General features: G+C 45.4%; 1 protein-coding gene and 1 long non-coding RNA gene across 5 annotated transcripts; both read left to right on the forward strand.

Annotated features, from left to right (window-relative positions):
• Positions 1–58,238: 58,238 nt before the first annotated feature.
• On the forward strand, positions 58,239–105,337 carry LOC136500975 (auxin transport protein BIG-like). Of its 4 annotated transcripts, XM_066496463.1 has the most exons (15): positions 58,239–58,634; positions 58,746–58,996; positions 70,353–70,459; positions 71,273–71,438; positions 71,538–77,557; positions 77,658–78,269; positions 78,365–78,545; positions 79,151–79,385; positions 79,503–84,035; positions 84,124–84,346; positions 99,597–99,995; positions 100,436–100,615; positions 100,766–101,791; positions 101,950–102,453; positions 104,292–105,337. In XM_066496463.1, exons 4-15 carry the CDS (start codon positions 71,402–71,404, stop codon positions 105,099–105,101), a joined length of 14,760 nt encoding a protein of 4,919 aa, XP_066352560.1. In that variant the 5' UTR covers positions 58,239–58,634; positions 58,746–58,996; positions 70,353–70,459; positions 71,273–71,401; the 3' UTR covers positions 105,102–105,337. The 4 variants fall into 4 exon arrangements, with proteins under 4 accessions (XP_066352560.1, XP_066352559.1, XP_066352557.1 ...); XM_066496462.1 differs by having other exon boundaries at positions 58,239–58,996; XM_066496460.1 differs by lacking the exons at positions 58,239–58,634; positions 58,746–58,996 and adding an exon at positions 68,540–69,567.
• A 14,646-nt stretch (positions 105,338–119,983) lies between these two features.
• On the forward strand, positions 119,984–120,623 carry LOC136499160 (uncharacterized). Its single transcript, XR_010769926.1, has 3 exons — positions 119,984–120,306; positions 120,400–120,478; positions 120,563–120,623. It is a non-coding gene; the product is annotated as an uncharacterized lncRNA (long non-coding RNA).
• The last annotated feature ends 1,367 nt before the right edge of the window (positions 120,624–121,990 follow it).

A 121,990-nucleotide genomic window follows, 5' to 3' on the forward strand; every position in this document is an offset into this window, starting at 1 on the left:
TACAATGGTTAAAGTTAGCACACTAGGTTCCTAAATGCATATGCAAAAATTATGTCACCTAGTGGCACTCGATAAACCATTTAGCCAAAGATTTCCCTCTTTATAGTATGGCTATCGATCCTAAGTCACTCACACCCTCTATAGTGTCTTGAGTGCAAAACAAAAACCTATCATATACCTTTGCCTTGATCATCTCAGTATTTGTTTTTCTCTTTCTTCTTTTTCAAGTTGAGCTTGATCATCATCAACACATGTCCACCTTCATCACCATGGACGTCATCTTGCTCAATTACTTGGATTGCACGAACCTAGCTCATATCACAACTCATGACAAAGGTTAGTGCTAGGTTTCATCAATTATCCAAAACTAAACTAGGGCTTTCAATCTCTCCCTTTTTGGTAATTGATGACAACCTATTTACAAAGATTTTCAATGTAATTTTATTGGATTCATGTTGCTTGCCCAAGCATATTACCATGTGTAAAGATTTTGGACAAGTTTCATCAACCCAAATTGGTAGTATTAGATCCCCCTACATATGTGCTAAGAGTTTGGATTCGAAAGCTTGCACATATGCATAGATTAGAAGTTTGGGAGAGTAATAGCTACCAAATGATGCTAAGGTGTAAAGAATAGACCTTTGAAGTGTAACCAATCGGAGTTGCCAATATACACCATCCTTAGCACCATCAGTAACTAGACATTCACAAAAACTAGAAAACCCCATGAGATCAATATTATATGAAAGGGTCTAGTTTTTACATGAAAAGCACAAGTCTAGTTAATCTTCCTATGCATACTAGTTTTCATTTCATCAATCATTTTCTAAAAACTAGCATACACCACACAAGCATGGATAGGGAATTTAAGAACTTGTGCCATGCAAGCAAACATATGTAATGCACATTCAAATGCAACATACAAGTTTATGAGCTTGCTCCCCCTACTTGTGTACTCCTTGAAGGTTAGTTACTAAGCTCTTTGGCACCCAAATAGCTTTCTTCTTTGAGCTCATCCATGGTGCACCAATGAACTTAGACTTCACACCATTTGTACCCTTGGTAGGCACATAGAAAGAATCAAGCTTAATTGAGGATACTTTAGCTTGTGATTTCTTGTTCATGCATTTTTGCTCTATGTGACCAACTTGCTTCCAACTAGTGCAAAATCGACCTTTGTTCTTCATAAAACTAGTCTTGTGAGGAGTAAAGGCCGCCTTGCCTTTCTTAGGGGTATAGCCCAATCCCTCTTTGTAGAGAGAAGCTCTTTGGCTACCCAAGCACATAGGCAAGAGGTCCTCTCCACCATAGGCTTTGCCAAAGGCAAGAGTGAGCTCATTTACCTCATTCTTGAGTGTCTCATTCTCAACCATTGGTGAGTCATCACAAGTGAAACCATCACTACTAGATGAGCTAGAAGTGGAAGTGCTACAAGAAGGGTTAGTGGGAGCAACAATGATAGGCTTATAGAAAGATTCATCAATTATGTCACAAGTTAAGCCCACATCACATGTTACAACATGCTTCTTCACATTTTGCTCATCAAGTAGAGAGGAATGAGCTTTCTCAAGCTTCTTGTGAGCCTTATCAAGCTTCTCATGGGCATCCTCTAGCCTCTCATGAGATGCATTGAGCTCATCAAAGGCTTGCTTAAGGGCTTTTAGTTCCTTACGCAAACTTTTGCATTTCCTTCTCTTAATGTCAAAATGTTCCTAAGCATCATCTAACATGTCAAGTAGTTCATCCTTAGTTGGTTCATCATCACTATCACTTTCATTTTTATCATGTTCTTCATCATCACACTCGACATTGGATTGTACCTTAGTGGCCTTAGCCATGAAGCATGTCGATGGAGTGTCAAAAAGAGAAGGCTTCTCATTTATGGCAATGCTAGCAAGAGCCTTATTCTTAGTGGTCTTGTCATCATCACTATCATCATCATCACTAGAGGAAGCATCACTATCTCAAGTGACCACATATGAACCACCCTTCTTCTTCTTGAAGATCATCTTGTCCTTCTTCCCTTTCTTTTCCTTCTAGTCCTTCTTGCTCTTCTTGTCATCATCATCATCATTGTCGCTATTGTATGGGCATTGAGCAACAAGATGATCCTTGCTTCCACACTTGAAGCACCTTCTCGATTCTTCCTTGTTCTTGGATAAAGACTTCTTCCTTCTAGCACGATAGCCCTTCTTCACCATGAACTTGCTAAATCTCTTCACAAAGAGAGCCATCTTCTCATCATCATCATCCCAAGAGAATGAACCTTCATCTTCACTTGATGTGTCTTGCTTGGCCTTGCCCTTGGATGATGTGGCTTTGAATGCCACATTCTTCTTCTTCTCATTCTTCTCATCTTTCTTCTCCTTCTTTTATTCCTTCTCATCATCATCTCTATATGTATCATCGGTCATCACATCACCTAATACTTGGTTTAGTGTCATGGTGTCTAAACCACTCCTCACTAGAATTGTGACCAATGTGACAAATCTTGATGGTAAGCATCTCAAGAACTTGTGGGAGAAGTCCTTGTCCTTCACTTCTTGTCCAAGTGCTTTGAGATCATTGACAAGCACTTGAAGCCTATGGAACATCTGTGGTACACTTTCATCTTCCTTCATCTTGAAGCTTGCAAACTTCTCCTTGAGAATATATGCCTTTGCACCCTTCACAGCTTGAGTGCCCTCAAATGACTCCTCCAACTTCTTCTATGCCTCATGAGCCATCTCAATGTTCTTGATTTGCTCAAATGTCCTCTCATCCATGGCATCATGAATGGCACTAAAAGCAATGTCATTGTTTTGGAGTAGCACTTCTTTGGTGGCGGTGGGGGCTTCGGCATTGGTGTAAGGTCCTAATATGGCTAGAGAGGGGTGAATAGCCTATTTAAAAATCTACAAGATCACTAGAGCAATTTGATTAGTATCACAAATGGCGTAAAGTAATTTTGCTTTAGCTCTACTAGGGTTGCAAGCCACCTATCCAAACAATTCTAGTTGCTATAATCACTAGGTACACACAAGAGCTAAGTTGCTACTCACTAAAAGCTCTCAAACTTGCTACACTAAAGAGCTCCACTAGATGAACTTAAGCTACAAAGCAAGCTCTCAATTCTAGCTATACTGAAGAGCTTGCTACAACTAGTTTGTGGGAATGTAAATGAGTAAGTAAGGTGATTATACTGCCGCATAGAGGAGTGAACCAATCACAAGATGAATAACAATTCAATCACCAGGAAAATACCAAAGGGCAAGAGACAACCAATTTTTCTCCTGAGGTTCATGTGCTTGCCAGCACACTAGTCCCTGTTGTGTCGATCAACATATGGTGGTTTGGTGGCTAAGAGGTGTTGCATGAACCTCATCCACACAATTGGACACCACAAGAACCTACCCACAAGTGAGGTAACTCAATGGCACGATCAATCCATTAGAGTTACCTTTTGGCTCTTTGATGGGGAAGGCACAAGACCCCTCAGAATCATCAGAGCCAGCCATGAACAATAACTAACTCATGCCAAAGCTCCTCTGCTGCTCCAAGCCATCTAGATGGTGGCACCACCAAGAGAAACAAGAAATCCATAGCCACAACGATCCTCAAGTGCCACTAGATGCAATCACTCAAGAATTTGCACTTGGAATCACTCTCAATCTCACTATGATGAAGAATCAATGATGGAGATGAGTGGGAGGTGTTTGCTTAGGCTCATAAGGATGTTAGCAATATCAAAGTGCCAAGTAAGTGAGCCCGAAGCTAGCCTCCAACTATTTATAGATGGCCCCTCAAAATAGAGTTGTTGCTCTGCTCGCAGGCTGACCGGACGCTGCCCTACATCTAGTTAGGAGAGTCCGGTCACCCGATGTTGTCCACATGTCATGCTTTTCAACATTGCCCATTCAACTTAAATGGCTAGCAGCTGACTCCCCAATGGTTAAGTTATGACCGGACATGCCTAAGAAAATGACCTGACACCACGCAACTCAGGATCTGGTCGAGTCCAGTAAGCACCCTGAGGGGTTTTTTGTTGATCGAACACATCCGGTCAGAGGTGACCTAACATGCCCAATGTCTGGTCCTTGCACTGCTCCTCTATGCGCGCAAACACTGCTGACATCACCATACACCAGCATAGACCTAACATGGCCCCTGCACGTCTAGTCATGCCATCACACCACCATCCAACAAGTGACCGGACGCGCAGAAGGCAGCGTCCGGTCTCTCCTCATCCTCCTCGTCCAGCAACGCCCCTAGCTATAAATGACCAGACTCACCTGGCCAGCATCCATTCAGGATGTGTCCAGCATTTGGTCGACATGCAGCTCCTCATTTTCTTTTTCTAAGTCCACAACCTCTTCACCCTTGCTTTCAACTTGCTAACCACAAAGTGTAGAACTTGTGTGCACATGTGTAAGCATTTTTCAAAGCATTTTACAATGGTTAAAGTTAGCACACTAGGTTCCTAAATGCATATGCAAAAATTATGTCACCTAGTGGCACTCGATAAACCATTTAGCCAAAGATTTCCCTCTTTATAGTATGGCTATCGATCCTAAGTCACTCACACCCTCTATAGTGTCTTGAGTGCAAAACAAAAACCTATCATATACCTTTGCCTTGATCATCTCAGTATTTGTTTTTCTCTTTCTTCTTTTTCAAGTTGAGCTTGATCATCATCAACACATGTCCACCTTCATCACCATGGACGTTATCTTGCTCAATTACTTGGATTGCACGAACCTAGCTCATATCACAACTCATGACAAAGGTTAGTGCTAGGTTTCATCAATTATCCAAAACTAAACTAGGGCTTTCAATCTCTCCCTTTTTGGTAATTGATGACAACCTATTTACAAAGATTTTCAATGTAATTTTATTGGATTCATGTTGCTTGCCCAAGCATATTACCATGTGTAAAGATTTTGGACAAGTTTCATCAACCCAAATTGGTAGTATTAGATCCCCCTACATATGTGCTAAGAGTTTGGATTCGAAAGCTTGCACATATGCATAGATTAGAAGTTTGGGAGAGTAATAGCTACCAAATGATGCTAAGGTGTAAAGAATAGACCTTTGAAGTGTAACCAATCGGAGTTGCCAATATACACCATCCTTAGCACCATCAGTAACTAGACATTCACAAAAACTAGAAAACCCCGTGAGATCAATATTATATGAAAGGGTCTAGTTTTTACATGAAAAGCACAAGTCTAGTTAATCTTCCTATGCATACTAGTTTTCATTTCATCAATCATTTTCTAAAAACTAGCATACACCACACAAGCATGGATAGGGAATTTAAGAACTTGTGCCATGCAAGCAAACATATGTAATGCACATTCAAATGCAACATACAAGTTTATGAGCTTGCTCCCCCTACTTGTGTACAAATTTGATTGATCCCCTTACTTGTTTGCTCTCCCTATCTTGCTATCTTTGTGAATTTCTCTCCCCCTTTGTCAACTAGTAGTATGCCTGTGCTAATGCTATGATAAATAAGAAACAAAATAAAATTTGTAAAAATAAAATCAAATAATTAGATTCATTAAAATTCACGTCTACAATTCTTAGCCGATGCAATCTGAACCTATTTGTGGTTTCACCTCTGCAATTCTCGGCTGACGCAATCTAAAGTCAGTGTTCCAGCAAGACAACATTTTTGTACAAGATGTACTCAAATTCTCTTTGTGTTGATGCATGGTATGAACAATATGTCCTGCATTTAATTTAACAGCCTCCGTCGAGCTACCCATGGGAGAGGAGCTATGGCCGCGGAGCTACAACAAGACCATACTACATCCACGGTGATCTCCTTCTTCCCCCCTCCCTCCCACCACCATCATGGCCAACGTTGCCCCCTACCCTAACTTGGCCCGACCATCTCCTATGTTGCTAGAACCCTAACGCCGCCCTCCTATCCGTCCCCACCGTCTAGCTGACTTACCTCCCTAAAGCCCCATGGCCACGTGAAGCTCCAGCGAGACCCTACTGTAACAGAACCGACCAAATCATAAGAACGTAAGTACAAAAACAATCACCGAAGCGATCAAATTCCTGTACTTAAGCTCCCATAATCCCGGTAGTCCGGAAATCACGAAGGATTTCAACCAACTCTCGACATACAAACCAAGATCGTAATGATTCAACACAACACATCATCTGTTACAACATTTCACAAGTAGCATTCGGATTACATCCATCAGAGTTGAATTAGAATATTACAAACCAAGTTTGAGTGTGCGGAAGCAACATAGTTTAGTACAAAACATCATAGTTTTCAAATACATTGCCAAGTCTGAGTCATGTCCCACAAAAGTATTATCAGGTACGAGAACTAGTAGAGACCGCGCCCAACGGTCTAGTCTTCATCCCCAGCTGGGAGAAGGCAGTACTTGCAGCAACCAAAGTAGAACTAGGTCATCTGCAACAGGTGGGAGATAAACCCTGAGTACGAGAAGGTACTCAGCTAGACTTACCCGACAAAAACAGAAATAAAGACACCAAGGATCATGCAAGGCTTTTCAGGTGGGCTAGCTTGACACAGTTGCAGAAAAGAGCTTAAGATTATGGTAACCAATTTAAACTTAGCATCAAGCTTATCATTAATTACCTGTCCACTAGATTAGCACCTGTACTAGAGCACTCACTTATTAGGAGCAAACAATATTAACCATAGCAGGTATAATAAGGCTGTCATCATCATATCATCATTTCCGAACCATTATGTTATTAAGTGTATCTACATTGGAGATAAGCCCGTCAAGTTCTCACTAACCGGGAGAGACGGCGATTCGAATTCGAATTACAACTCAGCTGAGGGGGTATTCCTAACTCTCACCCTGGCATACTTAGCAAGGGTAGCCGTGGGTTACCTTTGGTACAACTCAGGAACCAAATTCGCGGGTTCGATCAGCGCCAGCGCTCTCAATGATTACCCTTCTGCCAGGACGATCAGGACTTTTAAATCACCTGCCCTTGGACTCACGCCTATGGCTCCCTTCCGAGGCGTACTTTATACTTATCGACTCTCGACCTGAGTTGAGCTACTCGACTTCGCGGTCGGTCTCCAGACCCGGCCAACTAAGAGAGAGGCATGCGTTCAACATGAACAGGAAAGGCTCCAAGAATTAGTCCTTAAACGACGCAGACTGGAGTCACTGCAAACCGGCAAGTCTCCGTCCGGTCTTCATTTCAAATTAAGACTGGTTCTTTTCCACGATAGCAAATATAGCCAACCAGTGCCACATGTATTTTCCTATATCTCGTAGGTGACAGGAAATCACCCGACTTCTACCGCATTTAAGCAGGGATAAGCACTACTCGAGCCTGAGCTACATGGGATTTAGGGTAACAATATCTGGACAAGGAATTGGGCAACCAATGCAGCAAGTGTTTGCATCCAACACCTAAACTTAATGCAACAATATATATATGTAACAATAATACTGTACTGCATTTCGGAAATTAGGAGCCTTAATATGCTCCGGGGCTTGCCTTTCACAAAGTTGCAAGGACGGTGATCCGAGCACTCAACGGCGACCTCGTCTGGCACTTCTCCTGAAGGCTGCTCCTCCTGAATCTCCGGTGTCGGCTGCTGCTGCTCGCTTAGTTCCTCGAATTCCAGCAGGGTTACTCCTTCCGATACACCTATTGCATGCCGATGCAAAATATAAATATCACTGGATGCATAAGGAATGACATGATGCTCATGATGAATGAATCACAGTGAGTGTTTATGAAAGTATCACTGGACACTCGTTTACCGAGTAGTTGGCTCTATTCAAATCACTTTAAGCATGTATCTACTTAACTTAAAGACAAGATCAACTTACCTAACTTGCATAACCTAAGGTAAAGATGCTCATCTTCAGTTAAAGGCCTAACACCTAGGAACATTACCACAACTTAGAAATAATAAAGGTATACATAATTTAACATTTAAGTTTCATATGCATACAAGTAGTCCCTTAATTAAATCACAACTAAAGTTCTACAACTCCAAATGACTTGCATGAGGACATTCTGGAAAGCTTATGAAATTCTCTACAAAACATTTGTAAACATCAAAGTATGATTCTTATGTTAACTAAATCAATTTCCAGCAAACCTAGAATCTGTCCAGAATGACGGGGTTACTAACTTAATTATTTAATGATTGTGCAAAAGCATACTTTGATCAAACCAAGTTTACCAACTTGTTTTGCATACCTAATAAACATCAGAAAGTATAGTGTCAACTTCTAAATAAATTATTTAATACCCTTTTCTAATTTATCTAGTTAATTAGGTGATTAAAGCAATATATAGTAAAACTATTCGGAAAAATCTATAAAAATTACAGTAGCTATCTCATGCTTCACATAGGCTACCATAAAAATTTCAAAGCCATTGAGTAAGTATAACAGTCTACACAAAAATGATAAGGCATACTGGCTTAAAATGGCATAATTAAGAAATCCTAATGAAAAGTGTCAAGCAACAGATTTCACCTTTTTCCTAGCATCATTCTAGCATAAGAATAGTACCCACCAAATTTTACCTTTACTGGATCTATAGAAAAATTATGAAAATTCACACAAGATCCACCCATTAATAAAAGAAAATTCTATAACTTAAAAAACTACACATGCACTAGCTCTGAAATTTTAACCAGAGACTCTACTAAACCAAAATAGAGGATCCACAAAATTTCATAATTTTTTGGGCCACAGAAACTCAAGATAAAATTCAAACAAGTTTGCATGCTTCTAAAAACACATTTCAAACTCCTATTTAATTCATCCTATTTTTTTAAAACATGTGCCCATATACTATTTTTGTTAAATACTAGACAATACTAGGAACTCAACAAAATTAGAACCATGGCATTTGGATCTATATACTAAGAAATACATATTTTTGAATAATGCACACAAATCTATGAAAACAAAAATAAACAAAACAAATCAAGAATTTCTTACACTACTGTTGGGCCGGCCCGAGGAACAGCGGCCCGCGAACAACGCTGGCGCGGCCCAAGACGCGGCTCAGCCCAAGCCGGATCCCGCCTGAGCTTGGCGACTGACGTGCGGGGCCCGGGCGTCAGCTGACCCCACCCGTCAGCGAGATGAAGACAGGGGAGACGGTTCCGCCGGCGCGGCGATGAGGGAACTCGCCGACGGCGAACCCTCCGGCAAAACGAATAGCACCGGCGTGCTTCCCCAGCCCCCACGCGTTGATTTCCCTACCAAGCCAAAGCTTTAGTGGTCCCTAAGCGCTCCGGCCGTGGCGCATGGCGAATCGGCCATGGCGCACGGCGGCGCTCGGACCGTGTCCCGGTGCGGCTGGACCGGCACTGGTGATGGCATTTACACCCAAGCAGCTACTCGTGATGAAGAATGCTAAACGCGAGCTAAGAATGGAGGATGGGAACGGTGCCGTGCTGACCATGGTGAGGTCACCGGTGCGGCCATGGCGCAGCGGTGTCAGAAAGGTCACAGCGACCTTACCCAAGCCTAAATGACGCAGCTGTGAGGTGGAGGAGGTGGAGTAGGTCACGGCGCAGCTGCTGACGAACAGGGCGACGCGCTTTCGCGGTGGCGAGCTGAGCGGGGCGAAGGCGGAGCAATGGTGGACTGGCGGCGCTCTCTTGCAGCGCACGGCGGAAGGCGAGGAATGCGAAATGGGAAAGGCGAGTGCGTTCGGACAGGCGCGAGGTGGCTTCAAGGCGCGGCTGCGATGCCAGGATGCGCCCGGTGCGTGGCCAGCGCGAGCAGGAGTCCGGCGACGAGTGGCGGACACGTGGCGTCGAGCCTCTGAGCCGGTCGGCCACGGCGACTGACCGTTTTCTGAATACAAACAGCGATTCAGTGTTTATCGACGATGACTGACAGCACATATTCGACGATCATCAACTCCTAATCCAGTGGTGATCTAGACCATGCCGTAGTTAACAAAGTTGCTCATCTACACGTTAACTACAACTCTTTCCACTGGAGCTCAAGCTGGTTTGGCTCGGTTAGTGAGATACAGTGCTCCAAACATCAGCTCAAGAAACTGAAATCTGCTTGGGACTTAGAAAAATTTACTAAGTATGAAATCAGCATGTACATCTGACTTGTGGGCCATGTTTGAGCATGTTCTAGCCATTTTCATGAGTTGGTCATAAAACAACTTTTGTTCCTTGATAAATTAGCTACAACTTTTGTAAAGAGTGTACAGCCATGCAAAGCTTCCAAGTTGGACTTTTTAAATAGTCAAACTATGACACTCCTAGAGTCAATTCAAGTCAAACATGCAATCAAGGGCATTTTGGTCATTTTGATCTATATGAACAATGTCCAAACAAGTAACCTAAGTGTAGTTAAGGTGTAATAGACCATGATCAACCATTTTACAAAATTGTTATACCACTTCTAATGATCACATGTGATAAAGAAAGTAAAACAAGCAATTCATTCATATGTTGCAGTGACATGTCTCACATGTTTCAAGACCTTGTTGTCATTTTATAATTGCCACATTACTACCATGTTGCCATGTTTCAAGGTATGAGAGTTTCATGTTGCATTCCCATGTTGCACTACTACCACTCTAAGCAATCAAGCATGAAACACATACAATTTAAAATGTTGCATACGTATGTTTCAATGATAATGGCATGATGACATGGATAATGCACATGTTTATGAAATGACATGCAATTAGTAGAAGCCAAACACCTAGGGTGTTACAGCCCTCCCCCCTTAGAAAAATCTCGTCCCGAGATTTGGAAAGCGTACCATTTAGTATAGAAAGTTGGATGATTTTCCTTTAAATAATCTTCCCGCTCCCAGGTTGCATCCCGTTCACTATGATTACTCCAAACTACCTTGTATAATTTAACTACTCGTGTACTGAGTCCACTCTTTCTTGAGTATCCAGGACTTGCATGGGCTTTTCTTATAAGAAAGATCAGATTTCAAGTTGACTTTCCTTGTTGCTATTCTCTCCTCAGGAATACGAAGACACTTCTTAAGCTGGGACACATGGAATACCAGGAATATAGCTCCCATCTCCCGTGGTAGATCGAGCTTATATGCTACTCTTCCACTTTTCTCGATAATGCGGTAGGGTCCAACATATCGAGGCTCAAGTTTCCTTTTAATTCCAAAACGCTTGACTCCTTTCATAGGGGATACCTTCAAATAAACATGATCACCTACTTCAAACTCAATAGGTTTTCTTCTCTTGTCAGCATAGCTCTTTTGTCTAGCCTGTGCGGCAGTCATATTCTTCTGTATAGTTCAGGACTTGCTCTTCGGCTTCTTTTACAAAATCAATACCATAGAATCTTCTTTCTCTGGGTTCCACCCAGTTCAAAGGAGTTCTACACTTGCGGCCATAAAGAGCTTCAAAAGGAGCCATTTTGATACTTTCTTGATAACTGTTGTTATAAGAGAATTCAGCGAGAGGATAACCAGTCTTCCCAAGAGCCTTTGCAAGAGATAAGACAAGCTCTAAGCATGTCTTCAAGAATTTGATTAACACGCTCGGTCTGTCCCTGATGTTTGCGGATGATAGGCAGAACTGCGGATTAGATGAGTGCCAAGATTCTGATGTAAGCACTCCCAAAAGCGAGCCATGAATTGCGGTCCTCTATCCGAAACAATGGATTTTGGTACACCATGGAGACGTACCACTTGTTGAAAATAAATCTCAGCATAATTGTGAGGGTGATAGGTAGACTTGACCGGAATAAAGTGAGCAGATTTAGTTAGACGATCTACGATAACCCAGATGGAAATCACAACCCTTTTTGGTAGTGGGTAATCCAACAATAAAATCCATGCTAATTTCTTCCCACTTCCAGCCAGGAATAGATAGTGGCTGCAATAGTCCTGGGCCTTATGTGAATAGCCTTGACTCTGCAACAGTTATCACACCTTGCCACATAAGCTGCGATTTCTTTCTTCATCTTGGTCCACCAATAACACAGCTTGAGATCTTGATACATTTTACTGCTACTAGGATGGATGGACAATTTTGAAGAATGGGCTTCATTCATAATTTGATTTCTAAGTTCTTTATCTTTGGGTACCACAAGCCTATCATTAAACCAGAGAATTCCCTTGTCATCGACTTTAAAGTGCTTGGTCTCTTTCTCTTTCATTTTCCGCTTGATGTGAAATACACCCACATCCGTCTTCTGGAGCTCGATAATTCGACTTCTAAGAGAGCAATCCACAGTGATATTGTGGAGTACTATAGGATGAAGGAGGTGTGCTAGATGAAAGTCTTCAGTAACTAAGGAATTGCAATGGGCCTTTCTACTTAAGGCATCAGCAACCACATTTGCCTTACCAGGGTGGTAGTGCACTTGAAGGTTGTAGTCTTTGATCAATTCTAACCATCGTCGTTGACTGCATGTTCAACTCAGGCTGCGTAAAGATGTACTTGAGACTCTTATGGTCAGTATAGATGTTGCACACATTACCGAGCAAGTAATGTCTCCAGATCTTCAGGGCATGAACGACTGCGGCTAGCTCTAAGTCATGGGTAGGATAGTTAACTTCATGCTTTCGGAGCTGGCGCTGAAGCATAAGCAATTACTCGACCCTCCTGCATAAGAACACACCCCAAACCTGGTGCCACATGCGTCACAGTAGACATCAAAAGGCTTCTCGATGTCGGGTTGTGCCAATACAGGAGCAGAGGTTAGTAAGGTCCGCAAAGTGTGGAAAGCCTCTTCACACTTCGGAGTCCACACAAACTTCTCATCCTTTTGCAGTAGCCGAGTCATGGGCTTTGCGACCTTTGAGAAATCCGGGATAAAGCGACGATAATAGCCAGCCAGACCCAGAAAACTTCGGACTTCTGTGACCGTAGTAGGTGCCTTCCACTCCAGGACTTCTTGCACCTTAGTAGGGTCAACCGAAATTCCATCACCAGATAATACATGACCAAGAAAAGGTATCTTGTTCAACCAGAACTCGCACTTGCTGAACTTAGCATAAAGCTAGTTGTCACGTAACTGAGTTAAAACAATTCTCAGATGTTCAGCATGCTCTTCTTCATTCTGAGAATATACCAGGATATCATCAATGAACACGACGACAAATTTGTCCAATTCCGGCATGAATACAGAATTCATCAGGTACATAAAGTGTGTCGGAGCATTTGTCAACCCAAATGACATGACGAGGTATTCGAACAAGCCATAACGAGTAGAGAAAGCTGTCTTAGGTATATCTTCAGGACGAATTTTGATCTGATGGTAGCCAGACCTCAAATCGATCTTGGAGAATACCTTAGCTTTGGAGAGTTGATCAAACAGAATATCGATGCGAGGAAGAGGGTACTTGTTCTTGATAGTAACAGCGTTTAGGGGACGATAATCCACGCACATGCGTAGAGACTCGTCCTTCTTCTTCACAAATATAGCCAGACAACCCCAAGGAGAAGAACTAGGTCGAATCAACCCTTTCTTCAATAGCTCATTCAACTGACTCTTCAGCTCAGCCAACTCATTGGGTGGCATTCTATAGGGCCTTCGAGAAATGGGAGCCGTACCCTGAAATGAGTTCTATCTTGAATTCTACATCACAGGTCCGGAGGTAATCTAGGCAAGTCATCAGGAAAGACATCTGGAAACTCATAGACAACCGGTAGATCCTTAATGGCTTTGGCTAAGGTAGCATTGGCTTGTACTGTGGATAGCAATATCACGAGGTAACTGCACTAGAAAACATTTCTTATCCACTAGGATCCCTCAATATAACCACACGGGTTGATGTATCGATCAACACTCCATTCCCGCTCATCCACTTCATTCCTAGGATTACATCGATTCCTACCCCCGGTAGAACTACAAGATCCACAAGGAACTCTCGATCCCCGATCTCAATCTTTACATCTTTAACTACTTGGTTAGTCATGATATTATTCCCAGCAGCACTAATACAATAACCCCCCTTGACAATTGTAATCACATTCATCTGATGCTTAGATGCAAAAGTAGAACTCACAAAGGAATGCGAAGCACCAGAATCAAAGAGCACAACTGCAGGGTGATCATTAACAAGGAACTTACCAGCGGTGACCACTTCACCAGCAGGAATTTCCTCCACTGTAGTATAGTGAACACGCCCCTGATGGACGTTTCCTTGAGCATTCTTGGGAGGATGGGGACATCTATTTGCCCAATGACCAGGCTGGTTATAGTTCCAGCACTGGCCTGTTTGCTGGTGGAACATTGGAGCTACTCTGCCCAGATGTATTCTTCGGCAAGGAAATCGTATACCCTCTTGCAGGAAATCGGTTTTAGCTTGGTTCTTCTTCTGAGGTGGGCGGTACCGGACATTAGCATTGGGTGGACTGGTACGGGGCCTTAGATACCATTGGAGCCTTGGACTGGGAAGCACTAGCCTCAAAGTTCCTTTTACTGGTTCTTGGAAGCAGCATATATCTTGTCATTGTTCTCCTGAGTCAGAGTGTCACTGATAAACTCATTGAAGGTGACACACTTGCAGTTGCCCATTGACTTCATTAGTTTTGGGGAAAGTCCCCTCTTGAAGCTAGCTATTCTCTTGGCGTCAGTATCGACGAACTCAGGAGCATATCTTGCCAAGTTGTTGAACGCCTGGAGGTACTCATTGAGACTCTTATTGCCTTGGGTGAGCTTCATAAACTCAGTATGCTTAATGGCCATGAGACCAGGAGGGATAAAGTGTCCCCGGAAGGCTGCCTGGAATTGGTTCCAAATGATCTCAACGTCAGCAGGGAAGGTGGTCCTGTGATGGGTCCACCAGATGCCTACAGGGCCTTGGAGCTGGTGTCCTGCATACGTAGCCTTCATGCCTTCAGTCAAACGGAGCAATCCAAATCTTTGCTCTATCGTGCTCAACCATTCATCCGCTTGTAAGGGTTCTTCTGCCTCACGAAAGATAGGAGGTTTTGTGTCCATGAAGTCCTTAAAACTGTTGTACTGGTTCGGCTCGGGTCCCTGGCGGACATGCCGATCCTCACGGTTAGCCATCTGGTGCATAGCCTCAGCTAGCATGCGCTGACTTTCCACAACTATCTGCATTAGCTCAGCTGGTGTGGGCGGTGGAGGAGGTGGTTGTTCCTCATTTCCCATGCCACGATCGCGACGAAGGTTATGAGCCATCTGCAAAAGGTATAGCCAATGAGCACTGACGATGTGGAAATTTTTGTAGATGAACTGTATGATTATGCCAAACTGAGTCCATTAGAGGGAATGCATTTAATAATCAACAGAGGCACAATCATTCATCACAATCACCCAACTCATCAAGCGCATCAATTGACATATAAATGCGATGAACTTAACCAACAACGAGATCCATAGACCGCAAAAGGCGAAAATTCATCAAATGCTCACATACGTGGAGCATAATACGTTCGATAGGTTACATCCAAGCCATAGTGGTTCCAACTTACATCAAAGGTAACATAGGGTTCGATATTACATCCCAACGATTAACTTGCTACAAAGTTACTCGTTTATGCATGAGGAGCATCAAAAGACTAGATCTAGCGCATTAGCTTAGTAGTAAGCTAAACTACGCATCATCCTCGGAGTCAGTGTCGAGGATCTCTCCTCCATCTTCGTCACTAGGAGGCTCTAACTCCTCATCAGGTGGAGCATCCTCAGGTCCATTGACTTCCATGTCATCATCACCTTCAGCCATGATGACACCAGAACCCATCTCATCCTCATCAGGTGGCAGGATAGGGTGAAGTTGATTGTGCAGTAGGTGAACCTCCTCATGGAGATTGTCATTGTACTCTTCTGCAGCTGCCAACTGCTGCTCTAGCTCAATCTGCCTTCGCTCTCAACACATTCTCCTCGTGCCAGGCTTCATTCCGTTGGTTCAGCATGTGAACCAACATACGCTCACAGTTGCGGTGAGCAACTGTCAACCTCTGAACCTCTAGGTTCTCTTGATCCCGTTCCTGCGTGACTTGCTCCAAACGCTGCTGAACTGTAGTCCTTTCAGCAGTCACCTGAGCCAGCTCTGCCCTCAGCCTTTCAGCCTCAGTAGGCTCAGGACGGGGCTCACGAGGAGCTAAACGATGATGAGGCGCCCTACCTCCAGCGGACTTACGAGCAGTGCATTTTCAGTGCGCGCCATCTGTAGCAAAAAGTTACAACTGTAAGGGGAGAATCATTTAAGGGATACGAAATTTAATTATTCGGGACCATCAATTTTAAAGGAGGGAGTAATGCAAGAAATGCCATGTATGCTTGAACATGATGCATGCACGATCCGTACGTCCTCACAAACCTAGAAAAAATTTAAAGGCTAGCGAAATATACGGTGGCATACATACGTTCTCTCATATACTGGTAGCTAGTCGATCTATAACGATACGTTGTTAGTGTACCTACAGAAAATTTCATTTCAGCCCAATAATTTCCCAAAAAGCATAGAAAACAAGCAGTAAACTAAATACTTTCATACATACATCCCCTGATGCATATACTCTAGTATCACAGCTACCCGTCAGAGATACCCATAATTAAGTACTCTATAGATACATGATTAAACATGTAAGTATGCGAGCAACCACAACTACTCTCCCCTAGACCGACGGTTGGACGGTCATGCTCTCACAACTCACACTTACCAGAGCGTAGAGGTATTTTGATCCATACATTACCACCCAAGCGGATGGCATCCATACAATAGCACGCCGTATGGATGACGAAACAGAAACAAGCAGGAACCCCCAAGTTAGTACTTTAATAAGCCACCTAAGAGTCCTTATTTGGGCATAAGGGATATGACCACTGGCAATACTTAGTATTTAATTTAGGATTTTCACAAATACTTTTGTTTTAAATACACAAATGACGTGTTTAGTGTCAAATCTTGCTCTGATGCCAGCTGTAACAGAACCGACCAAATCATAAGAACTGTAAGTACAAAAACAATCACCAAAGCGATCAAATTCCTGTACTTAAGCTCCCATAATCCCGGATAGTCCGGAAATCACGAAGGATTTCAACCAACTCTCGACATACAAACCAAGATCGTAATGATTCAACACAACACATCATCTGTTACAACATTTCACAAGTAGCATTCAGATTACATCCATCAGAGTTGAATTAGAATATTACAAACCAAGTTTGAGTGTGCGGAAGCAACATAGTTTAGTACAAAACATCATAGTTTTCAAATACATTGCCAAGTCTGAGTCATGTCCCACAAAAGTATTATCAGGTACGAGAACTAGTAGAGACCGCGCCCAACGGTCTAGTCTTCATCCCCAGCTGGGAGAAGGCAGTACTTGCAGCAACCAAAGTAGAACTGGTCATCTGCAATAGGTGGGAGATAAACCCTGAGTACGAGAAGGTACTCAGCTAGACTTACCCGACAAAAATAGAAATAAAGACACCAAGGATCATGCAAGGCTTTTCAAGTGGGCTAGCTTGACACAGTTGCAGAAAAGAGCTTAAGATTATGGTAACCAATTTAAACTTAGCATCAAGCTTATCATTAATTACCTGTCCACTAGATTAGCACCTGTACTAGAGCACTCACTTATTAGGAGCAAACAATATTAACCATAGCAGGTATAATAAGGCTGTCATCATCATATCATCATTTCCGAACCATTATGTTATTAAGTGTATCTACATTGGAGATAAGCCCGTCAAGTTCTCACTAACCGGGAGAGACGGCTGATTCGAATCGAATTACAACTCAGCTGAGGAGGGTATTCCTAACTCTCACCCTGGCATACTTAGCAAGGGTAGCCGTGGGTTACCTTTGGTACAACTCAGGAACCAAATTCGCGGGTTCGATCAGTGCCAGCGCTCTCAGGGATTACCCTTCTGCCAGGACGATCAGGACTTTTAAATCACCTGCCCTTGGACTCACGCCTACGGCTCCCTTCCGAGGCGTACTTTATACTTATCGACTCCCGGCCTGAGTTGAGCTACTCGGCTTCGCGGTCGGTCCTCCAGACCCGGCCAACTAAGAGAGAGGCATGCGTTCAACATGAACAGGAAAGGCTCCAAGAATCAGTCCTTAAACGACGCAGACGGAGTCACTGCAAACCGACAAGTCTCTGTCCGGTCTTCATTTCAAATTAAGACTGGTTCTTTTCCACGATAGCAAATATAGCCAACCGTGCCACATGTATTTTCCTATATCTCGCAGGTGACAGGAAATCACCCGACTTCTACCGCATTTAAGCAGGGATAAGCACTACTCGAGCCTGAGCTACATGGGATTTAGGGTAACAATATCTGGACAAGGAATTGGGCAACCAATGCAGCAAGTGTTTGCATCCAACTACCTAAACTTAATGCAACAATATATATATGTAATAATAATACTGTACTGCATTTCGGAAATTAGGAGGCTTAATATGCTCCGGGGCTTGCCTTTCACAAAGTTGCAAGGACTGGTGATCCAGGCACTCAACGGCGACCTCGTCTGGCACTTCTCCTGAAGGCTGCTCCTCCTGAATCTCCGATGTCGGCTGCTGCTGCTCGCTCAGTTCCTCGAATTCCAGCAGGGTTACTCCTTCCGGTACACCTATTGCATGCTGATGCAAAATATAAATATCATGGATGCATAAGGAATGACATGATGCTCATGATGAATGAATCACAGTGAGTGTTTACGAAAGTATCACTGGACACTCGTTTACCGAGTAGTTGGCTCTATTCAAATCACTTTAAGCATGTATCTACTTAACTTAAAGACAAGATCAACTTACCTAACTTGCATAACCTAAGGTAAAGATGCTCATCTTCAGTTAAAGGCCTAACACCTAGGAACATTACCACAACTTAGAAATAATAAAGGTATACATAATTTAACATTTAAGTTTCATATGCATACAAGTAGTCCCTTAATTAAATCACAACTAAAGTTCTACAACTCCAAATGACTTGCATGAGGACATTCTGGAAAGCTTATGAAATTATCTACAAAACATTTGTAAACATCAAAGTATGATTCTTATGTTAACTAAATCAATTTCCAGCAAACCTAGAATCTATCCAGAATGACGAGGTTACTAACTTAATTATTTAATGATTGCGCAAAAGCATACTTTGATCAAACCAAGTTTACCAACTTGTTTTGCATACCTAATAAACATCAGAAAGTATAGTGTCAACTTCTAAATAAATTATTTAATACCCTTTTCTAATTTATCTAGTTAATTAGGTGATTAAAGCAATATATAGTAAAACTGTTTGGAAAAATCTATAAAAATTACAGTAGCTATCTCATGCTTCACATAGGCTACCATAAAAATTTCAAAGCCATTGAGTAAGTATAACAGTCTACACAAAAATGATAAGGCATACTGGCTTAAAATGGCATAATTAAGAAATCCTAATGAAAAGTGTCAAGCAACAGATTTCACCTTTTTCCTAGCATCATTCTAGCATAAGAATAGTACCCACCAAATTTTACCTTTACTGGATCTATAGAAAAATTATGAAAATTCACACAAGATCCACCCATTAATAAAAGGAAATTCTATAACTTAAAAAACTACACATGCACTAGCTCTGAAATTTTAACCAGAGACTCTACTAAACCAAAATAGAGGATCCACAAAATTTCATAATTTTTTGGGCCACTAGAAACTCAAGATAAAATTCAAACAAGTTTGCATGCTTCTAAAAACACATTTCAAACTCCTATTTAATTCATCCTATTTTTTTAAAACATGTGCTCATATACTATTTTTGTTAAATACTAGACAATACTAGGAACTCAACAAAATTAGAACCATGGCATTTGGATCTATATACTAAGAAATACATATTTTTGAATAATGCACACAAATCTATGAAAACAAAAATAAACAAAACAAATCAAGAATTTCTTTCACTGCTGTTGGGCCGGCCTGAGGAACAGCGGCCCACGAACAACGCTGGCGCGGCCCAAGACGCGGCTCAGCCCAAGCCGGATCCCGCCTGAGCTTGGCGACTGACGTGCGGGGCCCGAGCGTCAGCTGACCCCACCCGTCAGCGAGACGAAGACAGGGGAGACGGTTCCGCCGGCGCGGCGACGAGGGAACTCGCCGACGGCGAACCCTCCGGCGAAACGAATAGCACCGGCGTGCTTCCCCAGCCCCCACGCGTTGATTTCCCTACCAAGCCGAAGCTCTAGTGGTCCCTAAGCACTCCGGCCGCGGCGCACGGCGAATCGGCCATGGCGCACGGCGGCGCTCGGTCGTGTCCCGGTGCGGCTGGACCGGCACTGGTGATGGCATTTACACCCAAGCAGCTACTCGTGATGAAGAATGCTAAACGCGAGCTAAGAATGGAGGATGGGAATGGTGTCGTGCTGACCACGGTGAGGTCACCGGTGCGTCCATGGCGCAGCGGTGTCAGAAAGGTCACAGCGACCTTACCCAAGCCTAAATGACGCAGCTGTGAGGTGGAGGAGGTGGAGTAGGTCACGGCGCAGCTGCTGACGAAATAGGCGACACGCTTTCACGGTGGTGAGCGAGCGGGGCGAAGGCGGAGCAATGGCGGACTGGCGGCGCTCTCTTGCAGCGCACGGCAGAAGGCGAGGAATGCGAAATGGGAAAGGCGAGTGCGTTCGGACAGGCGCGAGGTGGCTTCAAGGCGCGGCTGCGACGCCAGGATGCGCCCGGCGCGTGGCCAGCGCGAGCAGGAGTCCGGCGACGAGTGGCGAACACGCGGCGTCGAGCCTCTGAGCCGGTCGGCCACGGCGACTAACCGTTTTCTGAAAACAAACGCGATTCAGTGTTTATCGACGATGACTGACAGCACATATTCGACGATCATCAACTCCTAATCCGTGGTGATCTAGACCATGCCGTAGTTAACAAAGTTGCTCATCTACACGTTAACTACAACTCTTTCCACTGGAGCTCAAGCTGGTTTGGCTCGGTTAGTGAGATACAGTGCTCCAAACATCAGCTCAAGAAACTGAAATCTGCTTGGGACTTAGAAAAATTTACTAAGTATGAAATCAGCATGTACATCTGACTTGTGGGCCATGTTTGAGCATGTTCTAGCCATTTTCATGAGTTGGTCATAAAACAACTTTTGTTCCTTGATAAATTAGCTACAACTTTTGTAAAGAGTGTACAGCCATGCAAAGCTTCCAAGTTGGACTTTTTAAATAGTCAAACTATGACACTCCTAGAGTCAATTCAAGTCAAACATGCAATCAAGGGCATTTTGGTCATTTTGATCTATATGAACAATGTCCAAACAAGTAACCTAAGTGTAGTTAAGGTGTAATAGACCATGATCAACCATTTTACAAAATTGTTATACCACTTCTAATGATCACATGTGATAAAGAAAGTAAAACAAGCAATTCATTCATATGTTGCAGTGACATGTCTCACATGTTTCAAGACCTTGTTGTCATTTTATAATTGCCACATTACTACCATGTTGCCATGTTTCAAGGTATGAGAGTTTCATGTTGCATTCCCATGTTGCACTACTACCACTCTAAGCAATCAAGCATGAAACACATACAATTTAAAATGTTGCATACGTATGTTTCAATGATAATGGCATGATGACATGGATAATGCACATGTTTATGAAATGACATGCAATTAGTAGAAGCCAAACACCTAGGGTGTTACACCTACTGCTCCCGCAGTGGCCTTCTCCTTCCCCTCCCCTCCCCTCCCTCCCGCCGCCACCATGGCCATCATCGCCCCTTGCCATTTGTAGGCTAACAAAATCTACAGAGTTGATTAGTAATGAAAACACAAATTTCTTATATTAGCCCAAGATATGAAAGTAAGCTAACCACAGAAAATCCTAAAATATTACTGAAATCATAGGTTATTAGATCCAGTTCCTATCTAACTATAACTCAAAATAAGATAATCCTAATTCCCACCAACACTAACCGCACAAAAAAATCGATCAAACTCCTACCTCAACTCCCAATGCCTAAACACACAGAAAAATCAATCAAACTCATGTCTCAACTCTCAATGCAGCATTCACCCTAGCAACAGACAAAAATATCAATGGATTGGGGAGGTAGGAGGAAAGAGTCGGTACTTCATCTTGGAGAACTCATTGATATTCTAGATGGGCTCATTGTCTGCGCAGACATTGCAGTAGGCTTTGGCGAACGTGTGGTCCAGGTGCTTCTTGAAACCAACTGGCTGCTCCCTCATCAACAGCCACCTCCTCATTCTCGGGGACCCGCACCTCAAGCTGCATCGATGCCTAGAGTCATCGGGCTACACCACGCCGGATCTCCTTGTTCTGGGTGAGGATGCGGCGGAGGTTGTTTGGGTCAGCGTGTGCTTACATATGTCCACACGTGCTTCAATGGCGTGCCTACATCTGTCTGCCAGTCGCCGTTCACTTGAGGGAGCTGCTGAAGAAGCGGAGGTTCGAATGATTTGAGGCGAGGAAGATTTGGGGATTTTTGTGGGTGGCAATCGATGAGTGACGAGGTAGGAATTGAGGAGTGACGAAAGGAAAGAATAGATGCGAGCAATTGCATGTAGTCATGCACGGGTTCGGCGGGATGTCGCGCGTGCCGGTGCATTTGAAGACTATGTTGAAGCCTCGCTTCACCACCAAAACAACTTTGGCCATCGGATGATGGTGAAGCTGGGTGAGAATAGATCTGAACCATTTATTTTTATAGGATGGAAGTTTTTGGGTGTATGAACTAGCGTAGACATAGGAGAGTTTATCTCTATGGGGGATAAATTCTTGAGTGGACTAAGTGTAATTTTGATTGGTCCCTTATAGTAGAGATAATTAGCACAAAAGGCGAGCTCAAATTTTAGATAAGTTGGGGTGAAACCATGTGAAGTGAGGATCATTTTTCTAATTTGGTTCAATCTAGATCACTTGCAAAAGATATTTAACTCAGTTTGATCCAAGGGCAAGCTTCTTCACACCTCCAAAAGAGGGTTATCATGCACCATGTTGAGTTAAACACTTATAGCTCATTTTCTAGATTAAGCACTAGGTTTACAAGCCCACAAACATGTCATATGCTACCATGAGTCATTTCAAGCATACAAGCAATAGTGGTACCATACAAGCATTAAATTCATTTGATTTTTATGAATGAGCCTAAGACATGATAGGAATGACTAGATGCACTAAACAAGTCCTTGGCAATGGATGAATGGCATGTCAATCAACTTTATCTTGCTTTGCTCGAAGGAGAGACATGTCATATAATGGGGGTGCATCAACACATATTGGAGAAGTCAAGTATGTTCAATTCATTCCTTAGCTTGCAAAACCTCTTCTCATCAAGTGGCTTGGTGAAGATATCGACAAGTTGATCATCAGTGCCAACACTCTCAATACAAATATCCCCTTTTTGTTGGTGATCTCTTATGAAATGATGGCAGATATCTATATGCTTTGTTCTTGAATATTGAACCGGGTTGTTGGTGAGCTTGACGGCACTCTCATTGTCACATAGCAATGGCACTTGCTTGAACTTGATTCCAAAATCACTCAAAGTAGCCTTCATCCAAAGTAATTGAGCACAACAACTACTAGCCAAAATGTACTCTGCTTTGGTGGTTGAAAGTGATACACTATTTTGCTTCTTTGATGACTAAGACATAAGTGATCTTCCCAATAGTTGACATATGCCCTGATGTGCTCTTTGTCTCAACTTTGCATCCCGTATAATCGGAGTCCAAATACCCAATCAACTCAAATCTTGTTCCTTTGGGATACCACAATCCAACGTTTTGTGTATGCTTTAAGTACCTCAATATTCTCTTTGTTGCCTTCAAATGACTTTCTCTTGGTGAGGCTTGAAATCTAGCACACATGCATACACAAAACATCACATCCAGGCCTTAATGCGGTCACATAGAGTAGGCTTCCAACATAGACCGATACATCTTTTGATCCACCATATTACCACTAGCATCACTATCCAAGCTTTCATTTGTCCCTATTGGTGTACTAATAGTTTTAGCATCATCCATTCCAAACCTCTTGAGCATGCCTTTGATGTACTTGCCTTGACTCACAAATGTGCCATTCTTCATTTGCTTGATTTGAAGACCAAGGAAGTAACTAAGCTCTCCAATCATGGACATCTCAAACTCACTTGCCATCATCTTGCCAAATTTCTCACAAATATCTTGATTGGTTGACCCAAATATGATATCATCAACATAGATTTGCAATACAAACACGTCATTGCCAAGCTTCTTGGTGAAGAGAGTGGTGTCAACCTTTCCCATCTTGAATCCCTTAGAGAGTAGGAAATCCCTCAATCTCTCATACCATGCTCTTGGTGCTTGTTTCAATCCATACAAAGCCTTTCTCAACTTGCAAATATGGTTGGGTTTCTTCTCATCTTTAAAACTGAGAGGTTGCTCAACATACACAAGCTCATTGATGTATCCATTGAGAAATGCACTCTTTACATCCATTTAGTACAACTTGATATTGTGGGCACAAGCATAGGCTAACAAGATCCTAATTGCTTCCAATCTTGCAACCGGGGCATATGTTTCTCCAAAGTCAAGACCTTCAACTTGAGTGTAACCTTGAGCCACTAATCTTGCTTTATTCCTTACTACTATCCTATCTTGATCTTGCTTGTTCCGAAAGACCTACTTGGTTCCAATTACATTATGATCCATAGGCCTCTCAACTAACTCCCATACTTGATCTCTCTTGAAGTTGTTTAGCTCTTCATGCATAGCATTGACCCAATCAACATCCTTCAAAGCTTCATCTATCTTCTTAGGTTCAATAGATGACACAAATGAGAAATATTCACAAAATAATGCCAATCTAGATCTTGTTTGTACACCTCTAGAGATATCACCAATTATAGAGTCCAAAGGATGATCTCTTGCGATATTGGTTGGTTGGAGCACTTGCACTTGATTGCTTGCATTTGATTGATCATTTGGTTGAGATGATGAACTAGCCACTTGTTGATCTTACACTTTGTCAACACTAGCAATTGCTTGACTTTGATCTTTAGAACCACTAGCTTGCACATTTGAGTTAGAGAGCACTTGATTCTTGTCATCTTCAACATCAATCACCTCTCTAGGTCTTATATCATCAATGTCCATGGTCTTCATTGCATTGACCAATTAAGAGTCTCTCACATCATCTAGATTCTCATCTTTCTCTTGGGAACCATTGGTTTTATCAAATTCCATATCATGAACCTCCTCAAGAGTACCACTAGCCAAATTCCAAACTCTATATGCCTTACTAATAGTGGAGTAACCAAGCAAGAAACATTCATCACATTTCTTTTCAAACTTGCTCAATCTAGTGCCTTTCTTCAATATGTAGCATTTGCAACCAAAAACCCAAAAGTATGCTATGTTGGGCTTTCTTCCATTCAATAGCTCATAAGGTGTCTTCTCCATCATGGGTTGATAATAATAGAGTCAGTTGCTATAGTAGCAAGCCATGTTGATTGCTTCAGCCCAAAATAAATGACTCACATTATACTCACTCAACATTAATCTTGCCATGTCAATCAAAGTTCTATTCTTTCTTTCAACTAGGCCATTTGATTATGGAGTGTACTTGGCCAAAAATTGATGCCTAATTCCAAACTCATCACACAAATCATCCACTCTTGTATTCTTGAACTCACTTACATTGTCACTTCTCACTTTCTTGATGGTTGTTTCAAACTCATTATGAATTCTCTTGATGAATGTCTTGAAGGTTGCAAACACATCACTCTTGTCAACAAGAAAGAATCACCCATGTGTATCTAATGAAATCATCCACAATCAAAAAACCATATTTGTTTCCACCAATGCTAGTGTATGTGGTTGGTCCAAACAAGTACATGTGCAATAACTCAAATGCCTTAGATGTGCTCATCATGCACTTCTTAGGATGTGTGTTACCAACTTGCTTTCCAGTTTGACATGCATTACATAGCTTATCCTTCTCAAATATGACATCTTTCAAGCCTCTAATTTAGTCATACTTGATCAACTTGTTCAATTGTTTCATTCCAACATGACCAAGCATTCTATGAGCAATGCATGTTGACAATTGAGCTTCTCTAGCATTGAAATCAACCAAGTATAGATTCTCATATCTAAATCCTTTGAATATCAACTTAGAGCCATCTACACTTATGATCTCTACATCATCCACACCAAATATGCACTTGAAACCAAGATCACACAATTAGAGCTACCGATAATAGGTTGAAGTTCAAGCTCTCTACTAGTAGCGCATTGGAAATGCTCAAGTCATTGGATATTGCAATCTTACCAAGACTTTTGACCTTGCCTTTGCCATTGTCACCAAATGTGATACAATCAATCCCATTGCTCTCATTTTCATTGATTGAATTGAACATTCTTGAATTACTGGTCATGTGTTGTGTGCACCCACTATCAAGCACCCAATGCCTTTCTCCGGCTTTATAATTGACATATAAAAGAAGATCAATTCTTTTTAGGTACCTAAACTTGCTTGGATCCTTGAAGGTTAGTCATCAAGGTCTTTGGTACCCAAATGACCTTCTTTGGGCCCACAATTGGTGTACCAATGAACTTAGCCTTCACACCATTGGCACCCTTAACAAGCATGTAACAAGAATCAAATCTAATTGAGGATACATTAGGTTACTTGTTCTTGTTAGTCTTGCAATATTGCTCTATATGCCCAACTTGCTTGCATCTATTGCAAAACCAACCATTGCCCTTCACAAAGCTAGCTTTGGGAGTGACAAAGGCCACCTTGCCTTTCTTGGGGGTATAACCTAGTCCCTCTTTGTTGAGAGAAAATCTTTGGCTATCCAAGCACTTTAGCAAGCTGGGCATCTCCACCATAGGCATTGCCTAAGGCACGAGTGAGCTCATTCACCTCCTTGAGGGTCTCATTTTCCACCATTAGTGAGACATCACAAGTGAAACCATCACTCAAATGTGAAGTAGAAGTAGTAGTGCTACAAGAAGGGTTAGTGGGAGCAACAACAATAGACTTATAAAAAGATTCATCAATAACATCACATGTTAGTCCCACATCACAAGACACAATCACTTGCTCCTTCTTGGCTTCCTCGATGAGATAGGAGTGACCTTTTCAAGATTAGAGTGAGCTTTGCAAAGCTTCTCATGGGCTTTCATTAGCCTCTCATGAGTGGCATTGAGCTCATCAAAGGATTGCTCAAGAAATTTGACTTTCTTGCGCAATTCTTTACACTCCTTTCTCTTCATCTTGAAGCAAGTGTGCACTTGCTCACACATGTCCAAGAGCTCTTCCTTGGTGTACTCATCATCATCATCACTCCTACAATCATCATCACTCACATCATATTTTACCTTGGTAGGCTTTGCCATGAGGCATATCGATGGAGTATCAAAGATGGAAGGCTTGTTGTTGATGTCAATGATTGCTAGTGCTTTCTTAATAGATTTCTTGTCATCATCACTAGAGCCATCACTATCCAAAGATCCATCACTATCCTAAGTGACCATATAGCCTCCACCCCTCTTCTTTTGGAAGGTCATCTTCTTCTCCTTCTTCTCCTTTTCCATCTTGTGCTTCTTCTTCTCATCCTCATTGTTGTCACTATTGTAGGGACAATCTGCTATAATGTGATTGGGGCTCCTTGCAATCGTAGTATCTTCTCACATATTCTTTGCTTTTGGTGTGATCTCTTCGCTTTCTTGCACCATAGCCCTTCTTCTTCATGAATTTGCCCATCTTGCGCACAAATAGAGCCATGGTCTCATCATCAGTGTCACTAAGATCCTCATCATCACTTGATTCTTTCTTAGACTTGCCCTTGTTCTTGGATGATGAGCTAGTCTTGAATGCTACACTCTTCTTCTTCTTGTCTTCATCTTCCTTCTTCTCATCCTTGTCAACCCCCTCCTTTTCCATACGGTATGTCTCTTATGTCATGACATCACCTAGTACTTAGTTAGGGGTAATCTCCTTCAATACTCCTCTTATGATAAGCAATCTCAACATCCCAAATCTTGGAGGTAAGCATATCAAGAACCAATGAGAGACATCATCATCATTGATCTTCTCTCCTAAAGCCTTCAAGTCATTAACAATTATGTGCAATCGATGGAACATCTCTGGAATGCTCTCATCATCCTTCATCTTGAAGCTTGTCAACTTGTCCTTGAGGATGTACAACTTGGCACTCTTCACCGTTGGTGTGCCCTCATATATTTTCTCCAATCTCTTCCACACCTCAGTAGCTCTATCACAATCCTTGATTTGCTCAAACACCTTGGAATCAATGGCATTGTATATGGTGTTGAGAGCCATTGTATTGCATTACTTGTTGGCCTTATCTTGGTTGGTGAGATTGTCAGGATCAATGATAGCATAGTCACTCTCGGTCACATCCCACACTTGATCATTGATTGAACCAAGATACATCTTCATCTTTCTCTTTCAATAATCATAGCATGTGCTATCAAAGAACGATGGTTTGCCCCCTAGATGGTTGAACACAATTTGAGCCATCTTTTGACATCGAGGTTGTTAAGCCTTCAATCAAACAGTGACCACTGCTCCTAATACCACTTGTAAGGTCCTAATATGGCTAGAGGGGGTGAATAACCTATTTAAAAATCTACAAGATCACTAGAGCAATTTGATTAGTATCACAAATGGCATAAAGTAATTTTGCTCTAGCTCTACTAGGGTTGCAAGCCACCTATCCAAACAATTCTAGTTGCTATAATCACTATGCACACACAAGAGCTAAGTTGCTACTCACTAAAAGCTCTCAAACTTGCTACACTAAAGAGCTCCACTAGATGAACTTAAGCTACAAAGCAAGCTCTTAATTCTAGCTACACTAAAGAGATTGCTACAACTAGTTTGCGGGAATGTAAATGAGTAAGTAAGGTGATTATACCACCACATAGAGGAGTGAACTAATCACAAGATGAATAATAATTCAATCACCGGGAGAATACCAAAGGGCAAGAGACAACAAGTGACAACCAATTTTTCTCCTAAGGTTCACGTGCTTGTCGGCATGCTAGTCTCTGTTGTGTCGACCAACACTTGGTGGTTCGGTAGGCTAAGAGGTTGCACGAACCTCATCCACACAATTAGACACCACAATAACCTACCCATAAGTGAGGTAACTCAATGACATGAGCAATCCATTAGAGTTATCTTTTGGCTCTCTGTCGGGGAAGGCACAAGACCCCTCACAATCACTGGAGCTGGCTACGAACAATCACCAACTCATGCCAAAGCTCCTCTGTTGCTCCAAGCCAACTAGGTGGCGGCAACCACCAAGAGAAACAAGAAATTCGCAGCCACAACGATCCTCAAGTGCCACTAGATGCAATCACTCAAGCAAATGCACTTGGAATCACTCCCAATCTCACTATGATGAAGAATCAATGATGGAGATGAGTGGAAGGTTTTTTTTAGGCTCACAAGGATGTTAGGAATGTCAAAGTGCTAAGTAAGTGAGCCCCAAGCCGACCACCAACTATTTATAGATGGCCCCTCGAAATAGAGTCGTTGCTCTGCTCGTGGGCTGACCGTACACTACGATCGAACGCTTCCCTACGTTTGGTCGGGTGAGTCCGGTCACCCAATGTCATCCATGTGTAACGCCTTTCAATGTCACCTATTCAACTTCAATGGCTAGTAGCTGACTCCCCAATGGTTAAGTTATACCAGACACGCCTAAGAAAATGACCTGACGCCACGCAACTCAGGATCTGGTCAAGTCCAGTAAGCACCCCGAGGGGTTTTTTGTTGACCGAATGCGTCTGGTCAGAGGATACCTGACACGCTCGGTGTCTAGTCTTTGCACTACTCCTCTCTACGCATGAACACTGTTGACGTCACCATATGCTAGCATAGACCTAACACGGCCACTGCGTGTCCGGTCGTGCATCGTGCCACCATCCAACAAGTGACCGGACACGCAGAAGGTAGCATCCGGTCGCTCCTCAGCCTCCTCGACCAGCAACGCCTCCTTGCTATAAATGACTGAACTCACCTGGCCACCATCCGGTTAGGACATGTCCAACATCCGGTCGACATGCAGCTCCTCCTTTTCTTTTCTAAGTCCACAACCTCTTCACCCTTGCTTCCAACTTGCTAACCATAAAGTGTAGAAGTTGTGTGCACGTGTGTTAGCTTTTTTCAAAGCATTTTACAATGGTCAAAGTTAGCACACTAGGTTCCTAAATGCATATGCAAAAATCATGTCACCTAGTGGCACTCAATAAACCATTTAGCCAAAGATTTCTCTCTTTATAGTACGGCTATCGATCCTAAGTCACTCACACCCTCTATGGGGTCTTGAGTGCAAAACAAAAACCTATCATATACCTTTGCCTTGATCATCTTGGATTTTGTTTTTCTCTTTCTACTTTTTCAAGTTGAGCTTGATCATCATCAACACATGTCCACCTTCATCACCATGAACCTCATCTTGCTTAGTTACTTGGATTGCACCAACCTAGCTCATATGACAACTCATGACAAAGGTTAGTGCTAGGTTTCATCAATTATCCAAAACCAAACTAGGGCTTTCAATTGGCAACCTCAATCTTGGTCTCCACCACCTTTCACACCTTTCTATTGATTGACTTGATGTAGGTGATCATCTTTGCCTTCCAATAAGGATAGTTGGAGCCATCAAATTGGGGTGACTTCTTAGTGTTGTTGATTTGAGCAATTTTGACACCGAAGGTTGTTAAGATTTAAATCAAGGTGACCATGGCTCTGATACCACTTGAAAGGTCCTAATGGCTAGAGGGGGGTGAATAGCCTATTAAAAAATCTACAACAACACTAAGCCAAGTGGTTAGATAAATATGAGACAAAACTTATGTTGCGCTAGCCTACTAAAATTACAAGCCACATACCAACAATTCTAGTCAATTATGATCACTAAGCACTCAAGGGCTATGTCACTACTTTCTACACTAGTTGAGCTAGCTAGGAACTAATTACAACTAAGAAGCTAAGCTACACAACTAGCTACAACTACCACAACCTCTACACAAGTAAATACACAAAGTAAAGCAAGAGAGTGGTAGAGGTGATATACCAGCCATGGCAAGTGATCAATCAATGAATACCAAAGAATACCAAGGAGACAATGATGACATAATCAATTTTTCTTCTGAGGTTCACTTGCTTGTGGGCAAGCTAGTCCCTGTTGTGGTGATTCACTCACTTGGAGGTTCACGCGCTAATAGGCATCACATGCTTAACCCGCAACTAGGTGCCACACAACCAACACAAGCTGAGGATCCACAAGTGAAAGCCCTAGTTTGGTTTTGGCTAATTTATGAAACCTATTTGGACTAATCCTTGCATCGAAGTGTGCAACTAGATAGGATAGTCCAATCCAAGTGGTGGAGCAAGATGAAGTCCATGGTGTTGTTGGTGGACATGTGATGAAGGTGATAATGCTCCGGACTTGGAAAAGAAGAAAGAGAAAAATAAAATGGGCACAAGACAAAGGTGATATCTGTAGGACCATTTTGTTTTCGGTGATCGAGACACTATAGAGAGTGTGATCACATTTCGGATAACTCGATCATCTAGTGCCACTAGGTGTTGAAATACTTGCATTGCATTTTTAGGCCTAGTGCACAATCGGTGAGAAGTGAATAACCTTTGAAAAATAGTTGTGAAAATGCTAACACACTTGCACGTGATGGTGAAACACTTGGAGTGTTAGCACATTTGCAAAGGTGGTGAAAAAAGGTGCTAGAAAAGGAGGTGTAGCAGGGCTTGTGTTGCTTTCGTGAGGGCACTGCCACCCTTGTGATGGTGCACTGCCACCCCTGTGGCGGTGACCGACAGAGGAGGCCGAGAGGGAGGTGCTCTGGTGGTGCCCACCTAGACTTGGCCGAGAGCGAGGTTGTGGAGGCTGGCACCACACGTAGTGGTGTGCACCGCCTCTGGTGCATCGGTGCACCACCAGAGGCACTGCCACCTTGTCCGATGGCACTGCCCCTTTTCAACTTAGAGCAGGGGAACCTGTGACGGGCACCACCACCCCTAGAGTGGTGCACTGCCATTTTTATCTAGAGAAGGGGGTTTCTCAGGCAGTGGCTGGATGGTCACCACCACCCTAGGGGCAGGTGCCACCAACGCCTGTCCAGTGCCCCAACGGCTAATGAAACTAGCTATTGGATGACCATTGGAGGGGCACTGCCACCCCATGTCCGATGCCACACCGACATGTCTAGTGACCCACAGAAGCTGACTCAAAGGGGTAACGACTTTATTTGCTTATATATAGAGCTAGTGGCTGGCCTTGGCCATTCTCTTAGCACTTCTAACAGCTGCATACACCCTTTGAGAGATAAGCACACCACTCCACTCACTTGCACACTTGATTTTATCATCTTGAGTGAGATTGGAGAGCCTCTAGTGCATTGCTTAGTGTTCTAGCATCTTGTGGCACTAGTTGGGCGATTAGGTGTAAATTAGTAACTTAGCCTTGTTGTGATATACTAGAGATCATAGATTTTTGAATTAGGTAGGTGGCCTGCAACACAAGTGTAGTGCTAGTGCAAAATTCGCTTCGCCATCTTATTTACTAATCACTTGCCTTAGTGTTGTTGTAGAATTTTTCAATAGGCTATTCACCCCCCTCTAGCCATTAGGACCTTTCAACAAGCCATGCACAATCCACTAGAGTTGCCAATGGTGCTCCGCTGAGGAAGGCACAAGAACCCCTCACAATTACAATGATCAGAGCCAGAGACAATCACCTTCTTCCACTCAATGATCCACCAATCACCAGGCCATCTAGGCATTGGCAAACACCAAGAGTAACAAGATCTTCACTAGCCCAAATCGCCCAACTAGTGATGGGCACATGTCTATGGATGACGTGTGACGAGTAGTTGTGTCCCGATCTTCTCGAAGGATCCACGAACTTGATAACTTGTCGCTGTGTGACCTGGTGAAGAGGCAATGCACCATGAGGCTGCCCATGCGATGAACTACCAAGACAATCACCCTTCCATATACCGACAAAATAGCCCACGCAATCATGTCGTATAGATGTGAAGGCACAAACTGGGTGAACCGCAGTTCGGCGTTCTACAACTCCCTCAGGAATCAAAAGAACAAGTTTGCAAGCCTCTCAAGACTCACGCTGGAACAAGAACTCAAAGAGTTTGTATTTCTGAATTTGCAATCTCCAAGTTACTATTCATGTCACCCATTACAGGGATATATAATATTAGTTGAGTTTTAGTTTGGAAGAAATAAATGAGAACATGTAGTGGAAAGTTGTAACACTACTTTTATTAATAGCCAGGCCTAGTGGAACGCATGGATGATTGGCATTCTTCTACATGCATGCTGGAACGTGTGTGCATAGCAACCCAGTTGTTGGCTGCATGCATTCCTAACTTCCGAAATATTTGCTTGCACTCCAACGACTGTTATTCATGGTAGCTGAATGTTCTTTTCTCTCTCTCTTGCACATCTAGGTTCCTTGCTTATATTTGGCAGGCATAATCCATCGTCATCCCACGCTTGTTCATGCACTCCATCATTCCTAAGAACATTGAAACAAGTACTCAAAAGCATAGGCCCATTCAACATAATCTGATTATTAAGCATAAGGTTAGCGTTCACCTGAGAATGAATTTCCTTCTCTAATTGTTTTGCTCTACTCCTTGTAATCGGACTAGCTATATCAAATGTAGTTTCATTTGGAGATGAGTGAATGCTAGGAATGTCCTCATTAGCCTCCCCCTCTTGAGAAGGAGTCATCCTCGACTCAGGCTCACCAACAAATGGAAGCAAGTCTTTGACATTGAATGTTGTACTCACATTGGAATATTCAGGTGGTAGCTCAATTTTGTAAGCATTATCATTTAACTTGTGTAACACCTTGAATGGACCATCACCCCTAGGAGATAACTTACTCTTGCGCTGTTGGGGAAATCGATCCTTGTGTAGATGCAACCACACGAGGTCTCCGGGCTAGAATGTAACCTTCTTCTTACCTTTGTCCGCTTGCTTTGCATATTGTGCTAATTTCTTCTTGATATTCCTTCTTGTCTCATCATGTAGCTTCTTGAGAAAATCCAATCTCTTTGCTGCATCCAAGTTAACTTGTTCCTGTAATGGTAAAGGCAAAAGATCCATGGGAGTATGCGGCTTAAAACCATAAACAATTTCAAATGGACAAAAATTTGTTGTGGAATGGACTGCCCAGTTATAAGCAAATTCAACATGTGGAAGGCAGTCTTCCCATAGCTTCAAATTCTTTTTCAGCACGGCACGCAGCATGGTGGATAGGGTACTGATTGACAACTTCAGTTTACCCATCCGTTTGTGGATGACAAGTGGTGGAAAATAACAACTTCGTGCCAAGTTTAGCCCATAAGGTCTTCCAAAAATAGCTTAGAAATTTTGTATCTTGGTCTGAAATAATAGTCTTGGGCACTCCATCTGGACGAACGATCTCCTTGAAAAACAAATCAGCAACGTGTGAAGCATCATCGCTCTTATGACATGGAATAAAATAGTGCCATTTTAGAGAAGCGATCAACAACAACAAAGATAGAATCCCTCCCCCTCTGAGACCTAGGTAACCCTAGAATAAAATCCATGGATATATCTTCTCAAGGTACAGTTGGGATTGGTAATGGAGTATAAAGACCATGGGGATTAAGGCGGGACTTAGCTTTCAAGCAGATTATGCAGCGCTCAACATGTCTGCTGGACATCACGTCGCATATGTGGCCAAAAGAAATGATCAGAGAGCATGTCCAATGTCTTTTTGATGCCAAAATGACCAGCTAAGCCACCAGCATGTGCTTCCTACAAAAGAACTTGATGAATCGAACAGGCTGGAATGCATAGTTTGTTAGTCCGAAATAAGAAACCATCATGCACATAATACTTGTCCCAGCCTTTTCTAGCAATGCAACGAGAGAAAGGTTCTTTAAAATCAAAGTCATCAGCATAAAGTGTTTTAATGGATTCCAAACCAAGCACTTTTGTATCTAATTGTGTAACCAAGCCACATCTCCGTGATAAAGCATCAGCAACAATGTTATCTTTCCCACGCTTATGTTTTACAATATAGGGAAATGTTTCAATGAACTCAATCCATTTAGCATGTCGACGGTTCAGCTTGCCTTGGCTTTTGAGATATTTTAAAGCTTCATGATCAGAGTGGATGACAAATTCTATAGGTAACAAATAATGTTGCCAAACTGCCAAAACTCAAACTAAGGCATAAAGCTCTTTGTCACAGATAGAGTAATTCAGATATGGACCATTTAACTTTTCAGAAAAGTAGGCAATAGATTTATGTTCCTGAAGTAGCACACCTCCAATGCCAATACCACTTGCATCACATTCGATCTCAAAGCTCTTACCAAAGTCTGGTAGTTGTAGTAGCGGTGCTTCACAAAGCTTTCTTTTCAACTCTTCGAAGGCTTGGTCCTGTTCATCTCCCCACTTGAATGGAACATCCTTCTTTGTCAAATTGTTAAGGGGTGCAGCGATTGCACTAAAATCTTTAACAAAGCGCCGATAGAAACCTGCAAGACCATGGAAACTTCAAACTTGGCTCACATTTTTAGGAGTAGGCCAATCCTTTATCGCTTTAATCTTCTCTTCATCAACCTGGATGCCATCTGCAGTCACAACAAAACCAAGGAAAACAACACGATCTGTGCAAAAGGTGCACTTAGAAATATTTCCATACAATTTCTCGACTCTCAAAACAGCAAGGACTACACTGGATATGATCAAGATGCTCATCAAATGATTTACTATAGATCAAGATATCATCAAAATATACAACCACGAATTTGCCAATGAAAGCTCTTAAAATATGATTCATTAAACGCATAAAAGTTGAAGGAGCATTCGTCAAACCAAAGGGCATCACAAGCCATTCATATAAGCCAAATTTGGTCTTAAATGTTGTCTTCCATTCATCACCAATTTTCATGCGAATTTGGTGATAGCCACTGCGTAAATCAATCTTGGTGAAAATAGTTGAACCACTCAATTCATCTAACATGTCATCAAGCCATGGAATGGGATGGCAATATCTAACAGTTATAGCATTGATAGCACGACAATCAACACACATGCGGCAAGAGCCATCTTTCTTCTGGACTAAAAGAACAGAAATAGGACATGGTGATAAGGATTCACGAACATACCCTTTGTCCAAAAGCTCTTTTACCGGTCACTGAATTTCCTTTGTCTCTTCGGGATTGGTGTAGTAGGCTGGATGATTTGGAAGAGAAGCACCTGGTACCAAATCAATTTGATGCTCAATTCCGCAGAGTGGAGGAAGTCCAGCTGGCACCTCATCAGGAAAAACATCTTCGAAGTCCTATAAGAGATCAAGAACAACACTAGGCAGCGATGAAGGTAAATCGGTAGTTGAAAGTAGGACCTCCTTGTGCAAGAGCACAAAGAATGGAGTTGTGGTGTTCTTCACTTCTCTCAAATCACTCCTACTCACAAATAAGCACTCATTTTGGCAGTAGCTATTTTGAAGTGGAATGAGGCTTTATGTGGCTGGATGGGTTAGGAGTCTCTCCCTGACTAGTGTTGAGGGCCTCACTCAATTTTCTTTTCTTCAGATTCTTCTCTTTTCATGCGAGCCACATCTGAAGCATAGATCTCTTCTAGAGATAATGGAACAAGAACCACCTTCTTGTCTTTGTGAATGAAAGTATATTTGTTAGACCGTCCAAAGTGCACCGAATCCACATCAAATTGCCATGGACGACCCAATAGTAAATGGCATGCTTACATGGGTACAATATCACAATCAACCTCTCCATGATAGTCACCAATGGAGAATGACAAGTGGACCATAGCTGAAACCTTCACTGTCCCAGAATTATTCAGCCATTGCATGTGATACGGATGTGGATGGCGATGTGTCTACAAACCAAGCTTCTCAACAAGCAAAGCACTAACAATATTGTTGCAGCTCCCACCATCAATGATGAAGCGGCACACCTGTCCTTTCACTTTGCATTGTGATTGAAACAAATTGTGGCGCTGGCCTTGCTTGGCAGCAACAAATTGTGTTGAAAGAGCCCGTCGAACCACCAAAGAAGGAGCTGGTGTATTCAGAGTAGAAGGCGCCAAATCAGGAAAATCAGCAAGCAACTTATCAAAATCAGCACAAGTAATCTCAGCTGGATGCTGAAGAACATCATCTTAGGATAAGTCATCTTGAGCAAAATCTAGAAGAGATTGAATAGCTAAACAATTCAGACCTAGCTCAAAAGTACCATCCTCTGCTGAATACTCACAAGTGTCAAGAGAAAGGTCTGCTAGTGCTTGGTTAATAGGCTCATCCTCCTCTTCACTTTGAGAATCATAAGAACCATCTGCAAGTGCAATAAAAGTGCGTCTATTAGGACATTCAGCTTGCTTATGTCCATGACCACCATACTTAAAACACTCAATCTTGCTTGTCTTCCGTTGGGCTGCTGTAACAGAGGAGCTGGACTGATTGGAATTTTTAGCTTTGCCTCTTGAATCAAAATGTTTGGCAGACGTTGAAATTGAACGAGAAGTTGCATGAGATGAAGGTGTGTGCACCCTTGACCTGTGCTGATGTGAATGGCGCCATGGAGTAGAACTATGAGGAGCTAAAAATGAAGCACGGTTCTTATAAGATTCAGCAAGCTACCGTTCTGCCCTTTTGCAAATTGTAGCAATTCATCCATAGTGTTGTAATTAGTCATGTCCACCTTGTCTGCGATTGGTTTATTAAGACCAACCAGAAATCGAGCCATCGTTGATTCCTCATCTTCAGTGATACCGATACAAAGTAGACACATTTCTATTTCTTGCAAAATATTCATCCACACTACGATGACCTTGGACAAGATGTTTCAGCCTCAAATGTAGCTCATGAGAATAATGGGCAGGAACAAATCTCTGCCTCATTTCTCATTTCATGTCATCCCAAGTAATACGATCATGTCCAACACGGCAGAAATCAGCACACACTTGATTCCACCAAGTGATTGCATAACCTGTGAACTCAATTGCAGCAAGCTTTGCTTTCTTGATAGGAGGGTAAGTATAGAAATCAAAGATCTGATCAACCTTGGTCTCCCACTCAAAATAATCATCAGCACTTTCCTTTCCGTTAAATTTTGGAATAGACACTTTCACTTTGCTTAAACCATCATCATCATGACGATGACGGCGGTCACGATAACCATGATGGACACCATGCCGATGATCATCCATGTCGGACAACATATCATCATCACCATCATAATCTCCACCTCCAACTAGAATGTGCCGAGCACGACCAAAACCATGGCCAAACCCACCACGTCCATGTCCATGACTAGTGGCACGATGTGGTGCCTCGTTATCCTCATTGTCATCATCCTCATTTGGTGGTGGTTCTCTATGAGGCATGTTCAATTGGAGAGTTTGTAGTTGTTGCATCAAATCATTCATTTGTGTACGCAGCTCCTAGAATTCATCCACCGAAACTAGCGGCACCATCTCCACGTCCTGCCATATTAGTAGAGGGGAAAAAATAGGACAATATATATGTGGAGTATATGTGGAATCACTCCCTCACCACTTGCTGAACAAGTTCTTTCTCTTCCTGGAAAGGGCAAGAACAGGGGCTGTAATCTATAGTGGAAGAGTGATTGTACCAGAGACTACGGTGCAATAGCTCATGGTGCTTTTTAGTGGAGCTTGGTGGGGATAAAATGTACAAGTAGTGTGCTGAAATGTAGTGATGCAAAACCAAATAATAATCCAAAAGAGAAATAACACAAGTCTAAGTTGCTAAATAGAAAGAAAAAGATGCAAAAGAAAGGAACAATATGGAAGAAGTGGAAACAACTCGCACCAACCAAAGTGCTGCTCAAGCCCCTTTTGGCGTGCTAATCACAAGTCTCTTTTGTTTCTTCTTTTTTTATATATACTCTCACTTTTTTATATCTTTTGAGACAAACGCAGCACAACTTTCAACTAAGGGGGCATAGCAAAGACAACATAGAGGGGTGGCGCATCCCAAAGAACAAGAAAACTCAGGTGGAAAGGGTGGGAATTTGTGGCGGTTAAAAAGCAATCAAGGGTGGGACGGGGTGGGGTTTTTTTAATATATATATTCAGCTGATCAAGGATGAAAGTTAGAACAATGTGGAAAAGAAAAAATTTCAGCAACTAGACAAGTCTCAAAGGATTGAAAACTCGATAATGCAAACTACAAATCAGGCACAAATGAGAGGCTGTAGGTTTTCTATTTGTCTATGTGTGGACTGTAGGTATATAAAAAACTATCCTACCAAAATAAGAATGATCCTAACGAGTAAACAGAGGCTCTGGTACCAGATGATGGGCACACATCTATGGATCACGTGTGACGAGTAGTTGTGTCCCAATCTTCTCGAAGGATTCACGAACTTGATAACATGTCGTTGCATGACCTGGTGAAGAGGCAATGCACCACGAGGCTGCCCACGCGACTGAACTACCAAGACAATCACCCTTCCACATACCGACTGAAACAGCCCCACGCAATCACGCCGTATAGATGTGAAGGCACAAACTGGGTGAACCGCAGTTCGGCATTCTACAACTCCCTCAGGAATCGAAAGAACAAGTTTGCAAGCCTCTCAAGACTCACGCTGGAACAAGAACTCAAAGAGTTTGTATTTCTGAATTTGCAATCTCCAAGTTACTATTCACATCACCCATTACAGGGATATATAATACTAGTTGAGTTCCAGTTTGGAAGAAATAAATGAGAATATGTAGTGGAAAGTTGTAACACTACTTTTATTAATAGCTAGGCCTAGTGGGATGCATGGATGGTTGGCATTCTTCTGCATGCATGCTGGAACATGTGTGGATAGCAACCCGATTGCTGGCTGCATGCATTCCTAACTTCTGAAATATTTGCTTACACTCCAACGACTGTTATTCATGGTAGCTGAATGTTCTTTTCTCTCTCTCTTGCACGTCTAGGTTCCTTGCTTATATTTGGCAGGTAGAATCCATCATCATCCCACGCTTGTTCGTGCACTCCATCATTCCTAAGAACATTGAAACAAGTACTCAAGAGCATATGCCCATTCAACATAATTTGATTATTAAGCATAAGGTTAGCGTTCACCTGAGAATGAATTTCCTTCTCCAATTGTTTTGCTCTACTCCTTGTAATTGGACCAGCTATATCAAATGTAGTTTCATTTGGAGATGAGTGAATGCTAGGAATGTCCTCATTAACTAGTGCCACAAGATGCTAGACCACTAAGCAATGCACTAGAGGCTCTCCAATCTCATCCAAGATGATCAAATCAAGTGTGCAAGTGAGTGGAGTGGTGTGCTCAGCTCTCAAAGGATGTATACAGCTGTTAGAAGTGCCAAGAGAGTGCCCAAGGCTGCCCACTACCTCTATTTATAATCCCACAAGCAAATAGAGCTGTTACCCCTATGAGTCAGCTTCTGTGGGCACCGGATATGTTGGTGTGGCACCGGACATGGGGTGGTGGTGCCCCTCCAATGGTCATCCACTGTTGGGGCACCTGGACAGGCAGTGGTGGCACCGCCCCCAAGGCGGCGGTGACCACCCGGCCAGCTGCCTGAAAACCCCAGCCTCTAGAATTTTATGGTGGTGCACCGCCCACAGGGTGGCGGTGCCCATGGCGGTGACCATCTCCAAATCACCCTCTCTCTGGATAAGTATGGCGATGGCACCGCCCTTCGCATGGCGGTGACCGAGCGAATGCACCACCCTCACAGCGGCAGTGCACACCGGACGTATTGGTGCCGCCTCCTTCTCTACTGCTCCATGGCTAGGCTTAGGTGTGCACCTCCCTAGGGGTGGCGGTGCCACCGGACAGGGTGGCGGAGCCCCACCAGAGCACCTGACTCTTGGCCTCCTATGCTGGACACCGCCACAGGGGTGGTGGTGCACTGGACAGGGCATGGCTGTGCCCATAGGGCAGCACCCCGACCCTGACAATGCCTCCTTTTCTTCACCTTTTTCACCACCTTTGCAAATGTGCTAACACTCCAAGTGTATCACCATCACGTGCAAGTGTGTTAGCATTTTCACAATCATTTTTCAAAGGTTAATCACTTTCTCACCGATTGGGCACTAGGCCTAAAATGTAATGCAAGTTTTCCAATGTCTTGTGGCACTAGATGATCGAGTTGTCCGATAAGAGCTCTCCTCTTAATAGTACAACCATCTATCCTAAATATGATCACACTCTCTATAGTGTCTCAATCACTGAAAATAAAATGGCCCTATGGATATCACCTTAGCCTTGAGTCCATTTTGTTTTTCTCTTTCTTCTTTTCTAAGCCCGAGCACTTGATCATCTTCATGGACTCCACCATCACTATGATCTTCTCCATTTGCTTCATCACTTGGAATGTGCTGCCTATCTCATAATCACTAGAGTAATAGGTTAGCACTTTAGGGTTTCATCAATTCACCAAAACCAAACTAGAGATTTCAACGACGCTGTTGGTATTTTTACTGAGGTATCGAGAAGCGCGCAAGCTTTCCCCTAATCCTCGTTGGAGCCCCTATAGGGTCAAGATGGTGGACAAGAGGGGGTGAATAGTCCTTTCTAGAATTAATCGCCTTAGCTAACCATAATAAATACGGAATTAAAACTATCGATCTAGCCAAGACTATACCCCTCTATCTAAGTTATCAAACACTTTGAAAAGATCTTAAACATGCAACTAAGGTGTCGGGCTAGCTAGAGCTCACCTAACCAATTCTAGGAGCAAGGTCACACAAACCTATGCCACTAGTACTTCAAGCATGGGGGAGCTCCTACACAACTAGTAAGCAAAAGCATAAAGCTCCTAAGCTCACTAGCAATGCTCAATAACAAGGCAACTAATACCAAATTAGAGAGCGCAAATTACTTAGCTACATAAACTAAGCAATGTGACTAACAAGGCTACTAAAACCAAATTAGCCACGCAAGGGAGCTACTTCTATGCTACACAAGCATGAAGGTAACTAGCAAGCTACATAAGCAAACTAATTACAAGAGCAACTACACAAGCGCAATGTATATGAAAGTAAATACAAGCTCGTGTAACTAGGATACAAACCAATAGGAAGACAAGGATGACATGGCAATTTTTGTCCTGAGGTTCATGTGCTTGCCAACACGCTAGTCCCCATTGTGTCGACAGCTCACTTGGTGGTTCAGCGGCTAATTGGCATCACCCGCCAAGTCCACACGTCGGGCACCGCAAGAAACTACCCCAAAAGTGAGGGTAGCTCAATTACATGCTCTACTAGAGTTGCTCTTCATGATCCCCGTGGGGTGAGCACAATCACCCTCACAAAATCCTCCTTCGGAGCACCGTACAATCTTCTCGCGTTCTTCAACGGAGTCACAAGCCACCAAGCCATCTATGAGGTGGCAACCTCCAAGAGTAACAAACATCACAGGCTTGCAACTCGATCACCTAGTGCCACTCGATGCAACCTCATGATGCAATCGCACTAGAATCGCTCACTCACTTGATTGGATGACCACTATCAAGCACAAGTGAGTTAGAGGGCTCCTAAGCACACCTACACAAGCCACCAAGGCTTATGGGTGCTCCGTAACCAGCCCATGGCTGAGCTCCACCTCTATTTATAGCCCCCAAGTCAAATAGAGCCATTGGAGCAAAGTTGCTTGTTTCTACTGAGGGCATCGGAACAAGGCGGTGCCTGGCACCGGACATGACAGTGCCCCACCCAACGGTCGAAATCCAATGGCTGTTTCAACTAGTCATCAACTTCTCTACTCACCTATGACTGGTGAAATGAAATGCCCTAGGTTATGCCTTTGCCTTGCGCATTCCATTCCATCTCCTTCATCATTGACCAACCAATCACCAAATGATATGATCCACTTCATATCATCATGTGACCGTATTGGTTCATTGATCTTGACTTCACTTACTCTTCACCGTTGCCTCGGTCCATCGGCACCAAGTTATCACTCAACTTGCCCTCCACTCTTGCAACAAGTCCATCGAGCTAAGCCTTGTCTTGATCTTCTCTACCTTAGTCACATGACTCAATGTCATGTCTCATATGCAATGAGCTCTTTCATCATATGTGTGAGCCTTGCAACAAATCCAATCCATTTCACCTCCATGGCATAGGTTGCTCACACATGATGTACACATGGACTAATCACCTATGTATCTCACTCAAACATATATTAGTCCACCTAAGGTTGTTACTCAATTACCAAAACCAAATAAGGACCTTTCAATCTCACCCTTTTTGGTAATTGATGACAACTCCAAAAAGATATGGAAATTAAGCACTTTTGGATTCATGTTGCTTGCCCAAGCAATTTTACCATGTGTAAATGATTTTGGACAAGTACCACAAACCTGAATTGGTAGTATTAGCTCCCCCTACATATGTGCTAGAGTGTTTGATTTGAAGCTCGCACATATGCATAGATTAGAATTCTGGGAGAGTGATTACTACCAAATGATGCTAAGGTGTAAAGAATTATCCTTTGATGTGTGATACCAATCGGAATGCACATTTTGACATCATCCTCAGCACCATGAGTAGCTAGACAATAAAAACACTAAAACCCCCGTGAGATCAACATTATAAGCAAGGTTCTAGTACCACGTATAAAAATACAAGTCTAGCTACTATGCTATGCATGCTAGTTATCAAATCATCAATCAAGTTCTATAACTAGTATACAACACACAAGCATGCATATCAAATTTAAAAACTTTTGCAATATAAGCAAGCACATGAATATGCACATATCAAATGCAAACAATCAAAGTTCATGAGCTTGCTCCCCTACTTGTGTGCTTCTCTTGTCCAAGAATTTTGATCTTTCTCCATTCTTCAATGTTGCTCCCTCTTTGTCCATATCCATGTTCAAATCAAGTTTCTCCCTAATGCCTCTTGCATATTTCATATCTTTGGACCAATCTCTCCTCCTTTGTCATCAATTTCCATAAAAGGTGTGTATCACTTGATACAAAGGGTGGTACTAGGGATAGATGGTTGACACTTGAATCTAGCATTTTTTATGGACACATCTTCATATGTTGGAATGACACCATTTAGATACCTCTTGGGATACCACACATAGGATCTTTGACCTTGATACCAATTGGTAGGGCACCTCCCCCTATCACTAGCCTGGGTCATTAACTTGATAAACTTGGGCTCTTGTAGGTGAGGGATGCATTCTTCATTTGATGATCACTTAAACTTGAGGATCACTTGTGGAACCATCGTCCTGTATGATTGATACCACGTGTAGGAATGTGATACCACTTGGAAAATAGCATGGAACCACTTGTTGGATTTGTCGATGAAAACCATTTCTTGAACATTGATTATCTTCATAAGTACTACTTGTAGGATATCACTTGTGACTTGATCTACACACCACTTGTAAATTCTTCTTGAAAAAAAATATTTGAGTCTAGATACCACTTGAAACAATCAAACTAGATATCCATTTGCATTGTTGTCTTGTCTTGTACTCTTGTCACTTATCATGAGCTTTTAAGTTGACTTGAACTAAATTAATCTACCTAAATTTCCAAGTCTGGTTTGAACCAATGACAAGCTTCTTCATACCTCTTACAAGGGTTATCTTGCCAATATTGTACTTGTCACTTGTTAGCAATTCAAATTAAATTAAGTACTTGGATTTACTAGCTCATGAATAAACTCATATACTACCACTAGATCAAGCAATAGTGGTAGGTTATGAATTTTAAAACTTTCATCAGTCATGCATGATCCTATAAGCATGTACTATATGCACTAAGCACATACTAGTAAGGGATGAGATGATCATGCACATTACAATGATACCTTTGCTATCTTGGAGTAGAGGATAGTCAATTGATTACAATCCATTACTCCCATAGCAATGTGAAGTACAATTTATAGCTTGGTGAAGACCAATCACCATAAATAGAGTCCATTATTCACCCATATGAATTGAGAACCACTTAAGATCAAGTGCACTATCATGATGTGGTTGGCTTGCTTCTTATTTTGATCAATGCTTGCATGAGAGAATTATGAGTGTGAATACCACTTGAATTGTCATGACTAGCTCTCTTTTCGGTGTTGTTTGCTTTTCTTGATCAACCCTTTTGATTGCTTCAACTAAGCATCTCAAATGCTCCTCGGATCACTACTTCCATATTAGCCTTTTAAGTATCACACTTGGTTTGCCTACACATAGGCGGCAAGCCTCTACACTAGGGAGAAGTGACCTCTCTCTAAAAAACCATTCTTTACACTCACTTGAAATATCTTGATTGATTAATCCAAGTGATGGACTTAATTTGAAGAGAAACCATCAAACCTTCTTTAAGTCATTTTTTTCTACTTGTTTAAGTCTTTTTCTTTCTACCAAATGATCTCCAATAATCTATAGAACTTAAACTTAATCTTCATCTTGAGGTTGATCTTGATCTTCAATCTGAGTACCAAATGTGTGTCAAGTGCACTCCACGATCAAATGGCCTTATACTCTTTGCTTGTCATTCTTCTAGATCAATCCTAAACCAAACTTAGGTACCTCAAAACACTAATAAGCTTGATTCCAACTTGAGGACCTTTCAATCAAAGTGACTCTTGATCAATCCAATAATTGTCCTTTTTCTAGCAGATTCTGTACCCTTCAAAGAATAATCCATAACTCTCAATATACAGATCCAAATGCCATGAAATTTGGTGGAGATGTGCTTTACTAAATAATATAGCACCTATAAAATTTTGAGCTTCATTGGACTTATATATTGCTATAGCACCTATAAAATTTTGAGCTTCATTGGACTTATATATTGCTACTAGATTTCACATCTTCCCACACTGCTATATGTAGAAGGCTGCTGCACCATAGCTGACAAGATCCACTCCAAAACTAAAGCATCTCTTATCCAATTCTCATGAAATTCACACAGCAACTAATACCATAAGTCTAGAGCATGTATACCAAATTTCAAGCCAATACAAATAGATTTGTTCACACAAACTCATACTTGATCTTAGCTAGCTCAGTTTTTCAATTTTGGACAGATTTCAACCAATTGAGCTATACTTCACCAAATGTGAATCAAACTTGAAAACTAACTTGTTTGAATACTTTCACAAGACATATCCATTCAATCCACTCACTTCATCTTATCAACTTATTCAACACAAATCAATCCAAATTTGATTTCTAAGCATTAAATCCATTCAATCATCTTATAGCAAGCAACATTGCATATTTATCCAATTCAATCAACTCATATGCACCCAAATGAAATAATCAACTAGAGATATACCTTGGTTAGAGCATGATCATCCATAGCTAGCTTTCACTCAATTATTTGCAAGCCATCAAATATAACCAATAAGATCACCACAACATAAATATACACTTGTATGTTGTAGCACTTGTACATCACTAAATTTTGACTCGGCATTGGGATGAGATTTGCACTAAGCTTCAACACTTGACTCAACATATGATGAAGAATAATAATTCTATTGAATCAAGCCTCCAATGCCATGGTACCTACAAACAATCATCCACTTTTTGATGGTACCCAAACTAGTTTGGGTCCTCTCAAGTTAGGAGCAACATGCTTAGACATTGTCTTAGTATGAGTAGCGAGTTGTTTTACAATTGCAACCAATAAGGTACCATTGCCATTGTTCCTAAGTATAGAATCACCATTAATTGAAATAGGCTTAGGAGAGTTACCTAGGGGACATGAATATGCCATGTGTCCCCTTTTCTGGCATGAGTAACACTTTCTCTTTGATTGAGCCTTCTCTTCCTTGCTCATGTGGTGCTTCTCATTGCCTTGCTTCTTCTTGTTTGCTTGAGCCTTCTTCTCAAGCTTGTTTGGACAACCCGAAGCTAGGTGGCTCAATATGTCACAACTATGGCACTTGATGTGAGCAATCATCTTTATCTTTTCTTTTTGTTCTTGCTCACTTTCTTTACATTTTGATTCATCCTTGGACACAATGCCTTTCTCTAGCTTTTCCACCTCTTCTTGTTTTTTCCTCTTCATCATCAAATCACCATCATCTTCATGGTTGATCTTGATTTGAACTTGGGGCTTCTCTTCTTGCTCGACTTGTGGCTTTGATTTAGGCTCTTATTGTTGCTTCACCACTTGCTTGGTTAGGCACATAGAGGTGAGACGACCCCATGTGCGGCACTAGAAGCACTTGGCATGCTTTAGTCTCTCTTCTTCCTTCTTTAACTTAAGCTTTTCTTTGTTGGAGCAACCATTTGCAAGATGTCCCACTTCATGGCATTTTAAGCACATGAAATGAGAGAACTTCTCTTGTTCTTGCTTCTTTATTTCTCTTTCATATCTTCTTTTGCCTCATCTCTTGCCCTTGATCTTGCTCTTATTGAATCCAATGCCACTCATGTCACCAAAGTTTCTTTGAGTCTTCAACATATGCTCCAATGTGACTTGAGTTGCAACACCTCTCTAACTTGTTGCTCAAATTCTTCACTTGTCCATTGAGCTCATTGTTCTACTTCAAAAAGTTAGCCTCACAAGACACAGAAGTAGAACAAGCATCTATATGTGAATAACATGGCATAGCTAATAATATCATCACAAGAGTTGGATACATGCTTCTTGCCTACATCATAAGGGTTAGCAACAATAATATATGATTGATCAATTGACTCATGTGATGAGCTCTCACTAGTTTTATATTTTTTATTTGAAAGCTCTTCAGTGAGAAAAGCATGGTCTTGTACCAAGTATTTATGAGCAACACTAAGTTCCTTATGAGCCAATTTTAGCTCCTCATGTGAACAAGTAGTGGCATAAAGTAGATACTTTTGTTGTTCACATGTGGTCTTTAGAAAAGAGTTTTCATTTTTCAATTTCTCATTTTCTAAAGACATGGTCATGCTAGCAAGTCTACTAACAAGCTCATCATATGAATCAACATGATCAACCACATTATCATTTTGTACCTTTGTGTCACCTTGTGACATGAAGCAATACGGTGATGATGGAGAGCTTGTAGTAGCATCATAATTATGGTCCGAGCATGAACCATCATCATCATCACCAAGTGTGCTTGAGGTAGAATCATAATTTGCATCACTTGGAGTATCATCATCAACCTTGTCAAGTGAACTTGTGGTAAATCGATCATCATCATCATCACTTGACCATGAGGTGGAACAATCTTCCACAATCACCAAATTATGGTCATGCTCAACACACTCATGTGCCTCCTCCTTGGGCTCATCATCATCATCATCATCGGAGACCCTCCCATATATCCAATTGAGGTACAACTAAATATCATGGGCGGTCTTTATGTACATGATCTCTTCAAATATCTTATCACTCAAAGATTGATAAAATATGTTAGTAGCTTGGCAATCGAGATGTAGGCATTTCTTTTGCACTTGAGTTGCATTCTTTTCATCCAACGCATGAGAAAAGCCCACATCTATGATCCACCATATTTGAGAGAAAATAAACTTAAAATTGTATGTCATTCAATTTTTCCACCGTGCAAAGTGTGTGCCATTAAAAGTGTATGGACACTCAACATCTAGCCCATAACCTGCCATCCACTCAGGTCTATAAAGACCACAAATGAGAGACCTAGCTCTGATACCATGTGTAGGGTCAAGATGGTGGACTAGAGGGGGGTAAATAGTCCTTTCTAAAATTAATCATGTCGGCTAACCGTAACAAATGCATAATTAAAATTATCGGTCTAGCCAAGACTACACCCCTCTATCTAAGTTATAAAGCACTTTGAAAAGATCCTAAATAGACAACTAAGGTGTTGAGCTAGCTAGAACTCACCTAACCAATTCAAGGAGTAAGGTCACACAAACATATGCCACTAGTACTTCAAGCACGAGGGAGCTCCTACACATCTAGTAAGCAAAAGCACAAAGCTCCTAAGCTCACTAGCAATGCTCAATAACAAGGCAACTAATACCAAATTAGAGAGCACAAATTACTTAGCTACACAAACTAAGCAATGTGACTAACAAGCGTACTAATACCAAATTAGCCACGCAAGGGAGCCACTTCTATGCTACACAAGCATGAAGGTAACTATCAAGCTACACAAGCAAACTAATTACAAGAGTAACTACACAAGTGCAATGCATATGAAAGTAAATACAAGCTTGTGTAACGGGGATACAAACCAATAGGATGACACGGCGATTTTTCTCCCGAGGTTCACGTGCTTACCAACACGCTAGTCCCCGTTGTGTCGACCGCTCACTTGGTGGTTCGGCAGCTAATTGGCATCATCCGCTAAGCCCGCACATCGGGCACCGCAAGAAACTACCCCAAAAGTGAGGGTAGCTCAATTACACGCTCTACTAGAGTTGCTCTTCACGATCTCCACAGGGTGAGCATAATCCTCCTCTCAAAATCCTCCTCCAGAGCACCGCATGATCTTCTCACATGCTTCAATGGAGTCACAAGACATCAAGCCGTCTATGAGGTGGCAACCTCCTAGAGTAACAAACACCACTGGCTTATAACTCGATCACCTAGTGCCACTCGATGCAACCTCTCGATGCAATCGCACTAGACTCGCTCACTCACTCAATCGGATGATCACTATCAAGCACAAGTGAGTTAGAGGGCTCCCAAGCACACCTACACAAGCCACCTAAGGTTTAATGGTGCTCAGCAACCAGCCCATGGCCGAGCTCCACCCTATTTATAGCCCCCAAGCCAAATAGAGCCATTGGAGCAAAGCTGCTAGTTTCTGTAAGGGCACCGGACATGGTGGAGCCTAGCACCGGACAAGGCGGTGCTCTTCCCAACGATCAAAATCCAACAGCTATTTCAACTAGCTGTTGGCCACCAGACAGGGTGGTGGTGGCACCATCCTAGGGATGGCAGTGACCACCTAGCCAACCACTTAAAAACATGTCCTTGAGAAAAATAGGGCGGTGACTAGCCCTGAGTCCAAACTCTCTGGATAAAAGGGGCGGTGCCCCCGACGATGTACCTAACATCCCTGGCAGGTGCCACTGCCCTCTCCACGGTAGTGCACACTAGACACGACGGTGACCAAGTCAACCACGCCCGTGTGAGGCAGCCTACAACTGGTCACCGGACCTAAAGGGGCAGTGCCACCCTAACTCCACTACTCTCAGCCTCGACCAATCGGTGCACCGGACAGGGGGTGGTGGTGCCACCTAGGCAGCACCCCAAGCCTGGTTTCACCTCCTCTTCTTCATCAACTTCTTCACCTTTGCAAATGTGCTAACACCACCAAGTGATCACCACCTTGTGCACGTGTGTTAGCTTTTCACAAATATTTTTCCAAAGGATTAGTACTCTTTTCATCACGCCACTCAATCCTAACACGTATGTAAAGTTAGATCGCTCAAGTGGCACTAGATGACCGATATGCAAACAAGTTTGCTCCTCTTAATAGTATGGCCATCTATCTTAAACCTGGTCATCAACTTCTCTACTCACCTTTGACCGATGAAATGAAATGCCCTAAGTTATACCTTTGCCTTGCGCATTCCATTCCATCTCCTTCATCATTGATGCAACACATGCACCAACCAATCACTAAATGATATGATCTACTTCATATCATCACATGGCTGTATTGGTTCATCGATCTTGACTTCACTTGCTCTTCACCGTTGCCTTGGTCCATCAACGCTAAGTCATCACTCAACTTGTCCTTCACTCTTGCAACCGATCCATCGAGTCAAGCCTTGTCTTGATCTTCTCCACCTTAGTCACATGACTCAATGTCATGTCTCATATGCAATGAGCTCCTTCATCACATGTGTGAGCCTTGCAACAAATCCAAGCCATTTCACCTCCATGGCATAGGTTGCTCACACATGATGTACTCGTGGACTAATCACCTGTGTATCTCACTCAAACACATATTAGTCCACCTAAGGTTGTCACTCAATTACTAAAACCAAGCAAGGACCTTTTAGACTCTCCCAAGGATGTCCTTGCAAGGGCCAAGCTCCTGATCAGGTAACTCCGTGGATAGCCCCGGGCCTTCCCCATACGCAAGTGGTATAACTGGCTCCATTTGGCTTGGTGGCTATAAATAGAGGTGGAGCTTAGGCTTGGTTGAGGTTGAGAACCTTGGGGATGTGTTGCCCTTGTGTGTGCTTTACTTGAGAGCCCACTAAATCACTTGTGCTTGCAAGAAGTGGAAATTGATTGCGAGTGAGTGATTCTAGTGCGATTGCATTGTGAGATTGCATTGAGTGGCACTAGGTGATTGAGTTGCAAGCCGGTGATGCTTGTTACTCTTGGAGGTTGCCACCTCCTAGATGGCTTGGTGGTGGTCTCCAGTTGAAGCATGCAAAGAAGATTGTGTGGTCCTCTAGAGAAGAGATTGTGAGGGGTATTGTGCTCACCCCGTGGGAGCCACAAAGAGCAACTCTAATAGAGCGTGTCATTGAGTTACCCTCACTTGTGGGTTGGTTCTTGCGGCGTCCAAATGTTGGGCTAGGCTTGTGAACTGCCTATTAGCTCAGTTGAACCATCAAGTGAACAGGGCGACACAATGAGGACTAGCTTGTTGGTAAACAAGTGAACCTCAGGATAAAAATCATCATGTCAAAATTGTACTTTCCTTTGGTTTGCAATCCCCTAACACAAGCTTGTATTTATTCATTCATTAGTGCTTGTGTTGTTGTAGTTGCTCTTGTGACTAGTTTAGCTTGAGTAGCTTATTGGTTGCCTTTATTGCTTTGTGTAGCATAGAAGTAGCTCCCATGCGTAACTAATTTGGCTTGAGTAGCCTTAGTTAGTTATATTGCTTAGTTTGTGTCGCTAAGTAATTTGAGCTCTATAATTTGGCTTTGTGTAGCCTTGTTATTGAGCATTGCTAGTAAGCTTAGGCTTTGTGCTTTTGCATACTAGTTTGTGTAGGAGCTCCCTCGTTGTTTGAAGTACTAGTTGCATAGGTTTGTGTGACCTTGCTTCTAGAATTGATTAGGTGAGCTCTAAATAACCCAGCACCTTTGTTGTCTAATTAGGATCTTTTATAAGGTGCTTGAGAACATAGATAGAGCGGTGCAGTCACATTTATCTCAGTTAACCAGAGCAATTAATTTTAGAAAGGACTATTCATCTCCCTCTAGTCCACCACCTCGACCCTACACCTGGTAACCTAGTTTTTTTAGACGCTGCTAGGAGGCGCACGCCCACATGGAAAAAACTCCGCCTGCATAGTTTGTCTTCTTCCTCCGTAGTCCTCCCCACCCCTACATCTTCTCGGTCTTCGGTGTTGCCTCCCCTACTGCCTCCTCACTCTGCTCGGTTCCAGATCCAGAGATGCCACCCTCGCCCATCCTCCACCTCCTCCCACCGCCCCACCGCTCAATGCCCATTCATGGATGGTAGGTCATGCCACAGCCGCGAAGCTCTAGTGAGACCCTATCGCCTACGGTGACCTCCTCCCTCCTCCTTCCCGCATGTTGTCACGACCTCCGGGCATAGCACCCATGTCTCGACCTAGTCTGGCCACCGCCATGGCCCCTAAACCGCCTTACCGCCGTTCACACCGTCTGGTCGACCTTCCTTCCCCCAAACCCCTCTCTTCTAGCTCATCGGGGTTGGAGAAGGATGGGTGGCGTGGGCTATCGGAACCCAAGCTGCCGAGTCGGAGCTAGGGAAGAAGACTACGGGCGTGAATAAGGAAGAAGATAGTGAGCACGGGCGGACGTGGGCATGAATGGGATGGCCTCCTTCTTCCTCCGTGCGAATTGGACGGTCGTCGCGGGTGTGCATGCTGTAGCACCAAATCCTATGTGCTCGATAGTAAGCGTTTCGTTGTTTTTAGGGTTTTTGGATCGAAGCCATTACAATTCTTCGAAGTTGGAGAAATGTTATTACAATTCGGGTATTCTGAAACATGCCATTATAATTCTGGGTGTTGCTGGTGCTTATCATTTTCTATGTATGTGAACAGCTCGGGGCCACTGTCAGGTCAAGGAAGGCATACGTGACTTTCATATGGACATCGATGCCCTTACCTATTAGCGTTAGAAGCCGCCATGACCCTCTTAGTCTTTGTCTCCCGTCCGACTCCATTACCTACCCACGCTCATCGTTCTCCGTTCCCCTCCTCCAAGAACCCTAACCCTAGAATCTAGCCAGCATCCATCCCCCTGCCTGAGCTGACATCGCAGCCCATGGTGGAGCAGTCTGACATGGACACCTGAGATCTGCGGCATTTGTTGCTCTTGAGGCTCGGTTCGATGGCGATGCCCAACTTTGAAGCCATGGCCGGGAAGTGGAGTTGCAGAACCATGAAGGCAACTTCTAGGGGTCGAGCTCGATGGCCAATGGTAGAAGGGAGTGCCCCTTTTGCCATGTTGCTTTGGTTCAGCATCTAGAGCAAGCAACCGGCGACAAAGGGCGAGTGGTACCTCAAGTGCCCGTACAACATCAAGGTTATGATTTTTGATATTGTTGTGCTCGCTGTGTGTTGATTCATCTCTGATTTATGCCCTTTGTTTTGATTGCAGGATGATGATAGTACCTGCCCATACATCTGCTCTGAGAAGGAGTATATGGCCTTGGAAGTAGAGGAACGGAGGGTGTAGTCAGTGAAGGATGCAGCTGGTGTTTGCTGCGTCGATTTGAAGGAAGAATTGGAATCGGTGAAGCAAACACTAGATAATGTTGTAGCAGAGTGTGGAAAAATAAAGATGCTACATGTTGAGGTGATGCCTACAGTGAAGCCTAAAGTCAACAACAAGAACATGCCTGCAGTGAAGTCTAAAGTCAACAACAAGAACATGCAGATTGTGCTTGATTCTTCTTTTCTAGCTGTTGTCTTTGTAGGCTTTGTAGGTGTCATGATTTAGTGTGGTTGTTGCTGGTATGTGGAAGTGAATAGCTAAAACAAATAGTGGACAACCCTAGGTGTAACTAAAAACGATTATTTTGGGACAGGAGTAGTAGTTATGGTTTTGTTTTCTGAGATTTTCTTTGGTCGTTGTAAGAACTATTGGCCTTTTTATGAAAAACGGGCTCCACATATTCTATGAAAAAGTTGTGTACTCCGATGCATCTGGAGTGTATAGACCACAGATTTAAGTCAGAGATAGCTATTTCACAGGATATGGTAATTTTGGTCTGATTATTCGTTTGCAATAGGCATCTCAAAAAAAATTATTTTGTGACGACATGGCTCCAGTTACAAGAATCATGATGCTCTCCATCACAGTTCCAAAGCTGCCTAGTCTAGTTGTCAAAAAAAAGTTGACTAGGCTTAATGGTTGTGACGACATGGCTCCAATTACAAGAATCATGATGCTCTCCATCACTGAAGCTATTGCTCATTTCAGTTTTATATGCATCAAGTACTAATTGGGGACCCCGAAAGTAGATACCTGCAGCTAGCAGCAGCCATACAACGGGTTTCTCAAACTGAAGCAAGACCTAGATACTGGGACCCTGAAAGTAGATACCTACAGCTGCAGCAGCCATACAACGGGTTTCTCAAACTGAAGCAAGACCCATATACTGGTAAATCATATCAAAACCACATCACTGGTAAATCATGATTTAGCAGTTCTGTCAACAAGGCTGACAATTATATTTAAAACATAAAAAACCTTTAATGCAGATGAGTAGGAAATTACAGATCAGGTTCAAATGCCATTTAGGCCATTATAGATCAGGTTCAGGTTCAAAGGCCATATAGGCCATTCACGCCTTTAAATAGATCAAAATTATTTTTCAAAATAAGTTCAAAATTATTTAGTGAACAGATCAAAACTATTTATTTCCATACCATTTAGGCCATTCACACCATTTAGGTCCTACAAAATAAGTTTAAAATTATTTATTTTCATACCAGTATGTAGTGATCAGATCAAAATTATTTTTCTGTACTTATTTTCATACCTTTTATTCAGAGCAGCAGCAGGTTGGCCATCCAGTCCCATCTTAGGTTCCTTGCATGTCTTGGCAAAGTGTCCAAAATCTCCACACCTTTGACATTTCACTTCTTCTTTATACTGTTTTTTTCAAGCAACCTCCTATCCTTACCACTTTAGGCCTGTCTGGTCTTCTTCCAAGTAATGGTGGGAAAACTTTAAATCCTAGCTCAAAATGAGGCCATTCGGACCTATCTGGCATAGGTTCCACTCTCTGTTCATGTGCAAATCTAAACTTTGCAACAGAGTAATACTCATAGACATAGTTAGAGATTTGGATTCCTCTGTTAGAGCAAATTCATGCCAGGGCGTGCTTGCAAGGCTTACCAGTTATTTGCTATTCCCTGCAGGAACACTTGTGGTTTTCAAGATCCACTGTGTGCCTTTTCTGGTTGTTCCAGCCATCTAATATTATGACCTCTGCAATGCCATCATCACAGGTTGCAACCTTGACTACTTTCAATTTTTTGCTAATGGTATTGAGATCCTTGAGTACACCTAGGAGGATGCCATCCTCCCACTGCCTTGCAGTCTTCTTCCTAATGTACCTCTTCTACATTATGAGCTCCCTCAGCCTGTCAACCAACTCATGGAGGTGAAGTCCCTTCAGCTTTTTAATTTGTGCATTGAAACTCTCAGACACATTGTTAGTTAGGTAATCACACTTGCTAAACTTTGAGAAGGCACATCTGTACCAAATCCTAGAATGGTGTTTCCTCAAGGTACTCAATTGCATCAGGAGCAAACTCAAAAAATTTCTTCATGTGCCACTTGAACATGCCTTCTGTGTAGCTCCTTGCAGCAGGATACAGATGGTCAGTGAACACATCACCTGAGTAGTGCTTCATGAAGTTTTGGTACAAGTGCCTCATGCACTCCCTGTTCTCAGCATGTGGGAAGACAGCTCCCACAGCTTTTTCTAGATCCTTTACAAGCATCTGAACAAATCACCAATCCTAGGAGGGTTCCCCATAGCTCTGTGCAAATTCTGCATGAACCACTTCCAGTTATCTTCAGTCTCTGTGTTAAAAATACCATAGGCAATATGGTACAACCAATTATAACCATCAACCCCAGTAGCTGAAACCAACTGCCCAAGATACCTCCCATTCAGACTAGAAGCATCTAAACCCATAAATGGTCTACAACCAACTAAGAACCCATCATTGCATGGCTTCAGAGCAACAAATATCCTTTTGAACATTTTCTAGTTCACCTATTGTCTCTAATTCTATTTCTACAATGCTATCAGGAGAACTTATTTCAACCAGTGCAGCCAAATTGAATAAAAGTTGAAAAATTTCCTCATAGGACCCATGAATATGGCCTAGAGCAACCTACAAACCTGACCAAGCTTTGGAGTACTTTAACTTAATTCCATAGTCACCCTCCAATTTGTCTTTGGCATCCGTTGGATCCTTATTTGGATTCTTTTTCACCCAGTCTGCTAGCCTGTCTGCACACCAGCCCTGACTTGCCATCTTTCCTTCTCTAAGCTTGGTGGTAGGACAATTATGTTGTGCAGGAAGCACTTTTATCTGCACAAACATGTCAAACAGGTCATTAGCATAAAAAAGTCATAAATAGGTCATAAACAGCAGCAGCTGAACACATTACCTTTATTGTTTTTTTTATCAAAAATAGTGGATGCATGTATGCGCCACGGACAACCCTCGGTAGCACAGTGAGTTAAGAACCTGGTCTTCTCTGTTTTGAGCCTAGCAAACTCAAAACCAGTCTTCACTACATGGTGTCTAATTGCTTTCCTAAATACAATGATATCAGAAAACAGTGCCCCTTCATTATGTTTGGATTCTCATGATCATGGAGTATATGCACCTCAAGAGGGTCTGCATCATCAACTTCATCATCAACAGCAAAAGCATTTTCATCAGATGGGTGAGCATCAACAGAATCATAAGCATTGTTAACTAGTTGTGCATTAGCAACTAAAATATAGATTTGTTCATCATCAACTCCAACATATTCTTCAGGATTATCAAAGATATTAGGCTCCCTCTCAGGCTCTACATCAACATCATCACCTTGTTCAGGCTCTAAATCAGTAGCTGCCTCTAGATCGTTAGCGGCATCAGTACTGGGTTCAGGAGTCCCAGGATTGTTAGCATCAGCACTATTTGGTTCATTGGCAATGAAAAAATCATTGTTGAGTATCTTAAATCTAATCTTAGCAGGAATTACACAAAGACTGTAGGTCATCAAACTCAGCATCATTGTTAAACAATCCCACTACAAGCTGACAACCCATCTCTTCCTTGTACATTTCAAAGACATCAACCATCTGAATTTCACTAATTAATCTGACATCCTCATACAGTCTTTTATCAAAGAACCACACTATGGGTAACTGGTTAGAGGGCACATTCAATTCATTTGCAATACTTGACACCAACAGTTCAAGCGTTAAAGACCCAAACTCCACATCCCACTTAATCACAGTGTCTTTAGTGTATGATTTCCTACCATCTGAGTCTTTCATAGCAAAACTGTGGACTTTAATCTCTACCGCGAACATACCATTCCTACCAACAATCAAATCAAGTCCCAAATCAAAGTGTAAATAGGCAAGCACAAGTCAACTACACTATGTGCTCAAACTGATAACCGGGGACGCGCACACATTACCTGCTATTGCAGTCCTCCATCTCCGCCGCAGCACTACGGCGCAGATGCAGGAAGACCCCGCCCGTCGTCTTCATGGGTCCTACATCTCCTCCGGTGGATGCGCCGGCCACAGACGCGACACCACTAGCTGCTGCCACCAACGTTGCACCTCCGCAGCTCTCCGTCGCTGCTCCGCAGGTCGCCGCCGCGCGGCTACAATCTAGGGTTAGGGTTCTTAGGGAATAGAGGAAGAGGAAGACGGAGAGGAGCACGAGTGGGGGATGGAATTACAGGAGAGAGTGCTGCGGCGGCGTGTAACACGCAAGCAAGAGCATCGATGTCCATACGAAAGTCATGTATGCCTTCCTCGACCTGACATTGGGCCCGAGCTGTTCACATACGTAGAAAATGACAAGCACCAGCAACCCCCAGAATTATAATGGCATGTTTTAGAATATCCGAATTGTAATGATATTTCTCCAACTTTGAAGAATTGTAATGGCTTCGATAAAAAAAACCTTGTTTTTATATATGGCTGAGATGGACAGAGCGAGGAGTTTATTTTTTATACAAGGTACAAAAGGTATTCTCTGTCCAATGAAATCTACCCTTACTCGTGAAGGAAGACAAAACCAAAAAGCAATTGTGGTATGATGATATATGATGATAAATAAAAAAAACCACTCGCAGCGTCACCTTCCTCCTCTCCTCTCTTAATTTCTCTCATCACACAAAACCCTCTCATCAGAAGGGCGTCGATCCGACGCCTGGTCGCCCGCACGGCCGTCGCTGCCCCGTGCTCGCCTGAGTCCGCAGCTCCTCGAATCGTTCCGCGCCGTCCGCCGGAGTCGCACCTCCTCGAATTGCTGCTGCAGCTCGCGGCAGACGCGGTGGAGCTCGAGCGCCGTGGCCGCCCTGGGCCCGCCTGCCCGAGGCGCAGCTCCGGAAGAGCGGCTCGTCCGCCCCTGCTCGCCCGCCCAGCCGTCTCTGCGTCCGGCCGTCGCTGCTCCCCCGCCCGCCCGTCTCTGCGTCCGGCCGTCGCTGCTCCAGAGGCGCGGCTCGCCCGCCCCTGTTCGCCCGCCCGCCCGCCTTCTCCGGTGACCATCCCTCCCCAGCTCGCCCCTCAATCAAACAATCCCGAAAGAGGGACCATCCCACCCCACCCCACCCCATCCCATCCCATCCCACTAACCAAACCCTACCTATAGGGGCCGCCGCCGATCGAAGTCGCAGATCTCTCACCATGGCGGCGGCGGAGATCTTGGCGATGCTGGACCTCCTAGTTGCCTCCGGAGAGCCAGGAGCCGCCGGTACGCCGCCTCCGATCGCCCGCGGCGCGCCCGGGGCTCGAGGCCCTAGCGGGGGCCCTCGCTGCCGGCCAGTCTGGCTGACCCAGCCACCGCCCGCACCGTTCTCGCTGCCGCCCGGGCCGTCGTGTTTGCCGTCCTTCCTGCCTCAGGTGTGCCCTAATTCCTTCCCGTCTCTCCGTCTAAGATGGTGGTGGCTAGCTTTGCTGTTACTATCGCGGCTTGTAGATTTATAACTGTTGGGGTGCTATACTAGATGCGATGCTGCTGTTTTACCTTCTATTGTGTGATCTTAATTAAATTGCTTATGGTTATTATTGAGTAAGATAAGTATTGCCTTCTGTTTGATCAATGAAAGCTTCATATTCATTCTTGTGGAGCAACTTAGATATCCTTAGTTGATTAATTGATTTGTTTCCTTTTGGATTTTGATAGGATGTTTTAGTTGCTTTGTTTCTCATTTAGATTTTGATATGATGTTTTAGTTGCTTTATTTCTCTTGTTGGAATTAGATAATAGATATGATGTTAGTCTATAATTCACACTCTCTCAGTTGATCTATATAACATTGTAATATTGTTTAAAGTTCAAAGCTGTTTCACTTATAGCTCAAGTTTTTCTTCGGTTAATATTTAGTATCAGTCTCAAATTGTTTGTCAGAAAGGTTTAGGCATCCTGAATATTTTTTCTGTTTCACTCTTGTGAGTCTTTTGATACTATGACTACGAAGAGACCCATTAGAACTAGTTTTGGCCACTTGAGAACATTATATGCACAGTTGCATTAAAAATGCATGCTTCATGCATGGATCAGTTTCACTATACTTCTCCCTGTGGTTGACGAATCATTATTTACCTTTACCTAATATTGGACTGGTTGTTGCTTGGTTATCAGGATGAGTTCTCAGTGGTACAGTGGTACAGTGGCTGAACTGCATGATCAGCAGTCAGTGTAGATTGGACACATTTTTTCTTTACCGATATTTATCATTTGGTAGAAGTTGATGCAGTGGTGATCTGTGGTTCCCATTTCATGCCAACTATGGAGCTAGGTGTTTAGATTTTGGATTACTGCAGAAAATAGCAAGACTAAAATGCTGTTTAGAACTGCTTATTCAGCAGCTTCCCATAAAAAAAAAGCTTCCAGGAAGCTGAACATGTTGCTTCAGTTGTGCTTTTTTTTTTGCCCCAACGCTCCTCAGAGATGATCTGGACTCTGGCTTTTCGTAGAAACAGTCCCCAGGCAGCTTCTTAGCTTTTTCCACCAGCCCTGCACACAGCCGCGTGCTATCCACCTCCTCCCACCACACTGGCCTCCGCCTCTGCCTCTGCCTCCACTACCCTGTTCGTGCCACTTCCCATCAGCCTCACTGTCCAACGGCTACAAGTTCTCCTCTGGTGGCATTCAGCTGCCCTGTGACCACCCTCGAGTCCCCTAAGCTACCACTGACCTCCCTTTTGCCTTTGACTCTCCTCCACTGGCTGCGCCTCGTAGAGGCGATACTGGACTTCTGCCCCTCTCTGCTAGTGTGGCCAGTTGATGCTCACAGAGGGGTTTTGGTCACCTTTGGATGAACGGCAGAAGCTTCCAATGTGACTGCAGCTAGTCTTTTTGTCGATTGTCCTTTATGATTTGACTTCCCATCTTAGACGTGAAAGCAGTATGGTGCATCACGCTGGTATAGAATAAGATGTGTCCCACTATCATAATTTGTTATAATTCCTAAATTGAGTAACCTTTGCAATATGGTTTTATTTTGACGTGAGACCTCGGCCGTCGGCGCTACTACGACAGTACGACACTTGCTGGAACCACCGAGCTTGCCTTCTATAGCGAGTGGTTTCTCATTGCATATCGACTCCTTCGCGATTGCACCCCCCCCCCCCCCCCCCCCCCCCCCCCCCTTGGTTCACTCTCCGCCACTGCACCCTTCAGATGGGTGCAGCATCGGATCAGCCCACCTTCCTGTGAGATCTGGCTATCTTTGTCTCCATCTTGGAGATCTGGCCGTCCCCGTCTCCATCTCCAAGATCTGGCCATGGAAGCCACCATGGAAGCTAGAGAAAAAGGCAATTTGCCAAACAGTTAGCTTTTCTGGGCCTGAGCTTCTCCACTAAGCGGCTGCTGTGGGCTGCTTGAGAAATGCTACCTTCTTCCTAACTTTAAGCTGTGCCAAACAGGGCCTATAAGAATCTTATATAAATTTTGTTCCATGAACAAGCAGACCACGATTTACCGATTCAGGTTAACAGCTATAATTGTCTGGTTGCTGTTTGATTTCAGAATGATATTCTCCACCAGATTTCTCTTTCACTATGTAATTTATGAAAGGCAAATAGCCCCTCAACAGATCACCAGGAATTCACACACACGAGAACAACATGAACATTGTGGGTTTGGTGGCTGGAACGACTTAGTCTTTTTCTAATTTTCCTCCTAGCTTTATATAGTGCTGAGAGGTACAATTGTTGTTGTGAGTGATGGATAAGTCTTATGTGTGGCTGGTCTTTGTGGGGTTGTGCTGCTCACATGGTCCTTGTGGCTGTTTTTTCTGTTTTTAGGACAACATCTTAGACTAGAGGACAACATCTTAGCTAGGACAGCATATTAGCATCTTAGACTAGCATCTTGGCATATGCTTGGCTGGCTAGCAGCCTATAAATATGTAACCCCAACCCCTCAGGTTGGTATGGCATTTGTGTGAGTTTGTGTGAGAAATAGACAAGAAAATTGCCCCAACTCCTACTGTCATACTCTCTCGATGAGAGTAAGAATTCTCTTACTACCAAGAGTGAGAATTCAACGACTAACAACTGGTATCAGAGCCGTATTATCCTGTAGCCTGAGCATCTCTTGCTCATCTTCTCTCCCAGCCCCACAACAGCCCTAGCTGTTGGCAGCAGCAGCTCCTCCGGCCGCTCCTGTTCACTCCTCTCCCAGCTCGTCTGAAGCAGCCCTCTCCCCACGCAGCAGCCCCCCGGTAGCGCGTCATGTCCGCAAGGCAGTCTCAGCGCTCGGTCGCCTCGAGCACGCGGCGTCGGCAGGAGGCCGAACTTGCCGCGGCAGAGGAACGCGAGCGAGAGGCGGCAGAGACCGCTGCGGCGGCGGCAAGGGCGTCGAGGCTGGCAGCGGCGGAGCTGGCAGTGGCGGAGCTGGCAGCAGCCAGAGCGGAGGCGGAAGCAGCGGCGGATGCAGCGCGTGCGGCGGCAGCGGAGATCGAGTTTCTGCGCGGCAGCGTCAGCAGCTCCGTTTGTGCTGACGACAGTGCCGACGCTGACCTCGAGCTGTTAGAGAGGGAGGCAGCGCGAGCGCGGGCGGCGCAGTGGGCAGCCGCGCACGCCCACGAGAGTGGCGGCAGCCCAGACAGGCGCGGACGCGCTGGCGGCGCTCCTGGTGGAGGCGCGCACGGCGGTGGCGCTCCTGGGGCAGCCGCGCACGTCCACGAGCGTGGCGGCAGCCCAGACAGGCGCGGACGCGCTGGCGGCGCTCCTGGTGGAGGCGCGCACGGCGGTGGCACTCCTGGGGCAGTCGCGCACGTCCACGAGCGTGGCGGCAACCCAGACAGGCACGGACGCGCTGGCGGCGCTCCTGGAGGAGGCGCGCACGACGGTGGCGCTCCTGGAGGAGGCGTGCACGGCAACGGTGGCGGACGGGTCGATGGAGATCGCGGCCTTCACAGGCAGCGTGGCTCTCTCTCCCCGGATCGGTACCGTGGTTACCACGGGTTCCAGGCTGTTGTCAGGGACGTCGGCCCCGGCGGTGGGTGGCCTACCCTCACCAAGACCAACTACGTCGAGTGGGCTGCGGTGATGAGGGTAAAGCTCTAGGTGCGGCACATGTGGGAGGCAGTCCGGTACGGCGACGTCGACTACGACCTAGATCGACGGGCGCTGGATGCTCTCATCGCTGCAGTCCCGCCCGAGATGCAGTTCTCGCTTACCAGCAAGCGGACTACCAAGGAGGCTTGGAACGCCATCGCTGCGGCACGCATCGACAGCGACCGCGCCCGCAAGTCCACACTGCAGGCACTTCGCAAGGAGTGGGAGAACCTGGCCTTCAAGCCAGGTGAGGACGTTGATGACTTTGCTCTCCGTCTCAACACTCTGTTGCAGAAGATGGTGCAGTTCGGCGACGACACCTACGGCGAGGAGAGAGCTGTCGAAAAGCTCTTCCGCTGCGTCCCCGAGAAGTACAAGCAGATGGCTCGCTCGATCGAGTCTCTGCTGGATCTCTCCACGATGTCGATCGAGGAGGCGATAGGTCGCCTCAAGGTCGTCGACAGCGATGAGCCACAGTCCCTCTCAGGGGCCCATCACCACTGGCGGGAAGCTCCTTCTCACTCGGGAGCAGTGGCTTGCCAGCCAAGGTGACCGGAGGAAGGGGGAGCCTTCTTCCGCGACAGGCGGCCGCAAGCGTGGCAAGCCGCGCAAGGCGCGCAGAGACGCCCAGGCCGGGGCGCGAGGACGTGCCGAGGGTGATGCCCGCGGAGGCGCCCAGGGCGGCGCCGTCGGCAGGCACAAGCCGGCACGAGACGACACCATGCCGCAACTGCGGCCAGCTTGGCCATTGGGCCAAGGACTGTCGACAGCCACGACGCGGCCAGGCCCACGTCGCACAGGCGGAGGAGGAGCCGACTCTGTTCATGGCACATGCCAGCATCGAGCTACCTCCAGCGGCACCGGCCGCAGCGGCTCTCCTCCACCTTGACGAGCCAAAAGCACGCCCTCCTCGGCGACAGCTCCGGCAACGACAAGACTGACGGGTGGTGTCCTCGACACCGGCGCCACCCATCACATGACCGGTCGATGAGAGTTCTTCACGGAGCTTGACTCTAGCGTCCGAGGCTCTGTCAAGTTTGGGGATGCCTCCGGCGTGGAGATCAAGGGCGTCGGCTCCATCATCTTCACCGCCGTGTCTGGTGAGCACAGGCTGCTCACCGGAGTCTACTACATCCCCGCGTTGAGGAACTCCATCATCAGCTTGGGACAGCTGGATGAGAACGGTTTCGCGCGTGGTGATTGAGGATGGAGTCATGAGGATTTGGGATCGCCGTCGTCGCCTTCTTGCCAAGGTATCCAGAAGCGCAAATCGACTCTACGTCCTTAACGTGCAGGTGGCACAACCCCTCTGTCTCGCTGCTCGTCGGGACTGACGAGGCGTGGCAGTGGCACGAGCGTTTCGGGCACCTTCACTTCGAGGCCCTGAAGCGGCTCAGTGCCATGGAGATGGTGCGAGGCCTGCCGTGCCTCGACCATGTGGAGCAGCTCTGCGACGTCTACGTGTTGACAAAGCAGAGGCGACTCCCGACAAAGCAGAGGCGACTCCCCTTTCCCCAGCGGGCAAGCTTTCGAGCCAAGGAGAGGCTCGAGCTCGTGCACGGGGACTTGTGTGGCCCGGTGACACCGGCCACACCGGGAGGACGACGCTACTTCCTGCTGCTCGTCGACGACTTCTCCCGCTACATGTGGGTGATGGTCCTCGGCAGCAAGGGAGAGGCTGCGGACGCCATCAGGCGCGCGCAGGCTGCTGCGGAGGCGGAGTGCGGCCGCAAGCTGTGCGTGCTGCGCACCGACAACGGCGGCGAATTCACGGCGGCTGAATTCGCGTCGTACTACGCTGATGAGGGCATTCAACGCCACTACTCCGCGCCGTACAGCCCGCAGCAGAACGGCGTCGTCGAGCGGCGCAACCAGACGGTTGTGGGGATGGCTCGGGCCCTTCTCAAGCAGAGGGGGATGCCGGCTGTCTTCTGCGGAGAGGCGGTGGTGTCGGTCGTCTACATCCTCAACCGCTCGCCTACCAAGGCGCTCGACGGCAGGACGCCGTACGAGGCTTGGCATGGGCGCAAGCCAGCGGTCTTCCACTTGCGGGTCTTCGGCTGCCTCGCGTTCGCCAAGGAGCTTGGCCACATCAGCAAGCTCGACGACAGGAGTACTCAGGAAGTGTTCATCGGCTACGCGGAGGGCTCGAAGGCCTACCGCATCCTCGACCCGAAGACACAGCGTGTGCGCACGGCGCGCGACGTTGTGTTCGACGAAGGGCGAGGATGGGCGTGGGACAAGGCGGTGGACGATGGCTCGGCTCCGACGTACGACGACTTCACTGTCGAGTACGTCCACTTCGAGGGAGCTGGGGGAGTAGGCAGCTCTTCTTCGGCGAGTGCGTCTACCCAGTCCCCGAGCCTCCACCGACCCCGGCGCCTGCTACTCCGACAGCACCACGCTCTCCAGCTAGGACCTCGGCTGCGATGAGTTCTTCGCCGGCTCCACCACAGCTGGCAACGCCACGCACTCCAGCATCGACAGGCACCTCTCCGGGCACGTCTACTCCAGCTCGTGTCGAGCACAGCTCGGTTGAGCTCGCTACTCCGCTCTCTCACGACGAGGAGCGCATCGACGCGTACCACGACGGCGAGCCATTGCGGTACCGTACGATGGAGAACCTTCTCGGCGACCAGCCGGTGCCGGGACCGGTGCCTCACGACCTGGAGGCGCAGTTGCACCTTGCGTGTGACGACGGCGAGCCTCGGTCGTATGCAGAGGCCAAGAGACACGCGGCATGGCGCGCCGCGATGTAGTTGGAGATGGATGCGGTTGAGAAGAACCGCACCTGGGAGCTTGCTGACCTTCCTCGTGGTCACCACGCGATCACCCTTAAGTGGGTGTACAAGCTGAAGAGGGATGAAGCAGGCGCCATCGTCAAGCACAAGGCTCGCTTGGTGGCGCGAGGTTTCGTGCAGCAGGAGGGGGTCGACTTCGACGACGCCTTTGCTCTCGTGGCACGGATGGAGTCCGTGCGACTCCTCCTTGCGCTAGCTGCCCTGGAGGGCTGGCGTGTTCATCACATGGACGTCAAGTCGGCGTTCCTTAACGGCGACTTGAAGGAGGAGGTCTACGTGCACCAGCCGCCGGGATTTGCGATCCCCGCAAGGAGGGCAAGGTACTCCGCCTGCGCAAGGCCCTCTATGGCTTGCGGCAGGCACCGAGGGCGTGGAATACCAAGTTGGATTCCACGCTAAAGGGGATGGGCTTCGAGCAAAGCCCGCACGAGGCGGCCATCTACCGACGGGGCAATGGAGGAAATGCCCTGCTGGTGGGTGTCTACGTCGACGACTTGGTGATCACCGGCACCAAGGATGCGGAGGTGGCGGCATTCAAGGAAGAGATGAAGGTCACCTTCCAGATGAGTGACCTGGGGCTCTCTCCTTCTACCTGGGAATCGAGGTGCACCAAGATGACTCTGGGATCACGCTTCGACAGACCGCCTACGCCAAGCGCGTCGTTGAGCTAGCTGGGCTCACCGACTGCAACCCAGCTCTCACTCCGATGGAGGAGAGGCTGAAGCTGAGCCGTGAGAGCACGACGGAGGAGGTGGACGCTACGCAATACCGGCGTCTTGTGGGGAGCCTTCGCTACCTCGCCCACACACGGCCGGACTTGGCATTCTCCGTCGGCTACGTTAGTCGGTTCATGCAGCGACCGACGACGGAGCACCAGCAGGCTGTGAAGAGGATCATCCGCTACGTTGCGGGGACTCTCGACCACGGCCTCTACTACCCGAGGTGCCCTGGGGCGGCACACTTTGTCGGGTACAGCGACAGCGACCACGCCGGTGACATCGACATCAGCAAGAGCACGAGCGGGATCCTCTTCTTCCTCGGCAAGTGCCTCGTTAGCTGGCAGTCGGTCAAGCAGCAGGTGGTGGCCCTGTCCAGCTGCGAGGCCGAGTACATAGCGGCCTTCCACCGCTTCGACTCAGGCGCTCTGGCTCGCTCGACTGCTTGGTGATCTCCTCGGCAGAGACACTAGAGCGGTGGAGCTCAGGGTGGGCAGCAAGTCCGCTCTGGCCCTGGCAAAGAACCCTGTGTTCCACGAACGCAGCAAGCACATCCGGGTGAGGTACCACTTCATCCGAGGCTGTTTGGAGGAAGGGAGCATCAAGGCGAGCTACATCAACACCAAGGACCAGCTTGCGGACCTGCTCACCAAGCCCCTTGGGAGGATCAAGTTCCTTGAGCTCTGCTCCAGGACCGGGATGGTTCAACTCTCCCACAAAACGACACACAAGACTTAGGGGGAGAATGATGGATAAGTCTCATGTGTGGCTGGTCTTTGTGGGGTTGTGCTGCTCACATGGTCCTTGTGGCTGTTTTTTCTGTTTTTAGGACAATATCTTAGACTAGAGGACAACATCTTAGAGGACAGTATCTTAGACTAGAGGACAGCATCTTAGCTAGGACAACATATTAGCATCTTAGACTAGCATCTTGGCATATGCTTGGCCGGCTAGCAGCCTATAAATATGTAACCCTAACCCCTCAGGTTGATATGGCATTTGTGTGAGAAATAGACAAGAAAATTGCCCCAACTCCTAGTGTCATCCTCTCTCGATGAGAGTAAGAATTCTCCTACTACCAAGAGTGAGAATTCAGCGACTAATAGTGATAGCCTCCTAATTAATGCAGAATGTTACCCAAATAATCAGCTTACTATTCCATGCTGAGATTTAGCTAAAGTAAAGGCTATGAACCTAGACACTAGCATGCACCTAGACACGTAGGATTATTTCCAACAATTTATAGGCATGAGAAAAACAAGAATATTAGTTTCATTGTTTGCTGATGCTCGGTTAAGTTCCTTATAGATATATACCCAGTGTGAAGAGATAGTTTTCCTTGGATTAAAAGATTGTTCTTAGAGGTCAAGTGCTCCAAATGTAAGGTCTTACCAATGTATCTATTCTATGTCAAGCAAGGGTAATGAATTTGTTTGTTTCCTCATGTTTCCCTTGTTCCAGTGTGATCTCTATCATCTTGAAACCCTAAGACTTCTAATGTTTGGAGAGAACTTTTGAGATTTGGATTGAACCTTCCAATTTTTTTGTCACCCTTTCAGCATTGTTTTAAGCTCATGGATTAGCCCCTTGGTGACCTGAGCCTTGTTTACTTTGCGGTATACCTGTCACTGGGCATCCAATGTTCATCCCCAAATCCGTATCCAGGCTAAACGGGTAGGGTACGGATAAAAAATCTTTCACCCATTAGAAATGGGTAGGATATGGGCGTACCCACTTGTAAGTATGTGTTTGGTTCGAGGACCACGTGGGTCGGGTTGGACCTGACCCAGTTTTTTTGGGTTGGGTTGAACCCATCTCATGTTTGATTGTTAGGGATAGGTCCGACCCAGTTCCTTGTTTGGTTCCAAGGCAAATAAAGGTGGGATGAGGTAGCTGACGTGTGGGGACCACCTGTCATCCTCTCCTCCCTCTTCTTCCTCCTTTCTCTGTTTTCTTCTCTCTCATGGCTGGCCGTTCCTTCGCCGATGCTGCTGCTCTGCCGTGCCCTGCTGCTCTTCCCCAGGGGTGCCTCATCCCCGCGTGCCCGGCCTCCGTCCAGCACTCTCTAGCTCGCAACAGTTGCAGTACAGCAGCGCGTCGGTAAGGGAAATGGGAGGAGGGCGGCAACCGCCGGCGTTTGAGCACTACAGGGCCACCATCGCGTATTGCACGCTTGCCGCCGCATACTAAGGGCCGCACGCTCGCCGCCGCATCTGGCCGCGCCGATGCCGATGCTGCTCCCCACCGCAGGCCCCGCGCGCCGCCGTGGCTGCTTGCGCCACAGCAGCTGCTCCGCGTGTCGCGCCGCCGCCGTTGTTCCACGCTCCCACCATGAGCTGCTCCATCTGGGTCGCCCCGGTCCGCCCAATTTCAAGGTGCCGAGCCAACCTGCATCTACTGCAGATATTCCATCTGGGTTTGACCCTTGCTGGCACCCAAACGAAACAGCTACAAAAATGGGTTCAACCCACTCCAACCCAGTTGAACCCCCTATCCAAACACACGCTAAGAGGGTATTGGGAGGGGAAAACCCGTTTTATCCGGTCACTTTCGGTTCCCGACCTAGTTCCTGCTGCTGTTGCCTGCATGCAAGGGAAGCGTCGCATCGCCGCCCCTCAAGCTCTCAGAAAATGGAACGCTGGCTGCGCCCAGGCACATCAACTTGTTGGAGAAGGGGTATGTGGGTGGCTTCGAGCGGGAGAGCATCGACAGCATGCTGGACGCCATGTCACTTCGATGCCTTGGTGATGGGCTTCGTCCCCAACGCCGCCAGCGACCCTTTCCTTTGCTCCAGCACTCAAGAAGAGCATGCTGTCCATATGCGCCTGGGCGTGGCACTGGAGGTGGCCCGGATAATCTTCCTGGACAACCAGCGGGGGTTCCTCGACGCTGGGACCGTGCTGTGCACCGTCGTCCAGGTGAAGGCTAACTTCATGACGCCCCCCCGGCGTGGCGGAGTACATGAAGCGCATGATGACAGTGGAGGTGGTCGTTATCAACAACATGGGCCACTTCCTTCAGCTTTTTGTGCCGCAGCAGCTGCTCGGTGAGCTCCAGCGCCTGCTCCCTGCTGTGTACAGCATGGCAGCGGGGTTGACTGGCTTATCAAGAATGCCAAGGATGCCATCGACAAGCTTGAAACGCTTCCCATAACCACAAGTGCCAATGCTGCCATTGCCTCGACACACCCGATTCCGCCGAGAACTTTGACAAGCAGGCACAGGTCGTCATTGTTGCTGGACACTAGTGCTGCCCAATTACCCATACGCCATAGGTATGGGGGAAATGGGTGTGGACAAATTTGGGGAGGGTGTAAAATGGATAGCTGGGATATGGATTTGGGTGTGGTTAAAGGATGGGTTTTTGTCCAAATCCTCTCCAATGGCAGGTATACTTTGCGATTCCTTCTGTTTCTGCTCTCTTATCCTTTAGTGAGGGACTATGGTTTTGTGTTTTGGATACTTCTCTGCTCCTTCCTAGAAGAAACAGTGACTTTTATTGCATTCCTGTACCTTACTTTGAGCATGTGGATTGTTGCCTTCTTGGTTGTGCTCTTCTGGAGGTCTTTTTTTTTTTTTTGTCTATGTTGCACTTGGTATTTAATATCCATCTTAGACAGTGGGTTTATCTTGAGATGTATCATTTCTTCTCCCTAGCAGTCCGTATCACTTATTCACTTTATTGATTGATGAGAAATGTATAAATTAGTTCTGTAAATAGATTGTTATATCAGATATGGTGCTCAGACTGGAGTATTGATTGTGGAGATCTTGACAGGATTCTCGATGAGATACTAGGAAGCAATCTCTATTGCATTCCATGTCACTCCCTTGATATTGGGCATGCCCTTAGTAGCATAGTGACCTTCTGAATGACACTGAAAGCACTGAAGCTTCAACTCCTTTCTGATGCTTGGTGTTGAATAAATAAAATGGTAGAACTTGTACACCATTGTTGCAAAGTTGCCTTTCTTTGAAATCATTTTCTTTTTCTTGCCTATGATTACTGGAGTACTCATTCACACTTGTTAGATAGTAATTAATAGATTTTTCCCCAATATTATTGCCTCTTTTCTGCTGTTTCCTGTCCTTCTTTAACCATTAGAGGTCTAGTGTATGTTAGGATTTGATCTGTTTCTCACTTCTATTTTCTATTCTCACCTTTTGTTATCAGTGGAGCAAGTGGAGCCAACAGTTGTGGAGATTGTGGAGAGATCTTTGGAATTTTGTCTCTTACTTCTAGAAAAATCATCGTATGTGTGTGATGACTTTGGCTTACTGGTAAGTTCTATTGGCTTGGTTTTAAATAGTTGGGGCTATCATTCTGAGTTTTAGTATGCATTTGGCACCCTGGTGGCTGGTGCCCTGCTTATCCACACTGTTGGATTGAATTCTGAAAAGCTGCTTAAACAGACAGCAGACGGCTGGACATCCAGTAAAAAAAATGAAATATGTACTTGTATAACTTCTGTGAATCAAAATGATGTGCTTATGTTATTGTATGGGGTTCATTCTTCTCTGTTGAACTTCTCTGTTGAACTACTCATGGTATAGTTCCATAATTTTCAGTTGCACACCATGGTACCTGTGTTCCATATACAGATAGCATGATGGCTATAAAGCACGTATGATTTTGTAAGGCCCAATAATATGGAACCCATAAAGTGGAGCTTTGTAATACATTAACTAAAGCACAAAGTGATCTGGAATACAAAGTTATATTACAAAAAAACCAGGTATACACCAATCTGCAACACAACATCATCTGCTGCTACTACACAGAAATCCAATATACAACCAGTTCTATCTGCTGTAATTTTTTTTTTACTATGCCACCGTTAACCTGTTTTTCGTTAAAGTTGACGGGGGCAATCGCGTGCAACGGCTGAGATAGAGAGGGCGCCAGCCCCCTTGGGCACCACACCATTTTCGTCTGAGTTTCCAACCTTCAAAATTTACAAGATGTTTATCTTAAGAATAATTTGATAGGCTGCTACCATTTTGTTTCCATCTTTGTCGAGCCAGAATTCTGCATAGATGCTTGGAAGTCTGTTGCATTATTTATTTGTTAACAATTATGTCACATGTTTGTAGAATGAGGTTGCCTGTTTTGTGGAATCTGTACTGCTTAATGGTACTCTCAATAAGGCATCCTCATTGGAACCCAGCATTATAAATGACATCATTGCACAGTGGACGTCTGTGCAAGCTGAAACTGAGCGCATGAGCCCACAAGAGAAATATTTCTGCTATCTAAAAGGTAAACTCCTGGGGCCTTTCCCATGCGAAGGGAATCAATGTTTTATGCGCAGCTTTTCATTTGAAGAGTTCTCACTTATCTTCAATTCTTCGTTACCAGGCTTCAACTGCTCGAAAAGTGAAGATGACATTAAGCGGTTTTGTTTGGCCTTATTACCAGAATACTTGCAGCGAGATTATGTTATTTTAGAGAATACCCAATCATGCAGTGCAGTATCTCCAAATGCCATGGTGCCATTAGCGCAGCATTTTGCAGTTGCTCACTTACGTTGTATGCCACGCCTTCTTACACTGGTGCAGAAGCTTTGCCAGTTTCCTGATTTGGAAATGGTTGAAGATATAAACATTGACTTGAGGTTGTCTTTCACCCAAAGAATTTTGAAGTTAGTGTGTGGTCTCACTATGGAGTTCCCTCCTGATGCCTCTGATGCCATGATGTTATCCTCGGTAGCAAGATGTGCTGATAGTCTTCCAGCCTTGTTCAGACTGAAGTTCAAGTTCTCTAATCATGACAAAGTCTTTTCTGTAGATGGTGTTGGCACTATCTTGCTGCAGATACTGGAAGAATTTCTACAGGTAATGCAAAACATTAGTGTTTGCAACAGTAATATCTGTTGTACAGTTAAAGTATGCATTCTTTCATCCATGCTGGAAATCTTCAGTCCTAATATATGGAGATATGAAAAATGTGGTACTTGCTTGGTGCCTCCTTTAGCTTACTCTCCTCATGTTGTTCAATTTGTGCTGAAACTTTTTAAAGACGCCAAACGATGGACAAGTCGTGTTGACAGGGACAAACCAGACAAAGATGTCATGGATTATTCATGCAACAAAGATACAAGTGACCTGTCTTGTCATATCCATTCGGAGGAGGTACCATTGCTTAAGAAATATACATGTGAGGAGTATCTATGGCTTATCTTCCCTTCAGGACATCAATGGTTGAGTGGTTTAGTACATCTCACTTTTTTCCTCCATGAAGAAGGACTGAAATCATTGGCAAGTGAGAAGCAACATCTGAGTTGCACAAAACAAGCTGTTGTGTCAGAATTGGAGTCTGTGGCAAGTCATGAGGAAGATGCACTTTTTGGGAATCTATTTGCTGAAGTACGTCCTGCAGGATTAAATGAAAGTGTTGAACAGTCAACATCTCTTGGGAGCAGTCCATCAAACAGCCAGCAGGGGTTTATTCAGTTAGCTGCTGATCTGATGTGCTTTATGAAAACATCCATCTTGTCTCCTGAGTGGTCCAGTGCTATATATATGGATGCTTGCAGAAAATTCAGTACCTGTCATCTAGATCAATTTCTTTCAATACTTAAGTGCCAAGCTTGCTTCCCTGATGAAAGCAGCACTGGAAATATGATGTCTTCTTCTGAAAATAAATTACCACACATTAATGCAGCTTGTTTTGAACTTCTACAAACATTTCTTGTTTGTGATGAATGTCCTGCTTCTTTAAGGGAATATCTTGTGGAAAAAGTGTTTAATGTTGAAAGTGGGAAGTATACCTATAACCACTACACACTTGCTCTCGTTGTGCATGCTATGAGTTACACATCAAACTCAGGTTTTAGTCTCGGAAGAAAGATTTTTGTTCAGTATGTTACTTATCTTTTGGAGAAGGCAAATGATACATCATCCAGCTCATTAAATGTTAGTGATTTCTGTGCAAGTCTCCCGTGTCCTTTTCATCTGGAAATTGTTTTGGCAGCATTCCATTTAACCACAGAGTCAGAAAAGGCTGATTTGGTCAAAATTGTACTCTCTTCCCTAGAAAAAATGAAACAGCCTGTGTCTGGTGTAACTGTGGCTGGGCTGACAAGATGGGCATTGCTCCTATCAAGGCTTCTGCTTGTCCTGCGCCATATGTTGCTGTACCCCTTCACACACCCATCATGGTTGTTTACAAGGTTAAGATCCAGATTGTGGGATATCCAGTTGAAGGAAGGCCAGTCAAGTTCCACGAATGACTGCTTGCCATCCCTTGCCACTGTTATTGTTGAGGAATTGTTTGGTGGTTCTATCAAAAAGAGTTCTGTAGCTAGTTACTTGCTCCCTCAGTTAATTGATGTTACTCCAGTTCATGCCGAGTTCTATTTTGATAAAGCTGCTGTTGAAACTTTGGGCTTGAACTTGGCTTATTTGGGTGCAACTATGTCACAAATCCTTGGTTCTTGGAGTGGTAGGAGCCCTGAAGTTGCTGATGATCTCATTGTGGAAAGATATATATTTTTGATTTGCTGGAGTACTCTCTCTGGTATATGCTGTCAAGGCAATGATTCTGTTCCGAATAATTATTACCTGGAGCCTGACCTTGCTGATGTCAATGCCTTCCTAACATTTGCTCTTAATATCAGCAGCGGTGCTTCATCTCATGTTGGTGTTGATCTACCTGCGTTAATATTTCAACTCCTAAAGTTATTGCACTCTGATATTCTTGGTTCAAGTACACTGGAGAGTTGGGATTTTCCCAGGAAAGGAGCATGGATTTCCTTTATTCTCTCTCACATTAATTCTGTTCTTCGGAGGCAGCAGACAGGTGGAGAATCTGAGGTGGATTCACACAGAATACAGGAGGTTCATGGCGAGGACCTATTTACTTGTGGGAAGAATTTGTCTATCTACATAACTGAGAACAGTGGACACTGTTTGGATATCCTATCTTCTCTTTTGGAGACCTACCTTCGTACTTTTAAGAAAGCTTATCTGTCATTTCTTGAAAGGTCTTCCTTGGATACTTGTTATCCTTCCCTGCTGCTCAAGCATTCTGTCTTTGACAAATCCAAACACCATCTTCTTTTTGAGAAATCTGGTTCATATTTGGAAACGCTGGAACCTATATGTAAGGTTTCATCAAGGATAGATAGAGTCACCACAAAGCTAGGTGAAGGGCAGAGAAAATGTTATTTCCAGAAGTGCTTGTTACATGGATTTCCGTCGGATTACATTTCTAGCAACAGTGCTCTCCTTTCTTGCATTTTGGTGATAAATGAGACCATGCAAACCTTTACTGGATATATAAAGGTCGCACAACCAGGAGACGGAGACCAAGTTGATGAGGGTGCTATTTCCAAGTTGCTTGGTATGGTGATGGAAGTTAGATCAGATCATATATTTGGACCTGTTCATGGAGACTGTGATAATATATTTATGAGTCTAATTAACAACAGGAATGATCTTGCGAGATACAGTGAATTGTTTGTCCTGAAGCAGCTAGAAGGTTTCCTGGCTGACATAAACTTGAATGGTAGCATGGATAGCGGGGTGAAAGAGATTTTGGTTTCTACAGTTGTTGATGTAGTGGAGGACCTTCAATCTAAATCAGAGGTGTTTAAATTTTTCCTTGGTGATACAGAAGGAGCTCCTGAAGGAGCAAGCCGTATTTTTGCATCTGGGCGTGCTGATATGTCAGTCTTTATTGATGTTTTGGATTGCAAATCTGAGCAGGTTAATTTGAAGATTATCCACTTATTTACTGATATATTAAGCAATGGTTTTTGTCCTGGTCTTAAAGAGAAGTTGCAAAACAAATTTATTGGAATGGATGTGCCCTGCTTTTCATCGTGGTTAGAATTTATAATATTGGGGCCCTCTGTAAAAGCTGAAAGCACAAATGTTACAGTTAATCCTGCAATTAGAGAACTGACACTGGATATCTTTAAGCATCTCATTTGTCCTCCATATGAAACATTGAGCAAAGAATTTCAGCATCACCTTTTCAACTCTATGCTACCATTACTTGATCAAGCATTTTTGTCACATGACCTCCAGATTGCTAGAGCATATTTCCATTTTCTTGTTCAACTATCAAGTGAGGAATCACACTTCAAGCGCTTGTTTGAAAACACTCTGATACTGATGGAGACAATGGTTGAGGATGAGGGTAAACTGCAAACTTTGAAGTTTCTATTTTCTTTTGTAGAGGCAGTGTTCGGTGATACTGGACTAAGTAGAAGTGAGCTTAAGAGACTTTCATCAAAAACTTCTGGAAGCAGTTTTGGGTCAGGATCTCTCATCCTAAAACAGTTGAAAAATTCAGAAAACCTTGTCATTCGCACGAATCAAGTAAGTAATACTGCTGTTGATTGTGATGCTAGCTCTGGTGAGGAAGACGAAGATGATGGTACATCTGATGGGGAATTAGGGAGCATTGATAGAGATGACGAAGACGATGGAAACAGTGATAAAGCTCTAGCGTCAAAAGTGTGCACATTTACATCCAGTGGCAGTAATTTCATGGAACAGCATTGGTACTTCTGCTATACATGTGACTTAACAGTTTCCAAAGGCTGCTGTTCAGTCTGTGCCAAGGTGTGTCATCGAGGGCATCATGTTGTTTACTCCAGATCAAGCCGTTTCTTCTGCGACTGTGGGGCTGGAGGTGTGAGAGGTAGCTGCTGTCAGTGTCTGAAACCTCGGAAATTCACTGGCACCTCTACTGTACCACCGCCTGCAGCTAGCAGCTTCCACCCCATATTGCCATATCACGAGGATGTGGAGCAGGTTCTTGATAGTGGTTCTGATTTTGAAGATGACATTTCTACTGATGCTGATAATACCATGAAGCTATCTGTGCCAAACGAATTCAGCAATGGGCTTCCTTTATTTCTTAAAAATCAGGATATTGAGGTTAGGGTGCTTGAAATCTGCAAAAAATTGCTGCCTACTATACTCAACCAAAGGGAATTGAATCTTTTGAAAGACAGGAAAGTTTTGTTAGGAGGTGATGTGCTGGTGTCACATTCCTTTGACTTCTTCCAACTAAAGAAAGTATTTAAAAGTGGATCACTGGATCTGAAGATAAAAGCTGATTATCCAAATTCTAGGGAGCTTAAGTCACATCTTGCTAATGGTTCTCTTGCTAAATTACTGCTCAGTATCAGCACTCGAGGTAAGCTTGCTGTTGGAGAAGGCGATAAAGTTGCTATATTTGACGTGGGACAAATCATTGGACAGCCTACTGCAGTACCTATTACCGCAGACAAAACCAATGTGAAGCCCCTTTCCAGGAATATTGTTCGCTTTGAAATTGTCCATTTAGTTTACAATCCATTGGTGGACCATTACCTTGCTGTTGCTGGATATGAGGATTGCCAAGTACTAACATTCAATAGTCGTGGTGAAGTAACTGATCGCCTTGCCATAGAACTTGCTCTGGAAGGAGCATATATTCGTCGTTTGGAATGGGTTCAAGGTTCTCAGGTACAGCTCATGGTAGTAACAAACCTGTTTGTGAAGATATATGATCTCTCACAGGATAATATTAGCCCCATGCATTATTTTACTGTAGCTGATGATGTGATAGTTGATGCAACCCTCGTCCCCTCAATGGGGAAATTGGTGCTACTTGTTCTATCTGAAGGGGGCCTTTTATATAGGCTGAATATTACATTGGAGGGCGATGTTGGTGCCAAGATATTGACTGAAACAGTCTTGGTCGAAGATGTCATATCCATGCATAAAGGGTTGTCATTGTACTTCTCATCAACCTACAGGCTTCTTTTTGTATCTCATCAAGATGGTACAACCTTCATGGGGCGCTTGAATGCTGATTCTTCATCAATAACGGAATTATCATATATAAGTGAGGATCATGATGGCAAATCCAAGCCAGCTGGGCTTTACTGCTGGAGAGAGCTAGTATCTGGCAGTGGTATCCTTACCTGCCTATCGAAATTTAAATCAAATGCTCCTCTTGTGGTGTCGTTGGGTCCTCATGAATTGGTTGCACAAAACATGAGGCACAGTACTGGTGCAAATTCCTCAGTGGTTGGTGTTGCTGCCTATAAGCCTTTATCCAAAGATAAAACACATTGTCTTCTTTTGTATGATGATGGAAGCCTTCATATTTACTCTCATACACCTAGTGGAGGTGATGGTTCGACGAACCTTACAGCAGAGCAAACAAAGAAACTGGGCAGCAGCATACTCAGCAGTAGAGCTTACACTGGCACGAAACCAGAATTTCCACTTGATTTCTTTGAGAAGACAACTTGCCTTACATGTGACGTTAAGTTTAATAGTGAAACAACCAAGAGTGGTGATTCTGAAAGCATTAAACAAAGATTGACATCAGATGATGGGTATTTAGAGAGTCTGACACCTGCTGGCTTCAAGGTAGGATGTTCTGGTTTGTTTATACTGTGATTTTGTTTTATGCAGTGGCCTAAACCAATTGATGTAGAATAACATTTGGCACTCCATTTTTTGTTTGTAGGTGGTTATTTCAAATCCTAACCCTGATGTAGTCATGGTTGGTTGCCGGATCCATGTGGGCAACACATCTGCTAGCAGCATTCCTTCTGAGATCACAATTTTTCATAGAGTCATTAAGCTTGATGAAGGCATGAGATCATGGTATGATATTCCATTTACTACTGCTGAATCACTTCTGGCAGATGAAGAGTTCACAATTACTGTTGGTCAAACGTTCGATGGTTCATCTATACCTAGGATAGATTGTATTGAAATTTATGGTCGAGCCAAAGATGAATTTGGATGGAAAGAAAAAATGGACGCTGCGCTTGATATGGAAGCACTGGGTGGTAATGCTACTGGTGGTAGATCAGGAAAGAGACCCCAAAACGTGAAGGCTGCTCCTATCCAGGAGCAAGTTCTGGCAGATGCCCTTAGGATTCTCTCACGCATATACCTGCTATGCCAACCAAGCTTCTTTACTGACATGGTTGATGCAGGCATGGAACTTGATAATATGAAGTGCCGAGCTTTATTGGAAACCATTTTTCAAAGTGACAGGGAACCTCTGCTACATTCTGCTGCATGTCGTGTCCTTCAGGCTGTGTTCCCAAAGAAGGACATGTACTATCATGTAAATACCAGTTTGTCTATTATCTTATTGCCCATGGGTCAATTTCTCCCTCTGTTCCACCATTTTTGGTTTACTTATGGATTATGTTTCTACAGGTTAAGGACACCATGCGTCTCCTTGGGGTAATAAAATCACTCCCAGCAATAACTTCAAGAATTGGAGTTGGAGGCGCTGCATCTAGCTGGGTGATAAAAGAATTTATAGCCCAGATCCATACAGTTTCCAAAGTTGCATTGCATAGGAAATCAAACCTGGCCTCTTTTCTTGAAACTCATGGTATTAATTGTGCTTCTGTTTGTTTAACCAAATTTGTATTGTTTGACTATTGCATTTTTAGAAGGGATATTTAACTACTGCTGTCTGTTGATTTATTTCACCTTTTGCATGTTGATTTCAGGATTAGATATTTATATTAATTTTTACCAATCAGCATAATGGCATAGGCTGCATTTATGTGGCCCCTACGTGCACATAAAAATCATTTTGGAATGTAGTGATATTTCTCAATGTGTCAATTATTTGTCGTCTTTTGCTGTATTTGTATTTGCCTCCTTTATTTCTTTTCTGGAGATAACCTGCATGCTTAGTTAAGTCCCGTAAGAAGGTTGGCTAGATGATTCTGAAGGTTATCCTTCTTGTCTGCTGGTTAGCATGTGTAAACAGGAGTACTTTTACAGTTTAAATTATATGAAACTGCAAAGATGTCAGCAATTATTCTGCTGCTGCTTTTGTTGTTTTTGATGTGCAACTTTGTCAACTTGTGTTGTGGACTCCTTTATTGGGCAACTTGACTAGTTTGAGCATAGAAAATGTGAAGCATTTCTAATTTCAAATATTTTCTAACATAAAAATATCTATTATAATGACTACATATTGTGCAGGTACAGAACTAGTTGGTGGCCTTATGCAAGTTTTCTGGGGTATATTAGATTTAGACAGGCCGGACACACAGACGATAAATAGTCTTGTTGTGCCCTGTGTGGAATTTATTTATAGCTACGCTGAATGCCTGGCTCTTCATTCCAATGAAAATCCTAGAGTTCCAGTGGGACCTGCAGTTGCTCTGCTGAAGAAGCTGCTCTTTGCACCATATGAAGCAGTACAGACTTCTAGCAGGTGGTTTTGTCTTCTATTGTTTATAAATCAATTAGAGTACCACTATTAACATTTGCTAGTTTTCCTTTGGTTTTTTTTATACGATTTTCTCAGTTGTGTTTTATTACTGGTTTTCAGTTTGGCTATCTCATCCCGATTTCTCCAAGTCCCTTTCCCCAAGCAGACAATGATAGCTAATGATGATGCTCCTGAAAACCAAACTAAAGCAAGTGCTTCTGTTATGAATTCCACCAGTGCAAACTCTCAGGTTATGGTTGAAGAAGATCCTGCCACATCATCAGTGCAATACTGTTGTGATGGCTGTTCCACTGTTCCAATACTTCGGCAAAGGTGGCACTGTAGCATATGTCCAGATTTTGACCTATGTGAAACTTGCTATGAGATACTTGATGCAGATCGCCTGCCAGCACCCCATTCAAAAGATCATCCCATGTCAGCAATACCGATTGAAGTTGATACATTTGGAGGTGAAGGTAGTGAAATCCATTTCTCTGTCGATGAGCTGACGGATTCTGGTGTTCTTCATGCTGATAGGAGTGTTCAGACCTCCCCATTGTCAATTCATGTATATGAGTCTGCAGACTTACCTGAGACTATTACAGACCAGACAACTGTTTCAATTTCTGCATCAAAACGTGCCATTAACTCCCTGGTACTTAACCATCTAATTGAAGAGCTTAGAGGCTGGATGGGGACCACTGCTGGTACCCGAGCCATACCTTTAATGCAGTTGTTCTACAGGCTTTCTTCTGCAGTTGGTGGTCCTTTCATGGATAGTTCAAAGCCAGAAAATTTGGATTTGGAGAAGTTTGTGAAGTGGCTTATGGATGAAGTCAACGTAAATAAACCGTTCCCTGCCAAAACACGATGCACTTTTGGAGAAGTATCGATCCTTGTTTTCATGTTCTTCACACTTATGTTCCGCAACTGGCATCAGCCTGGGAGTGATAATTCTCATTCAAAGTCAAGTGGGAGCTCTGATTTGACAGAGAAAGGTCCTGCTCAGGTTCTGGCGTCAACAACAATAACTCTTCCGTCATCCAGTGCTGACCGGGATAAAAATGAGTTTGCTTCCCAGTTAGTCCGTGCCTGTTCTGCCCTCAGGCAGCAGCCATTTTTTAATTATCTTATGGATATTCTGCAGCAACTTGTTCATGTTTTCAAGTCATCATCCATAAATGGAGAAGCTGGTTCTTCTGGTTCAGGCTGTGGATCCCTATTGACAATAAGAAGAGAGCTGCCAGCTGGAAATTTCTCTCCCTTTTTTTCAGATTCATACGCTAAATCTCATCCAACTGATCTGTTCATGGACTACTACAAATTATTGTTGGAGAATACTTTCCGGCTTGTATATAGTATGGTTCGACCAGAGAAGGAGAAGTCTGCTGAGAAGGATAGATGCTACAAGGTTCCCAACACCAAGGATTTAAAGTTGGATGGATATCAAGATGTGCTTTGCAGCTATATTAGCAATCCTCATACTACATTTGTTCGGAGGTATGCAAGGAGGCTCTTCCTTCATTTATGTGGCAGCAAGACTCACTACTATAGTGTGAGGGATTCGTGGCAGTACTCCCATGAAGTTAAGAAACTTAATAAGATCATAAACAAGTCTGGAGGTTTCCGGAATCCTGTGCCTTATGAGAGAAGTGTTAAGCTCATAAAATGTTTGTCGACTCTTTGTGATGTGGCTGCAGCAAGGCCAAAGAATTGGCAGAAGTTCTGCTTGAAACACATGGATCTTCTTCCATTTCTCATGGACAATTTTTACCATTTCAGTGAAGAGTGTGTTATTCAGACTCTCAAGCTTCTAAATTTGGCTTTCTATTCAGGAAAAGATGCCAATCATAATGCACAAAAAACAGAGAATACTGATCTCGGGGGTTCTACGAGAACTACCTCACAGTCTTCAGATTTGAAAAAGAAGCGGAAGGCTGATGATTGTTCTGAAGGTTCCTCAGAAAAATCTTGCGTGGACATGGAACAGGTTGTAGAGATGTTCAGTGACAAGAAAGGTGACATGTTGAAACACTTTATTGACATATTCTTGCTAGAATGGAACTCAGCAGGTGTCCGTCATGAGGCTAAATGTGTTCTATTTGGAGTGTGGTACCATGCAAAAAACCCACTTAGGGAGACAATGCTATCAATACTACTACAGAAGGTGATACATCTTCCCATATATGGACAAAACATTGTTGAGTACACTGACCTCATGACCTGTTTACTTGGGAAAGTGAATGACTTGAGTGCAAAGCGGAATGACTCTGAACTTGTGAATAAATGTTTGACATCTGAGGTTATAAGCTGCATCTTTGACACGCTCCATTCTCAGAATGAGCTATTGGCAAATCATCCAAATTCTCGTATATACAACACACTGAGTTGCTTAGTGGAGTTTGATGGCTATTACTTAGAGAGTGAGCCTTGTGTTACCTGCAGCTGTCCAGATGTTCCGTATTCAAGGACAAAGCTCGAAGCCCTCAAGTCCGAGACCAAATTTACTGACAACAGAATTATAATAAAATGCACTGGAAGCTTTACTATACAGTCAGTTACAATGAATGTTTATGATGCTCGTAAGTCTAAATCGGTGAAAGTACTCAACCTGTATTACAACAACAGGCCTGTGACTGACTTGTCAGAATTGAAGAATAATTGGACTCTCTGGAAGCGTGCTAAGAGCTGCCATCTTACATTTAATCAGACAGAATTGAAGGTTGAATTTCCCATTCCGATTACAGCATGCAATTTCATGATTGAGCTTGATTCATTTTATGAGAATCTTCAAGCTTCTTCCCTTGAGTCACTGCAATGCCCACGGTGTAGCAGGTCTGTCACTGATAAGCACGGCATATGTAGTAATTGCCATGAAAATGCATATCAGTGCCGGCAGTGTAGAAATATTAACTATGAAAATCTTGATTCTTTCCTCTGCAATGAGTGTGGATACAGCAAATATGGTCGTTTTGAATTCCACTTCATGGCAAAACCCAGTTTTTCATTTGACGACATGGAAAATGATGACGACATGAGAAAAGGATTGGCAGCAATAGAGTCAGAATCAGAAAATGCTCATAGGCGGTACCAGCAACTGATGGGATTTAAAAAGCCTCTCATCAAACTTGTGTCAAGCATAGGTGAACACGAGATGGACTCGCAGCAGAAGGATGCTGTCCAGCAGATGATGGTGTCCTTGCCTGGGCCCACATGCAAGGTAAATCGCAAGATTGCACTTCTTGGTGTTCTATATGGTGAAAAATGCAAAGCAGCTTTTGATTCTGTGAGCAAAAGTGTTCAGACATTGCAAGGGCTGCGCCGTGTTTTAATGACATATCTGCACCAGAAAAGTTCTAGTGATACCAATGCATTACCAACCTTTTCAATACCAAGGTCTCCAAATAGTTGTTATGGGTGTAGTACTACATTTGTTACACAATGCTTAGAGTTATTACAAGTGCTTTCAAAACATGAATACTGCAGGAAGCAGCTTGTTAGTGCTGGAATTTTATCAGAATTATTTGAAAACAACATTCATCAGGGCCCTAGGACAGCACGCACTCTTGCTAGGGCTGTGCTATCTTCATTCTCTGAAAGTGATGAAGATGCGGTTCAGGAATTAAACAACTTGATTCAGAGGAAGGTGATGTATTGTCTTGAGCACCATCGTTCCATGGACATTGCACAATCAACACGAGAAGAGTTACTGCTGCTATCAGAGACTTGTGCTCTTGTGGATGAGTTTTGGGAGGCAAGATTACGTGTCACCTTTCAACTGTTGTTCTCTTCTATTAAGGTTGGAGCAAAACATCCTGCAATTTCGGAACATATTATTCTTCCTTGTTTGAGGATAATTTCTCAGGCTTGCACGCCTCCAAAATCTGATGGTGGGGACAAAGAGTCAGGTTTGGGGGTATCTAGCTTGACGTTGCACTCTAAGAATGATGATACAACTAGTAACACATCTAATAACCCCAGTGCTAAGATTCAGTCCGATATATCTGGAAAAATCCATGATGGAAGTCGAAGAGGCCAGGATATTCCACTTCTAAGCTATTCTGAATGGGAGGATGGTGCATCATATTTAGATTTCGTCCGGAGGCAGTACAAAGTATCCCAGGCAGTGAAAGGATCTGTTCAGAAGGCACGTCATGATTCATATAAGTCCGATTATCTGGTTCTCAAATATGGACTCAGATGGAAGCATCGTGCATGTCTGGAGTCAAGTAAGAGTGACTTCTCGAAATTTGCCTTGGGCTACTGGGTGTCAGACTTGATCTTAAGTTCGTGTTCCCAGTCAACAAGATCTGAGATATGCACTCTCATAAGCTTGCTATGCCCATCAAACACTCCTAGACAATTTCAGTTATTGAACTTGCTCATGTCACTACTTCCTCGAACACTCTCAGCTGGTGACAGTGCAGCAGAGTACTTTGAGTTACTTGGGACCATGATTGATTCAGAGTCTTCTCGTCTTTTCCTAACTGTTCGTGGTTGTTTGACAACATTATGTTCTTTGATAACAAAAGAAGTGTCCAATGTTGAATCACAGGAGAGAAGCCTAAGCATTGATATATCACAGGGATTCATTCTCCATAAGCTTGTTGAGCTCCTGAACAAGTTCCTTGAAATTCCCAATATCAGAGGAAGGTAAAACTCTTGTTTGTGCTCGTAATTAAGCTACCAATATGCCTGGTTACTTTTCGATGTCCTTACCTTTTTCCCCCTCATACTACAGGTTTATGAGTGATAGGTTACTATCTGAGGTGCTGGAAGCTTTTCTGGTGATCCGTGGGCTTGTTGTGCAAAAGACAAAGTTAATTAATGACTGCAATCGTCTTTTGAAAGACCTTCTTGATAGCTTGCTTGTTGAGAGTACTGAAAACAAACGTGAATTTATTCGTGCTTGCATCTCTGGATTGCAGAAGCATGTGAATGAAAAAAAGAGACGGACGTCTTTGGTATGAGCACATTCTTTTTTTTTTTTGGATATTGTGCTTATAGTTTGATAGCAACTCTAAACATAGTATGCATACTACTCATTTCAGAATGTAGGGTGTATTAGGATTAATAAAAGTTAAACATTGAACTTGAATGTAGGGTGAATTAGATTTCGTAAATTGTAAAAGTTAAACATTGTAAACTTTGGTCATCAATTAGTCAAACTATATGTAAGTTTAGTGCACATCTAGATTTGTATTTAACATCGTTTAGTAAGATGTTGTAGCACCCGGTTTTAAGAACAAAACCAGATACGCACCATATGTGAGCCCAGAAAGTCAAATCTCACATATAGCTACAAACAAGGGTAATATCAAAAGACAATGCTTAAATACATAGCATATTAGTATAAAGATTATAACCTCAGAGTATAGACAGCGGAAAGACAATTCCGATCTTCAGGCGAAGACTCCAAATCCACAGGGACAACTGACTGCTTGATCGCAAGGCTAATTCTTTCAAACTCTAGCAATCTGGTACCCATTCAGGATTTTTATCCAAATAATTAAAAAATAAAGCAAATAATTGAAAAATAAAGCAAGCGTAAGTATATGTCGTACTCAACAAATATAACATGGGGTTCATGAGGCTCAAAAAGCTGACACTGGTTAACTGCGATTAGCTTTTAATTAGTTATGATTTTAGCAATTGAGTAGCAACAAGTTCATTACAAGCTCATATAAACACATGATCAGGTAAGCATAAATAATGAATAGCATAAACAGTAATCACTAATGAGCATCTTCATCATCAGTGTTCATCATCATTAACCATTAGTGATCATCTATTCCGTTAGGGTTCCAAGGCCGCTCGTGACCGTGAGCACGGCTGATATACCAGCTTTACACTCTGCAGAGGTTGTACACTTTCACTGTGAGTCGTGATTTACCCTTTCGCCCGTGGTAGCTAATCTCTTGACCCACTTCCAAGGAAGGTCGACAGGGTTTACTATGAAGCCTTTCAAAGGTTCGTCTAACAAGTTAGGGTCATTAGATTCACTCGGCAAACAATTATAAGAACCCCCTTGTCAAATGACACAATTTCTTCACGGCTATACACATAAGAGTAGAGGTTGTCCTATATCCGATTCGGCAAGCCATTCTTACGTCAATAAAGGTAACCACTAACAAGCTAGAAAATGTCCTCATACTGAGCTAAAGCCAGAGCCATGTAGCCCTCACAGCTATACGGTAAGTCCCGAATTATTACTTACCGATAAGTCCTTAGGGAGAGGAATCTAGAGCATCATAAAACAGCCCAATGCTCTAGCCCCCTTGTTCCATGTTGCTAAAAAGCATCTTTTAGTGTTCATTGCATATACCATTAGTCAAGTTACAAGATCATGGCTTTAGTTGAGCACTAGCATCATACTACCCAATGCAATACCTGTTGGCGTTGATCACCAGATCACAGGTAATTCGGCACAAGTAGAACTGGGGCTGCTAGAGGGCAGCTTGGCCAACAGGCCGCTTGGATTGTATTGAATTGCAATAACAACTTAGATACAAAAGATGCTAACCACTGCATATATGAGCAAGTGTTGTACCTACTCCTTAGCATATTCTAACTGCATAAAGCAGATGCTATGATTCCTACTCGGTTGCTAAGGCACCATGATCAACTTGGTTGCCAAGGAACCTGGAAAAATTACATGACAGTGAATAGTAAATAGCTATAGTAGGTAATTGGAAAACATGAACACTAGGCTAACTACTGACAATTCTCCCCTTTAGCCTTGTGATCCTTGGAAGTGATCTGCTTGAGCCCAATTCTTCCCCTCATCTTTTCAAATTTTGATCTTCCAAGAGACTTGGTTAAAATGTCAGCCAGCTGATCAGTGGTGGATATGTGATCAGCCCTGATACTTCCATCTTCCAAGCAGTTTCTGATGAAGTGATACTTGATTCTGATGTGCTTACTGCGCTCATGAAAGACTGGATTCTTGGCTAGAGCAAGTGCAGACTTGCTATCAACTTTCAGTTCAACCACTTCCACATTCCTTCCAAGGAGGTCTGTCAGCAGCCTGGATAGCCAAATAGCTTGTGTTGCAGCTGTGGTAGTGGCAATGTACTCAGCTTCACAACTAGATAGAGCCACCACCTTCTGCTTCACTGACTGCCAGCACACAAGATTGCTTCCCAGAAAGAACAGGGTGCCACTAGTGCTCTTGCTGATGTCCCCAGCCAAGTCACTGTCGCAGTACCCAACAGACCTTGCTCTCCCTGAAGCCTTAGTGTAGTGCAGGCCAAACTCCAGAGTACCAACCACATATCTCAGGATGCGCTTGATGGCAGCTTGGTGTTCTGTAGTCGGCCTCTCCATGAATCGACTGACAAAGCCTACTAAGAAGGCTAAGTCAGGTCTTGTGTGGACCAAGTAGCGCAAGCTACCCACCAATCTTCTGTATTGGGTGGGATCAACTTCTGCAGCCGTGCTCTACCTGCTCAACCTCAGCCGCTCCTCCATTGGTGTATGGGCCGGGTTGCAGGCATCCATACCTCCTAGCTCAAGGATCCTCTTGGCATAATGGGTTTGCCTCAGAGTGATCCCAGCTGGATCTTGGTGTACTTCGACCCCCAGGTAGAAGGACAGGAGGCCGAGGTAGCTCATGTCGAAAACCTTCTTCATCTGAGCCTTGAAACCTTCTATGGCTTGAGCGCTGGCACCGGTGATGATCAAGTCGTCAACATAGACGCCGATCAGCAGCAGCTCCTCCCCTGTTCCTCGCCTGTACATCGCAGCTTCATGGTCGCTTTGCTGGAAACCCATCTCCTTGAGGGTGGCGTCCAGCTTGGCGTTCTAAGCTCGCGGAGCCTGCCGTAGGCCATACAAAGCCTTGCGCAGACGGTACACCAACTTCTCCTTCCCAGCGACGGTGAAGCCAGGCGGCTGCTTCACGTACACCTCCTCCTTGAGGTCGCCGTTGAGGAAGGCCGATTTGACGTCCATGTGGTGGACGCGCCATCCTTCTTGGGCCGCCAGCGCGAGGAGGACTCGGACGGATTCCATGCGCGCCACGGGAGCAAACGTGTCGTCGAAGTCGATCCCTTCCTGCTGGACGAAACCCCGCGCCACCAAGCGTGCCTTGTACTTGGTCACCGTGCCCCGCTCGTCCTTCTTGAGCTTGTAGACCCACTTCAGAGTGATAGGCCGGTGACCGGGAGGAAGCTCCACAAGCTCCCACGTGCGGTTCTGCTCAACCGCCTTGATCTCCTGCTCCATGGCGGCCTGCCAGGCAGGATCGCCTTCAGCCTCCGCGAAGTTGGCCGGCTCGCCGGCGTGCGTGAGGTGAAGCTCGGCGAAGAGACGTGAAGCCGGCGATGGTGTGGGCGCGTCCCCGACGATGTTGGGCATGGTACGGTACCGCAGCTGCTTGCCGTCGTAGAAAGCGTCAAGGCGATCGTCGTCGTCCTCGAGCCGTGACGCGAACTCAACTGGGTCCGCCTGCTCGGTCTCCGCTGCTGGTGAAGCAGAGGAGGCCGGTGGATCGTGCTCCCCTGGAGCTGGTGACGGCGTCCGCGGTGGAGCTCCGTCTGCGTCGACTCCCCAGAACTCGATGTCGAAGTCGCTGGAGGCGGAAGCAGACGTCCCGGCGGCCGAATTGGACCAATCCCAGCCGCGCCCTTCATCAAACGCCACGTCGCGGCTCACCTTGACGCGTCCTATCGCCGGATCGAGGACCCGGTAGGCCTTGGCACCCTCGGCGTAGCCGATGAAGACCCCAGCCTTGCCGCGGTCGTCGAGTTTACGCAGCTGCCCGAGCTCCCTTGTGTAGGCGACGTAGCCGAATGTACGCAGATAGCTCACCGCCGGCGCTCGTCCGTGCCAGGCCTCATAGGGGATCTTGCCTTGCAAGCTTCTTGTCGGCGCGCGGCTGAGCAGATCCACCGCCGTCATCACCGCTTCCCCCCAGAATTTGGCCGGCATGGACCTCTGCTTCAGGAGCGCGCGTGCGGTCGCCACGACCGTCTGATTGCGCCGCTCCACCACACCGTTCTGCTGAGGTGAGTGTGGTGCAGAGTAGTGCCGCTTGACTCCTTCGGCGGCGAAGTACTGCGCCAGCTCGCCGACGGTGAACTCTCCTCCATTGTCGGACCGTAGCACCTTAGCTCATGGCCGGTCTCCTTCTCTGCTTCGGCCTTCACCCGCTTCACGGCATCCGCAGCAGCATCCTTGGTCGGCAGAAGCAACGCCCACATGAAGCGGGTGGCGTCGTCCACCATCAGCAAGAAGTAGCGGCGCCCTCCTGGCGTCGCCGGCGTCACCAGGCCGCACAAGTCGCCGTGGACGAGGTCCAGGGGCGCCTGCGCGCGGTACTGCGCCTGCTGCGGAAACGGCTTGCGGCGGAGCTTGGTGGTGACGCAGGTGTCGCAGACTTGCTCCGCATGCTTGATCACCGGCATCCCCCTCACCATCTCCTGCTTGCCGAGCTGGTGCAGCGCCTCGAAGCTGAGATGCCCGTAGCGCTCATGCCACCTCCATGACTCGTCCTCCTTCCTGGCGGCAAGACACCGGCTGCGCGGCCTCCAAATGCAGGATGTACAGCCGACTGGGCCCGCGATGTACCTTGGCGAGTGATGGATAAGTCATGTGTGGCTGGTCTCTGTGGGGCTGTTGTTGTTCACATGGTCCTTGTGGCTGTTTTTCTGTTTTTAGGACAACATCTTAGACTAAAGGACAGCATCTTAGCTAGGACAGCATATTAGCATCTTAGACTAGCATCTTGGCATATGCTTGGCTGGCTAGCAGCCTATAAATATGTAACCCCAACCCCTCAGGTTGGTATGGCATTTGTGTGAGCTTGTGTGAGAAATAGACAAGAAAATTGCCCCAACTCCTAGTGTCATCCTCTCTCGATGAGAGTAAGAATTCTCCTACTACCAAAAGTGAGAATTCAGCGACTAACAACTGGTATCAGAGCCGTATTATCCTGTAGCCTGAGCATCTCTTGCTCATCTTCTCTCCCAGCCCCACAACAGCCCCAGCTGTTGGCAGCAGCAGCTCCTCCGGCCGCTCCTGGTCACTCCTCTCCTAGCTCGTCTGAAGCATCCCTCTCCCCACGCAGCAGCCCCCCGGTAGCGCGTCATGTCCGCAGGGCAGTCTCAGCGTTCGGTCGCCTCGAGCACGCGGCGTCAGCAGGAGGCCGAACTTGCCGCGGCAGAGGAACGCGAGCGAGCGGCGGCAGAGACCGCTGCGGCGGCAGCAAGGGCGTCGAGGCTGGCAGCGGCGGAGCTGGCAACAGCCAGAGCGGATGCGGAGGCAGCGCGTGCGGCGGCAGCGGAGGTCGAGGCTCTGCGCGGCAGCATCGGCAGCTCCATTTCCGCTGACGACACTGCCGACGCGGACCTCGAGCTGCTAGGGAGGGAGGCAGCGCGAGCGCGGGCGGCGTAGTGGGCAGCCGCGCACGTCCACGAGCGTGGCGGTAGCCCAGACAGGCGTGGACGCGCCGGCGGCGCTCCTGGAGGAGGCGCGCACGGCGGTGGCGCTCCTGGGGCAGCCGCGCACGCCCACGAGCGCGGCGGCAGCCCAGACAGGCGCGGACGCGCCGGTGGCGCTCCTGGAGGAGGCGCGCACGGCGGCGGCGCTCCTGGAGGAGGCGCGCACGGCAACGGTGGCGGACGGGTCGATGGAGAGCGCGGCCTTCACAGGCAGCGTGGCTCTCTCCTCGGATCGGTACCGATGGGTCGATGGAGAGCGCGGCCTTCACAGGCAGCGTGGCTCTCTCTCCCCGGATCGGTACCGTGGTTACCACGGGCTCCAGGCTATTGTCAGGGACGTTGGTCCCGGCGGTGGGTGGCCTACCCTCACCAAGACCAACTACGTCGAGTGGGCTGCGGTGATGAGGGTAAAGCTCCAGGTGCGGCACATGTGGGAGGCAGTCCGTTATGGCGACGTCGGCTACGACCTAGATCGACGGGCGCTGGATGCTCTCATCGCTGCAGTCCCTCCCGAGATGCAGGTCTCGCTTACCAGCAAGCGGACTGCCAAGGAGGCTTGGGACGCCATCGCTGCGGCACGCATCGGCAGCGACCGCGCCCACAAGTCCACACTGCAGGCACTTCGCAAGGACTGGGAGAACCTGGCCTTCAAGCCAGGTGAGGACGTTGATGACTTTGCTCTCCGTCTCAACACTCTGTTGCAGAAGCTGATGCAGTTCGGCGACGACACTTACGGCAAGGAGAGAGCTGTCGAAAAGCTCTTCCGCTGCGTCCCCGAGAAGTAGAAGCAGATGGCTCGCTCGATCGAGTCTCTGCTGGATCTCTCCACGATGTCGATCGAGGAGGCGATAGGTCGCCTCAAGGTCGTCGACAGCGATGAGCCACAGTCCCTCTCGGGGCCCATCACCACTGGCGGGAAGCTCCTCGTCACTCGGGAGCAGTGGCTTGCCAGCCAAGGTGACCGGAGGAAGGGGGAGCCTTCTTCCGCGACAGGCGGCCGCAAGCGTGGCAAGCCACGCAAGGCGCGCAGAGACGCCCAGGCCGGGGCGCGAGGACGTGCCGAGGGTGATGCCCGTGGAGACGCCCAGGGCGGCACCGCCGGCAGGCACAAGCCGGCACGAGACGACGCCTGCCGCAACTGCGGCCAGCTTGGCCATTGGGCCAAGGACTGTCGACAGACACGACGCGGCCAGGCCCACGTCGCACAGGCGGAGGAGGAGCCGGCTCTGTTCATGCCACATGCCAGCATCGAGCTACCTCCAGCGGCACCGGCCGCAGCGGCTCTCCTCCACCTTGACGAGCCAAAAGCACACGCCCTCCTCGGCGACAGCTCCGGCAACGACAAGACTGACGGGTGGTGCCTCGACACCGGCGCCACCCATCACATGACCGGTCGACGGGAGTTCTTCACCGAGCTTGACTCTAGCGTCCGAGGCTCCGTCAAGTTTGGGGATGCCTCCGGCATGGAGATCAAGGGCGTCGGCTCCATCATCTTCACCGCCGTGTCTGGTGAGCACAGGCTGCTCACCGGAGTCTACTACATCCCCGCGTTGAGGAACTCCATCATCAGCTTGGGACAGCTGGATGAGAACGGTTCGCGCGTGGTGGTTGAGGACGGAGTCATGAGGATTTGGGATCGTCGTCGTCGCCTTCTTGCCAAGGTATCCAAAAGCGCAAATCGACTCTACGTCCTTAACGTGCAGGTGGCACAACCCCTCTGTCTCGCTGCTCGTCGGGACGACGAGGCGTGGTAGTGGCACGAGCGTTTCGGGCACCTTCACTTTGAGGCCCTGAAGCGGCTCAGTGCCACGGAGATGGTGCGAGGCCTGCCGTGCCTCGACCATGTGGAGCAGCTCTGCGACGTCTGCGTGTTGACGAAGCAGAGGCGACTCCCTTTTCCCCAGCGGGCGAGCTTTCGAGCCAAGGAGAGGCTCGAGCTCGTGCACGGGGACTTGTGTGGCCCGGTGACACCGGCCACACCGGGAGGACGACGCTACTTCCTGCTGCTCGTCGACGACCTCTCCCGCTACATGTGGGTGATGGTCCTCGGCAGCAAGGGAGAGGCTGCGGCGGCCGCAAGCTGCGCATGCTGCGCACCGACAACGGCGGCGAATTCACGTCGGCTGAATTCGCGTCGTACTGCGCTGACGAGGGCATTCAGCGCCACTACTCCGCGCCGTATAGCCCGCAACAGAACGGCGTCGTCGAGCGGCGCAACCAGACGGTTGTGGGGATGGCTCGGGCCCTCCTCAAGCAAAGGGGGATGCCGGCTGTCTTCTGTGGAGAGGCGGTGGTGACGGCCGTCTACATCCTCAACCGCTCGCCTACCAAGGCGCTCGACGGCAGGACGCCGTACGAGGCTTGGCATGGGCGCAAGCCGGCGGTCTCCCACTTGCGGGTCTTCGGCTGCCTCGCGTTCGTCAAGGAGCTTGGCCACATCAGCAAGCTCGACGACAGGAGCACTCCGGGAGTGTTCATCGGCTACGCGGAGGGCTCGAAGGCCTACCGCATCCTCGACCCGAAGACACAGCGTGTGCGCACGGCGCGCGACGTTGTGTTCGACGAAGGGCGAGGATGGGCGTGGGACAAGGCAGTGGACGACGGCTCGGCTCCGACGTACGACGACTTCACTGTCGAGTACGTCCACTTCGACGGAGCTGGGGGAGTAGGCAGTTCTTCGGCGAGCGCGTCTACCCCAGTCTCCGAGCCTCCACCGACCCCGGCACCTGCTACTCCGACAGCACCACGCTTTCCAGCCAGGACCTCGGCTGCGATGAGCTCTTCGCCGGCTCCACCACAGCCGGCAACGCCACGCACTCCAGCACCGACAGGCACCACTCCGGGCACGTCGTCTACACCACCAGCTCGTGTCGAGCACGGCCCGGTTGAGCTCGCTACTCCGCTCTCTCACGACGAGGAGCGCGTCGACGCGTACCACGACGGCAAGCCGTTGCGGTACCGTACGGAGGAGAACCTTCTCGGCGACCAGCCGGTGCCGGGACCGGTGCCTCACGACCTGGAGGCGCAGTTGCACCTTGCGTGTGACGACGGCGAGCCTCGGTCGTTTGCAGAGGCCGAGAGACACGCGGCATGGCGCGCCGCGATGCAGTTGGAGATGGATGCGGTTGAGAAGAACCGCACCTGGGAGCTTGCTGACCTTCCTCGTGGTCACCGCGCGATCACCCTTAAGTGGGTGTACAAGTTGAAGAGGGATGAAGCCGGCGCCATCGTCAAGCACAAGGCTCGCTTGGTGGCACGAGGTTTCGTGCAGCAGGAGGGGGTCGACTTCGACGACGCCTTTGCTCCCGTGGCACGGATGGAGTCCGTGCGACTCCTAGCGCTAGCTGTCCAGGAGGGCTGGCGTGTTCATCACATGGACGTCAAGTCGGCGTTCCTTAACAGGGACTTGAAGGAGGAGGTCTACGTGCACCAACCGCCGGGATTTGCGATCCCCGGCAAGGAGGGCAAGGTGCTCCGCCTGCGCAAGGCCCTCTATGGCTTGCGGCAGGCACCGAGGGCGTGGAATGCCAAGCTGGATTCCACGCTAAAGGGGATGGGCTTCGAGCAAAGCCCGCACGAGGCGGCCATCTACCGACGGGGCAATGGAGGTAATGCCCTGCTGGTGGGTGTCTACGTCGACGACTTGGTGATCACCGGCACCAAGGATGCGGAGGTGGCGGCATTCAAGGAAGAGATGAAGGCCACCTTCCAGATGAGTGACCTGGGGCCTCTCTCCTTCTACCTGGGAATCGAGGTACACCAGGATGACTCTGGGATCACGCTTCGACAGACCGCCTACGCCAAGCGCGTCGTTGAGCTAGCTGGGCTCACCGACTGCAACCCAGCTCTCACTCCGATGGAGGAGAGGCTGAAGCTGAGCCGCGACAGCACGACGGAGGAGGTGGACGCTACGCAGTACTGGCGTCTTGTGGGGAGCCTTCGCTACCTCGCCCACACACGGCCGGACTTGGCATTCTCCGTCGGCTACGTTAGTCGGTTCATGCAGCGACCGACGACGGAGCACCAGCAGGCTGTGAAGAGGATCATCCGCTACGTTGCGGGGACTCTCGACCACGGCCTCTACTACCCGAGGTGTCCTGGGGCGGCACACTTCGTCGGGTACAGCGACAGCGACCACGCCGGTGACATCGACACCAGCAAGAGTACGAGCGGGATCCCCTTCTTCCTCGGCAAGTGCCTCGTTAGCTGGCAGTCGGTCAAGCAGCAGGTGGTGGCCCTGTCCAGCTGTGAGGCCGAGTATATAGCGGCCTCCACCGCTTCGACTCAGGCGCTCTGGCTCGCTCGACTGCTTGGTGATCTCCTCGGCAGAGACACTAGAGCGGTGGAGCTCAGGGTGGACAGCAAGTCCGCTTTGGCCCTGGCAAAGAACCCCGTGTTACACGAACGCAGCAAGCACATCCGGGTGAGGTACCACTTCATCCGAGGCTGTTTGGAGGAAGGGAGCATCAAGGTGAACTACATCAACACCAAGGACCAGCTTGCGGACCTGCTCACCAAGCCCCGGAGGATCAAGTTCCTTGAGCTCTGCTTCAGGACCGGGATGGTTCAACTCTTCCACAAGACGACGCACAAGACTTAGGGGGAGAATGATGGATAAATCATGTGTGGCTGGTCTCTGTGGGGCTGTTGTTGCTCACATGGTCCTTGTTGCTATTTTTCTATTTTTAGGACATCATCTTAGACTAGAGGACAGCATCTTTGCTAGGACACCATATTAGCATCTTAGACTAGCATCTTGGCATATGCTTGGCTGGCTAGCAGCCTATAAATATGTAACCCCAACCCCTTAGGTTGGTATGGCATTTGTGTGAGCTTGTGTGAGAAATAGACAAGAAAATTGCCCCAACTCCTAGTGTCATCCTCTCTCGATGAGAGTAAGAATTCTCCTACTACCAAAAGTGAGAATTCAGCGACTAACAGCGAGAAGACGACCACGTCGGTCCCAGATACGGAGCACTCCATGTTCAATCTTCCACCCTGGAGCCTCCTTCGTCGAGCTGCCCCAAACTCATAATCGAGTTCCGGAGCGCTGGAATGTAGAAGACGCCATGGAGGACGCGCTGCTCCCCGTTCTTGGCCTGGAAGACGATGGAGCCGGTCCCCTTGATCTCCACTCGAGATGAGTCGTCGAAACGCACCGTGCCGCGCGCCGTGTTGTCGAGCTCGGCGAAGAGCTCCCGGCAGCTGGTCATGTGATGTGTGGCCCCGCTGTCGAGGTACCAGCCGTCGAGCGCCTCCTCGTTGGGGCTGGTGTTGAGGAAGACACGCGCGCGCGGCTCGTTGATGTCGAGGGAAGCCATGGCCTTGGAGCAGACGGCTTCAGCCTTCTCGTCGAGCTCGAGGAAGCCGTGGGCGAGGAACAGAGCACCATCATCGTCCTCCACCTCTGCGACGTGCGCAGCACCGCCACACCCACCACCGCGACGTGCACCTCGATCACCTCGAACGCGGTTGCCTCCTCTGCGTTGGTTGCCACCGCCGCCGCCGCGGTCACCACCACCACGGCGCGGCTGGCGGCAGTCGCGCGCCCAGTGGCCGCGATCACCACAGTTGAGGCAGGTGTCGTCGTCCGCCCCGCGATCGTCGCCACCGCCTTTGTCTCCTCCGCCGCATTGCCCTTCCCGCGTTGCTTCTTGCCGCCGCGTGGACGACGTCGCGGTTCCTTGCCTGACGCGGAAGTGGCAGCCTCCTCCTAGGCACGCCACTGCTCCCTTGTCAGCAACAGACCGCCGATGGCGGCCGGTTTCGCGGCCAGTGCCTCCATGTCGTCCACCGTCTTCAAACGCCCAGACACCTCCGCGATGGTTGAGGTCCTGGAAGTCGAGAAGCGTCTCGATGGTGATCCGGAGCTGGGCGTACTTCGGCGGCACGACGCGTAGGAGCCTCTCCACCGTGCGCTCTTCATCGATGTCGTTGTCACCGTGGAGAAGAAGCTGCTGCTTCACGGCCATCAAGCGAAGGGTGAAATCCTCGATCTGCTCACCCGGACGGAAGGCGAGCTTCTCCCAGTCGCTGGAGCGTGGCGCGGCGCACCCGATCGACGCCGATCCGCGCGGCGGCGATGGAGTCCCATGCCTCCTTGGCCGATCCCTTCTCGGACAGCGGCATCTGCATCTCCTGCGGCACGGCGGCGATGATCGCCTCCACCGTGCGCCTGTCCTCATGGTAAGGCAGGTCCTGGTACTCGATCACGTCCCAGAGTTGCCGCGCCTGGAGCTTCAGCTTCATGATCGAGGCCCACTCATGGTAATTTGACTTGGTGAGCATCGGCCAGGTGGAGCTCGAGCCAGAATCCTTGTATACGATCTGGATCACCGGCGAGCGGCCCCTGGCCCGTCTGCGACGGCGATCCTGATCCCGATCGGGCGACTGCGTCTGCCTGCGCTCACGCTCCGGGCTCCTCCGCGGAAGCGGGCGGCGATCGCGCGGCGGATCCTCCACCAACTCTCGACACAGAGCCGCGGCCGTGGCGGCCGCGTTCCGAGCTACTGCTGTTGCAGCCTCCGCGGCTGCGGCCTCTGCCGCGGCCAGACGCTGCGCACGCTGCTCGGCGGCGGCTGCTGCTGCTGCTCTCTCTGCGGAGGTGGCCATGCCTTTCCCTTTCTCTCAACCTGGAGCTCTGGTACCAATTGTTGGCGTTGATCACCAAATCACAAGTAATTCGGCACAAGTAGAACTGGGGCTGCCAGAGGGCAACGTGGCCAACAGGCCGCTTGGATTGTATTGAATTGCAATAACAACTTAGATACAAAAGATGCTAACCACTGCATATATAAGCAAGTGGTGTACCTACTCCTTAGCATATTCTAACTGCATAAAGCAGATGCTATGATTCCTACTTGGTTGCTAAGGCACCATGATCAACTTGGTTGCCAAGGAACCTGGAAAAATTACATGACAGTGAATAGTAAATAGCTATAGTAGGTAACTGGAAAACATAAACACTAGGCTAACTACTGACAATACCCTAAAGGTAACAAGGCACAAGTACAAAAGACTAGGATATCCTTAGTGGTAGTCAAGATAGACACATGCAGTATGAATTAAATGATTAAAGGTGTATAGAACAATAAGTAAGATCCCATGCTATACTTGCCTTAAACACCGATCCTTCGGTAAGCTTTAATCTTCAATATTCTTCTCTTTCTTCTTTTTGATCACCACATATATCTCACCGACTGGACTAAATCATAAAGCACCACACAAGTATCCATACAATTATACACGAAGCAAACAATAGATCTAAATTAAAACAATACACCAATCATAGGAAAATAATAAAAAGAGTTTAAAATACGATTCTAGGCATCGCTACGAACACAGACGCAAGAAGTACTCTAATCGGAGCTACGGTTGAAATAACTACCGACAGATCTACTCATAAAACTATTAGCTTCATGTGTTTTAATTATATAAAACATATATAAGAGGTTTTATAGATAATATAATTTAAGTCAAATTTAGATTTGAATTATAAACTAAAGTGAAAGAAATCATATTTTATTTATGAAACCCAATTGCATAAGTATTATTCAAATTAGAGTTTAAACTATAAAATTTCAAAAATAGTGACATTGTAACCACTGTTACTAACACGTAGATCTGCTATGAATCTAACGTAACTTGAATGGACTAAAACGGAGTTAAAACGCAGAAGATATGATTTAAACAAGTTTTTCTTTATTAAAGTAATAAATTAAATCTAACCTCGAATTTTTTAAAGTTGAAAGTTTTTCTAACAGTAGTATGAACATGTAGATTATGAGATTACGAACCTAACGCAATTTGAATGGATCAAATCGGAGTTAAAACGGAGAAGTTATGGCTAAAACAAAATTAGTGGCAAATCTGTAAATAAGTGAAAACGTATTTTGAATCTAAACCGAAGAAACTACGCTTTTCAAAGAAGAAAACGTAATCTGTGATTTCGTTATGGTCTGCGGGTTGATTTCAGAAAACATCGGGGCTCTTTTGCAAAATTCCCAGACGAAGGGGTATGGATGAATATCGGTCGTCGGATCAGACGCGGACAGCCGAGATTGGATCAGCGGTGGAAGAGGCGACAGTGGCCACAGTGGCCGGACGGAACAGGGAAAATCACGGCAGCGCACCATGGCCGGCGACGGAGCTCGATGGCAAAACTCAAAAACGACCCTAGGGTGCATGGTTTTTGATGGAGAAGACACGGAAGGATAGAGGAGATGACGAACTTACTGTGAAGGATTGCGGCGGCGTGGAGCAAGCGGAGGCAGCGCGGAGCTTGGCACAGCGGACGGCTTGTCGGTGGCACGGCGACGACGACGGCGACAACAACGGCGAGAGAAAGAAGAGAAAAATATAATTTACTACACGAGGGATTTCCTAAACTAGGGGCTCCCCTTACGGTAGTTTTGGTGTGCTTTGCCCAAGGGGTTGGTTGATATATATAGGGAGAAAAACTCCCCACATCCACGTCAACTAGCGATATGGTACTAATTAACGTTGCACCATCTACCTGCACTAATGGGCCTAAATAAACATTAAAGCCCATTAGTAAATAAATGCATGGGCCTTTAGGATTTATTAGGATTATTGCACATGGGCTTTGAGCGTTGGAAAAAAAAAGAGAGATTTATTATTTTCGGAATTAATTAATTTCATGGATAAAATAATTCCAGAAAAGTCTAGAATTATTATTTAAGCCACGAAAAATACTCCGAGACCTCTGAAAATTTTGGGAAAATTCTCAGAGACACTTTGAAACATGATGAACCCAAATAAAGTATTTGGAGCTCATAAAAATATTGTTGGAAACTTGGAACATAAAGATTAAGGTGAAGGAGATAGGAATTAAATTCCGGAAAGAAACTAGAAAATTCCTAGAAATAGATATTTGTCTACTAAACGTATAAAAAACACATATTTTGCACATAGAAACACGAGGTGCGACCGGCATAAATGCAACAAACACGTTTTTACCTTATGATAAATTTTAAATTAATGAAAATTTTTATTTTTCTATGTTTTCATGTGCACAATAATTCACAAATAAATCATTTTAACTCTATTTTCAAAAGTGGCAAATTTTGGGGTGTTATAGATGTTGCTTTGTAGTAGTTGATAATATAATTGTACGAGGAATTAATGGTCAAAGTACTTCTTGAAAATGTTAGAAATGCAGCAGCTATAGGATGAGCAGAGGTGAATAGAGTAGCTGGAGTTTAGAAGGGAGAAGGCAGGTTCTGTTTGAAGTAAACTAGCTCGCTTTCATTGCATATAAGTATGTTGGCAGCTAGTAATGTTGGCCAGGTAACACATACAAGTGGGGAATTGGACTCAGGATCTAGATGGCAGCAATTAACCATGGTTGCCTTTAGGTTCATTATATAGGAAAAGTAAACTTGGTACATAAGAAAGCATCCCAACTACTACAGCATATTCTAACTGCATTAAGTAGATATTATTCATATTCTAGATGCTAAGATCAGCATATTCTAACTGCATAAAGTAGATACTATTCATATTCTAGATGCTAAGATAGAAGCTGGGTACAGCTTTAACAGAGATAACTAGGTAACTTAGAGAGAAGTACTAAGGCTTAACTCTCAAGTAAAAGACCGTATACTACTATTACTATCTAGATAATCAGTAGACACAAGGATTATATGTGACAAAAAACTCTCAAATCGTAATGCACCTTATAAAAAGAAATGGAGGGAATAACTTATTTATTATCTTGCCGTTTTGTCTTATCAAAAACTTTCTTTTGCAGTTTATTGTGGAGCAACTCTGCAATCTGATTTGCCCAGTGAAACCAGAGCCTGTTTATCTTTTGATACTGAACAAGGCACATACTCAAGAGGAGTTCATCAGGGGTTCTATGACAAAGAACCCATACTCCAGTGTGGATGTTGGCCCTTTAATGCGGGATGTGAAAAACAAAATATGTAACCAGCTTGATTTAATTGGACTTTTGGAGGATGATTATGGTATGGAATTATTAGTTGGTGGTAGTATAATCTCACTTGATCTGAGCATTTCCCAAGTCTATGAGCAAGTATGGAGGAAGCACCATGGTCAAACTCAACATTCTTTGTCCAATATCAGCGCAATAACTGCTGCTTCATCTATCAGAGATTGCCCGCCAATGACAGTGACCTACAGACTGCAGGTTAGCTATGGGGATCAAGGTTTCTGTTTTCTTTACTTTAATATTTTATTTTGATTATCACCTATTTGGTCCAAAGGGACCTTGATGCTTGTCTATAAGAACTGTTTGTTAGCGGTGAATAAACTAAACTAGTGTAATGTCCACTAGTACTTGAAACTTCTGTGTGTCGCTTATTTGCTATATTGATGTGCATCTACATATACTCAATAAGACGCTGATTTCTTGCGTGCCTGCATACAGATTTGTCAAATCCTGTTACACCTTCTGTTTTTAAAATAAAATTGTTGTACTATAATAAACTAATCTGGAGGAGAGTGTTTTTCTTTCTGTTACTTAGTATTTATTGTGCCTGTTGTGATTCTTTGCATCTTTGGGTTAAGCACTTTCAGACAATTCATGATGGATTCATAGACGTTCTGACTTTACTAACATTGGTTCAGTGTAATGTTCATAAGGCATTCGTATTTTATGATCAGGGTTTAGATGGTGAAGCTACTGAGCCTATGATTAAAGAGCTGGATGAGGAAAGGGAGGAATCACTAGATCCTGAAATTGAGTTTGCTATAGCAGGTGCTGTTAGGGAATGTGGAGGCCTTGAGATTATTTTGAGCATGATTCAGGTATGCACTTTTTAAGTTTATACATTGAGTTGGTTACCTTACCTTCATCCCTTGCTCTCTCAATCTGTTGAGCAGCTATCCACATGAACTTGAAAAAAAGTGAATTTTGTGTTCCACTTTTGTATTAATGTTCCTATGTTTTTTCGGCAGAGCCTGCGTGATGATGAGTTCAGATCTAATCAAGAAGAGTTGGCTTCTGTTCTTAACCTTCTCAAGTATTGTTGCAAAATCCGTGAAAATAGATGTGCCCTATTACGTCTGGGTGCTTTGGGTTTGCTGCTTGAGACAGCTAGACGAGCATTTTCTGCGGATGCAATGGAAGCAGCTGAAGGTATTCTACTAATTGTAGAAAGTCTTACTATGGAAGCTAATGAGAGTGACATAAGCATCGCCCAAAGTGTTTTTACAACTAGTATTGAGGCGACTGGTGCTGGTGAGGAGGCCAGGAAAATTGTTCTCGTGTTTTTGGAGAGAATATGTCATCCTTCAGGTGCCAAAAAATCAAACAAGCAACAAAGGAATGAGGAGATGGTGGCAAGGATCCTGCCATACTTGACCTATGGGGAGCCAGCAGCTATGGAAGCTCTTATTCAACATTTTGAGCCCTTCCTTAGGGACTGGACTGAATTTGATCAATTGCAGAAGCAACATGAAGATAATCCAAAAGATGATAATATAAGCCAAAAGGCATCAACACAGCGATCTGCTGTCGAAAACTTTGTTCGTGTATCAGAGTCACTCAAGACTAGTTCGTGTGGTGAGAGGCTGAAGGATATTATTCTGGAGAAGGGCATTACGAAAGCTGCTGTTGAGCATGTGAAGGAAAGCTTTGCTTCTGCAGGACAGACTGGCTTTAGAACAAGTGAAGAATGGACAGCTGGCTTAAAACTGCCATCTATTCCACCCATTCTGTCAATGTTGAAGGGGCTGGCCAAGGGCCATCTGTCTACACAGAAATGCATTGATGAAGAAGGCATATTACCACTGCTCCATGCTTTGGAAGGGGTGCCTGGTGAAAATGAAATTGGTGCAAGAGCAGAAAATCTTTTGGATACGCTAGCCAATAATGAAAATAATGGTGATGGTTTCCTAGGAGAGAAGATTCAAGAGCTGCGACATGCTACAAGGGATGAGATGCGTCGCCGTGCTCTTGAGAGAAGAGCGATGCTACTAAAGGTAAGTCTTATAGCTTCATCAGCTGCCATGTTTCTGATGTTATCCATCCTGTTTCAGAAGTTCTATTCTGCAGATGTTTCTAATCATAATAACTGTTAGGTCCACGGTTCTACATATGCATATTTTAATGGGCACTGCCCTTTTTTCCCCTATACCAGGGAATGGGAATGCGTCAAGAATTTGCTTCTGATGGAGTTAGACGTATTGTTGTATCTCAGCCTACAATTGAAGGTTTGGATGATGTGGAAGAAGAGGAGGACGGTGTAGCGTGCATGGTTTGTAGAGAAGGGTACACCTTAAGACCAACAGACATGTTGGGAGTCTATGCATTCAGTAAACGAGTGAACTTAGGTGCAACAAGTTCTGGTAGTGGCCGTGGGGACTGTGTTTACACCACTGTTAGTCACTTCAACATCATACACTACCAGTGCCATCAGGAAGCTAAACGAGCTGATGCTGCACTGAAGAATCCAAAAAAGGAATGGGATGGTGCTACCTTGCGGAACAATGAGACATTGTGTAATTGTATCTTTCCATTGAGGGGGCGATCCGTTCCTCTTGGGCAGTACACTAGGTGTGTTGATCAGTACTGGGACCAATTGAATTCACTTGGACGAGCTGATGGGAGTCGTCTCCGGTTGTTGACATATGACATTGTGCTGGTATGTAATGCTGACTTCAGTTATAATAAATTTTTGTTTTAAGATAATGCAAAAATTCCTTATCATACATTTCATTGTAATTCAAGTGGTATGGACTGCACTTCGTATTATTGCCTATATTTTGCTTTACTTCATGCCCAGGTTTAAATTCTCTTGCTGAGAAGAAATATACCATGCTAGGTTCTAAGATAATGCAGGCCTTTTTTTGTCCCTCAGAAATCAATTGTTGCATTGACATAAAGCTTTTTTCTGATGAATATTTTGAAAGTTGGATAGCATATTGCTTATTCTTGTTTCTTTTTTTATCGTTGTGATCAATGTTGTTGTCATTCCATTCTATTCTATGGTAATAATATACTTATCAGTTCCAAGAAATCGTTGACCACTCATGGTATTCAAATGTCAGTGATTTCTCATCAATTATCATTCATCATAAGTGCCTCTATATCATTGAATTGTGTTACTAATACACAGATCAAAAGTACTCCCTCTGTTTTAAATTATAAGATGTTTTGTTTTTTCTAGATACATTGTTTTTACTATGCATCTAAACATAGGGTGTATTTTGTTTGAGAACAAGGCTAGATGGGTATGGTCGTATGGCCATCCATGGATTTCGGGATATGGTTATCGATGCTGCATGTTTGGTTGGACTGATTGGCTGAGGCATTTTTCTGTTTGGTTAGATGGATGAAAGTGGACTAATTGTATTTATATTTTTTGAAAATGATGACAACTATTTATACTAATAAATATGCACTAACACTAATTTTGTCATGATAATAGCTAACTACAAATAAAATATGTTAATTAGCACAACTATTATCCTAATTGTTGATGCTGCATGTTTGGTTGGATTGATTGGCTGAGGCATTTTTCTGTTTGGTTAGATGGATGAAAGTGGACTAATTGTATTTATATTTTTTGGAAATGATGACAACTAATTATACTAATAAATATGCACTAACACTAATTTTGTCATGATAATAGCTAACTACAAATAAAATATGTTAATTATCACAACTATTATCCTAATTGGCATATAAAACATGCACTAATCAACATATTAGCACATGAAAATTAATCTTGCCATCATAATTGGTAAGCAATAATATAACATACTAATAACCCTTAATTATTTACTAATGGCAAAGATTAGAACATGGATGAGCTCTCTTGCCAATTTTTTTGGTGGCTTATCCAGCATCTGGAAGAATATTCTTCTGTCAGGGAACATCCATATTCAACTTGCCCATGAACCAAACATAGGCTTGTCTATGGACCGCCATCTCCCATCCAGGGATATCCATCAAACCAAGCACACCCATAATGTATATCTAAGCGCATAGCAAAAATTATGCATCTAGAAAAGTCAAAATGTCTTATAATTTGGAATGGAGGGAGTAGGGGTTAAGATGTACTCCCTCCGTTCCAAAAAAAATGTCACATAGGGTTGTGCAGAACAAACTTTCTTAAGTTTGATTATGTTTGTAGAAAATATTAGCAACATTTATATCTCCAAATAAATTTGTTATGAAAATATATTCAACGATTAATTTAATGATACTTATTATGTATCATATTAATAATCTCTTGTATATGCTTGGTTAAAGTTGAAAATGTTTGACTCGTCGGGAAGTGAGAATGGCACTCTTTGTGGGATGGAGGGAGTGTATTTGAAGCCATGTTGATATCTAAAGCAGAACAGATAGTACTTCGGTCTATAAAATACATTTCAAAGTATCACCTGCAGTTTACTTTGCTCAGCACGATTTTTGGTTTATTTATTCATATTACACATAATTGTTCTCATAAGATGGTGCTTTTGGCTCCTCCAGATGCTAGCAAGGTTTGCAACAGGCGCTTCTTTTAGCACAGACTGCAAAGGTGGGGGAAGGGAAAGCAACTCCCGGTTTCTTCCATTCATGGTCCAGATGGCTTCTTATCTTGCAGATGGAAGTGCCAACCAGCAACGTCATGTGATGGCCAAGGCTGTCACCACGTACTTGTCCGGCTCTGCATCAACACTGGATTCTCCTATTCGAGTTTCAGCATCTGTCTCTGGGTCCCGTGGTGGTTCAGGGTCCTCCGAGGAGACTGTACAGTTCATGATGGTTTATTCCCTTCTGTCGGAGTCATACGAGAGTTGGCTCCAACACCGCCCCATGTTCCTACAGAGGGGCATCTACCACGCCTACATGCAACATAAGCACGGGCGGTCAACCCTCAAGCTGTCATCAGATTCGTCATCATTGGCAGTTCGGACAGACGAAGGTTCATCCTCTGATACAAGTGACGAGAAGCTCTTCGCTATCGTCCAGCCGATGCTGGTGTACACTGGCTTGATTGAGCAGCTACAGCAGTTCTTCAAGAAGGGCAAATCATCCAGCATGAGCAAGATGGGTGAGGAAGATGAATCCGCTGGCAGCCTCGAGAAATGGGAGATCCAGATGAAAGAGAAGCTGGGCAACATGAAGGAGATGGTGGGGCTGTCCAAGAACCTGCTCTCCTGGCTTGAAGACATGACGTCATCAGATGATATGCAGGAGGCCTTTGATGTCATGGGGGCATTGACGGATGTATTTTCGAGTGGTTATGCGACATGCCAAGATTTTGTCCGGGCTGCCATGCATGCCGGCAGGAGCTGAGCGTGAGAATGGAATGGAGGTTCCAGGGTGTGTTGATATATATGCCTTGTTAGATCAACAGGATAAGCCCAGATGTTTGTAGCATTTTGACATAACTAGTGGACATGCACGTGTGTGGCACGTACGTGATTGAGTTACAAATTCGAAGAATTTCCATATGATCACTTGTCCTTAATATTAAAAGGACGTACCCAGTGCAGAGTGCTCTCGTTCTGTACGGAGGGTGTTAGTGGCAAGTCTTACCTTCGTCTGTGCAATGTAAAGAGACCGCGAATCGAACCCGGGACTTTTTGATCACAGGCGGTAAGACTCTACTGCTTACTGATTGCACTAGATCCACCCTTCACTTGTCCTTAATATTAAATCATAAAAAAAAAAATCTTCGTTTCGTGCTTTCCACCTTTTTTTGTGTGTTTTTCTTTTTTTTTGACCGTGTTCTTTTTTTTTTTTTTTGCACACCCGAGGAGATGGCTCTAGTCTACTCCATATTATCAAACAAACAAAAAAGAAATGATAGTAGTTTGTAAAAGTTAATACCTTCATAAATCAGTTCTTGCCTCTATTTATGTGGTGCATCCACTAATCAATTACACCTAAAATCTGTTCATCTTCCATGCAACCATTGGCAATTTTCCACCTCTAGCAAGCTACCTCGACCAGCATGCGTCCTCTCTTTGGTTCGGTAAATAAATTCAGACCGAATTCCTGTGAAAATAAGGTAAAGAAATTAGAGCAAAGCAGGATTATTGATCATGGGATTGTGACTCCTCACCCATCAGTTCGGTGGTTCATCTCATATTAAACATGTCAAGCTAAAGAATGAGCGGTGTCTGTGTGAAATGTGGCCAACCAGTAAATATTCGTAGTTTTGCCGTACATTGTGATCGGATGTGGCCTAGCACTCGATGACATATGATTTATACTGGTTCAGGCAATAGGCCCTATGTTCAGTTGAGGTTGGTCGGTGACTTTATTCATGAGTCCAGGTGCTCGAAGTTTACTGTGGGTTACAAACGAGTAAGGAATGAGAAGAGAGGTGTTAAAGGCCCGGCCGGACTCTGAACCAAGTGGAAGAGAGTGACGGATGGCTAGACGTGTGCCAAGTATTAGAGCGTATGCTTTGTATGTTCGAGCTTATCAACTGTTGAGAGCGTGTAGACTGTGTAGCTGTCGGGCTCTAGAGCTGTTGAGCTGTCGAGTCGTCCAGTCTTCGAGGGGAGGGGGGTCTTTTAAGAGAGAGCTCATCCCCTTTTATAGTTGAAGGGAATGACCTTATAGGTCAGAGGAAAAGAGAGAGTGTATCCGTGCGTTGCCTAGTCTTGTTGCTCACGTCATCGGGCACGGGATGGCCGTCGGCGCCCACAATACTGTTTATGCTCTGACGCGTTTTGGCAGGTTTCTACCGTGTTCGCCTGACATGCCCCGATGGCACCGTCCCGTAGGTGCGCAGGGTATGGCAGCGTACGGTCCTCGATATTGTGGTTGACTTTGAGCGCTTTATCTTATCTGCTCCGCCTGCTCCTCGGGGCCACACCGAGTGGGCGTCTCCGGTCAGTCGTTCTCAGTCGTTCCCGACCGTGTTGGTCGGGAAAGAGCAACGAGCATAGGTCTGTCGTATCCTCGGTTGGAGAAAGGGGGTCGGAGTCGGACTATGGTCCCACCTCGGCTAGGCCTTCCGATCGGGGACCGGATCGTTGTCTTGGCTTTTTATTATGTATCTGGGACGGCCCAGACGCGTGTTGTCATTGCGCCGTCTGTTGAACCATGTTTTGCAGGAAAGCAGGTCCATTAGGGACCCCGGGTTTATCAACCCGACAAGTAGTATAGTAAAATCTCAATTCAAGCTCAAGAATGAGTAATATAGCAACACAGACGGAGATGGTACATGGTCTGTTTCAGGCTGAGGTTTGACACCCCTTCGCGCTATGGTGGAAGTGGAGGATCAGGGAGAAGAGAATGGTAGAAAAATATTTTATTTCTTAATCCCCATTGAGTACATCGGCTTGGTTTATAAGGACACCAACCAACACAAGCCATTGTTAATCAGGGGCTAATTTCCCTCTATTCCCAGTAATTCCTGGGATACTATCCTTAGATGAGCCGTTCACAAGGCAGCTAGCTTCTTACCTTTCTTGCCTCCACGCTGATATTGCTTACCCCCATATGACAGCCACATGTCTGTAGTCTATAGTGTAGGTGCATATTGCTATCATTAAGTCTCTGTGGCAGGCCTCAGCTATGCATGACAAATATAACTGTATATCTAGTGAAGTACATCAAAGATTGAGGCTAACTTTGTAAACAGGCAATCCATCAGATAAACTTGAGGCTAACCTTTGAGATCGACATGGTCCAAAAAAAAATGCATCTAAAAACAGACTGTCTCAACGTCTACAATTTATGTTTTTCCCGTCAAACCATAGCACACATCTGTAGAGTAGGCTATGGAATTAAGTTGCATGACTTCAAATCAAATGAATTTTTAGGCTAGTGCTAATTCATAATTTTTGTTCTGTAGAAGATATTAGGGTTCATTAATTCTAGATTTGTGATTAACTGCGACGAAACAATCGATTGTCCTTTCGTTTTGTAGAAGCTATCAGGGTTCATTAATTTAGATTCACAAGCAGTAAAAGAATAGTGCTAAACAATAACGGATTACCTCTCCTACAAACAGAACAATGATGCGAATTCCCTTAATATCTCATCTGAAAGGTGATACCTTGCATCATCTGCATCACGGGGATCACAAAACTCCTGCAATATGATCATAGCTAAGTGTTTATTCTTAATTAAAACATTAATGGAGAAAATCTTAGAAAAGCAAAGTGAGAAGTTCTACTTACAACAAAGCCATAGTCCCCTTGTCAGATTCACCCGCTGCCGTGGACAGAAACAGTAGTAAACAGCAGCAGCAACAACAACATAGCCTGTCAATCCCAAACAAGTTGGTTAGGCTAAAGTTGAAACCCACCAAAAGCCCCAAGTCAATAACTGCTTTCCTAGCACTCTTATTTAAACATAAATCTCTAGGTATATCACATGCTTTCAAATATCTTTTTATTGCCTCCATGTCAATTTTGATCTTTCTCTATCTCTCCTTACCTTATATTATTAACTTGGCTTAGACTCCACAGTGCACTGGTACCTCTGAAGTTCTCCTTTGGACATAGCCAAAATCACCTCAACCGATGTTGGACAAGCTTTTCTTCAATTAGTGTTACCCCTAGGCGATCACGTATATCATCGTTCTGAACTCGGTCCATTCTTGTATGACCACAAATCCATCGCAACATACGGATTTCTGCAACACTCAGTTGTTGAAAACTTGCCTTTTAACTTTTGTGATACCCTCTTATCACAAAAGAATGCCAGAAGCTTATCGTCACTTGATCCACCCTGCTTTTATTTTATGGCTAACGTCTGCATCAATATCTGCATCCCTCTATAGCATCGATCACATCCCAAATAAAGAAAGGTATCCTTCTTAGGAACTACTTAACCTTTCAAACTCACGCCTCCCTCCTTCTATGCAACTCTGCCAAAGTCACATCTCATATATTCGGTTTTAGTTCTACTTAATCTAAAACTTTTGTGGTAGAACCTCCTGAGAAATCGGGCCCACGTGCATCTATCGTTGTCTCAACAGACCTTTGATAGCGTACACGAGTTTCCAACAACTTAACAGGTCTGTCGGGTGTCCTCGGGAAACCCGAATCATCCACGATTCTTTTTCGAACAGGATCCCAATCATAGACATTGCAGATTACAACAGTTTATTCAAATATATACATCAGAGTAAAAGATAGCGGAAGTCTTAAGATAACGTAGTTTACAAACCAGTTGTTTTCAAACTTACAATACCATAAGTGTCATACAACCATAGTAGTGGGATAATATTACATTAACATTATTTATCATACAAACTAGTGCCTTGCCCAAAGGCCATTCATCATTCCTCATCGTCATTGACTTCAAACACAGACATGCAGCAGGGACCAAAACAAGCCTGCGCATGCGACTCACTTGCAACAAGGGTTAACAAACCCTGAGTACAAAAGTACTCAACAAGACTGACCTGACGTAAAAGGGGGTGAAGGACTTTAGAGATGCAGGTGTTGGGTCAAGGTAAGGATGTAGCAAGATTAAAAAGTTCTTTGCCAAAAGCTTACTATTCTTGATTCTATTATCAAGTTTTACCCCTAAGTACTTTAGTTCATTATCTCAAACTAATTGTTCATATCCCATATTCCAATCCTTCTCATTCCATTCCCTTTTCTCATGTTTTAGTAATTCACCAGTCCTGCATTGCTTCTGTAATGAATCGAGTCTCCATATCCACGGAGCACCGGCAATTCGAATTGATTCAAGTCCTAGCTGGGGATTCCTTATCACACGACATATGTAGAACTTAATCTTGCATATATCAACCTCGCTACCGGATCCTCCTATACTAAGTCATCTCCACGCCACCCGAGAGCACAACACACCTCAAATCCGGCCACATTCTAGCCACGAGGGTACATGCTACTCCCGCCATCTCTCCACTCCCAGTGCATGGGCATTCGTCTTAGTATCGGATTAGCCGAAGTAGGCTTACTAAAGTATGTGACCAGTACTATAAAGTGTCTCGTTCAGAAGATCCACAATGAGTGACCTTTAAGCGATATAGTCGGCAACATTACCCAACATTCAAGATAAGCCACCCGACTAGTCTCTAGTTCATTCTACGTCATTTCTTTCTTTGGCCAGTATACCATCTGAAGGGTCGAGATGACGACTAGAGGGGGGGTGAATAGTCTTTTCTAAAACTTAATTGCATCGGCTAACCGATACAAATGCGGAATTAAAACTATCGGTCTAGCCAAGACTATACCCCACTATATATGTTCACTAGCACCTTGCAAAGATAACAATTATGCAACTAAGGTGCCGGGCTAGCTAGAGCTCTCCTAAACAATTCTAGGAGCAAGGTTACACAAACCTAGGCCACTAGTACTTTAAGCGACAAGGGAGCTCCTACACATGCTAGTAAGCAAAAGCACAAAGCTAACTAAGCTCACTAGCAATGCTCAATAACAAGGCAACCAATGCCTAATTAGAGAGCGCAAATACTTAGTTACACAAACTAAGCAATGTGACTAACAAGGTTACTAAAACCAAATTAGCCACGCAAGGGAGCTACTTCTATGCTACACAAGCAAGAAGGTAATTAGCAAGCTACACAAGCTATCTAATTACAAGAGCAACTACACAAGCTTAATATGTATAAAAGTAATTGCAAGCTTGTGTAATGGGGATGCAAACCAACGGGAAGAACAAGGTTGACACGATGATTTTTCTCCCGAGGTTCACGTGTTTGCCAACACGCTAGTCCCCATTGTGTCGACCGCTCACTTGGTGGTTCGGCGGCTAATTAGCATCACCCGCTAAGCCCGCACGTCGGGCGCCGCAAGAACCTACCCCTTGAGTGAGGGTAGCTCAATGACACGCTTTACTAGAGTTGCTCTTCGCGACTCCCGCGGGGCGAGCACAATGCCCCTCACAAGCACTTCTCCGGAGCGCCGCACAAGCTTCTTGCGCGCTTCGACGGAGACCACCACCAAGCCGTCTAGGAGGTGGCAACCTCCAAGAGTAACAAGCACCACCGGCTTGCAACTCGATCACCTAGTGCCACTCGATGCAACCTCACGATGCAATCGCACTAGAATCGCTCACTCACACAATCGAATGATCACTATCAAGTATATGTGTGATGGAGGGCTCCTAAGCACTCTCAAGCATGGACACAAAGTCCCCCAAGGTGCTCAGCACCAGCCATGGCCGAGGGCCACTTCTATTTATAGCCCCAAGGGCTAAACTAGCCGTTACCCCTTCACTGGGCAACGGTCGGGACGACCGGACGCTCCGGTCGTGTTGACCGGACGCTGGACCTCAGCGTCCGGTCGCCCACAGACGACCACGTGTCCCGGTTCCAACGGTCACTTGACCTGACCGGACGCTCCAGCTTCAACTCACCGGACGCTGGACCCTCAGCGTCCGGTCGTTTCCAGTAAGCTCCCGAGCATGACCGGACGCGTCCGGTCGAACGCGATCGGACGCAGCCAGCGTCCGGTCACTCTCCAGCGACTGCTACACTCCACGTCAGCGCGACCGGACGCAGCCTGCCAGCGTCCGGTGCATTTAGATCCAGCGTTCGGTCAGTTGACCGACGCCAGCATCTTCTCCATTTTCTTCACCCTTGCTCAAGTGTGCTAACCACAAGAATTTGCATCCGGCGCAATAGAAAATAGACATTCCATTTTCCCGAAAGCGCCGAATCCCGCCTCGCAAGCTCGGCGGGAGGGAGAGAGGGACCCAAACCCATCTCAACCCTGCAAACACCACCGCCTTTATAAATGTGCCAACACCACCAAGTGTACACCACCATGTGTATGTGTGTTAGCATTTTCACAATCATTTCCCAAAGGATGTTAGCCACTCAACTTGCCACGCCACTCGATCCTAGCGACAATGCAAAGTTAGATCACTCAAGTGGCACTAGATGACCGATATGCAAACAAGTTTGCCCCTCTTGATAGTACGGCCATCTATCCTAAACCCGGTCATAAACTTCTCTACACACCTATGACCGGTGAAATGAAATGCCCTAGGTTATACCTTTGCCTTGCGCATTCCATTCCATCTCCTTCAATGTCGATGCAACACATGCACCAACACGATCAACAATGATATGATCCACTTCATATCATCACATGATCATATTGGTTCATCGATCTTGACTCTACTTGCTCTTCACCGTTGCCATCGTCCATCGGCGCCAAGTCTTGCTCAAGCTTCACCGCCACGCGGTTCATCACTCCAAAGCCTTCGACTTGCCCTTCACGCTTGCAACCGGTCCATCAAGCCAAGTCTTGTCTTGATCTTCTCCACCTTGATCACATGACTCAATGTCATGTCTCATGTGCATTTAAGCTCCTTCATCATCACATGTGTGAGCTTTGCAACATCTCCAAGCCATTTTCACCTTCATGGCATATGTTGCTCACACACATGTACCTGTGGACTAATCACCTGTGTATCTCACATAAACACAATTAGTCCACCTAGGTTGTCACTCAATTACCAAAACCAACAAGGACCTTTCACCATCTTTGATTGTATCGAAACTTTTTCTTTGAAAGCCTATCATAACGCATACTAAGCATTCTACGCCTTTGTAAATAAAAACATCTTCAAGGATAGTAAACAATTAACAAGGTAGGCAATGCATCAAGTAGGTAACATTTGAATTAATCAACTTAATGCAATAGGTAACATAGGTGATAAACTTTTCAAAGTAAACAAGGTAATGGTTTAATGCATAAACGGGGGCTTGCCTTCGTTGACGATCTCGGGTTCTGAATCAGTACCACAAATATCAAATCCCGAGGCAACCGAGGATCCTTGCTCAACTAGGATCGGTTCACTCTCGGATTCTACACGAAATGATAACATATGCTTCAATATGATGATAATGTAAACATGATGTTTTCATGGTGCATGAAATATAACAACACCTCGAATACAACTTTCCTTCTCGGTACAGTTGTAAGCCAACAAAATCAACTTGCAATTCTACCATCAAGGACCACACAAGTGACTTGACCAAATTGATCTTGAAACCCTACTGGTTACAAAACATGACCAAAACAAGATCAAACCCTAAACTAACACTTAGGGTTTGCTTTCATCCATTTTTGAATTAATTTGGAAATAAGCCCAAAAATGAACTTGTTCCAAATGAGCTAAAAATTTTATGTAAGCTTCCTCATGATAAATTAGTGTACCAAAACAAATTTCATAATTTTTGAAGTTATACAGTGGCCTACAAAAATCATGGAGATCACATTTATCAATTAATTAACTGAATTTTTGAACATTAAAAATTTATTCAAATTTCAAGTTTCATATTTTTAAACCATACTAGAACATGTACAGAAGCTACACACAATTTTTCAGAATTTTTGGAGCTATAATTATTTTCTTATAAATTTCCAAAGTTACTGCACTATTCAAATTCAGAAATAACAAAATCTCACTATTCTCTCTCTCTCACTGACAGCCGGTCCCGCTCGTCAGTGACACAACACAGAGCATACGGCGGCGCTGTCAGCTCCGGCCAGCAAAACGCGTCGGCGGTGAGGTTCCGACGAGACGGACTGCACCAGCACGACCTATGCCACCCCGCGAATCCATCCCAGCCCTCAGAACGGCAGCAGGCGCACCGGAGGGAGCTCCACGCCGCCAATGGCGGCGCGAGCACGACGGCGCACGGCGTAACCACGGCTACGATGCAGTAGAGGCTAAAGCGAAGCGAGCATCACGCTCAGGAGCTCACCGCGAATACGACGGTGTGCTTGGTGAAGGCAGAGACGGGCTGGAACGTCCTGGCCACGGCGAGGTCGATGGTGGCGGTACTCCGGCCGGCTCCGAGGAAGAAGGCGTCGTGCTGGGCGATTCCGGCCAACTTGAGTGATGCGAGCAAGCCAAAGAGAAGCACTACTTCGAGGCGATTACGCTGGCTTAGCTAGGCACGACAGGAAGGACTCGACGGCAGCTACGACGAGCGGCGGAGTTGATCGGTGGCGGAGCAGAGCAGAGAGGAAAAGGAGGACGACGACGGCGGTGCTCCTATTTATAGACGGGAAGGATGCGTCCGGCGTCGACAGCTCACGCACGAGCTCGCCACGGAGCCTGCTGCGTGTCACCGCGCGAGAAAGCGGCGAAAATCGATCGGCGGCAACAGCTGCGTGGCGCCGGCGGCAAGCAGGGAGGTGGCGCTCGGCTTCGTTTTAATTTTTGAATAATTTACAGAATTGCCACTGCGTTTATTTTGCAAATTACTCACAATTTTTCTAAAGAAGTTGAAAATCTCCAAAAATAAAAGTTGCTCAACTTTTCAAACTCTACAACTTTGCTTTAATGAACATTTTCAAATTCTACCTCCATTTTGAAATTTGAATTTGGGATGCATTTGAGTATTTGAATCATTTCAAAATTACTCCAAATTTTATATGTAAACTTGAAAAACTTTGAATACCAAAGTTGATCCTTATAAAATAAGCTTCAACTTTGCTTTTTGTCACAACCCCAAATTCCAAATGGATTTTAAATTAGACAAAAGGGGCAAAATGACCTTTATGATTTGAATTTGAATTCAAATTTAATTTGTTTACCTTTTTACTTTAACTTTGATTTTTAACCAGTAACATGTCCCATTAGGGTTATTTTCTACTTTATGAATGCTTTGCAATGCATATAATGACATATCAAGTTTTAGTGCTAGATCAAAACACCAAAGGTGTTACAACTTTTAGATTTAAGAGTCTGCTATCACAACTCTAGTTTGCTATTTATTCCTGCCTTACATTATCAGTGAAAAAAAGGAAATGACGAGGACTTCCCAGGAGGTAACTATCCTAATGCTAGTCTTGCCCAAATATACTTTAACTTTGAAGTTTTGATGGGATTCGGTCAAAGTTCTAAACAGCGGATATAGCGTTTCACGAGTCCGGACGCTACGCTTCGACAAGTTTAGCGCTTCAGGATTATTTCCGCTATTTAGCGGCTAAAAGCACGCTATTCCCGCTAAACCGATGTCTATTTAGCGCCGTTATCAGGCAAGACGGTGTGGGTTTTGATTTCCCTCCGGCCCAAATCAAGCGCAGGCCCAAAGTGCTGGCAGTAAGACTCAGTAACCTAAGCCATTCTCTTGTTCGGTCGTTCCTCTCCGAGCTCGTGAAAAGTGTTGGCGGCGGCGGCGGCGGCTGTTGTTGTTGCTGCAACCGGCGAGCAGCGGGAGTGCTGGACCGGCGAGGGGCGACGGGACTGCCGGCAGCGGCGGGACTGGTCACGGGCTCATAGCACCTGGAGTGCAGGTCTGCAGCCGTCGCTGCCGAGAGGCAATATTCCTCTGTTCTTCTCATATTTCTAATTTTAGCCGCTGGATGCCTAGATGTGAATGGTAGTGCAGCAGTGCTGCAACTCATGGTGAACTGAATAGCTGATTCGTTTAGGATTTTCTATACCGCATTGCTACTGCTGCTGACGATTGGTTTACTCATTACTGTAAATAAATTAGCCTCATCTTCTATGTTTATTACATGTAAAATTATCTAATGGTTGACATAATTTTTTCTCAGCCACTAAATAGCTTAGTCCGCTGTAGCCTTTGTTAGCCTTTAGGAAAGGATGCCGCCAAGGGCCTTAGCCCGCTATTTAAAACTTTGGATTCGGTGCTTAAGTGCTGGTACGATCACATCCAAAGACTCGATGGATGAAAATGTATATCAGTATCCAGCAGCACCCCGTGATCCTGTACAGAAAGAACCTCTCGCCGCCTAACTTACCCACACCAATGCCTCCGATCACTTAAAACTTCTTCTAACACAGGCTAGAGGCCCTGTCATTAGCACGCAGGCTGGAAAACGGTCAACTACACAAAACCATCATCTAGTGCTATGAGTAATGAAAACATGTTACCTATACAGAAAACCATCTAAATAGATTTGCTATAAAAACACGCCTCTTGATTACATATCATAAATATTAGTACTTTCTATACATTTGGTTAAACTTAAAATTTAGACATTGAAAAACAAGAATTATAATCTTTTTGGACAGAGCGTGTAACTTATATTCTAAGTGTCATAATCATGTGCTCCGTTATGATCAATTTCATGACCTTGATGAATAGTACCTTCTCGATCATCCGATGGAAAATTTTCTTTCCACCTTAATCCTACTCTTATCTTCCTGATAGAGTTCATCAGTTAGAATGGCACTTATACAAGGGCCAGCACCGTTGTTTTTGCTCAGATCACCCAACGCTAGCACATGTTGAAGCGATTTCTCCCCAATGCATAATGATCGATCGCATGGCAGAGCGGTGCCGGGGTCAGTGAGGAGGCGGATGGCCATCGGGGGTGACGACGGCGAAGAGGAAGACAGCCGAGGAGCGCACGGCTAGACTTCAGACCTTGCGCTTCTCCATGGAGCGCTGCAGTGACGCTTTCCTCTGCCATGGACATCTCCGCGCCAGGCATCAGAGGGAGTATCTAGGCTGTTCCTCCTCCGCCGTAGTCAATCACAGGCGCCGTGTCCCTGGACGCTCCCAGCCGTGGCCATGATTTTGATCTCCTTGGTTGCGGCGGTGGCGCTCGTCATGCGCTTTAGGACATGCACTGTGCGATCTGCGCTCGCGCGAACCATGGCTCCGTGGCTGACTTCCGCGGTGATGGCGGCACCAGCGTCCAGCGGTCCTCTACATCCCTGCTCTCGCTCCGTCGCTCGCTATCCAGATGGGCTATACCTGGGACTGCGGGCCGCCGCGCAAGCCACAAAAATAACGCGGCACAATACCAAACGACGCCTGTGGACGGGGGATAGGCTACCCACGGCTGTGGCGTTTGCAGCCGTAGCCTCTCGAGTGCGTACGATTTTACGAGAGGCTAATTTCAATCCCTTCGCTCACAATATATATAGTAGAATACAACAACAACAAAGCCTTTACGTCCCAAACAAGTTGGGGTAGGCTAGAGTTGAAACCCAACAGAAGCAATCAAGGTTCAGGCACGTGAATAGCTGTCTTCCAAGCATTCCTATCTAAGGCTAAGTCTTTGGGTATATTCCATCCTTTCAAGTCTCCTTTTATTGCCTCTACCCAAGTTAACTTCGGTCTTCCTCTGCCTCTCTTCACGTTGCTATCCTGACTTAGGATTCCACTACGCACCGGTGCATCTGGAGGTCTCCGTTGCACATGTCCAAACCATCTCAACCGGTGTTGGACAAGCTTTTCTTCAATTGGCGCTACCCCTAATCTCTCACGTATATCATCGTTCCGAACTCGATCCCTTCTTGTATGACCGCAAATCCAACGCAACATACGCATTTTCGCGACACTTAGCTGTTGAATATGTCGTCTTTTCGTAGGCCAATATTCTGCACCATACAACATAGCAGGTCTAATCGCCGTCCTATAAAACTTGCCTTTTAGCTTCTGTGGTACCCTTTTGTCACATAGGACACCAGACGCTTGCCGTCACTTCATCCACCCTGCTTTGATTCTATGGCTAACATCTTCATCAATATCCCCGTCCCTCTGTAGCATTGATCCTAAATATCGAAAGGTATCCTTCCTAGACACTACTTGACCTTCCAAACTAACATCTTCCTCCTCCCGAGTAGTAGTGCCGAAGTCACATCTCATATACTCAGTTTTAGTTCTACTAAGTCTAAAACCTTTGGACTCCAAAGTCTCCCACCATAACTCCAGTTTCTGATTCACTCCTGTCCGGTTTTCATCAACTAGCACTACATCGTCCGCGAAAAGCATACACCAAGGGATGTCCCCTTGTATGTCCCTTGTGACCTCATCCATCACTAAAGCAAACAAATAAGGGCTCAAAGCTGACCCTTGATGTAGTCCTATCCTAATCAGGAAGTCATCCGTGTCTCCATCACTTGTTCGAACTCTAGTCACAACATTGCTGTACATGTCCTTAATGAGCCCGACGTACTTCGTTGGGACTTTATGTTTGTCCAAAGCCCACCACATAACATTCCTTGGTATTTTATCATAAGCCTTCTCCAAGTCAATAAAAACCATGTGTAGGTCTATCTTCTTCTCCCTATACCGCTCCATAACTTGTCTTATTAAAAAAATGGCTTCCATGGTTGACCTTCCGGGCATGAAACTAAATTGGTTCATAGAGACCCGCGTTATTGCTCTCAAGCGATGCTCGATAACTCTCTCCCATAGCTTCATAGTATGGCTCATCAACTTAATTCCTCGGTAATTTGTACAACTTTGAATATCCCTCTTATTCTTGTAGATCGGTACCAATATACTTCTCCTCCACTCATCAGGCATCTTGTTCGATCGAAAAATATGGTTGAACAGCTTGGTTAACCATACTACAGCTATGTCCCTGAGGCATCTCCACACCTCGATTGGGATACCATCCGGTCCCATCGCCTTACCTCCTTTCATCCTTTTCAACGCCTCTCTGACCTCAGATTCTTGGATTCTCCGCACAAAGCGTCTATTGGTGTTATCAAAAGAGTCATCCAACTGAAAGGTTGTGTCCATATTCTCACCATTGAACAATTTGTCAAAATACTCTTGCCATCGATGTTGGATCTCATCCTTCTTTACCAAGAGATGCTCCCTTTCATCCTTAATGCACTTAACTTGGTTGAAGTCCCATGTCTTTCTCTCACGAACCCTAGCCATCCTATAAATATCCTTCTCTCCTTCCTTCGTACTCAAATGTTGGTAAAGATCCTCGTACGCTCTACCCTTTGCCACACTTACAGCTCGCTTTGCAGTCTTCTTTGCCACCTTATACTTCTCTATGTTGTCCACACTCCTGTCATGGTATAAGCATCTATAGCATTCTTTCTTCTCCTTAATAGCCCTTTGGACTTCCTCATTCTACCACCAAGTATCTTTAGCCTCGCGTCCCCTTTCTTTGGTTACTCCACACACCTCTGAGGCTACCTTCCGAATGTTGGTTGCCATCTTGTCCCACATATTGTTTATGTCGTCTTCTTCCTTCCAAGAGCCCTCTTTGATAACCCTTTCCCTAAATACCTCTGACGTCTCCCCTTTCAGTTTCCACCACTTTGTTCTTTCAATCTTAGCTTGTTTATCCCTACGGGCATGCACCTGAAAACGAAAATCTACCACCAAAAGCTTATGTTGAGAAACAACACACTCCCCTGGTATCACCTTGCAATCCAAGCATGCTCGTTTGTCCTTTCTTCTTGCGAGGACAAAGTCAATCTGGCTACAGTGTTGTCCGCTACTGAAGGTCACTAGATGAGATTCTCTCTTTCTAAAGAAAGTGTTAGCTATCATCAGGTCAAAAGCTACCGCGAAGTCCAGAACTTTCTCCCCCTCCTGATTCCTACTACCATACCCAAAACCTCCATGAACCGCCTCGAAACCTGCGCTTTTAGTACCTACATGCCCATTAAGATCTCCTCCTATAAAAAGCTTCTCACTACTAGGTATAGCTCTAACCAGGCAATCTAAGTCTTCCCAGAACTGTCTCTTAGCACTCTCGTCGAGGCCTACTTGGGGGGCATACGCACTAATTACGTTCAAGACCATATCACCAACGACAAGCTTGACTAAGATAATCCTATCTCCTTGCCTTCTCACTCCCACCACACCATTCTTGAGGCTCTTATCAATCAAAACTCCTACTCCATTTCTATTCATGACTGTCCCTGTGTACCAAAGCTTGAAACCTGTATTGTCCACCTCCTTCGCCTTCTGACCCTTCCATTTAGCCTCTTGAATGCATAATATATTTATACGCCTCCTAGTCGCGGTATCAACTAATTCTCTTAACTTACCTGTAAGTGACCCTACATTCTAACTACCTAAATGGATCCTAGTTGGTTCGACTAGCTTCCTTACCCTTCACACCCGTCGACTCTGATGCGAAGACCCTTGCTCATTTTTCACTACACCCGAGCGCCAATGTAGCGCGCCACTAAGGAAGCGACGACCCGATCCTTGGTTACTTGACACCATGCCCAGATCACGACACGGCGCATCACGGGGGTGACGACCCGGCCCTTGCCCATTTAACACCATACCCGGGTTCCGATATGGCGCGTCGCTAAGAGGGTTACGTCCTAACGATTTTCTTTCGGGTTTCATCTCCATTTAAGTGGCTAAGTTTTTACATTGGCTCGCCACGCCTAACACAACCCTTCTCCTTTACCAGGGCTTGGGACCTGCTATGCTACGACACCAAAGGCGCCCCACCATAGGCGGAGTTACAATATATATAGTAGAATAGATAGATAAATCTTAGACGATTTTTTTTAAGAAACGACGGTTTTTTTTAACCGAGGGAGTAGCTAACATGGTCTGGCCTGGCCCATCTATGGCCCTACCAAACACGCACCTATGGAGCACAATTGCAGAAGCACGCCCGACCTTGCGCACATCCATCCCCAATTCCCCGCCGCCTTCCCAACTTGCCATCCTGCACTCCCATCCCGCCGCCTCCCCTTTAACGCCGATTGCTTTTCGTCCTAATCCTGACTCACTTAAAACCCTAAAGGCCTCCAGCAAAGGTCCCAATCTCGAGTACGGAGGATGGAGAACTGTAACAACAAACCGGCGGCCGCCGACGATTTCAAGGTATGAACCCACCCGCTCGCACGTTGTATTAGTGATTGGTGCCGTAATACTCGTCGAAGATCGAAGGTGTTGGTGGTTTATCGCCGTTGGCAGGTGGTGGTGCCAGCGCACCCGCTGATCAGCCACTGGGTCTCAGTGCTCCGCGATCGCTCCACCCCTTCTCATGCCTTCAGTGAGTGTTGTGCCTTTTTTATTGTTATTCTGAATCTCGTCCTTATTTTTGGTGCGTCGTGCTACTGGTGACAATTAATTGCAGGGAGTGCAATGGGGGAGTTAGGGAGATCGCTAATCTATGAGGCAACTCGGGATTGGTTGGTGAAAGCATCTAGGCCCCTAGTTGGATTTCGGTGATTAATGTCAATACAAGATTACTATGACTAACGTGTGTTTTGCAGAGGCAATTAAGTTAGGTCATGGTAATGGAGATCGATTGGGCAATCGAGGTTGTCATGCCTCTACGATGGAAATCGTTTCGGTTTTTAAAGGATGGATGACAAGGTTAAGGATAACTAGTTCTAAGTGTCGATTGGAGTTGGAGAGACACTTAGAGTAGTTTAGGACTTTGTTTTTCCTTTGGCCGTACTATTAAGGGGGGTATGAACGGGTAGCTTGACCTAGTTGAGCCTAGTGAGTTAGGTGTGGTGCACACTTGTTAAAACTAGCTCTAGGTAGCTCCTATGAATGCCTAAGATCCGTTGGAGCAAACTTTATTCACATATGTTCGAAAGTTGGAAGTGAATGGAGGGTCAAACACTGACCAGACGTTGGCTCCGGTGCGACCGGACGCTGGCCGCAGGGTCCGGTCAGTTCATTTGACCATGAAGAACAAGTCTGGTGTGACCGGACGCTGAGGGCTAGAGTCCGGTCGACTCCAGTAAGGGTCCAAACTTGGGAAAAAGTGACCGGACGCGTCCGGTCAGTGGTGATCGGACCCTGAGTATCCAGCGTCCGGTCATTTACAGTAAGCATGCAAGAGCGACCGGATGCGTCCAGTCAGTACTGACCGGACCCTGACAGCGTCCGGTCATCACTTGAAAACTGTTCGCGGGTTGAACTGATCGGAGCGTCCGGTCAAAACGATCGGAGCGTCCGGTCATCCCGCAGAAGCTCATAACGGTTCGTTTTTCAGGCTGCCATATAAATAGAAGCTCCACTCGTGAGTGGAGCAACTTTTGCTCATTCCAACAGCTAAGAAACACGTTTGTGAGTGCCAAGAAGAGCAAGGTCCTAGTGAGATGTTTGTGATTTGAGAATCCAAGAGAGTAGCCTCACTAGCAAATCAAGAGTAGCAAAGTGTGCATCCATCTTCTCATTAGGCTTCGCGTGATCAAGTGAGAGTTTGTGCTTGTTACTCTTGGTGATCGCCATCACCTAGACGGCTTGGTGGTGATTGGGAGTTTGGTGTTCACCCGGCGGAGCTTGTTGGTGACCCAACTCAAGTTGTGAACGGTTTTGGGTGTGGCAGGCCTCAGCTATGCATGACAAATATAACTGTATATCTAGTGAAGTACATCAAAGATTGAGGCTAACTTTGTAAACAGGCAATCCATCAGATAAACTTGAGGCTAACCTTTGAGATCGACATGGTCCAAAAAAAAATGCATCTAAAAACAGACTGTCTCAACGTCTACAATTTATGTTTTTCCCGTCAAACCATAGCACACATCTGTAGAGTAGGCTATGG

Source organism: Miscanthus floridulus, chromosome 13 (genome assembly GCF_019320115.1).
Source record: "Miscanthus floridulus cultivar M001 chromosome 13, ASM1932011v1, whole genome shotgun sequence".
Classification (NCBI taxonomy): Eukaryota; Viridiplantae; Streptophyta; class Magnoliopsida; order Poales; family Poaceae; genus Miscanthus; species Miscanthus floridulus.

Coding starts and splice junctions, on each gene's coding strand:
- LOC136500975 (XM_066496460.1), top strand. CDS start 69,456: ATGGGGGAAATGGGTGTGGACAAATTTGGGGAGGGTGTAAAATGGATA. Junction 79,386..79,502: donor GCAGTACAGACTTCTAGCAG/GTGGTTTTGTCT, acceptor ACTGGTTTTCAG/TTTGGCTATCTCATCCCGAT. Junction 101,792..101,949: donor GAAGAGCGATGCTACTAAAG/GTAAGTCTTATA, acceptor CCCCTATACCAG/GGAATGGGAATGCGTCAAGA.